This window comes from Coturnix japonica, chromosome 18 (assembly GCF_001577835.2).
Source record: "Coturnix japonica isolate 7356 chromosome 18, Coturnix japonica 2.1, whole genome shotgun sequence".
Lineage (NCBI taxonomy): Eukaryota > Metazoa > Chordata > Aves > Galliformes > Phasianidae > Coturnix > Coturnix japonica.
The window spans coordinates 3,400,249-3,524,528 of record NC_029533.1 but is presented as its reverse complement, the minus strand read 5'-3'; the positions used below and the strand labels follow the sequence as shown (position 1 = coordinate 3,524,528).

At 45.7% G+C, this 124,280-nt stretch overlaps 1 protein-coding gene and 1 long non-coding RNA gene across 10 annotated transcripts; both read right to left on the bottom strand.

Moving 5' to 3' along the window:
• Positions 1 to 2,894: 2,894 nt before the first annotated feature.
• TNRC6C (trinucleotide repeat containing adaptor 6C) lies at positions 2,895 to 67,436 on the bottom strand. 9 transcript variants are annotated; one of them, XM_015879959.2, is made up of 22 exons: positions 67,409 to 67,436; positions 66,788 to 66,809; positions 47,284 to 47,607; positions 31,592 to 34,183; positions 27,027 to 27,236; positions 26,073 to 26,239; positions 25,326 to 25,406; positions 24,297 to 24,354; positions 23,952 to 24,097; positions 18,560 to 18,733; positions 17,145 to 17,291; positions 16,658 to 16,777; positions 15,659 to 15,742; positions 15,112 to 15,343; positions 13,369 to 13,536; positions 11,932 to 12,123; positions 11,636 to 11,779; positions 8,969 to 9,085; positions 6,918 to 7,112; positions 6,164 to 6,234; positions 5,357 to 5,496; positions 2,895 to 3,987 (listed from the first exon to the last, which is right to left on the bottom strand). In XM_015879959.2, the coding sequence occupies exons 4-22, from the start codon at positions 33,963 to 33,965 to the stop codon at positions 3,630 to 3,632; spliced, it is 5,178 nt and encodes a 1,725-aa protein (XP_015735445.1). In that variant the 5' UTR covers positions 33,966 to 34,183; positions 47,284 to 47,607; positions 66,788 to 66,809; positions 67,409 to 67,436; the 3' UTR covers positions 2,895 to 3,629. The 9 variants fall into 9 exon arrangements, with proteins under 9 accessions (XP_015735445.1, XP_015735443.1, XP_015735438.1 ...); XM_015879957.2 differs by lacking the exons at positions 66,788 to 66,809; positions 67,409 to 67,436 and adding an exon at positions 51,618 to 51,715; XM_015879952.2 differs by lacking the exons at positions 66,788 to 66,809; positions 67,409 to 67,436 and having other exon boundaries at positions 18,560 to 18,709.
• Positions 67,437 to 67,465: 29 nt separating this feature from the next.
• LOC116654203 lies at positions 67,466 to 81,410 on the bottom strand. Its single transcript, XR_004309211.1, has 2 exons — positions 80,360 to 81,410; positions 67,466 to 67,508 (listed from the first exon to the last, which is right to left on the bottom strand). It is a non-coding gene; the product is annotated as an uncharacterized LOC116654203 (long non-coding RNA).
• Between the last annotated feature and the right edge of the window lie 42,870 nt (positions 81,411 to 124,280).

Genomic DNA, 124,280 nt, shown 5'->3' with positions numbered 1-124,280 from the left:
TGCTGGCTCACCCATTGCCATTCAGTGGAACCAGCAATCTAGATCTACAGCACTGTGGTCTCAATGTGGGGATGGATGGGCAGAGCTGGAGGAGCCCTCGGCCTCTGCTGCCAGAACTGCACATCCAAAACTCATCCACAGCACTACTGGAGTCATGGAGAAAGGTGAGGGGCAGCTGTCCAGCACCAACCACAGCCACTCGGTGCATCCATCCGGATGCAATATGCACTCACTGTGCTTACAGGAGTCTGCTCCCTCCACGCACCAAACTCTGCTTTTAACTTAGTCCTTTAGCATCCCCTGCACAAAAGAGAAACACGCATTATTGCAACAGCCAAGAAAAGCAAAAACCAAACAAACAAGCAAAAAAAACCAACAAAACAAACAAACAAACAAAAAAAACCCCAAAACAAAACAACTGCAATTTATTTAAGTTTCCAAAGAATCTTCGTACTCTTGAAAGCAACTTTCGGTGCATGTTCTTCAACAATCACATTCTATGAGGAGATAACATTGAAAGCCACGCGTTCTGTTGGTTGGTTTTACTTCTTTTAAAGGTTTTTTGTTGTTGTTGGTTTATTTTCTTCCCCCCCCCTCCCCCCCATCCCGTTTCAGAGTTACAGACATCTTTAATCCAAAAGGCAAACAAAAAAACACCCAAAAAAGCCCCCAAATCAAAGCCCTCCTCCCTCCCCCCCCCCAGACAACAGAAATGTTCCTTCCCCATTTCAATATACTGCGAGTTCTACAACTCAATGCTAAAGTTCAGCATGGAGAACGGTTCTGTCGGCACGCACAGACACACATACATATTTTATACAAGAGCGTGGAGAGAGATATATATAAAATATCTATCCGTGTCATGAACGCGCGGTGGCAATGAGATGCAATTAATTACTCTGAGGAAAGGTAACTGAGCTAAATACACTACGGAACCTCGAGAACGAAAGAACAAGTCTTGAACCCAGTTTGTGCATAGTTCATGATCCGCTATAAAACCAGCTTTTTTGTTAATTTGCAATCTTGCAGAACAACTCCCCCCTCCCCCCTCCCCTATTTTTTTTAGTTTTTATTTCTTTTTTATTTTTACATTGGAGAAAACCATTTTAAAAAGCTCATCTTCCAAAAAAAAAAAAAAGAAAAAAGAAAAAAAAAAAAGGAAAAACGAAAGGAAATCAAAGGTAATGCACAAGGTTTCCTGATCCAAGCAGGCAGGGCGCACAAGGTCCATCATAGAACTCTTAGGACATACGCCACGTGTATGCCACACTCCATTGTCTTTCTTCCTTTCCAAACAATCAAAAAACCAAAACCACATCGATCTGGTTTGTTAAACATAAAGCAATTCTTTTCTCTTTCTTTCTTTTTTTGTTTGTTTGTTTTTAATATATAAAGCACTCTTTGAACATCTATTTCTTTTTCCGAGTCCATTATTTGGTAAATATGTAACTGCTACACATTAGATTAGGTATTTTCTTCTTTCTTACTGTCTCTTTTTTTTTTTTTTTTGTAATTTTTTTAAATTATATTTTATTTTTTTTTGAGATTTTTTTTTTTCTTTTTCTTTTTTAATAACATCTTCAGTGCTAAGGAGTTGGGTTTTAAAAATACATGAAATGGTGTGGAGCTGCTCCTCGGGAAACCCGGCTTTCCTGAGACATCTTCCACCGTGTGCAAGAGAAGTGACCACAAACGCCTCCGCCGCTCCGACGAGAGGAAGGAAACAACACCAAGAACAGTACACAGCAATGGCCGAAGGAAAGAATCATACAACAACACTGTTCGATCCCAGAGCTCTGAAGTAGCATATCTTCATTCTGAAAATAAGTTTTCTTGACGATGGAAGTCTCTCTTAGTTTTTTTACTTCCTTTTTTTTTTTTCCTTAATTTTTTTTTTAAATTTTTAATTTTTTTTTAAATTATTTTTCATTATTATTAAAGTTTGAAGGAGGAAATAAAAACAAAAAAACTGAAACAAAAATAACCCCCCAAAAAAAAGGTCTGTAAACAGATTAGAGCCGAATGGCTCCTCCAAAAGCAGTCAAACCCCTCCCACCCCCCCACCATGTCCAAGTGCTTGTTTCTGTTCCTGCTTGCAAGGGAACACATCCGCTCTTTACAATTATCTATGGCCACAGTCCCAACGAGAGGATTTTCTTCTTCAGCTTTATATATCCCAAATGGACACAAATGGTGCAATACTCCGGGGAATCGTTTTCCTTGCATGAGTCCACAATACAAAGCCGCCCAAGGTAGATATACATATTATTCTCCAGAGATACACACTGTCATTTTGAAAACGCAATAAAGAGTCCTTGAGTAAACATTTACACGTGAATTGTCGCCGGCCCCTTCTATCAGTTGCTTCTTTAACATTATAGGATGAGCTACAAAGAAGGGCTGCGGACACTCAGTGCAAAGTTAGAAGCTAATAACAATTAAACATCTGACCAATGAGCAAACCAAAAGCATATACTGGATAAAAGGAGAACCCTTCACGCTTTGAGCCCGACTCACACTCACGCACGCACATCATCTGCTCAAACAAAAACAGAACGTCCAAACCTTGAAAAAAACAAATCCTTAGAGCCTGTTGTCTCGGTGTACTGATGCCAACCTGGAAGTGTAATCATCAGACGTAGCAAAGTGTTCACATTTTGTTATTGGCCTGCTGGATTCAAGTATTTGCATGTTTGATATGTTCTTTTTTTTCTTTTTCTTTTTTTCTTTTTTTAAACTTTTTCTGTTTTGTCCTTTTTTTTTTTTTTTCTTTTTTTTCTTTTTTTTTTTNCATGTTTGATATGTTCTTTTTTTTCTTTTTCTTTTTTTCTTTTTTTAAACTTTTTCTGTTTTGTCCTTTTTTTTTTTTTTTTTTTTTTTTTTTTTTTTTTTTTTTTGGAGGGGGGGGAAGGTTAACAAAAACGACATGAAAAAAGTAATGAAACAAGGGTAATGTGCATAGGCAGATCCATGGGAGTAGTGGACACAAGATACCCCAGCCCGCCCCCCTCCCCATTCAACCTGTACAGTCCATAAGTTACCATTCGGGTTCATCACTTATCTGTACCAATGGTAAATATCACACTTCACCCTTTCTGATTATTGGGTCCGCCTCTGGTAATGTGCATAATAGTCACAGGCTCATTTTAAATAGGCTTTCATTTCCCCTTCCCCCCCACCCCCCCACCCCCAGTTGATAAAATAACCCTTTCCAGCCCAAATTCTGAAAAGTGCCCTTCATGATAGACCTATTCTAAGCAGCTTTTATAAGTTTGTTTTTAAAATCACTCATACAAACATAAAAAGACGACATAAAACAAAAAAAAAGCCATGAAAAAAATTATATATATATACATACATATATATGTATATATATAAAACCTGTCGTTAGCACGTGACACTGACCAAAAGGAGCCCATACTGTTGCATTAACAGTTCACAAGGACTTCTGCAGTTTCATAGTCGATATTGGACAGAGGTACTTAAAAAAATAAAGAAAGAAAAAAAGGGCTGCCAGTCTGATCGGTTAAAGCTGGATTCTTCATCAAGCCCAGGACTGGAAAGGGTTACAACTTTATATTTCCTTTAGTGCTGATGATTGTGATTTCCATTCGGTTCCTCTCCGCTTCCTAGATGGACTCCCCGCTGAGAAGATCCCCCGGAAGAAGAGTATTCAGAGGCGTGGGGCTCCCGATCACTCGACCGTCGTCGGCGCTGGGGGGTCCCCAGAGGCTGCTGGAGTACTGGGGCACGCCGCCCCACAGCAGCTCGCTGCTGCCCTTGCCCCCCAGGCAGGGGCTGTTCCAGTGCCCCGTGTCGCCCCTCACCAGCCCATGGGAGCCAGCTGAACCCAGGCGCGGCTGCGTGCTGCCGGCGTTGGATTGCCAGCTGGAGGTGGGCGGCAGCGGCTGGCCCTGTGCTAGGAAGCGGTTCACCTCCTCCTCGCCTGCGAACTCGGCCAGGATGGTAGTGTTTCCCAGGACACACCTAGGGATGAGAGCAGAAGGAGGGTGATGTGAGACTGAGCTTGGAATGGTGGGAGTATCCTGAGCTGGAAGGGACTCGTGAAGATCCATCACTGAGTGGCCCCGCAGAGATTTCTATCAATAACAGAGGCTGGATGGGACCTCATGGGACATCACTGAGCCCAACCTCCTGCTTACAGCACAGTCCCTACAGCAGGTCGCACAGGCTGGCATCCAGACAGGCCTTGAAGATCTCCAAAACCCACCACCCCTCTGGATGACCTGTTCCAGTGCTCCGTCACCCTTACCATAAAGACTACAGAACTACTTCTGTTCAAGTTTTAGGTCATTGCTCCTTGTCCTATCACTACACAACACCGTGTCCTCTCTCTACTGTTTTATATTTACCAGTCTGACCCAGGCAAACGCATGTGGATGCCCCATCCCTGGAGGTGTTCAAGGTCAGGATGGACGGGGCCCTGGGCAGCCTGGTCTTGTATTAAATGTGGAGGTGGGTGGCCCTCCATGTGGCCCACCAAGTCTAATCCAATGGGAGAGATCCAACCTGAGCCTGCTGACTCTGTGATGCATATTCCAGCCCACAGCAGGGGGTTGGAACGAGATGATCTTTAAGCTCCCTTCCAACCCAACAATTGTATGTTTCTATAATTCTACGGTACCTTTTGGCACCCCAGTGCTGTCCTGCTGGCTTCCAAAAATCCCACTGTATTTTGCCACTGTCACCCTGCCAGCAAACCAACTGCACAGACCACTAAGCCTCTGTCACTCAAAGGGCAGGCCTGTCCTTGCCTGTAGCGTAACTATAGGTATTGCCACAGCCCATTAAAAAAACAATTACAGGGAAGCCTTCCAAATCACTGATAATGTAAGGACCTTACCGTGTGTGTTTTTAATAGAAGTACTCGTCTTCAAAATCAGATATCAATTTTGCTACTGGCATCGTTTCTCTTACCTGATGCACACATCTACATTGATATAACTAAGATGGGGTGATGTTACTTCTCTGATATCGAATGCAGCTTCGTAACATTTCATTAAGGAAAGGTCACCCCTTATCATTTGGTCATGGAGCAAACGATATCTCCTCTACAATCACTGTTTTTCATCACACCTGTGCTAAAAACTGTTGATAAGGAATATTCCCTTCTAACTCTAAGCAGATAAGTGTCCTTTTGAAATGTCAGTCTTTGTATTCTTCCTATTTTTAATCCTCTCTAATGCAACTGATTATACCACTCAAATTCTCCAGCTCTTGTGTTCTATATCTAATGGTCCCATACAGCTAAAGAAGCCCATTTCCTTGCTTTAAAAAAGTGGTTTCCTAGATAAAACAGGCTTCGTAACAGAAGAAAAACAGAAGAGAAACATACATATGCAGAGACTTTTGGGCCTTGGCTGCTTCTTCCTTGGAACTGTATCGGATGAGAGCGGTGCCCTGGGTCAGGTTCAGATGGAATGTCAGCAGTGGGCCATGCTGCAAACACAGTGTCCGCAGTGTGGAGCCATCAATCTGGTCAGAGAGAAGGGGAAAAAGGTTACCTGTCATTTTGTGACCTCACTTTAAATGCCTGCTGGCTGAACAGGTTTGAAAGCTGAAGAGTAAGTAGATGTGAAAGGAAGTTTGTCCTCCACAAGAAGAATTTCATTAAAGACTTATCACTTCTAAAGGCCTGAAGTCCAGTGCACAACACTTTCCAACTCATATGATGCAAGCTATAGCTATCATTAGAAATCTACAAGTGAGTTAAAGGAAAAAACATCCTCATGTTTACTCATAATTTACTCATATGAGTTTACTCATAAATTAACTCAGTTTTCTCCAAGATCGCTTTGGATGCTCTGTAGTTTACGTCCTTCCTGGTGAAAACCCCACAGGAAATGCAGATTTCACACCTCTGAACCTGCCTTAAGACATCATTCACCTACAAACTTCCACATGCAAAGGTGGTGTGTGCTGAATGGCTGATTACAGAGCCTTAAAGCTCTTACTTCATCTGACAGCGCTTTAAAAACCTAACAGACTCCTTGGTAGAAGACAGGAAATTGTAATATATGTAGAATAATTATTTTCCCTTGAAATGAACCAAATCAGCCCAACTGAAAAATGCTGTTATGCAATGTTGCAAAGCAACATGACAAGTTGCTTTACACATTTCGCTACGTGCAGCTCCATTCACCTGGGGTGTGAGGTTGCGAAGAACCAGCCAGCTGCTCGTCCTCCCTGAGCTGTCAGTACTCCATGCAGAACCTGCAACACAAACCCCCACAACAAAACGTTTCAACATGATGCAGAAAGCACATACAGCAAGGAGACTTAGGGTCAGTCACAACATTGTGACAATTGAAGATACAAGGGCACAACCAGCAGCATAATCCGCTCTTCCAGCTTCAGCATGGTGTTCTAACAAGGAGAAACTGGTCAAGCTGGATGTTTAGTGGTGGCATTTGGGAAACTGCAGAGCTTCTGTAGCCACACGGGTGAGCACTGTACAGAGGGAGCTGTGGCACTGACTGTGTCTGACCACCAGGTGGGGTTTTGGTGAAGAAAATGGACAAAATAAACGGTAGGAAGAGGGAATAACACTTCATTTCCAGCTTACTGAAAACAGATCAATATAACACTTGGGTAGATATATTAGGTGTAACACTTACTTTTGAAGCTGTCAATATTTCACTAATAAACATGATATGTTATGCTTCTATAGCCACGATTGTGGTTTCTCATATTTGTATTTAAGCAGGACAATAAAATAAAGCCTGCACAAAATATTACAGCATTCCCTGAGGGCCCTGCAATGCCATCAGGTCCTACATGTCTCACACGTGCCAGGTATCACCTATGGGGTATTTCACTATTATAAGACAAAAAACCAACCAACAATCACAAAAGGAAAGTGCTGTGCTGCTATGAAAGACAGAAGCCAGGAGTACCAGAGGAGTAAGAGCTGGTCCAGCCCAGGGGACTGGCACCCCACGTCGATGATGGCTTGGTGTTGGTTAAGCCCGGAGGTGGTCTGGTAGGAGCAGTAGTGTTTCTGGGTACCTTCCATAGTTCATGGGACAGAGAGGCTTGCGTGTGGGAGATTGGGCCGGAGGACCACGTAGACTTGATGTCTGACAGTTTACCTGCAACAGAAAATAAGAGATTTGTGTGTTTTCAGTTAGCAACAATGGTTAAACCAAACGAGATGGGTCATCAAGCTTCTGCACTGCTACATGAATCCGACCTCCCAGGATATGAAACAGCACTCTGCTACCAACTCATTGCTAAAGGTCCTGCACGCATGTAACCTGCTTACACTGGGAACCCAAGAAACAGAAATTGGGTTTAGGTATTTGAAATCTCATTTCAACAAAATTACAATGAAGGCCTAAAAGATTCTCTCTCAAAGGTTCAACATAATGTAACCACTTTTCCTTCCTGTGCAACCCATTCTATACAATATAAAGTAAGCAGCATCTCCATACGTCCTTCTGATATATCATTAAAATTTCAAAGATCAAAGACCAATACAAATTGTATTTCTGAACACAATCTGTCGCCCTCTGTAACTTCTCCCTGCTCAGTTTAATTCTCCTCTCAGTATTTAAACTACTTCACTCCTGCTCCTGTCCAATCAGAGCTCTATAAAGTCATCAAAACAAAACTAAGAATAACGATTAGTGCTCAGCAGTGAGCTGCACAAACCTGATTGAAGATGAAGATGCTGTAACAAAATCCTTTATTCACCTGCGTGGCAGGTGGTTGTAGAAGCCTTTGTATTAGGAGCCCTAACACCAAATGTACCAGTCACCAAATCACAGCCTCCATTATACACACTTCCCACCAAACTGCCTCTGTTTATCATCTAACTCCATGGTTTCATATTGAATCATAGGAATTCAGATGGTAGAGTAAGCACTCTCCCACTTCTTGTGAGTTGTAGTGACAAAAATAATCGAAGAATGATGATGGTGACATCAACAGGGGGGGAAAAAGCAGTGGTTAAAGAAGGAAGTCTGAGCTTTAGAACTCAGAGTAGCTCAGCCTGCAACATAGCACACGATGCATGCACAGGTTAGATGTTGCTATGTCACTCATTCTCGTAGGGTTAACATAAAGATTAGATGAAACTGCAAAAAATACAAGTAAATAGAGCAGGAATGCATGGCAGATAAAAAAATAAAAGCAAGCCATCCCCTCCTTTTGCTTTCAGTGAAGGAAAGCATTTCAAACACAACTTTTTCTTGCCTTGCAATCTACACTATGTCATGGGAGGCTGTGGTTTCATTTGTTCAAAGAAGTGGAGATTCCTCACTAACTACATATGACAACGGTAATTCAACCCATGCAATAGCCCCTACATGTTTTCCTAATGGAACAAACAGATATTTGCATAGCCAGTTTGTTTTCTATGATTTGCAAGGAGAGAAAGCTCAGAATTTATTACTCCATTATTTATTTCTCCTTAAGGAATGGGACACGTTAAGAAAATATATTTACTTTAAGGAATCTTTCCTCGATAGACAGAGCCCCAAGTCCAGCCCCCGTTCCCAGGCAGAGCATCCTCCTTGAGGCACAACCCAACCTTCTCCCGAGCTGAAGATGTTTTACAGTTAGCAGTGCAATTGTGAACAAAACAAACCACATCAGCTCTCACTGGAAGGGTTTAGGACCTTGGCAGTTATTCTGTTGCTAGAGAACAGAACGTTTCTCTGCAAAGTTGCAATGGAAATAGGCATTAAGACACCTCAGTGCCAATACAGGGTAATGGCATTCGGCATCAAGTGGAATAAATACACTTTCCTTAGCACACTTCCAGGTATCCCATACAACGCTCCCCAGCAGAACCTCCAGAAATGCTGCCTACCTCACACAGGACTACAAAGTGTGCTTCTGCCTATAGCAGCACTACTGTAACAACACAGACAGCACTTTCAAGGGCCTTTTTTTTTTCTCAGAATGCAGAGAAACGTGAAAGTAGAAAGGCCATTTTTCGTACCTGCAATGCTAGGTGCGGATGCAATGCTGCTGAAAGAGCTACTGTAGCCGGAGGCACTAAGCGGCCAGGCACTCGATGAAGGCAGCGTGGCATTCTGAGATGATGTTGGGGATGACCCTGCAGAACCAGCAGAGAAGCAACTAAGAAAGATGGGCATCGTGATGTTTGGTGTGACATAAGCAAATCTATTATGTGCAAATACAAACCATGCAAGGCATTATCCTTAATCAGCCTGGTCTCTGAAGTCTAGGAATGAAATGTTACAGAAAAGCATGAGAAAGTGAAGCAGAAGTCTTTAGCAGAAAAGAAAGCTGGCATAGTCGACATGTATTAGTGCCTGAGCAGAAGATAAATTCTGCATTTCCTTTAAGACATACAACTAAAAAAAATCAGCATTAACTGTACAGTCTCAAGGAACAGGCTGCATTTATAAGGGTGCTTCACTGGTTGACTTGAGCAATGACAACTGCAGATGAGTATAAATGTATATGATAAACTAACCTCTTACCATGGGTGATTCGTCCTAAATTACCTGAGGTAAGCACTTCTCCTACCTTCCTTCTAATGCCCACAAACATCTTTAGATTTTTTGCAGACTTTCAGTAAAGCAAGGATATATTTTAGCCAACTCTTCTCCAACTAATAACATTAAATGAAATAGCCTGAAACCATCTTGGTAAATCATTGACAATCTGAGCAGCTATCTGAGCACATTTACAATTTCCTTCCTGGCAGCAAATGAAAGAAACTGAACATAAAATAAAATACGTTCATTATAAAGACCAGAAGAAGCACAGGTATTCTATCTACCCACCAACAAAATGAAGCGTGTATCCCAGGTGACTTATCATTCCTTACACATGCAGGTACGCTGTGATATTGAAACATCTTTACCTGGCTAAGGTGAGCACTTGGATAAATAAAAAGTGGTCCACTGGGACAGAACAGGGGAAGTTAGAGGACAATCTTAACCCTCACAGATCAACAAAAACCCAAAGGACTACGAATACTCAACTGGAACAGAAACCTGTGTGACTTCACCTTATCCAGACTCACTGTGCTCCTCGGGATACATCAGACTTGTGCACAGTAATTCTCTGTTAAGGCCCCCTGTGGAAATAATCTACTCCCCGTGCAGACATCCCTGAGGCAGGCTAGGGGTAAAGAAATCATACCAGATTCAGAGTCCCATATACCCTAAGAGCTGAAAGCAGCCCTGACTGCCCATGGCTAAGGCATCATTATCAACCAGGGCAAAACAACAACCGAACCCAACACTTTGGTTTTGCCCAAGTGTTCAGTGTAGCAGCCACAGTCTAACCCTGTGTAAGGATTTCAGCTCTGTTAATGCAATCTGTGAACACACATTCAAGATGCAGTATTCTAAGAGCCTTTTCCTGGCAGAACATCATGAAAATCCTCATCTCATTTGAAGGAATACCAGCAATGACACAAACACCTGGGTTACATGAGCCTAAAGAAACAAACTGAGCAACTACACTTTGCTTGAAAATTATATTATTCATATTTAACAAGATAAAACCCAACAGGGTAAGAAAGCACATTATGGACCCCCAGCAGCCACTGCTTTTCATGGGGGGTTTTGTCTCCCAACAGCTCATCTATATTGACCCTCTACAAGTTGAGCAACTATTTCTTCATCCCACAGACAGATTCTATATGGACAGAGCTGATGTACACCTACATTCTGTAAAGAAGACCTGCAGAAGGAACATTTCAGAGGCAACTCAACACCACTGAAGGCAGCGGAAAACCCTCCTCCCGCATATTTCACATCCCTTCACTTGAGCTAACACGTCCCAGAGCAGGAAACCAGTTCCTGACTCAATTCTGACTTACAGGCTTTGCAGTTATCACAGACGTAGCTATGTGCCATAACAAAACCCTGACAGCTCCTTCTTGACAGCCTGATTATAATACTCCTGTCCGTATTAGTGTTTACTTTAATAGAGTATGCAGAACTTGCCAATTAAGGCACACAATTAAACCAAGCCATCTCTCCGCTGATCCCCTTCCAGTACATCTAGATAGCAAGTTGCATAGTCTCAGTGGTTCACTGTTTGCTTAGAGAATACTTCTAGTTCTGTCTATCAAGACAAAAGGAATGGAAAAAGCACTGAGAAATCTGAGTTTATAAGTTTAATCCCCCTCCCCTTTTCTTTTCCCCCTCATTTTTCTTTGATGGTTTTGGGGATAAAACAGCTCTAATTTATTTTCCTGAGTGATCTCTTTACAAAGCCACAATTACATGTGATGGAAGCCTGCTGCCTCCACAGCTGTGCAACTTTTATATGGTGACTTCTTAAGTATTTCCTGAAGTGCAGAGGGTTGGTCAGAATGGAGAGAAGAATCTTGTTCAAAACAAATTGGTAGGAGTTATATATGTTATAAAAACCTCCAGTGACCACATAAGTTTATATTGCATCTCGCAGCCCTTCACGACATAAAAATATTTGCATTCCCAAAGAAAACCATGAACGCTGTAGTTTCATATCGTGTATTTCTGGATTTTGAGTGAAAGTTGAGAGCAGAAGCTTCTGTAGATAAGGATTATGTGCAAAAATATACTACGCTCCTATTATAGGAAGTCAGCTTTGTTGGCAAGAAGGAAGTAAATACAGATGTGAAAGTACCGTGTGTGCTTACCTCCACTCTTGAGAAGATAGCGATTAACATCCTGTATGGTGGTGTTTATGGTAGGCCCAGTTGGAACACTTCCAGGAGTAACATCAGGGTCATTTTCAGGATCAATATTCTGTAGTCCTTTCCACGGCACTCCTGGATGAAATTCTATTCCAAATATAATAAAAAACAAGAGCGCATAAAGTCACAGCTCTCCAAAGTTTAATTCTTCCTATCAGAAAGGCATAAGGATTCAATAAATAAACACAGAGTGCACTTTAATGACATCATTATAACACAAATGCTTTGTGTTTTGTTACCTGGTGGCCAGTTTATGCTGGAGCCATTGGAAATCTTATCACTATCAGTTTTGGCACGTGACCAGCTGTGAGGAACAGCTACGGGTGGGCTGGCGGGCGACTCACTGTTCTGAATCAGATCATAGCGGCCATAGGAGTCATCAATGGAGGACTTTCCCGGAGGACCAATACTTAAACCTCCAGGTATAGCACCTGTAATGGATGAAATGGAAAGGCTCTGCTTAGGAGTGGGACTAATTTGGGGTATGGAGTTTCACCAGTAATAGATAAGCACAATAAGAAACAGCATCTGAAGCCTTACTAAGAATTATAGCTGTAAAGTACACTGCTGGTAAAATCTAGACTCTTGAACTAGCTAAGGAAACTTGGGTTACTGTCAAAAAGAGAGTAATTCAAATAATCACAGTGATGGTAAATAGGAATTCGCTGAGGCAGCATGTTATAGAATATTATAGAATCAGAGAATCACAAGGTTGGAAAGGACCTATAAGATCATCTAGTCAAACTGTCCTCCCATTAGTATTGATACCACAGGATACTAAACAACATCTCATAGCTCCTCATCCAGATGCTTTCTAAACACCACCAGGGATGGAAGAATAAGAAGTACAGGCAGTGAAAGCAGGGATGGGTTGATGGTCACATCCTAAGAGCTGTGGTCAACCACCCTATGTCCAAGGGGAGGCCAACCACAAGTGGGGATGATCTTGAGACCTCTGCTCTTCAAAACTTTATCAATGATGGACTGTGGGATCAAGTGCACCCTGAGCAGTTTGTTGATGACACCAAACTGAGTGGTGTGGCTGACACAACAGAAAGGAAGAGATGCCAAGCGTGGAACAAGGGCACGTGAGAACCTAATAAGGTTCAACAAGGCCATGTGCAAGGCATTGCACTCAGCTCGGGGCAATCCCAGACGTGCCTACAGGGTGGGAGAAGAAGTAGATGATCTTTAGGGCCCATTCCAACCTAAGTCATTCCATGTTTCTGAGATTTGAAATATCAGCAACAATTGGGCATAAGCAATGTAGATATAGATAAGCAATGCAGAAAAAGAAGATTTCTACTGGACAAGAGAAATAATTCATGCTGCTTATAATAAAAGCAGGATACAAGAGAGTTAACAGAGCATTGTGTTCTAACATAGTATTTGCACATGCTGCAAATACGAATGGCTTATTTTATTTGAACTCCACGTTCCCAGCAACAAAATTCCCTAACGAAAGAACCAGAACGGACTGCATGTGGGAAGTTCTATGTGCAAGAATTTCAATACCCTGCTGAATGTGGCTACAAAAATGTTACCGTTTTAAAGGGTGCTCTGTACCATTTACCAGCACTCAAAGAAAAGAGCAAAATGGGAAAAGAATGATAATTGTAACGTGACTCGAGTTCCAAAAAGTTCCAAACTGACCTAGAAAACTAAATGGGACATACCGTGCTTGCTGGAGTTCTGGTCAAGAGAAGAAGCAGCACTAGACAGATTATCCATTGAGTTGGGGTGCGTCCACTGAGGAAGGCGAGACTGGGACTGAGAAGTGTCCTTCACTGACAAACCACCAGTAATGTCCATGTTATTTACATTCATGTTCGGGTTCAGTCCAGCTAAAGGAAAACAGGTTGTTAGACATCCCTGCTACATCGGAGGGTTAAAAAACATGTCTTTGCTTATCAGTCCAGCTAAAGGAATTATTAAATATGATTGTTAGACATTTGTGATTCAATACACGTGTTTCCAACCTGCTCTTAGAATAACATTCCCATGAATGCAGAAAACATTAAAGCATTGCTAAAAGGCAATAAAAGCAAATAAAAGTAGGGACATATTTGATATTGGTCAGTATTTCTACTTGCATTCTCTTTCCTTGTCCCAGAAAAGGCATTCAGAAAGAATGCACTGGAATGCTAAGTTTAAACCAGTGAAGAATTTGCAGTATTCCATTGCTAAGCCAAGGTATTCCGAATGTCTCACCACGATGTCTGCCATTCTGTTTGCTGGCAACACATACAAAATCTTCAAGGAATTAACTCAAAGGTAACACAAAGAGCTGCTTTTTGACAGAGCAGGCATTCAACTTCTATATTCACTGAAGGAGATTGAAGAAAACCCCCCCAGAGGTTTTCAGAAAGTACATACAAATACGCAGGGAATCGTTTTGATCTGTTCCAGTGACAGATCTGGGTCCTTTTTGATACAGGATCGTGCATGTTAGCAGATCACAGTTGATACGGTTAAAACCTCTCACACTGCAAATTCTTTCGCCTTCTGATGCTCCCTGTTATAACAGCTCCCCATAGTGGTGAGAATCAGCTTCTTGACTTCTCAGTGTAAGACCAAGCTTGGCAATTCTCGCATATACAGCATAAACAGAGGCATGAAGAAATTACATTAATTCCCCTACATCATAAACAAAGTCAATGGCAACAGCAAACAGACACAGAGAACAGGTCTGAAGGGCTGTTCTGTCACCATCTCAAGGCTCTGAGTACATTTCTTTTGACATGAATCACATTTGACAGTGAAGATTTCACAAACTTCCTGGACAGTTTTTTCCAGTACCCTACTTCCCACAGAGCAAAGGAATGATTCTTAATGTTTAAGGATCTCTTTCGATCCAACACAAGTTGATTAGCTCTCGCATTAACAACATGCAAGTGCCACTTCCTGAATGCCAGCTTTTATGTTTTTGAGGATGTCTTTTGAATCTTGTATTTAAATTGACCAAAGAGTTGCATGTTGAACTCAGCAGTCATACTTTCAAAACATCCAATCATCTCCACAACATTCCATCAAACCCATCTGGATCTGTCTTGAAATACACTGACCAAAGCTGGTGATTCACCAGTGCTGATTAGAGTGGAAAGGAGATTTCAAATGACTGTTTATAGATAATATTTGTGCATTTTACAACACTATGCTGTTAAATTTTAGTATTTAATTCATGAAGGGCTACATACCTAGATAAGTAGTTAGCAGATCTTCTGTTCTGCAAAGCACCAAATACAGATCACTACTATCAAAACCATGGTTTTGTTTAGGCATTTCAACAATATTCAATACGCATCTACCTTGTATTTGCTTATTATATTATACCATAGAGCTTGTACTGGAGGATAAAATAATAACAAACACTCCTTCTGCCTTTTGCGTATGGAACTGCTTTGAGGAAGGACACATACCAAGAGGGTAAGGAGCAAAGGTGTTCGGTGAAGACTGTTGCTCTTTGGTCTGCAGGTCAGGAAGGCCGGGAGCCTGGGGATGGGGTGAAAAGCTATCCATGGCTGATTTGCCTGCAGAGGGGTGCAAAGATAGATGTGGAGGGGGAGGCTGCTGCTTCATAAGCAGGGCCTGGGCCAGCTGGCGCTGGTGCTGCTGGATCTGCTGCTGCATGTTATTGATTGTACGTGCAACCTGGCAACAAAAGAGAACAAATCAGTAACTGCTCGATTCACAATAACTTAAAGATTTCTTATGCCTTTTTCTACCCTTAACTAGATCTCTTTACAAATAAAAATTGACTGAATTAAGTGCTAAAGAGCTTTCCTCCAATAACTGAGTGTTGTGGAATAGCTTTATCCCCCCAGCACTCTTACCCTCCCAGTACTCAAACCATGAGCTGTATTATTGTTTCTAAGGATGCTCTAACTGGTTTGGTATAACATTCAATCTCCTTAAGCTTTTGATACCAAACTCTGATGGTGAAATTGAATTGGTAACCAAACCTACTTGCTGCTCCTGTTGTCTCATGGGTCCGGAAACATTACGCTGAGCCTGTAACATCTGCTGCTGGATTTGTAAACGTTGGTACGCCTACGGGATGGAAACCAGAGGTCAGAGACTCAAACACACACAAGAAGCCTAACAAGCTTGCCTGAGCTGATCTGGTATGATATACAATAAGGAAGCAGCACCGGAGTTTTCTGAAAACACACAATGAAGCAAATGTAACAATCTTGCATCATCTGAACTCAAATACTAAGGAGTTCTGTACAGGTATTTTCCAAGTAGCTTCGTACTGTTTAACCAATGCCATGGCATGAGATCAGTGCTGTGCTCAACACTGGGACATATGATCAGAAATGAAATACCACATCTTGTTCCTAAGTGAAGAGTTAGCCTAGCACATCACATCAGTAGAGGAGGCAGGCTGTCAATCACATTTTTATATTTAATATGAGCAAATACTTCTGAAGAAACTCATAATATCCAATTAAATAAAACATGTATTTGCAGATATAGCAAAGATAAACAACTTTCCAAAAACAAGCCATTCTTGCAGTGCAAATAACATTCATACTGTTAATTACAGGAAATGCACCATGCACTTTATTGTTTAGTGAGGTAATGGAACGCAGTTCATACATAACTCAGGTGACCGACACTGCCAAGGTTTCTGTCTTGTTACGTTTTGACACTAATTTCCCAGTTGGTCAATGAGTTGCACGTGTTTGACTGTAACAGGCAGATTTAGTGCTGTTTGATAATATACAGTTGCAACACGACAACTGACTTTTTTTGTTCCCCAGATATGCTGTAAAGGATAATTATTCCACAAAGCCTGAGGCAAAAACCATGGTTTTGTTTCTTTCAAAAGGAGTTTTTCCAAAGAAATCTCTATCTAATTGCTTTAAATGTCTGCCACATCCATTTAAAGATTTAGGTGCTGTTCTCTTATTTTACCTTCCATTCAGATTTAGAGCTTACGTGCCAGGTTTTCACACTTACCAGCTGCAGCTGATAGAGCTGGTTCAACATCGTCATATGCTGAGGATTAATTGGCGAGGTTAATAGTGCAGGGTTGAGACCAATGTTTTTTGCTGCAAACTGCAAAAGCTGTGCTTGAACCTAAGGAAGAGCAATGTATTAAGCACTGTATATTCACTCTTAACACTGGTAGCTGTGTAAGATGTAAGAAAGAGTCACAAAGCATCAAGGTGAATAATATTACTATTGTATAATTGTGTAATAAATCATTAAAAAATTAAGAGAATGAGGTCCTCAGCTTTCCAGGGATGCTGCCTATTGCAAAAAGGAGAGAGAGAATCTGCATACACAGATAACACACAGAGTACACAGGGAAGAGCATTTCACCACCTAACATACTTAATGGCTGCAGAACCTCAGGATCATCACAGAATGAGTGTGCAGAGGAGAAAGCACACAGGCAAATTCCAGGAAAAGGGAAAAATTAAAACTGGAAGCTCCATCTCACCTGAGGGGATAGAAACTGAGGCACTTGAGCACGAAGACTAGGCTGGGATGAATTAAGAGGTTGCACTGGCGGTTGCTGCGGCTGTTGCATGGTCCTGGCTTGTGCTGCTCCGCTATTGCCAAACATACCCAGATTGCCACTCGGTATCTGCAACGGGACGAGAAAGACACCGGCCTTGAAACACATCATTCAACACAGGAGCTCAGAGATCCTTATCTTTGCAGCGTTTATCCTCAGTGATTATGATTGGCACAGATAAAGAATCCAGAACTGTTCTGGGGTAAGCCTTATTGACAACAAGGCTCAGAATCAGGCACTGCAAACACTACCAAACACGCAGCAACACCCCAAACCTGCCCGAACTTTGTACAGGTGTCAGAATAAAAGGCAGCTGAAGGTGAAGATCTCCTTTATAAGGATGCATAAAAGGCTGGAGGTCACAAGATGAACAAGGAAAAGTACTCATAAAAATATTTGTATTTATGCAGGAAGGAACAGGAGAACGAAGTCATTAAACTCACATCCAAATCATGAAGGTATCCAGGCAGTTTTTATAGATATTCATTTTACAAACCCGCTGATAATAGATGTGCTCTTAGAGCTGCCTCTACTTCTGATACGTGTAATGGGCTGTAAGTGCTGAACAAGACCTGCCTTTAGAAAACTAACTCAGAATATAGATAATAAAAGCCACAACAGAACAATATATATGTGTGTTTATACATTTATATCTTTCTCCTATTTTAAGCAGTACTTCAATTTATACAGCAAAAATAACCTCTGTATAACCAAGAGCAGTTCATGACCTCTCCATCTCGTCCTGTTTATGAATCTTCCCCTTCACCTCCTCACCCTTTTCCTTTCCTTTCAGTATGTTCTATCCAGGGGCCAAAATTTTCCCTCCTGCACGATGCAGTGTCTGACCAGAGAAAGCACAATTCCTTTCCCACCACCTGTCAAAGCTGTGAGCTGCCTTGACATTTATGACATGAATAAATAAAACCGCTTCACTTCTCACCCATCTCATCACTGAATAATTACGCCAGCCAGGAAGGATGAATTAGAGCAATGTCTCTGTCTTAAAGTCTGTGACAATTAGCAGTGCCTCAAAAAAGAAACCTCACATCAATCAAGGTTGAGCTACACCAGGGTTTGGTGGTATAAATCCATAATACTACAGCCTCTTCTCAATGGATGCATGTAATTAGCAGGCTAATTACAACCAAGCAGTTGTTTTATGTCCTATAACGTGAAATGTTTACACAGCAGGTAGCTTCTTCACTGATATTTCAAGCGCAACAAAGACTTTGTGCACATTTTCAGTTCAAAGCCCCATTTTCCAAGGGGAAGGAACAGGCTTTAGCTGCGAGTCGGAGCGTTGCAACTCAAGCTGTGACCTCACTGAACAGCCTTACCTGTCGAGAAGAATTCAAGTTTTGCATGCCCAGCCCTGAGGCAATCCCGCCCAGGGTCTGATTAGGGAGTGCACTGTTTGAAAGGGGGAGCTTCAGGCTTGGTGAAGGCAAAAATGGTGAAGTAGTGGGCTCTTCCACTAGGCCGCCATCCTGATTGGAGAAAGAAAGGGTGAGCTGCGTGCAGTGCCCAGGAGTGAGCAGCGCACAGAACAGTTGCCCATGAGAATATAAAAGGGCATGGATGAGTGAAAAAATATATGTGTGTGTGTATTAAAAAAGAAAAAAAAAGAGGTATGAATGACGGGAATGAAAAGCATGGGATGAAGGAAGAAGAGAAAGAGAAACAGCATTAAGGTACTGTTTTTCTTTACTTTGTCACACTTAATCCACAAATGCACAACCACCCTCCTTCCACCTCCCAGTAGGAAAGGAGGGTTCGAGCCACCCAGAGCCCCAGGCAGCCCCCCACTAAAACTGGGATGGGGAGAGACCCCACAGGCTTTGGGGGGGTCTCCATTACTCTGCTTAACTCCCAAAGCAGAGCACAGACAGGCAGTGCAGTGCTCCTGCTAACCCTGACAGGCTCGATATGTGAATCTGACACCAGCGAGCATTTGGTTCCACATCACAGCTCTGTTTGTAAGAAAACATTTCTGCATTAATCCCCTTTGCTAACTCAGACACATGAACCTCTTTTAATATTCTCATAGCGGTGACTTATTAATATCCACTCTGAAACACTACTGCACCCACTGCTGCAGGGAACCAGGGTTGAACACTGATGTGATGCACATAAAGCAGCCCCTGTGGGGGGCAAACAGCATAGCACAAAATAAAGCACATCCCATAATCCCCAGTCAAACAGGTAGCCGTGTGGGCAGCACTGCGGTGGGGAACTCAGCTCTCCCTCATGCTGGGCTTTGATGTGTGGGCAGCCTGCAGCAGGCACCATCAAACAGTGCTGGTGAACAAAGCACGGCTCCAAAAGCAGGCCGAGGGCAAAGCCCTTTCATTTGCAGTGTACCGGACTGGTGTTTTTCAAGCAATGTTTTCATTGCAAAGAAAGGCCTTTGTACAGGTGGGGAGCTAGGTTAGATCAGTCATTAAAATCCAGTCCTCCTTTGTTAGCGAAGCAGCCCCGTCCTCATTGCAGATACCCAAACAAATGACCTCATGCAGCAGGGATCTCAGGACATTTCACGTCCAAAGTTAATCTTGAGAAATGCATTTTCAACAGCTCTCCTTTGATGCAGAGAAAGTTTCTCTGCTATCAGGCACACTGACACTTGACATGCTATCTGACTGTCCTAGGGGGACACTGACATTTTCTAATGATATCCCCAAGGCCTTTCAGCTCAAGATATTTTACATTCTACTGGACATCAGTCACACTCTACAAACAACTGCAGCTTGCATGACAGTAACAGGTTCAAGGATTTCTCCTCAGATCACAGACATGTGTTTCCAATTCTGCCCCTCTCACTCTTTAAAGTGGAAATCATTTCAAGCTCTGTGTGCGCTCTCTTTCAGGTGCCATTGTTTCCTTTGTGAACAGAACTACTGACCAAAAAGAGACCAATGCAGTCCATTCCTGTGCCCCAGATTACTCAAATATTGCCCCACTGATATTCTTTATCCTCCTATTGAAATTAGGCAGCGCTGGGGGAGGTGGAGGACAGCCTTGCTATAGATTTGGGCATCTGATTTCTGCTAAGTTCTGCTCTTTGGTTTTGTTTCCAACACGCTGCTTGCATTCACTCAGGTTTGATTTTCTGAACTTGAACTTACTGCAAGAAGGCAGACTGCTGCACAGCTCTGTACCCTACAGCTGGGGCTGAAATCAATTCATTTCACATCAAGGGTTCAGCCATTCTCAATCCAGACCAGGTGATGCCTTCACTGCAGACAGTGGTTTGTTACCCATTATTTTTCAGGCTTCTGCATTACTTCTTGTAAAGCAGTATCTTCTAACCCAACTTTTCCTGTCCATCTCTCTTCAGTGTTGCTCTCACAAATGGATTCGTCCCAAGGAGAAACAATTCAGCAACCCCCCCACATATCAATAATCAAAATGATTCTCCATCCAGCCCTGCATTTAACTTCATACAAGGGACTCGGCACAGCTGCACAATGCTACCACAGGCAGTATTTCCTCCTACATTTACTGAACACAACGCACCATCCTTATGCTCAACACAATATTACTTTCAGGACACTGGAAGGTCTCTCACAACAGTCCCATGCAATAGATGTGACAGAATGCAAACACTTAAGATATTTTGGTGCTATGAGCAGAGGATTCCTGGACCCCCTGGCAGTCACCTGCCCACAATAGCTGTCACTTTATGAATGAAGGACCTCAAAAAGATGCATGAGGATGAAATATAACATCTGTTATCCCATAGACAAAAAACTGACACTCAGAAGCGATAAGTGGAACCAGAATGTGAGGAAGAGGCTGGAAAAAAATCCAATAAATACTACATTTGAATTAGGAACAAGAGAACAGTGCAGACAAGAAGACTGCATGTGGAAAACCATGAGTGTGGTCAACGACCACCAAGACTTTTACACCTCAACAGCAAAGAAAAAGCAGATCAGAGACCAAAGCAACAGCAAAAAGAGGGTCTTAATTTCCAAGGAGAGAATATCCTACATGCTCAAGAATTTGGGAGGATATTTGCAAGCAGCATCAGGCTAAGGAAGACAGGATTCCATGCTGGTGATATGTGATAAAGCATAAAGAAGGGAAAGCAGAGGAGAACAGGTGGGGACAGTGAGTGAGCCCTGCAGAAGGTGATCCTGAACTAATGCCAAGGATGGCTGATGCTGCTTCTCTGACTTTGACCACATACTAAATCACAACAAACAAAGTATGTGGCAGAATAAAACACACCCAACTTGAGTTCTAGTGCTCAGGAGTGGTGGTCAAGACCAAGCCCTGAAAAGAGCCTATTATTTCTGCTGTCCTTCAGGATGCTGCCAGGAACACCTTACAAGCATTTCTTACAAGTTTGATGTCTCTAGAAGACATCATATAACATCTTCAAGTACACCTGATGCCTAAGTACAACATGCTTGCCACCAAGCATAAGGTAACATGGTTGAGATCACGTATCAAGGTACTGCTAGGCTGGATTTTTGTTTTCTCAAAGCCACTGGATTTTCTCCTTATATGGCGCTACAGAGCAAGATAATTTCCTGGAAAAATAATACAATTAACAAAGCACTGAGTGCCAAAGACTGACTCAATGCAATACAGCATAAAGAATACATGAGTTAGGTGCTGACAGCATCAGCTGACTGAGGCAGCAACAAGCACAACCACCTAGCTTACAACTTCTCGAACACTGAATAACTCATGGGAGACTAAAGCTGAGGAAAAGGATAAGGGCAAGACAACAGGTAAAGTGAGGAATATCAGCTAGATTGCTTTGTGCAGCTGGGGCACCAACCACAGAAAAGACAACCTAATAGAAAGAGAGGCAGCTCCAGGTTTGTGCTCTGAAGCATTATCCTGAAGGGCAAAAAGGCTCTGAAGAAGAAGAGCTACTCCAGTAGCATCAGATGTAAATACAGAGAGGATATCATAGGGGGGAAGGGAAGAATCTATTCTTAGTGAAGAAGCTGTATTTGTTTAATTCATTTAAGCAAGTTGTTCAACACTAACAAATATAGTTTGGGATTATTCCCTTTGTCATACTAAAGTCACTGTGACAGATCACGCCTAGACTGACAGATTTTACTTGCTGTATGAATACTAATCATTCTAGTACTCCCTTCTCAATACCTGTGTTTAACATATGTTTCCATAATTATGCGTTATGCTGCACATAATACAACCCTCCCTTCTGCAATAAATTTACTGCACAAGATATTGCTATTCAAGAGAAGGGCTAGCTGGCATGCATGCACTAATTCTGTAACCTCAGGTGGCAGGAAAAGAAAAAGAAGAGCCAGGTAAAGCCTCACATGTTAGGGAATGAGGCTACGATGGACACACACTGATACCTTGTCTCTGGGGAGTCCCAAAAGAACAAAGCTTATTAACCTCCCAGAAGCAGAAAAGCATTGCTCTGATGTGTAATCTTGGGAGGAAACTGCCATGCCACTGTGATAGCATCTGAACTATCACCAAGAACTTTGGTATGTATGGACCTTCATATAGAAGCTTGTTTTTATTAATATAAATAACCCATAATTATGTAAGACACTTTTGTGTTTAATCAAATTAGCTCTTTTTAAGGGTGGTGCTGCACCAGAAGAGGAACCCAGCAAACTGTTTAGTCCATGCTGACAGCAGAAATACTGCCTGTAAGCATTCAAAAGTCAGTGTTTTTCCAGGTGTCCCAGTGCACTGCCACACTGATTTTCTTAACACAATATTGGGATCCTGCCACAGCTCACGCCTTGACTTTGACCATAATGCTACACTTAAGCCTGTAAGAAGGATGGACGATTGGAAAGAATGATTATTCCTGGTCAGTAAAGTTTTCAATGCAGTCTGTTAACAAGACTAGGCAACCTGCCTCACATCCTGTAAATAGCTTATGTAAAATGAACTGGTTTCAGCACAGCTTGTAAAAAAGGCACTGCTTTCTGCAACTGAAAAATTAATGCCTTATGAGCGTTTCAGATAACTCATGAAATAAAGACTGGCACCACAGAACACTCACTTCCTTATGAATGACTTTGGGTGGGAGGGATTCTGAGGTGTTTTGGTGAGTCTATTTGTAGGACATCGCGTCAGGCTGCCACTCTTATTTCCTATTGCAGATCTGGCTGCACTTTTCCCTACATTCAGTTCTTCAGGCACTTTGAATCTTGGACACCTCTAACGCCTGAACTCTCCTCATTCATTGCACAGAGCTGGAAAATTTGTCATACGTGACCACAGAAAAAGAAGCTCATTTGAGAAGCTGTTTACGACTGTGTCTGCTCTTTGACTTAAAAATACCTCAGCTCCTCATTCCTGACTTTTCTGAAATACTGAAGCAGCTCAAAATGAAAACGAGAATTAGAAGCCTCTCTTGAAGATTTTGACCTTGATTGTATCCGATAACTTGGGCAAGGGCTGCTCTGAATGCCAGGACTAAAAGAATAAAAGGATTTCCCCACTGCATTTCTTTCTTTTTCTCATTTCTACCTCCACCGCATTACTGGTTTCTCAGGCTTTCTTTTTCACTGTAACACTGGGGATGATAACTGCTTATTTCTACACGTCAATCAAATCCGTGATCCCTTCCAAAAGGACTAAAATCACCCAAAATTAAGAGAGAAGAAAATACCACACTTCTCTTCACAGCTTTCTAAGCATTCACAGTAGGATTCAGCGGTATTTCCCCAGTGTACAGTCATAACCTGTATATCCCACTCCTACTTCTGAACCTACCTTGTCAAGGAAGGTGGGGCGGTCCATGGAAGACTCTTTGGAGATTGGTGGTGGGCGGCAGCCAAGGGGTTTGGTGACCATTCCATTATAGTCGGTCACTCCCATTCCACGCTTGTCCATTTCCACCTTCTTTTCCAGCAGAGCACCTTCAGAGAAAAGGAAAAGGATTCAAGAAGGTGGCACAGTGAATTTGCCAGCATCAGTTCTTCCTGCTTACAAAAGCAAATACACCTTCATTAAAAACATGCCATCCAACTGGACTGAACAAGATGAAGTTCTCAGAAAGGTGAGCTTTGGTTATGTTGCATTAGAGGAAAAGAGGAAATCAGCTGCAGAGACACTTACTCATGGCCTGATCGAGATTCATATTGTTGCTCTTCAAGGCCTCTTCCGCTGGTTCTCTCTGTCAAAAATACAGATCACGTTGAGAGAAAAACTAACTGTGCTTAGAAGATTTTAAAGAAAACTGAGAAAACACACCATAATTCTGGATTTAATATTTACTCAGTGGCACAAATAAAGCCTGCATGTATTTTTCTTCTGCTTTTACCAATTCTCACAGCAGTTCACTTTGTTAAGTATGAGCCACTTCTACAAGGTCAAGCCACAGTCCTCTGCTATTCTAAATTTCTTCTTGTATTCTATGGTTTACTTAAACATTACTACTATGTGCCCTTCCTTAAAAAAAAACAGCTTTACTCTCATTTCTTCTATTTAATAAGGAATTACTACTGAGCTTCAAAGTAACTTCATAAAAAAGTTTCCTCCGTTCTATAAATATCATCAAGCAATCTCAGAGAGCACTCTGTTAGCTTATGACACACTTCTGAAATTGAAGTACATTTCTAATTGTGTAACAGAACTGCTTCCCAGTCTGAAGAAGACACCAACTTTCTCTAGTTACAGGCTGAAACACAGAAAGACAGCAAGTACAAGATCCCCATCCCTGCAGGCATTCAAGGTCAGGCTGGATGTGGTTCTGGGCAGCCTGGTCTGGTGGTTGGTGACCCTGCACATAGCAAGGGGTTGGAACTGGATGAGCATTGTGGGCCTTTTAAACCCAGGCAATTCTAAGATTCCATGATTCTACCAACAGCTTAGGTTGGATTTTAGGGGAAAGTTCTTTACTAGAAGAGTGGTTAGGTCCTGGAACAGGCTGCCCAGTGAGGTTGTGGATGCCCCGTCCTTGGAGGTGTTCAAGGCCAGATTGGACGGGGCCCTGGGCAACCTGATCTAGTAAAGGTGTATGTTTGGTGGCCCTGCCAGGCAGGGGGTTGGAACAACATGATCCTTGAGGTCCCTTCCAACCCGGGTAATTCTGTGATTCTGTGAACGGCTAAGCGCCAGGTATGCTGAACTATGAGCTCTACTCACAGGGAAGCCCATATCTGTGAGCTGTTTTATCAGGCGGTTCATGATCCAGGCCTCATCTTGCTTGCTAGATGTCTTCATGCCCTTGGTAAATAAGCAGGAGATTCCATTAACAGTTGGCTTCCCATCCCCATACCAGTGAGATGTAAATCATGTACACAAGCAGTTTTTCTCATTAATAGTACATACTCTTGCAAGATATATCAGTACATTAATAAAGTATTCAGAACCCTACAATCATTGCAATTTTGTTTCCCTTCCCCTACAAATCATCTAAACTCCATCTCTATTCAACAGGCATTCCATGTACCACTTCCTATTTGATTTGATGACCACTGAATCAAAGCCACCTTTGAATTTAAGTATTTCATGGTAATATTTGGCAGAGAACCACAATGAAATAAAGAAGTCTGACAAGCTCGATTGAATCATGCTGATCACAGCCTGATAAGAGATATTTTTTGCTGGACTCCTCCATCACAAACTACTGTTTGCTCTTCTACCACCACACAAAGTGGCTGAAGGCCTCTAACAGTTTTCCTGTTGATATATCCTCGTTTCTTCACCCTTGCCCTGGAAACAAGGTAAGCTGTGCTCCAATACGGAAGCAGTGAGCTGTGTTTGTGTTCTGGTGCCGGGGTACATTTACTGCTAGATGTAATGCAATAGAAAATCACTTTAACAGCCAACTCCAGAAATGCTGCTCTGCATTTCTACTCATTCCCAGAGACCATCTTTATGTTTTCTCACCTTTTGAAGTCCTTTCTTTGGGGCATTCCCCCAGGAATTACAGGAGGAGCTGCTTTCTTGTGAAGCAGTATTATTCCACATATCTCCTTCTTCATCTTCCCACTGACTAGTACTGAGATTCACTTCATCCCCACCACTGCCCCAGCCTTCTTGCATAGATTTTGAAGCTGGAGGGAAAGAGGAAGAAAACAAATCAGATCTAATTTTATGCAAATTTAATAGAAATAGACTTTTATACCATAGCCCACGTGCTAACGTCTAAGTATTTTCAAGAGATATAAAGGTTCATCAAATAGCTTAATTGGCATTGAATGATAAGGACTCCTCCTTTGAAGCTAACAAAAAAAGAGAAGAGCTCTAAATACAGCTATAGAAGAAAAAAGCCCAGCAATGGTAAATCTTCCCTTCTCCTAAACAAGAGAAAGCTGTGATCGTTCCCGTCTCCTAGGAACAAGGAACCAGAGGTATGACCACACGCTCCTTGTGTACAATTTTGCTTTCAATGAGTCTCAAAATTCCAGCCACCGCATTCTTCCACCGAACAAAACCAAACTGAGAGGTCACTAATGGCCAGAAATTCATTCACATCTCAGAAGAATGAGGTCTGAAAGGAGCGAGCAGACTGCAAGGAACACCGTACAGCAACGGGCTGTGTCAGCTCAGTCTGTTTTATTCTGTTTATTCTGCTTCAAACAGGGATTACTCATTCTAAGAGCTCTCATTCTTCTTTTCAGGTTTTCTGGGACTTTTAACCATCTCTCAGGGCAGCATTTAGCAGCAATAACACTTAACCATTATCACAGCCTGAACAGAAGTTTAAAAGCAGACCTGCAGCCTTCAGGGCAGTTGGAGACTTAACATTTTTATCAAATAACCTTCATTAGAAACCAAGAAGCAGAAAGCAGCTCACGGCTGCCCTTTCTGTCCCCCATCCTGCGATGCTCACACACCTACCTGGTTTGCACAGTGCTGGGGCAGCAGCTGGGGCGGCTGTTCTGCCATAGGTCCCTGCCTGCTCAGCAGGGCTCTCTCCCCACCCCGTCCCACTGCTGGGGGGTTTCCCCCATGCCGACGTGCCGTTATCGACTGCAGCAGAAGGGGATGACGGCTCTCCCCAAGAAGCTTCGCTCTTCGTGTGGACGTTAGGCATTTCTCCCCAGCCTGCTGGAGCGAAGGGAGAAGGAACAGCGATGAGAGGAGAGGTTTCTTTTGTCAGTTATTTCAAATTCGGACATTTTATTCCAGTCTTTAAATGGAACTAGCATGAAATAGTAATAGAGTAACTATAATTAGTTACTCTAACTATAATTAGTAACTGTCCTATGAAGAAAGGTTGAGGGCTTGTTTAGCTTGGAAAAGAGAAGGCTCTGGGGAGACCTCATTGTGGCCTTCCAGTACTTGAAGGAAGCATATAAACAGGAGGAGGAACGGCTGTTTACAAGGATGGACAGTGACAGGACAAGAGGGTTTTAATGGTTTTAAACTGAGACAGGGGAGGTTTAGGTTGGATCTTAGGAGGAAGTTTTTCACCCAGAGGGTGGTGATGCATTGGAACAGGTTGCCCAAGGAGGCTGTGGATGCCCCATCCCTGCAGGCAACCAAGGCCAGACTCAAGACATTATTTGTTTCCTAACACTTTCAACATAGATTATGTATGTTGATAGCATTCCTTAAAGCTTTTATTACATCTCGTGGCTGACTGTGTTCACCGCCTGCCCCTTCTCTGAGGCTCTGTGCAAAAATCAATGTGTTTTTTTTTTAATAGCAGACCTAGACAAGACTGCATTTACAATGAGGACTGGCAGGTAGCAGTCCCTGCTTTCCTGCAGTGTATTACTTTAACTCATTAGAAGACGTAAGCTACTATAAAGAAGCTGCCTCGGTCTGGCTTGAACGTAATGCGCTTAAATCTGTGTGCCACCAAGCTTAGTGCTGGAGCTGTGTGTGCCAGGAACAGCTTCTGCAACCTACAGAGGAACACAGAGCAACACGACAGAAGTGGAATTTAATGCATCCATTACCTCTAACAAAAAGGTTTTTTGGTCCCAATGTTGGTTGTTGGTTTTAACTTTCTTTTGTTGCACACGGGAGTTCAGTATTTTGTTGAACATTAGCACTTGAGAGAAGTGCTTTTGGAGCTGAGTGCTATTTAAGTGCATGTGTTTTATTCCAGTGAATGAAGGCCCTGCCCATCTGTAGCTTCCGGCTCACAAAATAACAACAGGACTAGTTAAGAAGGAAACAATTCAGCTCACAAAATCAGCCTTAAACCAAAACCCATGTATGAGAAAGGCAAAGTGTAATAGGCTGTAGACTATACATTCCAAAGAACTGGTCCTGTTGCTGCTTTTTAATCAATGCTGAATCTCGAATGAAAACCACAGATGTGCAACGTCCAAGTTCAGTTCTTTAAATGCACTGAGAAGTAATATGGGTTTACAAACAACGACGGAGCTAGGCTCCATTGAAAGATAAAGCTTGTAAGTACCCAACACCAAGCAAAACGTATTAAACAGAAGTTTTCACACTGTCTCAACAGATCAAGTTCAGTGCAGGAACTAAACAAATACAAGCCAGAGGATGCTGTGTGCTGCAAAGACATTCTGGGGTGCATGCCAGTGCTGGCTCTGTTTTCCCTCCTGAGGTAAGGACGCCCCTGCTAGCATCACTGTCTTTGTGCTACCTTTGCATGGCTCTGCTTTACAAACCTCACAGGGAGGGTAAGGTTACACACTCAAATGGATGATGCTAAATCCTGAAGTAAGTGGAAAGAAGATGTTTGCCTTGTAGCCTCCAGAAGAGTCGTTTGTAAATGAGGCCTTTCCTGGATTTTTACAACATCTATCTATGTGTTGTATCTGGAACAGACACAGGTGGAACACCGGTTCAAAGTGCCTGCAGTCCCAGTGCAGCAGATCCCAAATGTTATTGCAGAGGGCTGAAGCAACACACAGAGCTACTTCTAAGCTCCCTTACACAGCCCTTGGGAAACAAAACACCTTTGTAACGGTCTCAAATCTGAGCCAGTCTTCCACTTTCAAAAGTTCTTACTATTTTCCTCTCTGAAAACAAGACACATGAAGGGCTTCCCTAAGAAAAAGCCCCATGCTTTTAAAACAAAAAACCAAACTACAAACAAATGGCTCTGCATGAATGCTGTTTTGCAACAGGATAAGCTTTGCTAAAGGGCTCCTTGGCAAGAAAGCGAAGCATTAATACTGCAGTTTTTAAACTGTTAGAATTGCAAGAAACAAAGAGATCACAGTGAGTAATGAATATGGCCACACTGGCAGAGTTTTGTTTTATAGAAATAATAACATAATTAACACTGGGCTTCGGCCAACAGGAAATCCTCGAGGGAAAGTGAAATGTTAACTGAGTTATGGCAGGATGCAGTTGTTTTCCCTCAAAATAACCCTATAGGCATTTAGACGATAGAAACTGTTCTCCTTGAAGTTGTCTGGTCTGCTGTATATCACACACAACACAGCATATGACTACAGTGCAGGCAAACTGAAGTATGAGCGCCTTATGCAGATGGAGATGGAAGAGATTTAGCATAAAGAAATTCATTAGTCTGCCCATGCAGCGAATAAACAAGCTAGAGCAGTGTGTGCTTATGTATGTACCCACGGGAAGGTGCCTGTACACTTTAACCTCAGGTCCCATCTCCTGCAAGGTTCAATGGTGGGGGCTCAATGCCTTCTTGCATGGCTCTGCACTGGTGAAGCTCACAGGACAGCACTGAGTCCTTCCCAGCATTTGTAGCAAAGATTTCTTGTTGTTTGGGATCCAAAACAATTCTTTCTCACTCATCCCTATTTGCAAAACCTTTTGTCACTCTGTCTTTCTAAATAACCCACCACTGGCTTAGAAGGGAGCTCCAACAACCTGAAAGGAGTATATTTATCACACCATCTATTCCATTTTTTCTGTGCATTTATTTACAACACAGAAAGGAAACTCCTTAGAGCGCGAGGTATGTACCAACATCTGCTTCCCATTAACAGCTTTTAAGCTCTGCAAAGAATGCTGAGAACTTCTGAGGATGGGTGACAATTCGAATAACAAGGCTGTAACTTGGCCTGCATTTCTGAGCTAACACAGCATAAACTTCTATTTCAAAAGGAACTGCTACTTATTTCTGAACCATTAACCAGTTCTGTGCAGCAAAACTAAGAGCTACCCATTGGGTATCAGTGTGTGACTGTGCCATCCTACAGCTACACAACAGGCTTCCCTACTGAGACAGGAACAGAATGGGGGATTCATCATTCCCTGAACCATTTGCTGAAACGGGTGGCTTCAAAATAATACGCATTTCTGACTGCACCAACACACTGCTTCCAAGAAACCCTTCCTTTGCTACCACCTCCGGGGAGGCAGCGCTGCACACCAACTGCATTAGAAACACATGGAATCATCCAAAAATCAACTTGTGTGGGGAGAACCAACCAACCCAAGCTAAGGTTGCCTTCGCTATAATCCAGACACGTCAGCTCTCAGTTTCATGGTTCAATACGGATAAAATAAGATAAATGATAACTGGAATGTGGCCACGTACAAAGCTCTTAGAAGATTCCTCTTTCTGGAGCACGTTTGTTTTTTGACAAATACATCCTCAACTGTTAAAATATTTCAGCAGAGTAAGGAACATGAAGCTATTTTTGTACAGACATTACATTAAGTTTGAATTATTTCACAACATCAAAGGGAAAGAAAAAAAAACCACAACTGATGGCAATAGGGAGGAGGAGAACAAATCCTGCTTGGAGAAAAGCACAGTTAAGAAAGCCAATATTTAGGCATGGCCAAGACAAAACAAAAACTTGGACACAAAATCGGATGAGAAATGTTAAAGAGCACAGCAAGATTGGATTTGAGATGTCTGTGGTTGAGACACAGAGCAGGGCTTCCAGTGACATCTATTTAAATACCTCTCCTCTAAACAATCTTTTTCTCTGTACCTCCCCCACCTCCCGTTGATATTCCTTGCTGTTCATCTACAACAGCATCTTCTCTATCATTAGAAAAAAACCTCATGCTCTTCCCAGCCAAATAATGCTTAAAGCCTCGTATCTGGAACAGAACTGAAGTGGAATGGCTTTTTTCAGCCACCCTGAATATTAACATCTTTAACCAATCCAACTTTATGAGACCCTCATAAAAGCCCAGGATACAATCCATGCTTGAGACCCGAAGGATGGAAGAGAACCATTTCTTCACAAACGACAGCAAACAGAAGAAACAGCACTAGTCTGGATTCATGCAACAGCCAAGAAAACATCTGCTGCCAAGAGATAGGGTTTGTAGAGAAGAAACAGACGCTCAGTGTCTAAACAGGAATAAAGACTGAGTAATAGTAACAGCAGACAAATAACAGAAGAGAGGTTAGCAAAAAGACATCCAGCTCTGCGAGGGCAGAAGGTGCTAACTAATGGTGAAAGACCTTTATATGGACCAACATGCCAAGTACTACCGGCATTGGTACAATGGAGCTTACAAAAGTACTGTCATACCTGGACCAAGCAGCGGGGACCGGTTCGGCTGGGCACTTGACTGGTGCGATGGCTGAGGTTCAACCATGTTTGTGTTGATAATGGTGCTCGTGGTGGTGGTATTGGTTGTGGTACTGCTCTGAATGATAGGATTATTTCTATCCCACATATTTACAGTCTTGTTGTTGTTGTAATTTGGGTCGCCCCAAGCTGAGGTACCATCATCAATCTCCATCTTGCGGCGAATGGACGGTGGAGATGGCTCTTCCCAGCCAGTTGCCTCACAGTTCTCTTTTTGTTTGGCTGGCACTGGCCCACCAACCCACCCCGACCCCGTCTGTTTTACAGAAGCAGCTCCTCCCCAGTTACTCACACTGTTGTCCTGGGGTTTATTAGCCCAGTTTTGTTGGGGGCCTGGCTTTAAAGATTCCCCCCAACTTGTACCTGTATTAGCCTTGCTGTTTGTGCCGTTTCCCCATCCACTGGTCCCAGACCTCGTGGAATCATTCCATCCAGACCCCGACCTATTGTCAGAATCCCATCCAGATCCATTCTTCTTCCCATCACCCAAGTGTCCGGGAACAGATGATGAATCTGTCCAATCTCCACCTCCTGAAGTCCAGCTTGGATTTGATTTCTGTCCGTCTCCCCAGTTTTGAGATTTGGGTTTCTGAGGTTCACCCCAGGTAGGTGATTTGTCCTCCTGATTTGCGGTCCCACTCCAAGTGTGGCCGCTTTTGGCAGCAGCAGCATTATTAACAGTAGTAGAGCTTGCTGACTCTCCCCACCCCCCTGGGCCATTTGGTGCTTTGTTGTTATTGTCTCCCCAACCTGTATTTGTTGGAACAGCTGCAGGTGGAGAGCTGACCCACCCAGATACTGAAGAGGTATTTGTACTGTTCATGATGGACCCATCGTTCTTCCCCCCTGAGTTTGAAGATTGAGTAGCTGCACAACCCCAGGCCTCCGTTCCATTGTCATTCTTTCGTTCAGACCTCGGGGACTCTTCAAATTCCCAGGCAGTGTTTTGCTTTACAGGGGTCTGTCCCCACCCTGTATTGGACAGGACCCTGGGGTCAAGGTCATTTCTTGGCAACTGAACTTGCCCTTGGTCTATCATCCCTTTGTCTCTCCTCCTGCCTTCTGCAGCCCCCTCCCTCCCCGTACTGCCTTCATTCTGACTGCCACCGCTGTCATTGCTTCCTTCGCTAGCTGTGGTGCCAGATGCTGCAGCTTTGGCCCAAGAGTTTATTTGTTCGTTGCCCTGCTGCATGGCAGGATTCGGACTGGTAACACTGGAGCTATCCCACCCCGCTGATCCTTTCCCATTGATGTCGCTATTGGAATGCTGGTTTGGGGGTTTGACCCATTCACCGTTGACACCGTTACTGGTGTTACGGTTGGGGTGGCCCCAAGCTCCAGAATGCATACTACCAACACCGCTGTTGCCACCTCCCCTGCCCCACGCCAGTACCCCAGGACCAGACGGAGGCCCCGAATCCCACGCACTCGCTCCGTTGCCTTCCTTTTGCACAGCACTGCTGGATCCATTTTGTTTAGCACTTAATGCTGAGTTCACAGTGTCTCCATTCCCCTGACTGAACCCAGAATTGCTGTTTCCTGTGGCAGGATTACCTGGGGACATCCCCCAAACCGAACTGCCCATTCCTTCACCACTGCCCCCACTGACTTGAGAAACTGATGTTCCATTAGCACCAGGAAGGCCTTGCAGGTGGGGCGGGATGATGGCCCCCATACCAACAGCCATCCCCCAGTTCGGCAGTCCATTTGTCTGCATTGCATTGATAGGGTTTGGTGAAGAGTTCATGGGGTTAGTGTTATTTGGTCCATCAGTGTTAAGGTTCTGAGGTTGTACGCTGAAAGACACATTCTGAGAAGTGGACGTTTGTGGTTCTGTGCTCTCTTGCGGCAGCAAGTTTCCCCAAGCACCTAAGGTGCCTGTCGGGTTCCCATTCTGGTTGCCCATGTTCTGACCTATGGCACTGACCGGACTGCAAATACTGGAAGGGTTGCCTGCTCCCACAGTTCCCTCATGTCCAAGTACAGGCCAGGCAGCTGGATTGGCATTAGGGTTAAGGTTAAGATTAATGCCAGCATTTGAGTTGGAAGCACCCCAGCAGTTTTGACTTCTACCGTCTCCAATCATGTTGTCCATCTTGCCATCCCCACCGCTGGCAGAGCAGTGAGCTAGGCCAGAGCCAGAGCCTGCAGCCATGCCCCACACTCTGGCCGAGTTGCCGTTACCGTTGGCTCCACCAGATCCAAGGGCACTCTGGTTAGAAGTGCTTTGGACGAGTGCTCCGTTGGCGCCATTATTGCCATTAGTTTTCTTTGTATGTCCAGTGAAGTTGCCTTGGGCACTCCCTGTAGCCATGCTACTGTTCTCTGAGCCACAGTTGGAGGCAGAGTCAGTGTCTGTAGTACATTCTGAGGCAGATTCAGTCTCAGCTCCTGTGATGGAAGGCCACGCTTCCTTGTCAGTCCTGTCTATTATCACTTTATCCCAGCTGCAGTTGCCTTCACTCCTGAAAGTGGGCTGCTGTCCCCAGTGGGAATTTTCATAATGGTCTCCCAATCCACTGTGACTGAGATCTGAAAGGATCCAAAAAGGTTGAAAATGAGTGCACGGTTCAAGCACCACAAAACCACAGTTAAGTAAGTACTGCTTTACCCTGCTAGCTGTAACGCTGTGCTCTGCACTGAAGTGCAAAGCATCCTAAAATTCAAAGCATGTTTTCCAACACGATACAGCAATTTTCTTCAGTACAACAAACTACCAAACCCGATCTTTTGTGCTGTTGCTGTTTTGTTTCTTTAATCTGACAAAACTCTCAATTCAAATGGAATAATTCCATTCTAGAACAAAGGCACAAAAACGTTTTACGTGCAGTGGCAAGGCTTATTAAAACAATAATGCACTCCATAAGTAGATGTTAGCAAATACACCAACCTCCATGAGAAATCCAAAAAGCACATGTGTTAAAAAAATGAATTATTTGACTCAGTTCTCAAAGAGCACCCAGTGATAAAACATGCAACGTCCTCCTGCCGTTACACACATTGCAGCCACACCACCATCCACACGCTCCATTCACATGCTGACACCCATCTTTTGCTGTACAGCATCAATTATGCGTTCAAACAGTGCTGCTGTAACCTTTAGGTTATAGCAGAGAACACACAGGCGTTTCAGAGTAACAGTCTGTTCAAGAAAATTAGCTCTTAAAGGATTTATAAGGGATTTCAATGTGCTTTTTAGCTGCACACATCATCCAAAGTATGTCCAAAGTCCACCCTCTACCCAGTGAAAGTAATGCTATATTGCACAGATATCCAGAAGGCGGTCTTCAGGACACAGAACATATACTACACACCTACCCTCAAACAAAGACACTGATCAAGCAGTTTCTAAAGAAGCTCTTGAACCTCTAATTGCTATGGGGCAAAATTATACTGAAAGACACAACCATTTTCACACTAAGGACTCCGGTTGAGTTTTTGCTTTTACTTTCCATTCCAATCGCTCCAATAAGAGATCTTTGGTAGAGATTTCTCCTTTTTGTTTCTTTTAATGGGAATCTGAATCTTATGGTAAGTAATTCAGTCCAAACCCAGGGATACATGGTGGAGGCCACCTGCACAACCCTTAATTCAGCTGCTGATCTAAAAAGAGGAGAAAACTGCAGCTATACGTTACATGTTTCGGATGCCAATTATTGTCGTAAATCTGCACTAACATGACTTGGATTTTTACCACCAATTAGTCTACATCAAATTTGAATAAGAAGTGCAAGACTGTTCTGAGGGTAAGATGTACACAACAAACCTCCCAAATAAGCTGTTTAACAGCGGATGACTAATATACATTGATTTGAATCACAAATATTTTGGTGTGATTAGCTCCTCCAACTGCCTCCAATTAAAGGTACTCCAACACTGTGAAAAAATTCTTCCAAGAATAGAAAAAGCTCTCGTGAAGAAAATCTCATTATTCACACGTTTCACCTGTGGCTTTGCAGGCAAGAGCTGTGATTAAGTTGCCTCATGCAGGTTATGGGGATACAGAATGAACACAATAACCTCAGGTTAGACTGCATCTCATCCCAAAATCAACTGGAGAAAGGATGGGAACACAGTCTCAGCTCATTGCCTGTCTGCTCACAATGCCAGGACAAGCCTGGTGTTTCACAGAAAGACCCAAATAATGCACATTTACAGGACAAACTCACAAGAGAATAAGAAGCAGCTGGTTAGACCAACCCGGATTATCATCCCTACATGCAATGGCCAGCAAGGAGGAAAACATCACGTTATACCTGCACGAAACCGAACGCTTACAGAGCTGAAAATTTACCTGATAATCTACGAAGGTGTTAAACAGAGCCCAAATCCCAGATAAGGCAGGGAAAGTGAAAGGAAGCCTGCAAAATGACCCAAACTGGGTTGACGGGGTCAGAAATACGAGCCAAGCAGCATTTGGAGCAGAGCAGAAACAAACAAAGGAAAAAAGCTGCAGCAGCCAAGGCCAGCAGATAAGAAGTTGAGGTAACCAAGGAATCAGATAAGAGGAGTCGTGTGTGTGATTTTTTTTTTCAGCACAGTGGGTGGTGAGCTTCAGCAGTACATTCCTGACATGTCAGGAAGATTTAAAAGCAGCTTGAAATACAGTTTCAATACAAAGGTCTCACAAAAGCTGAACCTGAAGCTCCACCTGTGAGCAGAGGAGCAGAGCAGCGCTGTGCAGGGCAGGCACAGCAGCCTGCACGGGGCTCACTGTGCACACGGATGGCATGAAGAACAGGGAAACAACTTGCAAAGATTCCTCAGTAGGGAGCAAAATGGTTCATTGCATGAGACAGTGGGATTTGGAAGAACAGCCAAAGAATCAGACAAACCACAGCAGAAAGATGAAGAATTATACAGAGCAAGAGCTGACCATCCTTGAATGATCAGGTACTGTAGCTGGGCTGAGCACACTGCTCAGGCAGCATCACACAGCCCTGTGTTTGGCTCCAAGCAGCAGCTCAGAAACCTCCCACTTTCAGAGGGCTTGAAAATCAGTATTTGCTCCCTTTCCAACAGCACGGTTGCCAAGATTCAGATTACGGCCTCAACAACAACAACAAGCACTGACTAATCTGAAAGAGGCTCCCTTGATAAGGACTGTGCTAATTCCAGTGCACAACATACAGTGCTCCCACTAGCAGCAACATACCTGTGCTGCTCTGCTCCTTCCCTGCTCTGGACTCAGCAGGGATTCACACTTGCAGCTCTCACAAGGAACGTGCTCAAAAAACAAAGCGGTCAAATCTAAATCCAGCCCCTCCAGGTTGTGAGAGCTGTTACTTTGCTGCAAAACCAAAGATAAAGCCCTCCCAACACACAGCAAACCCCAAAAAGGATCTTTTGATACACAGTCTGCAGAAGCAAGCATCCAAAGGCCATTTTTCCACTTTCTCTAACCTAAAAGCACTTCATTCCTACAAAGCAAATAACCCAAAGAGCAGCAAACCTGCACTTAACCCACACGGATTTGACACCAAGAGGAGAAATAATGAAAGGAAAATATTTTTATACAGTAAAATCTTGGGGTAATTTTCTTGTTGTTTGTTCAGGGTTTCCTTTGAACACAAAAATCCCCTCTGACTCTCTAGGAAACCACGTCTCCACAAAGAATGTCATGGCTTTCTTTTATAAGCTGTTAAGACCAGGATGGGAAAACCATTTCTCTTTAGTCCTGCAAAGCTCTGAAGCAAAGCAAAGCGCTCAGCCTAACAGGAGCACAACCAGCCTTCCTGGGAGCTGCCATTCCGAGCAGAGCAATAGAAGATGAGATGCACATCTCATGTCAGCACCGCTGCTGCACCGCCATGTCCAACTGCTGTTAGCACCGACACTTTGTGCATGGAAATCTTCACTGCGTGTCTATTGGGAAATACAGCCCAATCAGGAAAGAACATCAACATAACGCTGAGATTAACAGCACTTTGAGTTCATTAAAAACCACCGCTACAATAAAATATGCAAAAAACCCCAACCAAAACTCAATACAAATTCAAACTGCAGGCATGCTGGCTAGCAGAAAATCATATGGCTTTGACCAGTGCCACCAGTAAGCAGCGGGTGACTGGGTTTTGTTTTTGTATTGTAATGGGGAGGGAGGAGATCCCTGCTATTGAGCACTGCAGTCAGCTGGATTCGCACACCGCACATCAGAAAACGTTTCTGTTTATGGCAATATAAACAAATAGCTGCAAAATCAGGTTAATGCTTACATGGGCTGCAAATGTCAAGCACGAGCAGAATGAAAGGTGAGGAGCTGCTGCATGCATCTCTCTAAAAGCAAAGTGCACGGCCTGCAGAAAGGATAAGGCTTTGATCTGAAAACACTGTTTGCAGTCGTATTCCTCATTGTTTCCTTGTTGTTTTTAGCTCTATCTTCATAACTTCCATCACAGTAATTAGGCTGAACAATACGCAGCACAATTACGCACCCTCAACTATAATTTAACATTCAGCTGATTTACAAACCGAAGTAAGAGGGAAGTGCAAAACGGCACCGCCTCGGTTAAATGTTTAATGAGAATCTTATTAATCAGTATAGATTTGATTTAAAGCCGAACGAACAAAACAAAAACAGATTCCTCTCTTCTTACTCCTGCCTAAATTTTTCAATGCATGTTAGTTGGCACAACAACCCTGGATTCACAGGGGTTACCTGCCATGTCCAGCCCTGTCATTCCCTGCCCAGGGGTGAGGCCAGATCTGGATGCTGTCCTCAATTTGATGTGCCTTGATAGCGAGCTGAACTCCTGAGACACACACATCATGTGTTAAAGGCAGACAAAAGATGGAAGCACCAAACAGAACAGCTTTACTTGGAAGCAGAGCCTGGTTAAGCACACAAGTGGGAAAACCCGTCAGCACCTTCTAATTCTCTGCACCACGACACAAACACGTCTCTCATTTCCTCTGCTGCCACAACCTTTCCGTCGCAATTCACGCCAACAAGCACGCAACAAGCAGCACCGTGCTCCTGTGCATGGCCGTGCAGGATGGCACAGTGCAGGATGGCACAGCACGCAGCTCAGCTCGGAGCTCTGCCCGCCGCACGGCTCCGCTGCGGAGACGCCATTTTATCAAACCTGAAACGCAGCCAAGAGCTGAGGACGCCGCGCTGCTGCTCTCTCCCTGAAACGTTATGTAATAAATGGATTTAACAGCAGCAGATGCTGTTTTCTCAGGGTTAGAGTTCCGCTTTTTTTTGTTGTTGTTGTTTCCTTTCCCTCTCCCCATTTGGCTCTAAGAAGGGCAGACGGGTAATGAAATACCTGAAGCAAGGAGCCGCCCAACCATCCTAGGAGACGCTACATTGTGTGCAGAGCTGCTCCTGCATCTATGTCCTGCGCTGCAATATGTCGGCTGTGTGCAGCGGGAGCCTCATCCTGTAGCGCTGCCAGGAGTCGCGCCGTGCCGGGCCTGCCTGCAGGTTGGGCCCAGCCCCGACTGAGAACCGCTTCTGAGCTTTGATTATCTAATTGCAGCTGACACTAAACCGATCTTCCTTCCTCTTTTAAATTCTTGCAACTGTCACAAAACATTTTCACTTCAGGACCCGGCTACAATTAGTGCTCCGGCCGCTTTTCTTCTGGTTTGGTTTTTGAAAGTCAGCCAAAAGCGCGGGCGTGCGGTGCCAAAGCTGCCTCCCGCCTTCCTCCTCCTCCTCCTCCTCCATTCCTCCTCCCGCTCAGAACAAGTCCCATATGTGTATTGGCCCTCTGCCAGCCGCTTAATTACTTCCCTGCCTCTATCTCACAGCCATCCAGGCAGCAAACAGCGGAGCATATTAATCACAGCCCCGGCTGTTTGTACGCTGCCCAGACAATGCAGCTCGGCTGTGGGGTGGGAAGTGTCAGCAGCCGCCCTGCTTGTCTTTACCCATATGAACACAGCGCATAAAGGGGGAGGGCGCAGCCAGCATAACATCACACGTTATATAAGAGCAGCATTGAGATCTTCTAGACAAAAATCCACACGGCTCGTTTATACGCAGCGTTCCAGCGCACTCCCCCCCCAACCCCCTCCCCGTTTCCCTTCTCTTCCTCCGCTCTGTCCCAAATACATACTAATTGCACGGCACACTGTAAATCTGCTGCTTCCATTCCTGTCAGGTGTTTGTCAGAAGGGCTCACGGTTCGCGCTGGGTCGCACACAACCGATGGCTCTTTAAGGGTTTGGCACCGTGCTCTGAATTGCTGCCACTTCACAACCACGGCACAATCGCTGCTGCTATTCCTGGCTCCAGAGCTGCACTGCTGAAGCACTCCTGAAAATAGCCAGGCTCCCCATGAAGACATTTGCCCCCTGCTTCTGTGCAGCGCTGTCTGAATGTTGGATGGGTTCGACTTCATTTTAAAAACAAATGATGAACACAAATCCCGGCTCCTTCTTGGCTTCACTCAGAAAATGCTTTCAAAGATTGGAATGGGAAGACTGAGAGTCAACCTTGCAACCACCTTAAAGGCCAATATATTGTGGTTATATTCTCTTTAATACCAGCTATCAATGGTGCTTATCAATGGCACCCTGGGGCAGGGAGTGCTGATGCCATGCAGAACCCAAGGATACCCTGCTGTGCCCCAACTCCTAACCCATCTGATAGCCCCAGGATTCATTATGGGCATCCAAAGGCAAAGCTGAAGATGTGAGAGGTTATGACCTCCCACCTGAGCTAAGCATCTACTTCCACAGATACCAAATGATGTCTCTTCAACCTGCCAATGAAGCCCTTTGACCCCTCTGCTCTTTCTCCCATGGGTTCACATCTGACTGCACAGCATCCCAGCCTGGATTCAATGTCTCACTCCTCAGGGTTGAGCACATGTGCCTTCAGGAAGCCAGACCTCAGCACACTCCATCTTCCCTTCATTCTGTGACACCCTTTGTCAGGTTCACCTCCTGTGACCAACTCCAGATCCATTTCTGCAGTACATTTCTCACGTAATCATATTTCTGTACCGGGTTGTTCCGGTCCAAATAAAGAACCTTCCCCTTTTCTTCGCTTCTTTATTTGATTGCACAATTTTGTCACTGCTGTTTTGTCTTCCAGTTGTCTCACGTTCTTCTCCAGTTTGGCATCATTCAGGAACTTAATGAAGGCTGTTGTTCATAGCCAAATGACTGACGCAAATACCAGAGAGGACAAATATTCTATCTCGAAACTTAATTTTACCAGTTAAGGGCTGATAGCTACTTTGTGTCTGCACCCTTCTGAGCAGCTATCCCCGATCTAACAGTAATTTAATCTTACGCTTCCCACTTACTTACAACAGCATGCATCCATCATGCCAAAGCCTTCCGAGGCACTGTCAAAAGCCAGACACAGACTTTATGACATTATTCCCTCCTGTTTTGCAATGCCTGTTGCTCGGCTCTGACAGGGAACTGCTCTCCTCTGATTTGCTCCCAGTAAACCCATGCTGGCTCTGCTCTTGTTTCTCCGTGATGTTCTACATGTACTGAAATAGCTGTTTTGCTTATTTTTTCCTAGTTCTGTCTTAAAGGACTGCACCAATATATCTATAATTCCTCAGTTTCCCCTTCTGTGCTCAAACACACAAAGAGCCAGTGGGCCAAGATTGCTCCAGCCCATCCTCACTGTATTCTCAGCCATCAATTTCATCAGTTCCACACAATCTGAAGCATTTTTAAAGTATTCAAACTCACTGTAGCCTCACCTTTAAGCCACACATCACCTTACAGATGAGCGAGAAGACACAAAGTATTCTTGATCCCCTCTATTAATGGGTCTCCCTGCTGAACATCACACCGGTTCCCTTGGCATTCCTTATATTCTTTAAGAAAATGCTGTCTTTTTGTCTATTTTTTTTCTCCCCAATAGCTACAAACCGCTTGCTTTGCTTTGTTTGTTTCTTGCAGCTGTACGAGTTCACCCTTCCATCCCTTCACACATGATGTTACTCTCTCACTGCTCCTCCCCAGGACCACATTCCCATTCCCTGCTCACTCTGACCTCAGTAGTTGCTTTCTGCCCTTTGCTCATCCTGCAGCTCTGTCTCTCAACATGCTTTATCAAGAAACTGCCATCTGCACATTACGGAAACCTGCCAGACTCTTTGTCTCTTGATGTTCTTTCCCAACAGACACTCGGGCATTTTATTTATCTGGCTACCACTAAATCACAGCCTTCTACAGGAAAACTACAGATAGGGTACAGATCTACTGATCCCAAAGTAAATGCGCCAGCCTTTGATTCATGATGTTTTTGCACAGCTATGCAAAAGGAGGGCAGCAAAACACAAGGGTGTTTCAGTTATGTATCCCTTTGCAGATTTCTATTTCTCCTTCTCCCGGTGAACAATTCGAATTTCTGTCAAATAGATTTGAAACAGCAGATTTATTTGTCATGCCCCGCTGCCCAATGTCAGAGAACACACACAACACAGACAAACTCATTCCAAAGATTAGTTTGCTGATGAGTTTTAGCCATCATTTTTCATTCAGAACGCCCGTATTTATGCTACACTAAGGCTGCTACTTCTCCACATTGACATTGAAAGCATTTTATGGATCTTTGGAAAATTTACATGAGAGACAAAAAACTTTGCTAGCTGTGACTCACTTTCCACAGACCTTCCCATTACTGTAGTTCAAAAAACATTAATCACTTGGGACTAAATCCCAGACAGCATCTACAGGCTGGATCCCACCTCCATGTTAACTATGCGCTTTCCTCCTTGCACCGCAGTGTTAAGCTTCCTTTGGTCTAAACATACACCTGACATAAGTGACCTTTGACAACACGGAGTGATGTCCAGGGATGTGTACCAGACAAAACACAAAGTATTTGTACATAAGCATCATGCATTTGTTATGCATGGGTTAGGGATGAAGAAAGAAGAAACAGCCAAATCTGGAGTTTACATCCTCTGACTAAACTTCTTCTTCACATCTCACCCACACCTCTCCTTTTTGTTTAAACCCATCTCCCCTTGTTCCAATGCAGCCAAAACTCCCTTCCCCAGCTTTCCTGCATGCCCTTTATCTGATCCTTTACAAAGGATCCAGAAAAAGAAAAAACAATTTTTGAAAGATGCTTGTTTTTAATCCAGTAACTCGCCAACGAGAGGCAAAGACACAGTTCTGCCAACAGAGACACTCTGCTAACAGAATTATAGAATATGGGCCCATAAAGTTCAGCTCTAATCATTTCCATAGGGGCAGTTTTTCACATGTGCATTTTTCATTAAAAACCAAGCTCTTTGCCAAGCCTCCCGGAAACCAATCTTATTTCAAACTTGAAATGATCCTTTATTCATATGCTCCATAACTATTGCACACACACACAGTGACCACCAAGTACAAAAAGCTAAACGGGGCTCAAACTCATGCTTAGTTTGAAGGTCCCTATTGCTTTGCTCATCTGATAACACAGCTGTATACCAAAGCTTACCTGTGTTTCCTGACTACGCTGTTTGCTTTTAGACAGGATGGTACCTTCCCCTGAAACACCTCTATAAATTCCATGTGACTGTCTTACATGATTTGCTGTTAGAAGGAATTCTGAAGCAACCCACAGTTAAAGCATGGGATGTCACATCAGATGTCACATCAGGGCAGGATGGAACTGGATCCATCAGACATGGATCTTCACGGAATGGTTCTCTTCTCCTTCTTCCTCAATGTTACCCAATGGCAAAGCTAACACCAACATGCCAACAAGAGTTAACCTGACATGGGATGGCACCTGGCAGCTTCCAAATACCCACAGCACTTACTGGTCATGCAGATACCATGCTACAGGAAGGAATGCACAAACTGCAGCCAAAGAAATGCTGAAACATGAAATAAAACCTCCCACTTCAAAGGAGAAAAAAGAAGAAAGTTCAGTGCAGAATCCAGCATCAGACCCTACTAGGAAAATGCAGCTAACAGCCCTCGAATTCTCAGCTTCCAGAAAACAACAGATACAATAAATTAAGCACAACTCTTCAGCTTTCACAAAGCTCCTTGTGCTCTGTATCTCGTTCTGACTGCTGTATGAATTACTTGCTTTCATTTCTTTATAGACTCTGCAAACAGATGTCACGGATCAGTCCCACAAATCCTCTGTTTGCCAGCACAAAAGAAGCTCGGAAGTTTCGCTGCAGCTCCCAACTCCTGCAGGACATGGCAAGGTTCTTTGGAGGCGACAGATGTTGGTTCAATGCTGCTGAACTGAAGAAAAGTGAAAGGCATCTTCAAGAGAACCTGATTACTTCCTTTGATCTTTGCTCTCACCATCATCAAACGCACAGGGGTTGCCTGGAGACTCCTTTACAAACTTCACCGCTTGTAAAGAAACAAAGGAGGATGCATCACTTGTTATTTTCATTCTCCCATGACAGCTTCCAGAAATTACCTTAACTTCGTTAGGTAAGATGGCAAAAGGGCCGTTCCAGTGACAGCTCAGACCTTAATGAGAGAGACAGCTACTCACCACATAGGGAGTTTAGCTGACCAAGTGGGGAGGGAAGAGCTAACGAGCAACATCATCTTAAAGTAGAAATAGCAGAGCGGATATTAGAATACTGCCGTAAATTACAGAAATAGCTTTCCTTGCTGTAATCTTGGAAAGGATTACAGACGTGGTATGAAGGAAACAGGCTTTGTTGCTTCAGATAAAAGTTCTGCTACAGAAAATGCTCTTCCCGAATGCAGTTTCATAATAGTTAACAATGAATTAAAGACCGTTTCAAAGGATAAGATATCTCTAATATTTTCTGCCATTTGAAATGTTTCAGTATCTTCTCCTAGCAGTTTGCTTAGTTAATGTTTCGCAGATTACCTTTAAAGAGAAACAAAAAATCAGCACTCTCATCCACTTTACTGATATTTCCCAATGATAAATCTGACAAAGAATATATTAGTGGTCATTAATTTCCACTTCCCTTACATTGGCAGAACATCCTTTTTAATTCACGACATTGCAGTTAGAGTTCTGATAAGTGTTTTGGATAGGCCAAGGCAGCAGATAACAGAGACTGATGATAAGAGAATAAAGAGATAAAATAGGGCAATTTTCACAGTGAAGAGGCTGGCAGTGCCTCTCTAACAGCTTTCCCTGTATCTCCATAGCTATAAATAGGTCCTGGAAAGAACGTGGTTGCATAATTTTGTGTTAACTCTGAAGGAATACAACACTATAAAAATAAAAGCTACAGACATGAATTGATATTCAGCATCTTCTGGATACAAGATGCTGGCTTACAGCAGTCCTGGCCCTCTGATTAATACCAGGTCATCCATCAAAAGAAAGCCACTACTGCTCAATGTAAGCATAAAGAAGCCACATACAGAGACTTGCTTGGACTGAATCCAGCGCATGTCTAACAAGCTCTGCTCAGGCAATCAGGCTCTGAGAGCAAGAGAGCCCTGAGCAATGGATGTTCCACTGACTGCCTCTGAGAGAACCAGCAACGTTTGTAAAGTGCACGCTCTGCCACAATGCAGGTGATATTCAGGTAGACCAAATCCCCTTTTCCAGTGGATCAGACATCTGTGCTCACCTGTAGGGGCAGCTTTCATCACACTGCTCCTTCCCTTCTGCTGAGAAGCTCAAAAGCCTGTAGTAAATGAAATACCCCAGGAGCCAGAGATAGACAAAGAAACAGAGCCCTCAGATACAACAAAACATGCAGGGAAGCTTCCAGCTGACAAATAAACAGTCCTTTACTTTCATATGCACAAAAATATGAACAAGTCTTAACTAAATTTCATGGAAAATTCATTGTTAACAGATGGAGTGTTTCAGAATATCAAATCCTAAAATATTTCCAATCCTAAGAGCTGAAATGAAAAGGTTTTGGCCTTCCCTGAACAGTCCTTATTTCTTCTGTCTTTGCGTTCATCAAGGTGGAGAAGCAGCCATTAAGACAGACCAGGTTTGAAGAATAAGACCATCAAGATGCAAAGGATTCTGTGGCTACAAAGGTCTCTTGGGAATGAGCCGCTGCACTCTATCCCAGCCTGGCAAAGAAGCCAGGTGCACAGCTGCTGATGCTATAAACTGAGCTGCACTTTTCTCTCCTGTAACTGCTCTCAGCAAACGAACTGATGCTCCACCTGCTGGAAAGAGACATAAATGAGCTCTGTATTCAGCAAGTGTTTCCTATGAGGAAGATGGAGCCACTTAAGTCTCACAACATGAACTCTTGCTGTCAGCAGAGGGGAAAAAAAAACCCAAGAAAACAAAAGCGAGCCAAGCACGTCGCTTGTGTGAGAACTCCTTCCCTGCTCCAGGAACTGCTGCAGAGCTTCTCAGGTGCCCAGTAAAGCCTTTTAGTTTGACTTAACATAGAAATCAACCTGACAGTTCTGCCCAGTTCACTCATCACAGCCTGCTGACAACAGATTGGTGTTTCCCAGTCATACTTTTACAAAGAATCTGATGTCAATAAACATATTTAGTGCAATATGGAACGCTCCTGCATTCCTCCCCTTCTACTACTTGTTACTGTATTCTGAACTGACCCAAAAGTTGACACAGAAGCAGCAGAAGCACAAGAAAACAAACTAATTCAACATTATAAACATCTGCTGACAGCTGCCGGGCTGAGAAACACCAGAAATAAGTGTTTATTTTATACAGCAAGTTGAAATAGGAGTCGGGAAAAGAAGGCTAAAATCTCACGGTACAAATGCATCTGGCAAGATCAAAGGCAGAGAGCGAGTACTGCCCTCCTACCAAGCAAGTCCTTTTATGGATTACCTTATGATTTAGAGTAGACTTTGTTCTGCGAGACGTGGTGTGTTCCTTCAAGATCAAAAGAAAGAAAGTTGGGATACATCTCTGTTGATGCTTGGAAAGGTACCGCCAAGCCAGCACTGATCCTCAGCCAGCCTGAGCCACTCGGGTTCCTCAGCCTGTCTCTTACCATATTAATACTTACATCCCCCAGAAACACAACCAATGTGGAAACATCGAACTCTAACACAGATGATGAGGGAGTAGCACAATCATATTTTCAAGTGCATCCATGTAGCTACAATTCTGAAAGAGGTTATTTCCTTATCTAACCAGAACTTCTAAGGACAATACTGAATGATTGTCACTGCTGGAGTTCAGCATCACAGGCAACAAAACTTGAGAAAAATCCTCTAATGCCCAGAGGGAAAAACTGCAGACAGCTCAGATCAAAATTTGGTGATGTCTGACACCATTAGTGAGTGATAATGAGCAGCTCTTGAGATCATGCAGAAATTACTCATATTCAATTATAAAAACAAACCAAAAACCACCTTCAGGCCTGAGACACTGAACCTACTCTCCCTATGTGACAACAATATTGAGAGCATAAGCGTATAGAGGCACTGAAGTGTCCCAGCACAACACATAAGCAAAGCTCCCCGTTTTTACTTACATACACAAAAGTCTTTAAAGACGATTAAAATGGCCAATGCAATACTGAAAAGCTTGGAAAAATCCAAATTAACAGTGCTTCAGAGGGGATGGTCCTATAGAAATACAGTCATGTCGTGGAGATCATAGCCAGTATAAGGACCAAAAAAGAAGCTGGAAAATGACCCTATCGATCTGAGCATCCAAGGAAAATCTGCAGTATAAGGGATGACAACATTCATTCACTTTTTCAACGACAACACTGGGACCCCTCCCGGCTCTCAGCTCTTACCTGCTTGGGTCTTACTGGGATGATGCTGGCCTCCCGCCCCTGGCTGTGGGGGAGGACTCGCCCCTGCTGGCCCAGTGCCTTGTGCCGGGCTGCTGCTCAGAGTCCCGGTGGGCAGTGGCTGCCCTCTCTTTAAGAGCTGCTTCTGTTCTTGCTGGCGGAAGCGTGGAGGCACCTCGCGGGGCAGGTAGCGGGACGCGGCTGGCTGCTGCCCGTTAGCAGATGCACGCTTGCCATTGCTGCTGTTGGTGATAGTGCTGGTGGAAGTACTGGTACCGGTACCGGCAGGTTGGGGCTGGCTTAAACTGGTCTTAATAGGTTCTGGCACTGTGGAAGAAAAAAACAAACAAAAAAAGAAACAAAAAAGCAAGAAAATAATCATTAAATATCAGGGAAAAAATAGCTTTCCTAAGATTTGTTGGATTACAGGCAAGCAAGATGTCTAACAGGACTTACCCCAAAGGAGGGAATAGGAACCCAACAAAGAGGGTGCATAGAAATGACTGCTGCTGCTCTCCAGCCACATAAGGAAAACTGATTATTGAATGGGCCCACAGGTTCATGGAGTTCTTTTTTTCTTTAAACTGTGAGAGTGATGGTGATGGTGCAGCATGCTGGGAAATGTGGGGTTCAGAAAATGAATGGAAAAGAAGCATGCATTGCAGCGGGGGAATCTTAGGTAGTAAAAAGAATGGTTCTCACAATTGATTTTCTTTACTTCTGCTTTACTCGACTGGTAGATTCAGACATACATGCACATACTTTTGCCTATACTGATGCATCAGTCTCTTCTATTCATGAATTATAACAGCACGTACAAAATATATCACCTAATACATCACGCTTAAAGATCCCACATCTTTTTGGGTGTTTTCAAAAGTTACGATTAACAATCTGGTCGTAATTATTTCCTTTAATAAGAAAGCATGTCAAAGCAGCACAACCCCCATGCTACAACAGGCCCATTTCTGGAGCTTCCTCATCCTGTCCCTCCAATGACCATCATGGTCTGCACCACCTTGAGCAGCAAGAGCATCCCTCTGCACGCTGCTATGCTGCACAACACCTGCTTCTCTGCAAAAACACTTCCCATTTCTAACCTGATACTAACAAATCCAACCATATCTCAGTGCTTCATGAGATGCACACGTGCACCAATGCATGTGACTGTGCATGAGGACAAGCAGCCTGCAGCATCCCTCCTGCACGTAACTAGCAGTGCATGGGGCAGGCTAAAACGAGGCACTTGTGACCAAGGTTTACATTGCAGAGATCTAAATGTATGCAGCTGTTTGTAGGTATTTCAGCACAAGATTAACACAAGCTTTTCTGGAATCTTTTAAGCCTTAAACCTTTCAACATGCTTTATACTGTCTTAACTATTTCTTTCCCATAGTTTTAGCCTCTACTGCAGTACCAGGGCAATATACAAAGTGCTATAAGAACCACTGGAACTGAAATAGCAATTAGCTTTAAACAATAAGGATAAATTCCGGTTATTCTCTATTTGTCCAAGGCATGTTGCAGTGCTAGAGCCTTTCAGCCCTTGCTGTAACAAACTTCTGGGTGGGTTAAAGCAAAGGGAGAAGGACAGAGGGGCAACAAGTAGTGATGGAGCAGAGCTCAATTAAAGGGAGAGGTGACACGTCCACCCCTGGAGCACCCACTGCCCTCTGAGCTCAGCAGTTTTATACTCTGAGCTGTGAGGTTGCAAACATTAACCCTCTGGAGTCCCCATGGGTATTATGAGCCCTATGAAATACCACTGACTGCCATCACAGACAACTGTGCCAGGAACCAAGGCTGGTATGTGGCTCAGGACCCAAATCCCTGCTTCCCCATTGCCCACTCCTGCTTTGTTTGCCTTGCTTTGATGAATCAAAGGGATAACTGATATACAACCGCTTTTTATGCTGTTGAACAAAGCAACATCCCCATTTCATCTGGGAGATGGAGAGCACAAACAGACAAATTAGAGACCTGGGGGCTATTTGTTTATATATTCTGAGACATCAGCGTTTAACCAACACCAAAATCTCACATGCTCAGTCCTTCTGAAAGACAAATGCGTGCTCTGATAATGCTGGGGAGAAAACAGCCCCATGGCAAAGGTGGGAGAGCAGTGCCTGCTCTGCTCTTTTGTCAGTGGAATTAAAACCATTACATGGCACAACACCAGCTGCAGAGCTCACCCCTGCCTGGCCATGGATTTTCTTAAGGAATATTAATGAATTGGAAACACTGACTGGTTTTTATGAAGTATTATATTCTTAGTGCAATAGGGATCAATGCCAGCTGATAACTCCAAAATGGCACGTACATAAAGCACACCTTTAATCCACGCCACACAAGACACGCCAATTTTTGCTTTAACACAAACTGAAGTTGTTTCATCACAGAGGTGTAGCCAGAGAAACCCAGTTTCAGCCTCACCATGTTTCCCTCTCAACATCTGAATGAAGATGAGGGGAAAGAACAAAGACAATCCTAGTACCAAGCAAGCAGTTACAGCACCACATCCCTGCATGTTAATGGCACCGATTTTTCTAATCAGCACAGCAAAGGGCTGTTGCTCCATGCAACAAAATCTGTCAGATTGGTGAGATGGAAGGTGCTCTTGCAAGAGCCCAACGGTGGCAGCTGGAAAGGACCTGCTGGATGACACCAGCAGCAGGAGATAAAGCACCACCAATGCGGAAAGGGCTCTGCTCCATATTCCAGCTTCAGATCAGCTGAAACTGAGCCTGTTTGTATGATATAATATATGCACAATACCTATTACAAAGACAATGCAATGACTGCACTGTTCCAAAAACCTCCACGCGTATTTATAAGCCGTCTCCAGCAATGTTTAAGCAGCAATTTCCATTTGACGTGCATTGAGAAGCACCGACTGCTCCAAGTATCTGTGCAGATTTACTAACTGTTCATTGCCTTGTGGTGTTTGTTGCTCTAAGAGCTCCCCTACAAGCACAGACACCTCCTTCCTGCAGCCTGTGCTGAAGAGGGCTGCCCCGTGTCTAACATGGACCTATGCACACAGTGCTGTGGATGTGGGCACCTCAGCACCCTGCAGGGCTGACCCTCTGCTGCTCACCTGGAAGCAATGCATTGCCACCATTGATGTGATGGGAAGCCAGGAACTGCAAGGCAGCTCCCAACCCAAGGCTGGGTTGGTCAGAAGGCTAAAAACATGACTTTGAGGAGATGGGAGGGGAGAGGAAAGGAGTGAAAACAAAGCAATTTTTTTGCACCCCCCCATTAGAAGCACACAGTCAAAGAACCAAAACACCAAGCTAGAAAGAATCTTGCTAAAATACAATGGAAAGCATAAAATGAAAGCCTCAGAATTGCTCGCTCTCCCCATGTTTGTGATGGCTATCTGCTTATTCTGCAGCCGGAGAGCTGTACATACACTAAACAATGGGTTTGCTTGTAATAATTATCATTACTTAATGGTATCTAAACTTCTTAATCCAATTTTACCCAAACAAATCCAATAATTACTCCGCATGCTTTTTGATGATTACAATCTCGGGAATCCCGACTGCATAGAAAAAAATTGTTATGTGCAATTGTAGGTGGATTTTATTAATATAATGAATAGGATCAGTCTAACAGATTTCAATTACAACAATAGCTTTTAAGTACATTTCTACGACGTAAGAAAAGAACACGCATAAATGAAAGAAACTGGTTAAGCCACATAATACTGATTTACTGCAGCTTTTTCCTTTCATTCCCCCCTCATTAACATCTCTCTGCATTTCTGAATCCTGCTCTCCAGCCCTACCCAACCCGCATTTCTAAGGGCTTCCAGAAGAGCAGACATTCCAGAAGAGAAACGGTTAAGCCAGAAATGCATTCTTGGCTGCTACTGTGACAGGATTTATTTACAGCTTCTATTAAACACAGCAGCTCCATTACAAAGTGCTGCATGTGAGAAGAATTTTTGATTATACAATGCCAATGCCTCACTGCGTTAAACATATCATGCCAGCGTATTAGTTCTTGCTTTTTTTTTTTTCCTTCAGCAATTCGTTCAGGTCATTGTTTGATGGGTTTATGAATTCATTACAGGAAACAGATGGATCCCATAATTCAGAGCTATTCTCCCAGCCAATCATGAGGGCAATTTTTTTCCCCCCCCCCTTCGTCTCGCTCCCCCCTCCAAATCAACCTTAATGAAGCCACTTCCTCCATGCCCCATTCCCCGCACACAGTGAGCGCTGCTGCTTGTTGGAGCAGCACCCCAAACAGAGATGGATGCACGGAGCACAGCACCGAGCAGCAGAGCAGGCAGCCCTGCTCAAGTCAGACAGAAAGGCAGAACTTACCCAACTCGGGGGGAGGCAAACAGAAAACACGGGATGGTGCTGGGCAGAAACAGGCGTCCGATTGGTGAGAAATCCATTTTGACCTGATTAAAAAGGTCTTTTTGTTGTTTTTAGAAGGGGGATAAAAAAAAAAAAGCCAAAACACCTAAAACAACGTTGCCCCCCAATCTACTTTCAAAGGATGAATTTTCATTTAGCAAATTACCTCCTTTGTCTACTAAGCACTGGCATTTTTCATCCACAGTGACATCTACTGGCAAAAGCAAAGGTACTTCAGAGAACTACTGCAGAAAACCTAATGCTTCTCAACAGTTCATCCTCAGTAACTCAGTTGTGCACCATGCTGGTAGCATATAACTAAGGAAGCTACATGTAGAGAGCTTCTGTCCCATCCCTCACCCTTCTTTTGGCAGAGGGACACCAGGTTGGGCATCAGGAAACATTTCTTCCCAAGGATGCACTGCCATGGCAATGGTGGAGTCACAGGAGGTGTTCCAGAGCCATGGAGATGTGGCACTGAGGGATGGTCAGTGGGCACGGTGGGTTGGGGATCTTAAAGGTCTTTTCCAGCCTTGGTGATTCCATGACATAGCAAAGTTGGGCCTCCAGAAAGCAGCCTCTGCTCTACCACGGCTTGTATACTAAGTGCAATAGAACAAAAATGACCGTGAAGTTACTGAGGACCCTCTTACACAGGGCATGCTTTGTAAGGACAGACAGAGCTTACAATGCTGGCAGAGACAAAGAAGTCAGAGCTCTGAATACACTGCTGATGGAGCTCTCCAGCCTTAAGGAACGATGTTTGGGTTCGATGAGAAGGTCTCTGCACTGGGTGAATTCAAAAGCTCTGCAGCTCCGATTTTTTGCAGTCTGATCTGTTCATCTGAGCGCATTTTACAGGCTCCATCAAGATAGGGGCATAATTTATTCTAAAGCGATATTCAGACACAGAACCGTTGCGTCAAGTTAGCAGATAACTACCCACCATAAATTGATATATATTAAACGCTGAAATGTATTTGTTATCTATTCAGTGGATTTCAATTCAGTCAAAAATTAATTCCTAATATAGATGCTGGAAAACCTCCTTTGAAAATATGTCATCCAGAAAGATTTTACAACCATCTGTGGGAAATCAATATTTTATGAGGGAATCATAATAACTTATAGGGCCCACAGTGACAAGCCGGTCGCAAATCACCTTCCCAAGAGTGAACTTCCATATTACTTCTTATAAATTAAAGGTTTTATTTTAATCTTCATTCCTGGATCTGCTGGAACCATATAAATATTAAAGCGAGCTGGAAAGCGTCTTCCATTTGGTTGTATTTCAGGAGTTCTGAAGAAGAAAACAGTCTTTTCTTAAACATATACTGGCATTAGAAGTTAGACCTGCACAGATCCCACTGTGTTCATGTTAAGGATGTGCTTTGAGGGCTGAGCAAATAGGACAGGGAAGCACCCATCAGCCTCTGTCCTGCACCCAGCTGCACACCTCAATGGTGTTTTTACCTCTGCCTCAATGTGGTCAGAATCCAACCCAAGTTTCTTAAGCTTTATGTGGGAAGACCAACACAACCCAACCTCATCAGTCTCATTCCCTTAGGAAACCAGACCAAAAAACATACACAGAACAACCTATGAGAGCATTTTTTCCCCACAGTTGTACATGAAATGCCTCCCAAACTACAAATCTTTGCCAGTTTTTTATAAGTTAATCTTGATAAATTATGTACCAATGGAGAAAAGAGTGGAGAAACCTAGAAAATAATGATTAAATAGATGATAGCTTCACCCTTCCTTCTGGTGCGTCGCCATCAACCCCAACTGCACATCTCAACTTTGTAATGGTTTCTGACATGAAATTATTATGTGACGCTGTCATAAGCAAATTGGGGAAATGTGAGCTAAATGCAAAATGGGCTGAAATATTCTCTGGGAGAATCAATGGTTTGCTGTCAAAACGAAAGCATATTTCAGAAAAGATTCCATTGGGACTTCATCTGAGCCTACGCTGCTCAACATTTCCATTAACAACGGCATGATGGACTAGAGAATATCCTTATTAAATCTGCAAATGACACTAAGCCAGGGAGAAACAACATGAAGGTGATGAGATTGCTGAGGGACAGGATCAGAATTCTGATAAACTGTCGAGAAACCAAAGATAAACTGGAGAAGTGCTATGAAGGAAAGCAGCCACAACTCAGTAAGGAAAGCCACGTAATCAGGCAGGAAGATTTAAATGCACAACAGCAGACAGCTGACCCATAGCAGATCTGCAGAAAAATACATTCGGGCAGATCACAAACTAAAGTGAAGTTAAAAGGTCATGCTTGTATGAAAACAAGCGTTGTAACTGAATAAATACCAAGCTACGAGGCTCAAAGTAAGCCTTCCACATTTGTCTTGCATGTTACAGCCTTCACTAAGCACTGCCAGTACTCACTGTCAACCATCTGCAATCAAAGGAGAGCTCCGACACCTGGAAGTAGCACAAAGAAACAGCCTGAAACCTGGAGACACCGACTGCCGTGGCACAGGGCAGCTGCTCAGCCCAGCAGACTCTGTGCACACACTGCAAAGAATAAATACAGCAGAAGAAATAACTTGTTTCATCACATGGTGAATAGGACAAGACTTGCTGGGTTTCAATAGCAGCCGCAAAGACTAAGGTTTACATTTCTAACAATAAGGATCACTAAGGACTACCTGCAGGCTTGCAGGTGTGGTGATCTTGGCTCAGAGCAGCGGGATGGAACAGATGACCTTCCAAGAACCTACAATTCACAAGTACCATGGAGCTCCAAATCCAGTTCTCCCATCTTCCTCAGTCACAATGAAGTCACAGCACCGCCTGCAGGTTCTGTAAGTTTCCACTACATTTAAGACCTGTTCCTTATTCTTCAGCCCCACCTGTCTGGGTCCAATGTGCTTTGTACCTGAAGAGTTTCAAACTATCATTACTGAACAGTGGCTAATCCCCCACCCCACCACAGCTTGGTTTGCCTTCCCTTCATAAGCCCAACACAGACCACGCAACACTGAGCCCTATTCCTACTCTACTAATAGGATGCTGCGTTCACATCCTTGCAAACCTCTGCACTCCAATACCAAACTCCATTCCACTTCCTTAATCAGCACCTACACGCTTTGCTTTCCTATCAGTACGCAGAGCCTGCCAAATATTTCTCTCAAGAAAAACATACAAAATCTTTTTTGTTACGAGATGTCTATTTCTTAAAGCTTTTATTTCCAACCCCACTCTACCCTGTTCTGGTTTGGTTGTGCATGCAGCACTCCTGTGAAGAATACTTAACATTTGAAGAGCTCCCAAGATTTTCCTTACTGCTTTCCTCCATGTTAGCACTGATTACAATTTTAATTTTAAATTCGCAATTAATTAGCCGTGCCATTAAAAGTGGTACAGCTAATTAGGTAGATGCATTGGCACCAACAATAGATTGATAATCCAAAGCAAATACAATGCTATTTAGCAACAGATTCTTTCACTGCAAGACAAACCCTCGAGTGTTTATTATAGGCTCTGAGTGCACACGCATGGTTTACCATGGCCTGGCTGATGAATGGATATTGGATCATATACATCAGGCCTCAAATTTACAAGTCCAAGTCATGAATCAAAACCGAGTAATGGAACAGTTAAAATTATCACAGCTACATTTCTTCAGGATGTGAACTGATAACAGATGGTAACTTTCAAGGCTTAACACTTCGTCTGCTTTCTTTCAAACAATATTTCTCCAATTTGCAGACGACGTTAAGCAGTATTTATGGATTCACATAACTCCAATTCCGGTATCTATCGTGTCCATCTCTCTAACATTCTTGAATTTGTTCACTGGAAAGCAAAGACAAATCACTACATAGATGCACGGTGCCAGAAGTTGCTCCCCCATGTTGCTATTCACCCCAAAGAGCAAAGCCCCAGCACAGACATGCTTCATTCAGCATGCACTGATCTGGAATTCAGACTCCTGTAAACCCAACACCCACCTGGAGGGCAGCACCATGTACACCCTGCTCCCTCACCAACACGCTGACATTACAAAGCCAGCTCATCTACCTGGCTCTGTCAATCTACCCCATCCATCTATGGCAGTCATAGCCAGCAATCAGCTCAGAGCCGAATGACACAGTGTTAACCCCACTGCAAGTGCTACTGGGAGAATCCCAACCTCCTAACAACAGATTAAACAGATCCATAGAGAGCTGCATAAGAATTCTGGGCAGAAGCAGGAACTCAATCTTTCAATTTTAAGCTGTGTGCATTTAATCTTATTAAACAACCTTTTACACACAGTTTCCATACTTAAAGGATTTTTTAAAAGCAAATTTACAGAAGGTGCAAAGTCATCACACCAGCAGCATTCCTCCTTAATTCAATCACAGCCACTCCCAGACCAAATGGTAAGTATTCTTTGCAGAATAAATCTGCCCATGTTTGTACAAATAGATAACTATGGCCATTGACAGTAATTGGTATATTTGTAAGTAATTAACACAGCTGGAATTATCTCCAAGTTGATCAGTTTACTGCACACAAGAGCCTAAAAATTCATTTCCATCTACATAACCCATAACCAAGACCTGAGTCCTGTTCAAAGCCACACAGAAAGCAGTACAACGTGGTGGGCTGCCCACTGCAGCTTCATATATAGCTTGTGTAACCAAGTAAGCTAAGGCAAAAGTCTTCTCAACAACTCTGCGCCTTTGAATGCAATTAATTAATTGCATTAAATTAATTAATGCAATTAAATAAAATGACATTTGATTTGGATGCCCATGCTGCATCACAAAGGCTGGGTATGTCACCCATGTTACCCATACACAGAAACATCTATCAAATCTCTTGTATCTTACATAGCACAGACCCACCATATGCATGCACACACCTTTGTCCTGCAAACTAGAAATATCACTTCTCCAATGACTTCTACTGTAGAGGCTGGAAGCACGAGGCAGGAGCTGCACTGGCATTGAGCTCTTTTTAGACATATCCATGTAGGCAGTTATCAACAGCTGCAGATCAGGTATCTGCAGGATGAGAGTTCAGCATGGTCAGGACATGACGTGTCCTTTTTATTGACACTGGCTGCGCTGCTGAAATCATGGGACTCTGCACACATGTCAGCCTGACTGTGTAAACACAAAGCTTTGGCTCTGCTGTCATGGACATTTATGGTACCAAGTAAATATCTTAAGAGCAATACTAAAATAAGTAACAAACTGGTGGGCGAGAGCAATGTTTTAAATAAACCAGTAAAAAGACTCTGTAAGTTTAATATAACCCTTTAAGTCCATGTTCTATCACAAGAGAAGGCTTAAGAGTATGCTCATCCTGCAGCCCTATAGACAGCCTGGACCACCCAAACCATCACAGCACTGCAGGGCTGCTCTGAGCCACGGGCATCTTCACCCAAGGACTGTGTGCAGCCAACTCAATGTAAGACCAAACTGACAGATACATACTTGACAAAACATCGTGGATTTTATGGCTAGAGAAACATCTGAGGTTCCTTATCTTCTTTTGGATGCATTCCCCAATATTGGAAATGGAAGAGGTCCTGGGGAATAGCCTTTCTTGTGGCTTCCCCAAGTAAACAGATGAAAACAACCTGGACCCAAAAATGATTCCTTAGTCAGATAAGCCCAATTAAAGCATGCTCTAAAGGAAAAAAATCAAACACTGCTGAAGTCAGATTTCCAGCATACAAGACAAGACATACAAGATATATATATACAAGAATATAGTGGGCATGAATTATGCAACTCAATTAGGTGTGATACCCCCCCTTTCTAATCTAAACACGATTCCAAGTATGCAACTGTGAGCCTCCTAAAGGCAGCCCTGCAATGGGAAACGTTCTGTTCAGAACTAAGGGCTCACCCACCTGATTGGAGCCGTACAGCTCAGAACCCAGAGCAGACCCCGTGCTGATGCTGCTCAAGCTGAACAGGCCTTTTGCATCTTTCCAGGGCCATTGTGCATTAAACTCATGTAAGAAAAACCAGGATTTAAGTTACCGAAGAACAAACAGTCATTCCAGCAGTTTTCAGACCACCTTTTTCCACCCAGGAAAATGCCCTAAATAAAAGCCAACCGAGTTCTGATTGGGATTCTGCAGTCATTTTACAGCAGCCAAGACGATGCCAAAAAAAGCTCAGTTCAATTTGTTGAACACAGCAAGACAGAAAACCTCCTTTGTGAGAAGGCTGCAGCAGGGCCGGTAATGACCGGGTATTCCCAAGGAAGCTTTTCAGTCCTTGCAATGCAACTTGGGCATCTCTAAAGATGTAAAGCAGCCGAGTTCACTGAAAGGACCACGAGCAGAAGGAAGCAGGGAGCAGTGCTGGTCCATCTGGCAGTGTTTACCTCCCATAGCAGCGGTGTCACTGCACAAAGTGCTGCGTTGGCTGGGGCAGATGACAGCTCGGGTGATGGGGCTGTCACCATAGCAACTTTCAGCAAGAACTCACAATGCACCCAAACGAACTTGGAGCTAAATTAACTTATTGCATGTCACCAGTGAGAAATGACTGTTCAGAGGTAATTTTCTGTACTAATATGTAATAGAGTTAACTCTCTAAATTGAATTAAATTAATTAAATGCCACTCCCAGTAAATCAGATTCTATTACACGAATGTTAAAAGAAATTAAAGATGTTTTAATAAAGATTACTAATAATATCTTTATATTATTACTTCAATTCAAATTTTGTGTTCGGTTTATTTTAGGCACACGTCTTCCACTCTGCAGGAAGGAATACCTCATTACTCTGCATACACTGCACATATTTATTTGCAGGTAGACAGATGTGGCCAAAGGAAACCACAGCAGCATTGTAAGGGCTGCTCACCAGTGAAATGCTGCTCGGTTTAACATATGAAAGCCCAAAGATTTTCTTTGCACACACTTTGATGATGTCAGTAACTCTGGACCATTTCCCAAGTCTTCTAAGATTGTGCCCAGCTTCCAGCAGAGGAAGAGGAAAATCCCAGAGCTGCCTAAGCAGGCTGAAAATAACAACTTCATAATGGCTTTATAGAGCTACCTAACATAGTAACTTTGGGTTTTAATATACTATTTCTTTCACATCAGGGCAGGACGATGCACCTAAGCTGCCTCCATTGTCCAGTGCCAATATGGGCAGGCTAATGGCACTGCATCACCCTGACTTCACCCACAGCTTATATTAAACTCACCCAACACTTCAGGCCCACGTGGACCCTACCTCACACTGATCATCCCCTGGAGCTACCACTCAGCACTGAGATGAGGTGGTGACAGCAGATGGAGCACACAGCCACCACTGGGGTGACAGCAGCACCAGCTGTGGGTGATCCACAGGAAGAATATGGTGCCAAATACACGGTGTATATTAAAACATGTTCTGAATCATAGCTGAAAAACAGCCCTGACATCAAGTGAGCAAAGCACAGGTGCAGTAACGCAGTGAGGATGTGATGGACTGGAATGTTGTAACCTTCAGCTGCATAGATCCCAGCCAGCAGTAAGATGAGATTGTGGTTTTAAGTCTTCATTGCTATTATATACCTGATTACTCAGAAATCCTATGGTTGAATTAGGTATTTTTTAAGTCCTCGTAGCCATAAGAAGTTATCAAATAATAAAGTCTTCCCACTCAAAAACATATTTTAGTATTCAAGAACTAATCTGAAGAAATACTGCAAAATTTCCTTTTCCCTCTTTATCCAGAAACTTCCTCCTGTAAAGAGCCACTGGTGGGTGCCAGCCAGGAAGGAGTGGGGTCTGCCTCACACCTACACAGAAAGGATCTGCAGGGGATGCAGGGTCAGCCTCACACCTCCTGCACCACCAGGAGGTTTTCTCATCTTTTGCCAATCCGATGCAAACAACCGCAGTGGAAACTGGTGAGGAGTTAAAGCAAATGTTGTATCTAAATGTCCTCCAGAGGACTCCCAGCAGAGAGAAAATGGTTAGTGAATGAAAAGGAGAAAAGGGGAAAGGAGAGTTGGAAGAAATGCTGCTCGGTCAATTCAAGGTGCTTGTGGCATTGGAGAAGAGCCCATCTGAAACTGGGAAGCTCCTTAAAGAGAGCTGGATTCAGAGAGAGATAAACGAGCTAAGAGAACCAAACTGAAAGAACCCAGCAGCACTGCTATGAACAGATTACAGAGCTGTACACTGGACTCAGCCTGAAAGACAGAAAAAAGCCTCACACTGCACTTCCAGCAGTAAAATCATACAGGTTAACTCAAAACATGACTTAATAATCATCACATTGCTAGAAGGATTTCTACAGGAGAAAAACAAACTACAGTCTGAAAACAGCAGCACGAAGTCAGACAGAAGGAGCTGTTAAGTACAGAAGAGGATCCACAAAGGGCTGCTGCAGAGAAGGGCAGCTCTCCGCATACCAGGCAAAATCTGACAAGAATGGGCTTAAATTACAGGCTGAGTAGGAGACTGCTCTGCAACAACAAACCAAATGTCTTTCAAGAACATCTGTTGGATCTGTCTGATAGCTCGGAGACGGACACGACCATCTCTTCTTGTTAGCCAAAAGGGCTACGTGCAACGCCCTGAGCACAGAACTTCAGAGCAGCATTCAGAGCTTTTAAAGGAGTTGAAAACTTGTTGATTCTGGAGCTCAGTAACTTGTCAGCTTCACATCACACGTCCTGGAGAGGCCAAAGGTCTGGCTCCATGAAGACTGCTGGAAAAACAGACAGCAAAGCAGCCAAACACAAAGTGATGCCAGAAGTGCTAAGGGCATCCTGATGCAGGAGGGGGATCTTCGGGAAGCTCTATGTGACAGAGAATGACTACTGCCAACAAGGGAAGAGGACATCAAGAGGCTGAGCTGCACCTCGGGTTCAGATGTTCCTCTTGGGCAAACAGCAATGGATGCTGACGTGCCCTGGGCAGCTTCAAAGTGCCAGAAGCATTCGGTGTAGCTGTTAAATGCACGTCCCACAACTCAGCTTTGCGTGAGACATTGCAGCCAGACCACAAAAGCTGGGGCAGGATGCTTACAAAGAACATTACCTTCTGTCCTGGTGATCCTGGCCCTGCAATCAGCCCTGTGAGTAACGATCCTTAGGAAGCAAACACACTGCACTGCCTGAACCAGGTCAGGAAGAACCAGAAGGATCGGTCAGCTGCACGCTGTGATCACAGCCATGGTGCTTCCCAGCAGCTAAGAGCAAGTTAGTTAATTCACACTGCAGAATTTGCTGTTGTTAAGTATGGGCTACCAACTTTAACAACTCAGGAAAAGCATTAAAATAATCTTACAAAGGAAGTCAGGAGGCTGAACAGATTCTCAAAGCAGAGGAATTCCAACAGCAGCCAGAAGAACATAAAGCCCCTCGAGCAAAGACTCCAAACCATGTCAAAGCATCAGTACACTCATTTCCTTTGTTTCCCCAAAATAACACTCTGCAGAATCTGTAGAGTACCTGAGGAATGTGCAGAGTGTCACAGCACACAGCTGCTGGCATCTATTGCAAGTAATGGGTCAAGCAATGCTACAAAGCTGGCACGCACCTCACACCAGCCCAGCATCCTATGCTGCAAACCAAGCCAACATTTGTCCCTTGCCCAGTGAACCTCACCTTCAAGCTTATGGTTTGCAGATCTTACAGATATTTACATGCAATACAAGCCTCCTGCAGGCAGAAACACAATAAGCTACCAACAGAGAGCACTCATCACACGGCAGGTAAAAGAAAGCTGAGAGCTTCTAACAGAGATGGCATTACAGCACAAGTGTCTCCCATAAAAGAATGACAGTCCTTATAAGTCCTTATAAGACAGTCCTTAAGTTAGGCAAAAACATACATGTTAGGCTTGCAACTAACAACCAACTTCAGTTCTGAATGTAAAGGAGAACTAAAGGAACTGGTTTGCTGTGCATAACGCCATGTGCAACAAAACCAACCTGCTGGTTGGATTCAGCTCTGAGCTGAGGGTTCCAATCCATCCTTCTCAGCACATACAGAACACAGTGGTGGCAAGGAAATCCTTCTCTGGTCTGTAGTATGACAGCATCCATCTCAGGTGGACAGGAAATATCAGACAATACTCTATTTCTAACTGGCAAACTAACAGGACACATGGTACCATCCAAACTGCTGTGACACCAGAAGAGGCAACAGTTCAACCACTTCACAGTCCGCATGTTTAAATACACTGCGTCAGGCAATGCCTGTTACTGAGAAAGAGGCCTATTGCTGAGTATGAAAGCACACACTGTGGGCAGATAAATAACCATAAAACAGCGTGCAGTTTGATCTTAACAGCCACTATTATCATTGTGTAGCTGTGCTAGAATTTATATGCTATAATATACAGTTGTCAACAGCTGTATTGGCGGTTGTTGTGGATCCAGAATGCAAGTTGGGGGTTTTATCTGAGAGCCATCAGCACTGAGGGGCACCTGGAGGGCTAGAAAAGCCAAACTGGTGTTATCTCATTTGTTCTTATTCTCTTTATAGAGAGCTCTTGTAGAGATAATGTCAGGACGTATTTATTAGACAGTGGACAATGTAAAGAGATATCTGATAAAAGCATGCAGTCTTCCTGCCTTCAAACAGGGCAACATTTAGAGCATCTGACAAATACTTCTCATTGTTTCTAGTATTGGATAGCTCATGTTTTCACCCTGCTTTGAAAATAAACCCACTGTGAGCTGCTACCATCCTAAATCTGGTAAGCCCAGATCACTTCCTAATTGAGGAGACTGAACAAGGCAAGCCACGTGGAAGAGCAGAGCAATATTCTCCCTGCATTTACAAGTACACGTCTAAACTTCCATGATGGGCAGCTACTGCAAACTGTCACTAAGAGGTACGTGAAAGGAACAAAGAGGAACTCAAAAACCTTAACAGGGCACAGAGGGAACAGAACCAGAGAGACCTGCATGAAAAGCAGCATCTCCGTGCAAAGAAGTTGAAGCATTTTTCTACTTCTTTAAGGATCAGCTGCCCTCTAAACCCTGCTCAGGGCAGGAGCACATTAAGAATACTGTTTCTGTTCTATTTTCAGATAATCCTGGAGTCAGATGTTTGTGTGTGGTGTTGTGTCGGTGGCTTTGTTTGTTTTAAGACAAATATTTTTAATCAACAATAAGAAAACCCCATCTACAGTGCTTGTTTTGATGCCTAATTATCTGAAAACATTCATCTAAAAGCTGAAGTCTACAGCTTCATAAGAACTATGGGAGACTTCAATCTTCAAAGCAAGCAGCAGTCCCCACTTGCAGAGCTCAGGACACCCAGCTACCCTCTCTTTTTTCTCCTCCACTTCAAAATGAGATGGTTGAATTAAAGATACTCATAACGTTGCCTACACACGTGAGAACTAAAGGCAAATTAAGTAGCACTGAGCTGCTGTCACTAGAAACTCCAGTTGGGTTGTCACAGCCATCCCACGTTCAACAGCAAACAGGAAAGCAAAGTTTCTCTACCAGTTATAACTCATCTGTCTGGGCTCACCATCTTCCACACACATATTTCTCCTCTAGAAACAGCCTGGGGGAGCAGAAAGCTCCAGAAGCAGATACCAAGCAGAGGGGAATGATGCTTACCTTGGGATCTGCCATACCACTCCATCACAGGGCAGTGCTGACAGGCTGCTGAGTCCCACATTCACTGCAGCTGTTCCAGCCATTGTAACCTTGCTTCACCCCTCACACAGAGAGGGGTTTTTCTTATTGGAAAGCCTATATCCCTTTTCCTGGTCAGGTGCCAGGAATTAACGGCCCTGCACACATCATGAAGTCAAAGGGACAGATTGGCCCCCTATGCTTTACAGCGAAGGAAACAATGTTTTGCAGACTCCTTCTCCTAATCAAAGGGTTAGGAAAGAATGTTTTATGGCCAATTAAAAATGGCAAACTGTTAACTCTTTTCACATGTGGAGAGGAGACTCAATGCTTACCTTCATAGTGGGTGATGTTGGAGAACTGGGTAGATACACTGCAAGGGTGGGTGCTTCGGTAACACAGTATTATTATCACTTCAGCTACTTTATACCTTGCACCTGAGCTTCAGTTTAAACAAAGCACATGGAATACAGCTGGAATGGGAGCAGAGCAGCCAAAGACAGGGACCTGGGCACCTCTGTGCTGCCTAAATCTGCAGTGAAACAGCTGGACAAACAGCAGCAGCAAAATACCTTCACCTCATAGCATTTGTCACAAGCACAGCTCTCTGCAGCAAGTCCCCTGTAGTTATGAAGTAACAGCCATTTACTGCAGTGGGAACTCCGTACTGTACAGCACCAAACTCCTACTGGTAGTTACAGCTAAATGCCTTCATTACAAAGGCCTTTATACATAAAAGTTTCTTCATCAAGCCCATAGAAAACAGCAAGTTTACCCATCTGAAATAAACACTAATAAGGTGTGTTCAATGGTCCTGCCCTCAAAAAATTACCATCAAGCAGTAACATGGGAGCACAGCATGCAATGGGAACGTGTTCATTTCCCACCTCATCTAATTCCACAGCGCTCCTCTCCAGCTTAACAGGAAGGCTAATTTGTTTTCAAGTAATTGAGAAACAGCTCCTTATCAGTTCTTCAGATGTTTTTTTTCCTTCCTTTCACACATAGCCTAGAACTGCTGCCAACAGCCTAAGAGAAAACACCAAACAATGCTGCAGGAAAAAAAAAAACGTCAAAAACTGAAGAAGCTGCTAAGTAGACAACACTCAAAAGAGCTGGTTCTTCATTTAAACAACAATAATCTGTTGGAATAGATTGCAATGTGAGGGAGCATTTCCTACCCCTGCATCAGTGACTTCAGAAGCAGCCACATGCCTTCCCTCTATTGGTGGAAGCACGTGTTTATTTTGGAAGGGTTTGTGCTGCACACACAAATGCAAACACATCCAGGCTGCTCCGAGCTGACAGCACGCCATGCTCACACCCACAGGAAACCTCTTTCCTCCTCTCTTTCCTGAGGCCTCACCAGAGACCAAACACGCAACAGCTTCCAACGAGCCACAACCACACACGTGGAGCTAAGAATTAATTGCTGCATGGAACAGCATCCCCCTGTTTTTTGACTACGCTAAGAAAAAGCAAGCAATGAAATATTAATAACAATTTTAGAAGCTTCTTTCTCACAGCATAAGTTTCCAGTATGCAATAAGCCAATAAGAAAAGAAATCCTCCACTGCTCCAGTCCCGCAGCTTCTCCCATTCCAGTTACTTCCAAGAACTGCCTCTTCTCCTTCACAAATACAGCCAGGAGCTAATAAGAAACAGCATAAACACGTTGTCCCAACCAGCTGAAAAACAGAAACTGAAAACTGCTCCCTATGCTTCCTCTGACTGAGTGATTTTCTTCAGCCTTCTCCTATAGATCCCAAGTGGTGGGAGAGAACCTCCCACTGCCACAGCCACCCACAGCTGCACAACGCAGCCATGCCTGCACCAACACAAGCAATTTCTATGCTCCCCTGCCAAGCTGGCACAGTCTGATACAGCTCCACAGCCAGGCTGGTCTCAGTCTCAAAGATCACAGCAGAGAAAGTAACACCCATGCTGCAAGCAGCTCTACTATGTCACACCTTACCTACCCCAAATGCGGATGCAATAATGCTTTGCAGAAGGCTCAGCCCCCACTTGGCTTTAATCTTTGATTTAAAACACCCTGTATGTGCAATAACTACTGCAGGCAGCTCACCCAGCTATAGTGTCATTCTGCCTTTACAATTCATGTAATTGCTTTGTCCTGGATATGAAATAAACTAATTTGGTGTTAATCCCTGTGTCGCCTTTAGCTCTAGTAGCTGTTGTCATTCAACCCCGGATACAAAATAAAGTATGGGCACCAAAGAGACAAAGATAAGGGACAAGGACCATTAACTCAGAAGTGTTCCTGAGAAAAACTGGGATCCCTATCACCATCCTTTTAAAACCTTCGGTTACACTTGATAGTGTTGAACCAATATGAAGTTATCACAGCGAAGAGCCACACAGGAAAGGAGATGGCACTGTGGCTCCGTGCTATCAGGAATCAAGGCCCATTAATTATGTAAAAAGGAACACAATTAGTTACTCTGACAACAAAAACATCTGCTATTGAGATATGATATTAAAGCCATTGCAGCACTGAATCGTTTTCACACAGAAATGAGCTGACAAAATATATTACATATCTTGTAAACTAAACTACTTCTTAGATAGAAATCGTACCTTAATTACACAGTATTAATTAGACTTTTCTCACATGCTTCAGATTCTGAGAGGTCACAGCTATTGCTATCCTCCTTAGTGCTGTGAACCAATAACATCTCACAGGGCAGATGCACACAGTTCAGATCGAAGCTTTCTGATTTCACACATTTCTCATGGGCAAAAATAAATGGAGGTTGGAGGGGGGGGAAAAAAACTGTTCTGATCAATTATTTGTCAGTTTCCCCATCGTGTACTTAGGAGGCTGTTTTTCAGAATTCAGTATTGCTGAAGAGAGAATTAATTTCTGCTATATAAATACATAAAAAGTGTTTGAAACATAAGTTGTTTTGTCAATCCCATATGCTAGACTTGGCTCTTTTCTAATTCCCAGCCTTTGGAATTTGAGAAGCTGTACTTGCCAGTCTGCCACCTAATTACACAGCAATAAACGTGCATTAACTAGTTCAGCACCGAGCTACAGCCCTGCCTGCTGCGTGGTGACAAACAACCCGAAGCACAGAGCAGATGGCAAAAGGCAGCAGCTGCAGCAGAGAGGCAGCACACCTGTCTCACTCCTCACCTTTGCTAAGGCCATGGCTTCACCACCATCTCCTCCATGCAGGGCACCAATCCAGCACTAAAGAGGGCTCTGCTTCTCCCTGCTGCTGCCTCCAGCACCCTGCAAACCAACCCACTTACCAAAAAGAAAACCCCAGAAAGAACGAAAGCAGGCGGTGATGGTGGCTGTTCCAGTTATTTCATCCATGCATTCCAATAAAAAAGGAGCCATGTGACACCCAGCAAAGTAAAAACCTACTGAGAATCCAACATGAACAGTCAGCTCCTGCACCAAGGCTTAAGGAACACAACTAATGAGATACTCCCTCCTCATTAGAAAGGAACATAAAGAACAAAACACACACTTTTAAACAGACTTGTAACATGGTTCACAAAATGAATAAACATGGATTTACCTTTGGTTTTTTGTTCAGCAGCCTGAAAGAAGAACAGAACAGACAAAAAAAAAACACAAATCAACTTCTTGTCAATATTCAAAGGGATATCTAATAATTGAGCTGCAATCCTGACCTTTTGCAGGTGATGCTTACATAAAGTGGGTGTTAATGATAGGAACGTTTTGATTTAATTTTACATGTAAGGAACGTCAGAACAGCCATCTTTGTCTGACAACAGCCCAAAGCTGCTGCCTAACAACAGTAAGAAGCACAACAAGCAGGGTGACCCCCAGCCCTCACCCAGCCTTCCACCACCTGAGGCTCAGAGAGTCCTGAACCAACCTGCTCTATGTGACAGCCAGAGAATTCCATTCCATGGATTTGCCCAGTGTCTCTTGTGAAGCCCCAAACTTTTTGCATGCAGCACTGGAAGCAGCTACCACCACCCATGGATGGCCAACAAGCTCAAGGCTTGCTAATGAACTGTCACAACTGCTCTCACTGAGCCTTCCTGACACACCATGATCTCACTTAGAGCCAATGGGGCTGCTCACTTGTGAATTATTCCAAGTGAAGCTTACAGAGCTATGCCCGTATGACACAAATGTGAATATATCAGTAAAGAAAAAATAAGCAAACCTTTTTCTGAGCACCTTCCTTCTTTTTCTTTTCTTCCTGCTTTTTCTTTTTCTTTTCTTCCATCAAATGTTCCTCTTCTTGTGTTTCTTCTTCTTTCTCCCTGAGAGAATAAAAGGGTGGAGAGAGCTTTTCAGTAAGATCAACTTTAGCTGGGAAGGCAAATAGTCCATACTAATGTTGTTAGCTTTCTAATTCTCATGTCTAAAAAGGGCTGTTTCTCATGCTGGAAAGAAAACGTTACAAAAAGGGGAAAAAAGCTGTTCAAACCAAAACCAGCAACAACTAAAACAGCAAGGAAAGGAAACTCTGAAATAACAGAGCTAGAACCCCCCTCTTCCATCACTACTTAATGCTGCAGTGCTGTATGGAAAGAAGACTTAAAGCTAGGGGAAAAAAAAGAACCAGGCCAACTAATTAGTGCTGACTTCCTAAAGCTGTGATTCACAATGTACCTTAAGGATTATGCATGAGTACATTGCTTTCTAAGTATTTTATTTTGTTCTTTCTGATCAAACGCTCGTTTTCCTCAGCTGCATTCATTTTGTTCTCTAGGAAAAAAAAAACAAAAAAAAAACAACCATAAAACGAAGTCTGGATTAATCCAAATTATCCTATTTTCTGTTTATCCTATCAATTCTAGCTAAAGGATTCACATGACTATAAAACACCACTTCTCCACAGGCACCTTGCTTAAAGATGCCAACTGCAGCCAAACAGGAAGTCATCCCAAACCAAGGACATGCACCTAAACCTCCCCTCCTTCTGTGCTCTCTTTGTCCATCACTGCACTGAACAGCCCTAACAAGGAATCCCCCGCAACGCCCTGCCAAGCAAATACCAACAAGCAGTAAATGAATTATTTGCAGTAACTGTTTTATCTTCCTTGTCAGCTCTTCAGAGCCTGATCATTTATCAGCCTTACAGATCTTCTGAAAAGACTCCATTTCTGATCGGCTGAAACTATTGCTGCTATTATTGGATTAGAGCTTCTGAGGCATGATTTGATTTTCGGCTTTTCCAGCTGCCTAACAATACAGGCTGTGGCCACCATAGGTATGTAATGCTTGCAGAGCCCCCAACACCTGAAAGCAGCTTTCCTCTCCCTGTTACCCAAACAGCGAGCATCCCAGTGCCAACTCACAGCTCTAAATGCACATCAGTGCCCTTTTGCACACAGCAGGGTACTCCAAGTATTCACATAGAGTATGGCCATAGCAGAGCACAGCAGTGAGGTCAGCACAGCTGGAGGCAGGACCTGAAGCACTACAACCACGTCCCATGCTATCACACAATGCCCACACAGCTCCCCATATTCACACCAGTTCCCAAGGGCCACGTTCCAAACACTGCACCGTAAACCCAAGCTTAAGGAACTGCAGATAGGAATCTGCACAGCACGTTTAGCACCGCATCAGAGATGGGTACTTGAAATGGCAGCTTTAAACAGACTCTTGTAGGACTTAGCAAAAAGTGATGACTTACACTGCCAAAAGAAACAGAGTCGAAACCGTAATAGCTGTGACTTTCTTCCTGTTGGCTCAGTAGAACAGAAGTCCCCTGGATTTCAGGGACTACAAAGCAGCTGCATCCACTCCCTGCACTTCCAGCGCTTCCTAACGAAGTCCTACCACACTCTACAAAGCCCAAACCTCCAAGTGATCAGTGCCAAGCTGCCAGGCTGTTAGCAAGGGAAGTTCCAGCCCTTCCCCTGTGTTAAAGCAGGTGACTGAAGCAAGCCAGAGCAAGTGGGAAATAGCTTGGTCTCCTCCTGCCATTCCCCTCCCTTCCACCCCAATACACCATACCAGAGGATGTTCCAAATCAAAGCACAGCAAACACGCTGCTCCATTAAGAACGTGGTGTATTTTACTACCGTGTTATCCCATCAATTACAACATAAGAGGCAGAAGTGCCACTCCTAGCAGAAACCTGGGTTGTTTTATTTCATTTCCGAGTTTAAAATGGCCTCAAATTAACTCAGAAAACGATACTATAATTTTTAATGGAGTTCAATTTTCAGAACTGATTTACATAATGACACTTCTGAATACATATGCTTTAAATATGCTTAAAATAGAAATAAAGCTCCAAGTGGTCTCTCGGATGGCAACACTCGCTGTCACTTCTAGGCAGAAATTAGTCATCTCAGAGCAAAACAACAGGAAAATAATACAAACATTGCTATATAAAGTTTGGTTACAGTGCCAAAAGCCATGTGTTGCAGTCTGACCTCCCAAGTGACGATTCAAGGAAGGATGCTAAAGAATAAAAGAATACAAAGCTCACGATTTAAATATCTTAGGATATGTCTAAAAACAACATCTGAGCCTAAATCCAGGCTTCCAGCAAAGCACTCAAGCTGAGGAGGTTCCCCTGCACTGGGAAGGTGAGATGACAACTCACTGTCAGTACAGCCTGGAGGTCCTATGTTTGCCCTCTGCAGTCAATGCCCATTACAGAAAGCCTTATTTTTCCCTTAAAATAACAAAAAAGGAAACCAATTTAGGTTGATTTTCTTTCTTAAACCCAATGAAAACAGTTTTCTAGTTAGCATCAGACACTGGATCAGTTTCACATCTGAAAGCACAGCTGGCGGTCCGTATTGCACCAATGTGACATCCTTAACGGGACTCTGCAAGAAGCCTTTTGGGAATACAGCATTCTGATGCAAACCTCGAGAGCTGATCCTTGTCATTATATGTAAGCTTATACCCATCCTGTGCCTCATCCAGAAGCACTGCAATGGCCAGACATGGGACAGAGGCACATCCCTGTGACACCACTCCAATCTAAAGGGTTTGGACAGCACGGACATGAAACACAGAATAACCACTTAGAAGGTTCTTTAAGATCTGGTTCCAAATGGCAGCAATGAAATAAGAGGAAGAATACATAAAATCAAAAGCAACAAGAACTGGAAAGGCAACCTGCAACCAATTCAGGACAAGTGAGAAGTGCTGCTGAAGAATTAAAGAGCTGTTTCTTAGAAGTGACAGATCCAAAAGAGAACACAGACACCCCAACCCAGAGGAGGAATGCTGCCAGAGGCCCCATGCCACCAGCAGCCCCTGGTTTAAAAGGGATAAACCAGGGCTCCTCATCATCCCCTTGTTCATGCTGCTTCCTCCCTCATCCTTGCTCTGCCCAGCCCTCTGTGACCTGTCTGCAGCTGACCCTGGCAGAAGGCAAAGAGCTGGCAAGAGCTTAACCAGCAGCAAGGTACCAATGCTCAGTCATTACATCAAGAAGAGTCATACCAGTCCCTAATGATCAGCTGGCCATAAAGGGCTGCTGAACACAGCCCCAAACAAGGATCCCATAGCGTAGTCCTTCAGTTCCTGCACCCCGATGATCCTGGGGAGACAACCCAGCTTCTTAAGTGAGCTCCCGTGGACTGGCAGAAGGTAGAACTACAAAGAACAGCTTTAAGAGAGATCTGAAGGCTTTCCCACTCTCTGGGCCTGATGTAACTTACCACAGCCCAACTGCATCCAAGTCATCCCTGACTACCTAAAATAATCTGCAGGAGACGGGTAGCACCCCAGAAGACTTGTAAAGAGTCAAAGATTGCACCTACAACTTAAAAGGGGAAGGGAAAAAAGCCATCACTAACAGCTAACAAAGATTTATGAAGAAAAGCTACATCAAATCAGCCTGTTGTTTTCCCCATGGCATAGCTACAGGCATTTTTTAACATGGAAGAAAGGAGATGCAACAGAAGTAATTTCTTGACTTCTCAAGCCAGATGTAAAGCTTTTGTTAATAAAAACACTGTGCTTTAGTCATATTCTAAGAGCAGGGAAACACAAGCTGAGTGACACTATGGCACAGTCAGCAATTCCCCTTCCAAGCAGGCAGAGATCCCATGGATTTTGTTGCAGTACATCACACACGTCCAGCAGCATTCAGTGCTTCTATTAATCGCTTCACAGCTGGAATAACGTGTGCACTGAGCTTCCAGAACATGTCAAGTCATGAGGCTGCAAAACATGGCTAGACTGAACTCAGGAGAAACAGATACACCTGGGATGTGGTATGAATAACAGCAGAGTGCAATTCAGCAACAGCACAGGGTAACACGTTCAGCAGGAATTAACTGGGAAACCACCCTGAGCTACACCACTGAGGACAAGGTAAGCTGATCAATGTGTTTTATGCATAGGTGTGATTGTGCAGCTTGAAACTAAACCTTGTAATTTGAAAGACTGGGTGCAAAATGTGTCTCTGCAGGGAATCGTAAATGAAGCTTGAGGAACATTTGTTTGACCTCAATTTATGATTTATTAATCCCATGCTTTGGGGCTTCTGACTGTCAAATTACGTCCCTGTCCTGCATTTGTCACTACTTAGTACATAATTTGACTTGACAGGATTTCTCCCTTCATGTGAAACATCAAAATATCATTCTCTGCTAACTGTGGGTCTGGTGCTTTGGTTTTCCCAGTATCTGGTCAACCAATCTCGAAGCATGCAAGATAAAACTGATCAGTACTAAAACAGGACCCTGACTTCTGAAGCCACAGAAACCCCGTCAAGAACCCTGTACATAAATAAACCACTAAGACAGCCCTTGGTCTTCCTTGGACTGCACTGTGCAGTTTCATCTCTAAGGCATCTTGGGGTGCATTTGGTTTTGTCTGTTGATGTGTGTGCAGGGTACTGGTGGATATCTCCAGGTCTCTGATGCTCTCTGGACCCTCCTCCACAGCTGCCAATAATTGTGAAGGATTACACCTGATTCCCACAGCCCCCACTTTGGGCTTTCTTGAAATCACAGCCCACTTTACTAAAAAGGCAAGACATGCACATACAACTGAATTCACTGCTGAAATTGGAGCACAAGCAGAATGGAGCTGCCATTTAAAGACAACAAACACTACAGGTTTAGCTGAGAATAGGATGTGAAAAGCATCGTATTCAATTAAAATACTTACTGAAGCTATGGGAGATACAGGTTACCCCAGAGACTGAGTTAATAATCCTGCTCTTAGATCCCTTACAATAGAAATCCCATCATCAGGTGGAACAAAGACAAAGAATTCTTGCCTAAGACAACTCAACCTCCAGCAGCTGGTGTCTCCAGCAGTGCCATTTTGGATCATTGGTTAAAGAGCATCTCTATTATGACAGCACCTCGAGGACAGTGCCAAGTGCTATTTACTGCAGGACCCAGGCTGGCCTTTCAGTTTCCAGTTCACTCAACAATAACTTCTCATGACCCTACTTCATACACACATAATAATATAAGCAACCACCACAGCAAATTAAATTAGAATAAAAATAACGTGGACTCAAAAGAAATTATTAATTCAATTGAAGATTAAAAACAAAGCAATAAAACAAACAAACCACGGAGCAGCTCGGCCTTGTTTTAGCTTCTACTAAACCAGCACAGGGGAAATCTCAAACTGAAAGGCTTTCCTGACCAAGAATGCAGACTGACCACAAAGCACAGGTCAGATGCCTGAGGTCTGACCACGCATCAGCGCTGCTCAGTCCCAGTGCACAGCTGTGGGCTTTGGGGTTTTGCTTTCCATCTACAGGCTGCCTTTCTCAAGGATCATTGCCAGAGTCCTAATGAGAATGTTCCAACTGACGTGTTAGGTCTTTATTACTGAGTATTGCAAAGCAATGCTGGTAGAGTTGTACAGCAAAACCGTGGGTGCAGAGGACATGGCAGCCATACATCCATCCAGAACTGAAAAGGCTCATTCACGTTGCATTCACCACCCAAAGCAAGCAATCAGCAGCTGAAAACAGGTTAGGAACAGCTCCCCTTGCCCAGAAAACAAGAGAAACTCATTTCTTAAAACAATAAGCTCCAGACTGAGCAGTGAGGTTGACTAGATTTAGCCTCACAGAGCTGCCTCCCAGCCAGGCCTGCTGGAAACAGCACACAATGCAGAACAGCTTTGCAATCCAGCAGCAGAGCAGCATGTGCTCATCTCTTCTAGGCACTATGTTTGTCTTCTGCAAACACCTGAGAAGAGCAGAGCTCTGTGACAAGAGACAAAGCCCCCAGAGCAGCCAGCTGCTCAAATAAACATCACCCATCAACTGACCAAGCAGCAGTGGCAACCCCTGGACAAGCTGCTGCTCAGATGTTTGGCAGGACCTGAAGAACACATCAGAGCAGTGAACTTCCAGCCCAGCACACACGGACACAGCTGAGGAGGTGGTCAGGGAATGGAACAGGAGCAGCAGCTCTTTTGCTCCGGGCTCTCTGTGTTGATCTCTCCCATAGAAAGGCTGGAGCAGCCAGGCAGCACATCACTGCATCACCAGGCTCTGATGACAGTGAAGGGGACAATATGCAGTCAGAAAGAACACAGCCTCTATACAGGACTCCTTCACACAAACACAGCTAAAAGAAATGACAGGTACACCTGCACAGCTAACACATGCATTATTTTGCCCTTAAGGTTTCCAATGCCCTCAGCTCTCCTTTCCCCCTTTCCATCAGAGCCACACAGCAGCACTCAGCTATGTAGCCATGCCACCTGACTCAGCTGTTGCCCATCTGTGATCCCCAGAGGCCCTTTCCACTCCTATGACATTAAAACCACTGTACAGATGAGCCACAGGAGCCTACAGAAGGCAGATCTGTGTGATGGCATCCTGCACATCTACCTTACCCATCTGAAGGAAGAGCCAGAGCTGGTACATGGCACCAGGACACCAGGCAGGGCTGGGACAGACGTGATGGGGCACCAAGGACAGGGCCTCAAGATCTAAAGTTCAGAAATAAACTATTCCATCCTTCATGCAATAGGGCTCCAAATGGTACAACACAGCTCAGGGATCACCAGCACAAGATGAGATTAAAAGGGGAAAGCAGGCACCAAGAGCAGCCCTTCTTGTAGAAGCTGGGAGGGAAGCAAGACTAAAGGGAACATGAAGACGCAGCTACATGTTCTCATAACGTATTTATTCCTTTAAAAAGACTACACAAGTCCTTAATTTCCTCCTTCTGCATTTTCAAACTTGTTGGGAGAGCTCATTGAACATTCAAGTTGTTGTCTCCGAGTTTTCCAAATACCATTCTATTTAAAGGCACTGTGAATAGGGAATTCAATTTATCAAGTGAATGAAAGAAGAATTCTTAGCAGGAACCCTGGTGAGCTAATCAAGAGTCACAATAAAATGTCAGGGGTCCTGGAATTCTCTGCAGGAGGTTAACACCAAATCTGATCTGAGCAAAGGAAGACAAAACATACTGCAGACTAATGAACTGTGCTCAAAAACTGCAAAGATGGGGAAGTTTAAACACAAATGAAAAAAAGAAATTACTTGTTTTGTATTAATACATCCCCAACGTTTAACTACAAAAATCAAAACATCGCCCTCCGTCACTATTTCACTCAACTTCAATACATTTTGAATCCATTTAGTTGCTGTTCCACTGCATCTTCTGTTGCAGCACGTTGCTGAACAAGTAACCCACCTTCCCATTAGGTTTAGAGGTTCTCTGTTCCACCACTTTCCATAATAAAAGCATCCAGACACCAACTCCTGCCAACAATAAATCTATCGAGTACTCAATTCACAGCTGAACTCGGCATTTTTATTATATATTGGAATATCAGATCCATCAGCAGAATGGATTATCACCATATTTCAACCCAGCAAATGAAAGACCTCTCCATGAAGGAACCAAACCGCTTCCAGTTGCAGTAAACACCACTTTGGAAATCAATTTATAGTGAATCACCATCTCTGCAATGACCATTTCATGCCTTCAGTTAGTCCATAAAATAGCCCAAGGGAACAAACATACTCAGAAATTCATCAGTTGCTCCAAAAGTAACGCTCCCTATTTATTTCCTTGGAAACTACAACAGATCCAAAGAGCATGAGAGCATTATTTGGTAGGGCAGACTCTCAGCTACTACTTTGCAACACCATCAGCTACGCACTTACACCAGCAATGCCACACTTAGGGGAGGTGACCACTGCTGCTGTCACCACTGCCAAAATGGATCACTATGCCTCCCTGTGCTCACACCCACTGCCTGGCCTCCATAAGCATTCAGCAAGCTCAATGGCAGCAAATGCCATTTTTTTCCTTCATAGAGATATTCAGTTCCACGTGTTTGCTTCACGTGCTTCCATGTTGGATGTCAGACTGCTCCTCTGCATTCTACAAAACATAACAGGTTAGCGGTGGGAAGATTCAACCTCTGCTGCCATATCACCAACATGTGCTTCCAGCAGCTGGGCCAACATCATACAGCAGGAGGCATTACTTTCAGAGCAGCCCTCCCACACTCCAAAGGTCTGCATAATATCTGTGCAGAAGATGCAGACAGAAGTCCATAAGGATGAGTTCCTTCTCGTCTAGATGTTGATGGAGGGGATAATTCGAAAAGCAATGTGTTCTTGGTGACCAGTGAGATGAGACTTTGATTGTTGATTTTAAAAGCAAAGGACTTTAAAAAGCTTGAGCAGAAGATTAACTGCTGGAGAAGTGAGCTCTATCATACTTTCACTGAGCTCTATTGAGTCCCACTGAACATCTTTTACTCTCTAAGTCTTTTCTTGACTGCAGCAATCACGGACCAGATTTAGTTCTACAACTGGATTGGACACCCACACTTAATGATCAGTGTACTACTAAATATTCAGTACCATTTAAACTGCCCTGAGTAAGCTCTTCTCCTGTACCACAACACACTATAGTTTTTAAATGGCTTGGGAAGTCAAACCTCTTCATTACATACAAGCTAACACCACAAACTGAAACCAAACTGTTTCGTAAGCAGGAAAATGAAGAGGTAACATTACAGGTAGATGTGATGAGCACTCTAAGGCCAGTAGGTTATTTTGAATTAACAGGAAATTATTGCAGCATCACATATTAGAACATTGCATGAGACAGAGCCGAGAAGGACTGGACAAGCAGATATGCAGCATCTTTCATTTTGCAGCTTGGGTAGAAAAGAAGCTGTTGAGTGAAACAATTTATTTTCAGAGCTGAAAATAGGGCCAAATCTAAACTGTGCCTCCTGGAAGCAATTCTCTATGTTAGGAAAGCTTGTAACTAGTTAAAAATACTGAGAGAAGAGGAAAGTTGAGACCTGCAGGTGGAAAGGTAGAAGGCATCCTGCAGCCTGGCCTTGCCAATGCACTGCACCTGCAGTGTTACAAAGCTTTCCATCACTTCCTAAAACCTGCTACCAACATCTACAAAGTTTCTCTTCCAAACATATCCTGAGCTCTACCAGGAACATGACAAGCAATACCAAAAACCTTCCCCGGTTTTCTGTCAATGGCACAGGAATGGAGCACAGCAAAATGGCAGACAGCACTGACCCATTCATGTAGCTGCTCTTAGCACTGCTGAGCTGCTCCCTGTTCCTATAGTGGTTTGCACTGAAGCACAGAGCTGCTGCTCTGCTGCCTATCAATATCCACTGTTTAAAAACACCACCCCGTCAGCATCTGAAATTAGCATCAGCCATAGAAACCTACTGGGATTTTGAGGAGCTAAGAGCCCCAGACAGACCACGCACACAGCATCAGGCTGAGCTTAAAATAGAGCAGGCAGTTTGAACTCATTATTGATATACGCACACGCTGACCACACAGAGCAGCATCCAGGCCACGGCCAGCACTACACACAGCCCCAGACAAGAGCTCTGCCTCCCTGCTGCTTCTGCAAGGAAATCCTGCAACAGCAGCACTGCTGAGAAAAGCATAAACTTCCTGCAAAAACAGACGGGCTTAATATAGGAAGGGGAAAAGGAACTAAGGGAAATTCAGGATAGCTCTGCCTGCAGAAGATGCCCGTGGGCACAACATTAAGCACTTCACAGCCCAAGGTGTTTTTTTCCCCCTTGGGTTGAGGGCTCTCTCTTCCTCCAGCTGGTAGTCGCATGATAACTATTTTGAGACCTATAAGCATATTTTTATCTGGGGCTTAATTACACAAAGGGATGCCAAGCGACTTGACGAGTCTATCTGTGTCCTAAATGAAACACAAGTCTCCAGCAATTCAGCGCTTACCGCTAAGAAAGCGAACACACACACAGCCATGGGATAAACATCAGCTATTTTAATACAAAGCAAAAAGAAACCGTACCCATCTCAGAGAACGGCCTGGGTTAAAAAGGACCGTAATGATCATTTAATTTCAAGCCCCTGCTATGTGTAGGGTCACCAACCACCAGACCAGGCTGCCCAGAACCACATCCAGCCTGGCCTTGAATGCCTGCAGGGATGGGGCATCCACTACAGTGGGTTCTCATTGGTGAGCATCTGAAATAGAATCTCCTGATCAACATCCAAGTCGATGCGAATGTAGTTCTCAGTTCCTTAAACGAAGGTGCATTTCAGAAGCAAACTGCAGAGAGCTGTTTATTACAAACGACTTCCACCTCCACAGCCCTCAAAGGCAAACCGTAAGGTCTAGCTTTGCACACAGCAATCTGGGCAGCCAGCCATAAACAAGCACTGCAGCAGCACAGATAACTGTTCTCGCTCTCGAGCCATCCTTGGCTGTAAACCCATGGGGAAGACATCCAGAACGCAGCCCTCGCCTCCACCAAAGCTTCCAATGTTTGATGAGCTTGAATTGCAACTACAGTTGGGGTTACAGCAATGAGAAATTACGCTGCTGGTTCACATCCAGAGCTAAGAGCACAACCAACTGCCTGCTGCTCTGAAGGGGAGACTTAAAGCACATCGAGCCGTTCACACAGAGGTCTGCATTGAAACTCAGTGCCCCTCCATGAAGAAAGTGATGTCACATTTCAGGAAGAGACAAAAGAATCAGCAGGGCATTTTAAACTGCCGCTGCACTCTCAGCAAGCGATACCATCTCTGATAGCATCTTAAGCAGTGCAGGAGAAGGCAGTTTGTTACTACGACCAAACTAGTGCAGGAGACATTAAAATGCATTAGTGCCAAAGCAGGAAACTGCACACCAATGAGGTTTCACAAAGCACAGTTAGAACTGTTCATTGGAATCCAAGTTAATCACAATAAAGCAGTGATAACGTAAGCAAAGGTATATCCACAACATCCAGTAATTAAGATGTAAAACTAAGCCGTGCCTTTGGTAGACATATCTCATGAATAGCCCAGAATCCCAAAGCAAGATCAAATAATACCTCAGTTCCTCTGCTCTCACACATTAAGAACCAGCTTTCATTGCACCACCAGCATTTACCAGCTAAGAGACTGTGCAAAACGCATAGATCATTTAACAACGCAATTTATTGTCACTCCTGGATCACCTTCCCATTCAATAAAGTGTTTATTTCTCTTCTAAACACTATTTGCTGGGGCTGATATCTTCATAACACAGCTGAACACCTCGAGCCGTTATCACCACAAGGCATCAGCTGATGCTAAATTGGCTCGACTGCAGCGTCACAGGCATTTAAGAGGTTTCCTTATCGTTCATCTTTAATACCAAAGGATCGACGGGCTCCTACCTGCAGCTTCAAGGCCAAAGGGAAACCTTCTAATGGTATTAACCATTATCTTGTCATCTGAATTTTAAACAATTAAAACAATAGCCCTTGTGTTGCACATCTCCACTGCAAGCAAAGATGATAAACGCTTTGAACGTGAAAAGTGAGCTATTAAGTCTCACACAGAGCGATGGTTATTGAACAAAACAAGCAACGTGAATTCTACCATCAAGCTGCCGTACCTTCCAACAGCAGCAGCACCTTAAGAGACGAGCAACAGTGTGCTTTGCTTTGCAAAGGTTTGGGTATTTCATTTTTCAGGCTGCAGCTCTGGTAGCCGATACTATCCAGCAATTCTTTCCAAATGAAAGGCTCTTTTTTGACTAAAGCAAAGGATGGCTCCACCCCTGACCTCCTCCTTCAGCTTGTTTTGGAAAGAGGCCAGATGACAGCATTTGGAAAAGCGCTTGTTTATCTCGGCAGGGCCAGCTGCTTAGAGGAAATGGATGCAAGTTAACATCTTATCCGTTCCCACATTGGTTAAGTCTTAGCAGCTCAAACCGAAACCAAACCCTTCTTTGCTGGGGGGGTTTAATAACAAACGGCCATTAAAAGAGAAGAGCTGTGCAAATCCCGAGCGGGACGAAGAGTCCTTTCTGAATGAAGGGAACCAAAAGTATAAATAAAAGCTTTTCCTTCTTAGACATTACGCTTTCTGTAAGGTTAATGCTAACCAGCAGTCTGAGATAGGGGAAGATCTTATTGCTTGGCAAAGCCTTCAGCCTAACCCCGGTTCGCTGTTACTGTTTGGCAAAGTATGGAACTTAGAAGCGCTTATGTGCCCAATTATGCTTAGGAAATGTCAAAGTCTTACAAGGCCCAAATATAAAAGGATAGGAGTGCTTCCTTTAAGCAGAAACAAAAGACAGATGGAAGTCAGGAACTTGTTTCATTAAGAAGAAAGACTCAACGTGGAAAAGAACCCTAAAATGAAGGCAGCCAGCATGTTTTGCATCCACCATTCCATCCGGGCAGCACATACACACGGGATCCGAGGATCCGAGGAGGAGCCCGTGTGTGTGCGCAGCTCCGCGATACCCGGGGGCTGCAGCACAACGTTACGCGGGGTGCGTGAATCCGGCCCTACGCGCTTGGCGTAACCCCACCGAGGCTCACGGCTGCGGGGAGGGAAGGAGGGAGGGAGGGAGAAGTCTGCAGCAGAAAAGCCATGACGTAATAAGGATTACGGCTAAATTTAAACAGGCCGTGCTGCTGCGGGACGAGCAGGGGGTCGAGCAGCCAAAAAGTACGGCTAGTAACGCATATAGAGCAAGTCATTGCGCTCTGAGTGCGTGCAGCTCAGCAATTCATCCTCACAACCAGCCCTGCAATGCATTAGGGCATCCAACCTTCAATACAAGCCAAGCGACAACCGCAACCCCTGGGGGATCCATCACCTCCCCCGAGCCCCGCACACAGCACCGCACTCAGAGCGTGTCCCCCCCTCGTGTCCCGCACAGCCCGGCGTTCTCACCTTGTGTCCTGCTCTGTGCGGGGCTCTTTGGCAGCTTTCGGGTCGGTGTCGCAGGGATGTCGCCTAACGGAGGGGTCTCACAGACGTTTTCCTTCCTTAGGTTGCGGGTTGTGTTGGTGGCGGTTGATTTTCTTTCTTCCCCCCCCCCACCCCCCCTTTTTATTTTTAACCTCTCCCTCCCCCTTTCTCTCTTTCCGTTAATTGTACCCGTAATTTCACGAATCGATGCGAGAAAAAAATTAAAAAAAAAAAAAAGAAAAAAAATCTCAACGCGGCCAAAAAAAAAATAAAAATAGTAATAATAATTCTTTAAAAATTAAAGTTTCTTGTCGTCGTTTTGTCTATAAACCCTCCAAAGGGGATAAACGGCACAGAGGAGGAGATGGAGGCGAACACACGGAGCGCTGCGGATCCCGGCGCGGCTCAGTCCGTGCTTAACGCACCACGGTCCGCGTTGCAAACAAGATCCGAACCGGGTCGGGACGGGCTCTGCCGCTTCCCGGTAGGTTCAGTCCGAGTAAAGGAGCATCTGAGGGAGGTGAAAAAGTGCAAATAAAAACAGGACAGAATCAAATCAGCCAAATAAAGCACGGTCCCGTAAAGGAACACCCCCCCCTTAGTAACAACAGCGCCCTCCCGGGACGATCCGCACCGCAGGAAGCAGCGGGAGGGGAAGGATCCGGCCGAGTCCCTCCGGTTGGGGGTAAGGAATGAAGGGGGGAACGCAGCGGAGATGCCCCCGGGGCGGGGGGTTCGTGCAGCGGGTTGGGGGCCGCTCTCCGCCGCTCGCTCTCGGTGTCCGCTCAGTGCTGCTGAGCCGGGCCCCCGCTGCTCCTCCGCGCCGCCGATTCGGACGCCTCCACCTCCACCACCACCACCGCTGCTTCTGCCACCACCACCACCGTCGTCGTAGTCGTTATCGCCACCGCCGCCGTTCTCGGTAGCACAGCTGCTGCCGCCGCGGCCATTTTGTTGCTAACTGACAAGAACCGAGCCGGGCAGCGCGTACAGCGAGGGGAGGCTCCGCCGCCCGCCCCGCCCAGCGCCCAGCTCAAACAGGAAGTGCGCCGCCCTACAACACAACACCCCCACCCTACAACGGGCCGCCATGCTCCGCCCCCCTCATGTCAGGTGACAGGGGGAGCCCCCGCCATATGGAAATGAGAGAGGGTGGACTCGGACCAACCCCCCCCCCCGCGCATCATCATCATCCCCCCCATCACCATCATCACCATCATCGTCCCCCCCACACCATCATCTCATCCCCCCCATCATCATCATCCCCCCCCCCATCACCATCATCATTCCCCCCCCATCACCAACATCATCCCCCCATCACCATCATCATCAATCATCCCCCCGTGAGCTCAGCCTCTGCCCCGGGGGATGGAAGGGGGAGCAGCGAGCGGTTCAATGTGCTCTGTGCCCCCCCGACCAGTGCTAACGGGGATCTGTGCGTGCACAGCCCCCGTCGTGCAAATTAAGGTTGGTGTGTGCACGGCAGCCCCCCCCTCCCTTCAAACAGGCATCGGGGCAAATGGGTAGCAGGGCTTTTATAGCCCCCCCCCAATCATCCTCGTGTAAAAACAGCGGCTGGCCCCTCCCTGTTACCAACAGGAGTCAGTGCATTCATAACAAACAGTGGTCGGTGCATTCAGCCTTTCCCCTCCTCCCCCCCCCCCCCCTCTCAAACAAGCCGTGGTATCGTGGGCGATGGGGCATTCACACTCCATACAAATGGACCTTAGTGCCCATTTATATAGAACAAAACAACCTTTTCAAGCAGGTATTTGTGCATCCTCCCCCTTCCCAATGCACACACGCACTCCAACGATCACCACGCTGCAAAAAGCTGGACGGTTGCACAGGCTGTTGGGGGGGGGGGGGGGAGAGTGATGATTGTGATGACCTATGTGCATCTGCAGCTCCGTTACATACATACATAGCATAGGTGTTACATACACATGCATGCACTTTATGCACGGATATGCCTATGCATTGTGCACATATGCAGTGCATACATCTCTACCCATGCACTGCACACACCCTATGCATGCACAGCAATGCTGGAGGGCTGTGTCCCTGCAGGGCTGGCACCGGGCACCCCTGGGCTGTCCCATGGCCGCTGGAGGGAGCCCACAAGTGCCAGCAGCAGCACCAGCACGGAGCAGCATTGCACAGCAAGCTCCTGCTGCTCGCACACACCACTATCTCCCAGCACACCAACACATCTGTATTTTTCCTGTTGAAGTTTGGAGCTGCTCTATATTTTGGGGTAAGAGATAAAAACCCATCTCTACAAACGCACTCCTACGTTTTCTCTACGCACCTGGATGTGAAGGTAGCTACGTACACTACCACTTCTGCACAATAACCCATTGCTGCCCAGCAATGCAACATCTGGATTCAATTCCACCCCCCCAACCTGCGAGGCTCCAACCTGCATCTCCCATGGGGAGATGTAGCACGATGCTAAACAGCATCTGAGAAGGGAAAAACAAGGTATGTTTTATTCCTGCTCTCGAGCAGAGCTATTGTATAAACAAGAACATGAATGTCCCCAGGCCAAGCAGCAAGCAAGGAAAGCATGGATCTCCCCTTCGTGCTGCGGCACACAGCAGCTGTGATAACACGTTCTGCCTGTTATCCACTGCTGCTTAACATCACACACAGCGTGCCCTGAATGGAGGGGCAGAGCTCTGGCCCTATAGAGTGCTCTGGATTAGAGGAATCTCTCTCAGACAACTGGGTTCTGTCTTAGTCCCATAGAACCTCATGTGTGCACGGGAGCTCTTTTCCTGATGCGTTCATTGCTCTCCTTAGGGCAGATGCTGCTTTGCAATGGGATTTTTTGCAGCAGGACCCATCAATGACCTGGATAGCTGACCTCAGAAGGCAGCAATGAACCAGCCCATGGCTCAAGGCAATGGGATGGAGTCACACCAGTGAAGATCGCAGTGCTGATAGGCACAGCCCTAAGCCAGGACCCAGCTGCTCCTTGGAATCCATCTCAGCTCCCTACACCACTCACGGAGCCACTGGGATGGCAAAGAATTTATCACCACCCACCCACCATCCCTAAAGTTTTATGGCAATATGGAACCATTAGAAATCCATTTTACAGAGGTATTAAAATAATGAAGGTGAGAATTAAGAGAGCAGCATGTTCCTTTGAAAACCTGCTGATCATAATATACGGCTTTAAAGAAAGTTATCATGCAGTCCCCTTAAAGAAAGTTATCAATTAGTCACCGTATCCGACATTGGAAAATTGTTCCCTGAAGAAGATTTTAGGAGAAAAGCCATTGCCTAAGCAATGAATTAATCACTGGAGGTGCCATAGCTGAGATGGCATGGAGAGAGACCAGAATCTTGGTAGCTCCTTGTGGGACTGGGACTGGGGCTAGGACTGACACTGGGATTTGGATTGGGAAGGCTCCTCATCCTGTATGGGCACAGAAAGGTTGGGGATGCTTCTCAAACCTGGAGAAAGCCCGATATTTCTGTGAAATTGGGATAAACCTTCAAAATACTTTGTTTTGCCCCAAAAGTGCCTTTCTTGGAGCGGCACAAGGAGGCTGCATGGCCAGGGGGTTGTTACAGCCATGGCGATGACACAGCTTTGGGGCTGCATGGCCACAGGTCTGTATGGTTATGGGGTTAGTATGGCCATGGAGCTGGAATGGCTGCAGGTCTGTATGGCCTTGGGATTAGTCTGGCCATAGAGTTGTTATAGCCATGGTGTTCTTAAAGCTGTGGGGTTGGCATGGCCGTGAGGCTGGTATTACCATAGGGTTGGTACAGCCATGCTGTTGTTATGGCCATGGAGTTGGTATGGCCATGGGGCTGTATGGTCGCAGGCACCCACTTGTCTCAGCTGGGAAGCACATTGCAGCCCTGACACATTGCTGGGCTCTCCTGAGATCAACCAAACAAAAATATTTGTGTTTACTGTGGGGATTTGTCTATGCATAATTATGCATTAGTCATTACTAGGACTACAGCAGAGTTTTACACATGTAAATATGTTCCACTAATTAGACAGGGCTGCCGTGGGTTGGGTTCTCTCTGCAGCCCGATCCCGAACTCAGCAGAGCAGAGCTGCCTGAGCCCGGAGAGTGCTGAGATACGTTAAACCAGCCCTTGTGGCTTTGTGCTGGAGCCCCACTGTTGCTCAGTGCACAATGCAGCAATGCAGCCTCCAGCTGCTCCCTCCTGCACCTGCCCCTGTGGGCAGAGATACTCCGCAGATCACACGCATAAGGCATTATTTCCTCCCAAAACATTTTAAGTGCAGCAGCTTTCAGTAATCTTCCGGCATCTTCTCCTATGTGTGACAGCCTATTAATGCCATTTGCATGAGAAGTACGCAATAAATCATTCATGCACGGTTTAGGACAGGTTCTTTTCTGGATGGAAATCTGCAGCCCTCAGTCACAGATACCCAAATGGGTACAAGGGAAAGCATTGGGCACCGAACCCATCACCCCCAAGCCTGTTGTATGGGGTGCAGTCAGCCCAGGGCTGGAGCTGTGTGACTCTGCTGTCTGCAGTGCAGCACATCCCAGGTGCTCTGTGCCCTCACAGCTTCCACTGGGTAGCTCTGGTTGCTCAGAAATCAGCCTGAAATCCAGGTTGCTGTGCCCAGAACCTCTATTTTCCTGCAGGAGTGGCTGTGCATGGAACCAGCACCAATGATTTCCTTGTTCCTGATTTACCAGACATCTCAGGCTCCTGTGTCCGTAACACCTGCTTCTTCCCACTGTTCCCTTGGTTTGGGAAACAACATTTACCATAGCAGGATGCAGAGCTCCTGCAGACTCTGCATGTACTGCGAAAGAAGTCAGTGCATGGCAGCACCAGGCAGCACCAGGCTGCTCGACATGGCCCCATCGCCACCACTGCTCACCCAAATACCACGGCCATGCAGAAAGAGAGCATCTCATGTGCTCATTTCCCCTGTGACAACTGAGATCTTTGCTTGTTGCTCACCTGCGTGTGATCTCGGTGGGGGTGCACCTTCTGAGCGCTGCTGTATCACGCCGAAGTCACGCATTCCCAGGCTGCTGTTTGATGCTCATAAAGAACGTCATTCCGAACGCGTTGCCTAAACAAGAATTAATTGTGTTCCAAATTCAGGTTAACGAATGCTGTAAGAAGCTGTCTTAGGGGAAATAAAAGGAAAAGGAAAAAAAAAAAGCCAACACGGGCGCTAATGATCAGAGCAAAGCCCCGATGTTGGGAGGACTGGGTCTCTGTGGAAGCAGGTTACTCATCATTTCCAGCAGATACATGCCCACGTTGCAAGATGTTTATTCTGTACTCTCTAAAGTGGTTAATCTACATGTGGAGCAATGGAAAGGTGGCTTATTAGGCTAATTGTTAATAATAATAATAATAATAATAATAATAATAATAATAATAATAATAATAATAATAATAATAATGATAATAGTAACCTGACGTGAACTACTGTGAGCAAATATTTTAAAACAGGCATGGAGGGAGGTGAAAACAAACACTATCTCAGTTTTGTATGGGATTTTCCCCCCCAGAAATTAAAGAGCCGTATGGTTCACTTGGCACCTCCGGGCGCTGGGTTGTTCATTACCGCCACATAACTCCGCCATGCAGAACTGGATGGATGGAAAGGTGACTGGGAAGGTGCCCAGGGACACGCTAATGATCCACAGAGATGTCCCCTCCACCAGGACCCGGTGCCACGTTGTCACTGGGAAATGCTTTGCATTGGGGAAGGAGATGTCACTGCCGAGTGGTGCCGCGATGGAGAAGCCCAAGATGGAAAAATAATTGCATGCATGTTTTTTAATACAACAGGATTCCCCCAAGCTCATTAAAGCAGATGGAAGTTTTAGAACCTGTATTACTTTAAAAATTAATTTACAGCTGTGGGGCTTGGTGGCCCAGAGAACATTAAAATGATCAATCCGGAAAGGTGATGTGAGCAGAGGATTGCGTCGGTCACAACATGGCTCACTGTGAGGCATGGAGATGTCAGGTTTTGTTTGAGCCCCTCCACGGTTCCCTCTGTGCTGTTGTTTCCAGGCTTAACCCAGATTCCAAACCGTTGTAGCAAATTATTAAGATTTTCTCCCTAATGACGTGTGATCTCAAAACAGTGCTGGTGGCTCTGCTGTATCTGAGCCAGGCTAAAGGACAAGGGGATGCAGTGCTGCACATCCATGGGGCAGCAGCAGGATGTGCTCTGGGGAGGTCCAAGCACTCCAAGTGGGGCTGCAGAAGGAAACTGAGCACCGTCCTCCCTGGGGATGCACCGTCCTCCCCTTCCTGCAGCTTTGCTCATGCATTTACTGTGATGTGCAGCTGGTTTCCTCCCCATACCCACCAAATTAACTTCCCCACCAAATTAGCGCCGTTCCTTTACTGCCCAGCCCAGACGAAGCAAGGCACATTTTCTGTCGTGCATGGGGCTGCAGGCTCCCATTGAGGGCTCAGGGCAAACAAAGCCCCCATTCAGTGCCTGGCCCCTCTGCTGTCCCTTTGAGCCCAGGCTGCTTTCTTTTTATTCTTTTCTTCAACATTGTTGGTTAATTTCATTGACAAAATTCATAACTCAGGGCTGGAGAGCTCGCTGCTATTCAGCTGCTGGGGGTTTTGTTTCCATGCTCCATTCCACCCCACTCCCACCTCCCCCCTCAGTGCCATGTCAGGGATGGAGCCCTAAACAAGCATTTGGAGGTTTTCAGCTTTTGGATGGAGAAGGAAAAGCAATCAGGCAGAATGTGAACCCAGACCGTGAGTGCAGGAGGGCTGGAATCACACACTAAAACCAAGTGTTAGAGGTGCAGAACCCAGGAGTTGCTGGGCACCATAATGGTGTGTGAGGCAACAATTCCTGTATTTTCTTTTCTCTGCCCATGCATGGAGTTGGCAGTGCTGGTTTGCAGGCTCAAGTCTGGATCTGGGTGCTTTGCACTGGTGCTGCCATAGAGAGAAATCCCCCACAGTGCTTCAACACTGGGAGCATCTCAGCTGTGGGGTCAACGTGTCTGTAGTGCTCCTGGCAGAGAATGAGCCCACATCCCAACATGTGGGGGCTCTGCAGCCCTGACCCCACAATCACCCATAGGGTGCAATCTCCACACTGAACCAACTCCTGAAGCCAGCGACAATGAATGACCCACAGGGTGCTCTTCCAGATGCCTTTCACTGCCTGAGTGCCCCATGACCAGCACCTCCCTGCTTTCTATTGCCACCCCCTAAGCACCGCCAGCTCCTTCTGCCACGTACAGATTGCACCACATTGAGTCTTTTTATATACCAGAATACCTTCCTCCCTCATCAAAGGTCAAACTTAGATCCAATTTCAGCCAGGAGGGAGACGTCTGTCAGACAAGCACTAATCACTGTTTAGTATTCATATTCACCTATTAGAAGCTCTGTGCTGTAAACATGTCTATGAATTAACAAGGCATCTGGCCTCTCTTGTACAATATGAGCAGCTTGGAGCATGAAGTGTCTGCAGAAAAGAAGAAGTGCCTTCCATCTGTCTCTCCCAAATATCGCTGCCATCACCAAAGCAAACAGAGCCGCCTCCCGGCACGTGCTACTGAAGCTGGGGAGAAGGCAGAAGGAGAAAGGGAAAATGTGGGGTTGGCTTCCTGCAAATGATTTGGGGTGGCCCCATTGGGGGCACCAATGACCAAAAGGAGGAGTCAGTACCACCATTCAGGTCACCAGACTCCTTCCATCCATCCTTCTGCTGCAGAAAAGCTGTTGGAAAACAGTTGGGCTCCTTGCTGGGGGTTCTGTCCTAGGCAAAATCAATGGAGAGCACTATCCCCATCCCCAGGGTGGGCACAAGGAAACCCTTCAAGCATGAAAGCTCATTTACCAGGAGCTCATCGCCTTGTGTTCGGAGATATGGAACACAGAAAAAACATGACAGATTTGGGTATATTTTAACTGAATGACAACCCACTGGGGGGACTGAGCAAACACCACAAACATTCTTTCCCTTCCCATCGAGGCCGAGGGGATGGAGCTGGGTTTCACAGGGTGGTTCCCATCTGCAACCTCCCATTTTCCCTCCCTTGGCGGAGGTGCACACAGAGCCCAAACAAAGGCTGTGTCCCTGAGTTTGCTCTGTTGGCAGCGAGTGCAGCAGAGCCTCAGCCGCACACAGCAAAACGCGGCTCTGTTAAAAATATTCTGTTTAATTGATTTTCTTAAAAAATCTATTATGCTGCTCTCGGCTCGGCTATTGATCCGCAGCGCTGGAGAAGTAATGAAGAAGCCTTCAAATCAATAAGGCCAAAGTATATCTCAAACTGTATCTGCTCCAGCAGCACAACGGGGACGTGGCTGGGCAAATTCCCCAGATGGGGCTATGGGAGCGAGCAAACCCCTCCTGATGGCAGCCGAGATTTATTTCTATTGGCATAAACATAACTAATGAAACCCCAATGACTCTTCCCTTTCGTGAGAGCTGATAATATATCGCAGTGCTCACAATGAAATGAGCAAGAACACATTTGCAAAGCAGGGGGGAAAAATGAAAGAAAGAAAGAAAAAAAGAAAGATAAAAAAAAAAAAACCCTCTGTCAACCAATTTTCTTCCCCGTGCCCTTGGCTCTCCTCCACCCCCTTCCCCACCAGGATAATATTTCTCCTTGGAGCTGCTCATGGGTTTCAGTGAGGCTTTCAGAACTCTCTGAGGCTGAGTTTGAGTTTTTCTTTCATCCCTTGCTGTCAGCACACGGCGGGTTGGCAGCTAAACTTCACTGATAGTATTGTTTGGGGCTAACAGCCTTATCTTATCTCGGTTGTATTATTCATATTACCTTCGATAAGCCACCTGGGGCTGCACACAAGCAAGACTCAAGGCGGTGCCCTCATTAAAGTTCAGCACCTATCTGTTGTAATAAGAGTGGCACTGAGCTGCGAGCATGGCTGGCACCTTCCATCCGGGACCCCACAGCAGCACCATTAAACAGTACCACCACTTTTCCCCTCCCTAAACATACAGTCCTATGACAACATTCTGGCTGGACTTGTGCTTGTCTGGCTGAAGGTCACAGAACCATTATATTCGGATGAGAGCTCTCAGACTGTGATCTCCCACCACCATGCCCACTAAGGCACGTCCCTCAGTGCCACATCCTCACAGCTTTTGGACACCCCCAGGGACAGTGACCCCACCACCCCCTTGGTCAACTGTACCAATGATGAGCCTGGATGCAGGAGAGCTGCAACCAGCAGCCAGGACTGCAGTTCCTATTGAGCACTGCTGGTTGTGCTTTCCTAACCCAGAAGGCCCCCAGCACCACACAGACCCTGAGCTGGAGCCTCTGAGCACTTCAGACACTCCAAGCCAGCAAATTAATCTCCTTCTTTTTCTTTTTTTCTCCGAAGTTTAAAAATATGGTAATGCAATTAGTGGCTTTGGCAGGCTAATGAAGCCACTTTAAACCCCTGCAAAAATACCATTAAAAGAGAATGCTTAAGAGCCTCTTCAAACTTTCCAAAATGAGAAGTACGTTCATGTGCACAAGATGCCAATCTAGTCTCCTTTCTCCAAGGTTCAAGATTAATTAGGGACTTGTTTAGTGCATGAATGAGGAAACAAATGAACTCTTGGATCGCAGAGCACTGGAACCAATTTTTTAATCATATTTTTTTTCTTTACAATTACATCCCTATCAAGAAGGTCTTCATTTGACTTTCTGTCACGGGGCCACATCACATCAGGTAACCACTACGAGTGCTCAGCTTTCACCCAGAGATTGAACAATATGCTTATTTAACACAGTGCTAATGCATTAAAATGCTGCTGTGTTTTCATAATAAACACACATAACCCTTTCTTCGAGACTCCCTCAAAACAAACGACTTTGAAAAAACCAACAATATCTTCCCCAGCACAAAGCCAGGCTGGGTATTTAAAGATTACCTTCGAGAAATATATTAATGCCTGAGAGAAGAAATGCCATACAATGGAATGAGATTACCAAGGTAAGCAATAATAGATAGGAAGGGAGCGAATATGTTTGAGACTAATTGTTAAAGAATGGGTTTTGCATGTTTAATGGAGGAGAAAGGAGAAAGGAAGCTGCTCTGCATGGTTGATGAGGGTTGGATTTGGCCGATTCCATCACAGGGAGGCTCAGGTTTAGGTGTAAACCATCCCCATCCTAACCTAGTGCTGGGGAAGGGATGGGAAACACATAACGATGACTGGCAGCTCTGCTCACTCCTTCACATTAGCACCCATTTATCATTAAGCAGACCTCTGCCAGGGCGAACTGATAATGTTTTCCTAAGTGGGAAGGCAAGGGTATAATTTTCATAGCTGATTTGTTCATTTCTCTCCCTCCCGTGTCCTCTGAGCAATTGCGAATCAGACCTGTGCTTCCCAGGACACACTTCTGTGGGCATTTATGAATAAAGGATCACGTCACCTCTTGACCACACTCCCTAACCTCGGCGCTGTCGGGCAGTGTAATAAAGTCCCCGCAATGGATACTCCTGATGGAGAGGGCAGGCCGAGCAGTGATTGCACTCATTACTTCCTTCGCATTAGCAAAATTGTAAGATAGATGGGGAGGAGGGGGTTTGACTCCAATCCACATCCCAATGGCTTGCTGGTCGCTATAGGAGCTCGTTGGGCAAGCATAAAGCAATACCACCTCTGTCATAAAGCCTGGCACGTCAGGAGGAACTGGGAACGATGGAGCTGCAATAACAGCACTTCATTAGCCAGGAGAGGCCACGTTTTCAAAGGAGCAGAATACAGAGAAACGCCTACAGCTGGACTCTAAATAACCAGGTTAACTGCCGGCTGCACGCACAAACCGTGCTGCCCTGAACCCTGCTGCTCTGATGGAGTTTTAATAGCTCCTGCAATAAAAAGCAGTGAGTCCCAGCGGAGGGTTCTCCATTTACTCAGAAGGATGGTGGGCAATTCCCGCACGCAACACATTCTCCCTTTGCAACGTGTCCTGCTCCTACCTGCAGCTGGGGGAAGGCAGGGCACAGCATCACCTGTGTTCAGATGTGCAACGCAACGGCACAGGAGTTGCAGTGCACAGAGCAGGGTTAAACCACACGCAGGTCCCTGCACACACCGTGCGCTCTGTTCAGCATCTCAGCCTTGCTCTCAGCCCTGGTGGTCGTTCTTCCTTTTCCCCTTTCACTTCTCACTGCCCCTTTGCGTGCCATTTCCATGCATTAATGCAGCAGTGTGTTTTTCTGCTTTGCAAATGCAGGCTGGAAATAAAACACCAACCTTTCTTATTTAAATAGAGCCGCGTGGCAGCTGACATCCCTTGAAAACACTTTGAGTCACACTAAGCTTTGTAGGTCCTCTCATTTTCTTTACAGAGTGGTTAAAGGTGTCCGTGCTGCAGCAGCCTGGGGACAAAAGGGGACAAGGGACATTGGTGGCTTCAGGCTCTGTCCCAATCGTGCCACAACCACAGCAACAGGTCTATTTGCTTCTAACCATCGTGGGGGCTGGGAGAGCAGAGCAGCAGGAAGAGCTAACGAGGCAGTGAACCGTGCAAAGGATTTCTTTTTATTTGTTGCCTGCACTCAGCTGCAATCCGTGCCTCTGCGCCAGCAGAGGTTGCAAAGCACTACAGTGCTGCGCTACCCCATGCAAGGCTAAGGAACACCTTCCCATGTCTTTCTTCCCTCCCCATCACTGCACTTATAACACCACGCAATGTGTGGCATCTCTGCCAGCATCATACCCATCATAGGCTAAAATCCATTTGCATGATGCCAGCCTAGCAGGGGAAGACCAAGGCAACACCAGCTCCCTGCATGCCTGGCACAGTGTGAGCACTGCTGGCGTGAGTGCCAGCACTATGCAGACATGGCTTCAAACCCAGTTTTCCAATGGCAGACAATTAAAAATAAAAGCATCAACAAAACTGTTCAACAAGTGGTGAAATGACCTTCCAAGCAAAGACTTCACCTTCCTGTGTGACAGCCAACTTCAGTGGGTGTCAGAGAGAAATACACAATTTGCACTGAACTGGGAGTGGGATGCTAACAAAGCAAGCTAGAGCAGGGCTGCCCCACTGAGTAGCCCGCACAGGTCAGTAGGGACTGATGGGGACCTATGGGGTTTCATCTCCCCAGCAGTGTTCCATGTACACAGGGCTGAAGCAGTGAAGAAGTTCCTGCTCCCATTCAACTGAGCCAGCACCGTGCGTTGGGCATTAGAGAACTGGGATAGGGTTGGAAGAAGCACAATGAGCCCCTTGCAGCTCCTCACAGGATATATGGGGACAGAGGTGTGCCCTGGCAAGTGGAGGGTGTGTGGGAGGAGCGAGGTGTTAGAACAGGGAGCAGCTGGCATCCAATATTCCACCATGTCACCTCCCACCCACCCTATCCCAGTGGCAGTGCCATATCCCCAGGTGAACCCAGAGCTGTTCCCAACGAGGCAACTGATGGAGAAGAAGGCATTTTAACAGTGCTAAAGGGCTTCCAGCCACTTAAAATCAAATCCTGGCAGGTGCTCTTGGCTTGCAAGAGCCGCACGGGCACAGCCAGGCCCCTCCATCTTCTGTACAAAATCACATCTGACAAATCTAAAGCAAGAGAAAATCGAGGCCTGACTATGAAGGACAACATCAGGCCAAGCCTGTTAAATTATCTCCCCCCTTTCTGTCATGTCTCATTTGCTCTTGAGCTGTCAGATTCCACCCTTCATAGCCAGCTCCACCACCCTGTGCTCCACCCCCCACCTCCTGCTCTCTCCCCACCCATCAGCAGGGCTCCCCACACACATTCCAGTATCCCCCACCCTGCCCAACTGCCACATCCCAGCTGCAGGGGCTGCAGGCTCCAAACATTGCTCAGGGTGCAGAGCAATGCCCCAGTGAGATCCTGTTCTGAATCAGTGGGAGCTCTGCTTGTTCCAAATGGGAACATGCAGGGAAATGGGTTGCAGATGGTTTCAGAAACAAACCCTCTGCATGCAATAGCAATCACATTTCCTAATGTTAATTTATTATCTCACCTCTCCAAAGCACTTTGCAAGGTTTTATCCTGTTGGAGGGAGGAAATCCGTCCCCTTGATTTTCCCAGGCTTACAGAGAGGTGAAGAGAAGTATTGATTGATCCTAATCAGAAAACACTGACAAGAAAATGGCAAGAGCTGCTCCTATTTAGAGTTCATTCTGCATTCGTCTGGTGGAAAAACCAGATGGTTATCAATTACGCATGCAAAGAGGAGATGTCCAGTGATACCCACACCTGCCGTGGCAGCCTCCCAGTTCCAACCACCTCTGGGTTCAAGTCCATATCTTTGTGCATTTTTGCTCTTTCAAGTAAATAAAGCAGAAATCTCTTACACAACCCTCATCACAGAACCAGCACCACTTTCATATTAGGAGAACGTCTGGTGGCATTTTAATCTCAGGAAGTAATGTGGGCATTTGTCATCTCCAATCTCCGCTTTCTGCCACTGTCCATGGTGCTGGGAGCCGTGAAATTGCTGCTGCTGGGGAGCACATTGGGGCCAGGTTGGGTTTGGGACGCGGTTAGAAGGTAATACTGGTTGTAGGGGGATGGTTGGACTAAATGATCTTAGAGGTCTTTTCCATCCTTAATGGTTCTATGATTTGGGGCTGACACCACAGCCCTGTGCTATAGCAGGTAGCAAAACCCGCGTGTGAGCAGATTGCTTCAAACCCAGCGCTTTCTATCCGATTCTCATTTGCTTTGCCTTTCATGCCGCTTTCTCATCTATAAAAGGGGAATCAGGGGGAAAAGAAAGGGAAGAAAAAGGCACAGGAATACCTGAACATCTTTTTTATATACCTGCCACTGCTGCCACTCAGTGCTGGATCTGAATAAAAGCAGATGGGAGGGAGGTGGGGAAGGATGAATAGCGTTTCATGCCCTGTAGACAGACATCATTGCAGGTGGGAGCCGAGCGGGGCTGGGCGGCACATCCTTCTGGAGCTGTGCTTTGAAGGCTGGGCTCTAATTTCTAGGCCGCAATTACTGCACTGGTAATGGTCTGTCAGGAAATGGGGTCACCCAATGGGAGCGCAGATGGGCAGGCGGTCCCAGGGTACCAGTGGGATGTGGCCTGGGGCTCATGGTTGGGTCCAGCTGTGTGGGCTGGGGTTGTTCCACAGTCATTTCCACTGCACTGTGACAGTAACAGGGTCTAAGAGAACAGCATGGAGCTGCATCAGGGGAGGGTCAGGTAGGGAAGAAATGGGATCCCTTTTTCTACCTCCCTGATGGCTGTTTTGCTCTGAGAATGGGTAACATCCAACCCATACCACTGCCTCCAGGTGGGATGTGATGCTCTTATGTTCTGATCCAAACCCACTGCTTTCCACAGATCTGCAACACTTCTAGAGAACCTAAAGCTGTATACAAGCACCCAGTCTGATTTGCAAAAGAAAACCTGTTAAGGTGCTTTGAGAAATGCCTTCAAGGATTAAACTGGGTTCAAAACTTCCAACAAGTGAGCACTGCAGCTGCAGAGGAGTGGGTGATAGAAGAAGCCTACGTGCCAAGGCACATATGAGAGCTGCCCTGCTTGCCATAGGTTCTCAGGGAGGGGGAACCCCACCTCTCCACCTCTTTATTCCCATTTTCCTTGGTCAGGTCTCTCTCTGTGCCCTCCAGCCCAACTCCTTTCCCCTCACCTCGCTGCGCTGCCATATCCATAGCAAATTCATCCTTCTCCACTCTGAGAGCAGCCCGCACTTCATTAAATATCTTAAAGGTGCTAATGACTTTTTAAAAAAGACCCAAACTGTCTGATGTTTTTCCAGCTCATTTCCTGCTGCTATCTCCCCAAATCCAGTGGACAGTAATGACACGTCTGAGGCAGAAAATGGGATTATGATGAACAGAGCGAACACCGCTGATATGTGGACAGCATTAAACATTTGCAGCTTCTCTTCTCTACCTTTCCCTTCTGCAGGTAGATGAGTGATCCCACTGCATCCCCTCGCACTGACTCTGCTGAGCTGTCACTCATCCAGAGGGGATGCAAAGCTTTTTGGCACTGCATAGAAGTGTGAGTTTTGCCAGGGGAGTACTGTTTATCTGTCCAGAAGCAAACTGTTAGATAAAGCCACATTATTTTTCCCCTCTGCTGCTGGGATGCTCATGGCTTGTCCTGGGACAGACGCTGCTAACACTTATAAGAGAGAGGAACCTCCTGGGTCTGGTAGTTCAGACACACAGGTTTGGAGTCTCTATAAGGAAAAACAGCAAGGAGGTAGGAGAAGACTTGGGACTCCTCTCCTCCTGGCAGAGACCTAAACCTACTCCAGAGCTGGAGGAAATGCTGTCATAAAGCCCAGCAAGGAGAAGCCACCAGCTTTCCCATCACTGCAGTAGTCAAGGTCCTTTCAAATGCATAAACCGTGTGCTTGCACTGGGAAAGTTCCTTCCAACTCAAATGATTCTTTGACTTTACGATTCTGTGATTCTATGATGCTTTGATTCCATGATCTCATGATCCTATGATTCTATGATTTCATGATTCTATGATTCTCTAATTCTATGGTTCTGTGATCCTATGATTCTACGATTCTATGCAGGGTATGCTGCAAGACACCCCAAAACCCAAAAGGGTTATGGAGAGCTCAGCTGAAGCTATGGGCATGGCAACCTGCTCATGCTCCTAAAGCTGGTACATGCTCAGGAGATGAGAATTTCTTCTAAAAACTGGATGTGAGCCCGACATCATGCAGATGATACCCACAGTCCCCCACCACCATGGCCAAGCCATCCCTGGAGCTTGGAACCATTCCATGTAACCAATGCCCCCAGTTTTGCCATGGTGGGCAAATGCGTTGGAAGAGTTAAACCAAACTAAAGGCTGTTTCTTCCCTGCTGCCCGCTCCCCTCCCCGCAGATCCCACCAAGATTGCAGTTCTAAAAAGCACTCACTTAAATGTGGGAGGAAGATTGCCTGAGCTTTCATGCGTTCACTGCTAGATTGTATTGTTGCTGCTTTTAACATGTTTCACTCAGTTAAATAGTAACTGATGACAGCTACGCGCTGAAATCCTTTGGTGTTTTTATCGTGGATTTTATATATATATCTCTTATAAAGAACAGCACACTGCAAGGCCTCTTACCATATCAAAAACAACAAAAGAAAGCCCCCCTATTTTTGTGTAAAGTATCAAAGCAATAACGTGTGCCCGTGCAGCGCAGGCAGCCTATCAGAGGTTGATCGGGTTTTATTGGCCTTGGGCAACTCTGCGCACGACGGTCTTTAGAGTGACATGGAATTTATTAAACTTTTCCACAGCCTGACAGTCTTCTCCCAGCTTGTCCCCACCCCCAAGCTCTTTTCTTTTGAAAAATGATTTCTGCCAATCTTGTGCTTTTAACGCTTTTGGGGTTTTTTTTTGTTGTGTTTTTTTTTTCCCCCCTCTTTTTCTCTTTTTCCTTTATTCTTTTTAATCGCTGGACTCTGAGGCATCTGTTTAAAGAGGCCCATTAAGATCCCACTGCAACAACAACAAAACAGCAGAGAGAGAAGCAAAAAAAAAGCAGCCACGCAGCCCATTACTGCCTGGTTCAGCCTTATTGCACTACATTACCCGATATGACAAGCTCTGCATACATATAACACACACCAAGGGTTTTTTTTTCCCCTTCTCCTGGATAGCCTAATTTGGGCTTTGCACAGTGCCCTGCAATAAATTTCCTCTTGCAGACAATAGCCTGTCGCTGTCAGCTGCTTGCCCTGCTCATAACCCAGTGCTGCTCAAAGCATTGCTCTGCTGGCACCCATTGCACCTTCAGGTGATGCCAGCATTGCTGCATGCACACTCCCATGCACACTCATTAGCACAAGCATCCAGCTCATTGATCAGCAGAGGGGGCAGTCATTTTTTGCACCTTTTATTTTTGTGTTTCCTAGGTGTGAACTAGACTTGTATAGCAGCTCAGGGATGTGGCACAGCCACTGGACCTGATGACCATACAATGGTTTGAGTTGGAAGAGACCTCTAAGACCATCAAGTCCAACCCCAACCCACCCCCACCATGTCCACTAACCACGTCCCTCGGTGCCACATCTCCTGCAGGGATGGTGGCCCAACCAATTCCCCGTCCGATGATCTTGTTCCAACCCCCTACTATGGTAGGGGTGCTCATGTAATGTGTTAAGCTCAAACAGCATTGAAATCAGGGCATCAGGCTCCACAGCTGAATTCCTTCACACAAGATACACAAATCTGGCTTTTCTGGACAATTTTCCCATCTGCTGACCCAGAAATTTGGGATCTGAGATTGAAACCTGCCAAATTAAGATGCATTTGCTTATAATGACATTCACTGACATGGATATCTTCAGAATTATTACATTTCCCTTATTCTTTCCTAAGGAAGTAAAAAAAAGAATTGCCTCTCTTAGCTGGTAATTAGCATTAAAATAGCTCCACAGGCTGTGTAGAAACAGCAGAAATCCTCCCAAATCTTTAGAAACAGATAAACATGGACTTTGGGACCATGGGTGTAGAGAGGAACTCAGTGGCTGCAGGCGTGGGTGAGGGTGGATGCAGGGGTGTGGGGGGTGTGGGGGCACAGCACTCTGCCAACCCCCAGCACTTCCCTCACTGAAGGCAAAGATGAACAGCAAAGCTTCCCATAAAGGTTAATCAAAGAAATGGGAGGAAGGGAATAAATGATAGAAACTACTGCTGTGACATCACCAGTGTGCTCACAACACCAGGTGTGATGCCATAGGTGAGTTCATTCCCAGAGTGGGGATCCATTCCCACCATGGGGATCCAAAGCCCCTTTCAGTTGGTTATTCCCAAAAGAATGCCCCAGGTACAAAGCCCCAGTTCCCTCTGAATCAAAAAACAAATGAAGAAGCGACAGTGAGCGATTCTGTGATGCTGCAGAATTTGCACAAAGCCATAAAGCAGAGGGTACTCCTGAGGGCTCATCTTCCTACAGAAGAAAACATAATAGTGCTCGAATGGGTAGCCAGGCAAAAAAAGAAAAGAAGCTGGGTAGGGTGAGGAGACCTTGGGGAGGTGCAGTGCTGGTGGAGGGACGCTTGGGTCCCTGCAGATCCCAGCCCCATATATCCCACAGTGTCCCCCTGCCAGAGTCAGTGCCACTGAGCTGTTTCCATGTCTCACAGATCTTCTCTGCTATGCTTCTCTTTATTCAATAAAGAAATAATCCGGCATCTCTTTGCCCTGGAGAAGCTTTCAATAAGATGGATAAATATATATAATTAGCCAAGGAGAGAGCAAACTCCAGTGAATACAATACACCCTGTGAGACAACCCTCCATTAAAAGCCTCCTTGTTTAAACTTCAATATTTTAGCAACAGTGACAGAGAAACACAGAGGAAAGCATTTATACTTCACTTTCCCTTCCAACAGGTTCATTGGATAATTCCCTGCCAACCTCACACCTTGGCTGCCCCGTTCCTTCCCCAAAACACACCCTTTCTCAGCATTCCTTTCTAAGCCCCAGTTGCCTGCTAATTTAAACCTGTGAACTCCTGCTCAGTTCTGCATGCTTAGAATGTAGTCTTCACCTTTCTGCCCAGCATGGAAAGCAGACATGTGATAGCGTTATGGTTTTGGGGTCTATCATGGCTCATGTATGCAGTTCCCCACTGTACCTCTCCCACCTTCTGCTGCCCCATTTGGGAGCTGCTGTGCATGGATTAAAGGAATGCTGGGCCACTCTGGATCTCAAAATGGGTTGCAATGGCCATAATGAAGCAGAAGGCTGAACGCTGAGGTTGGTCCCAGCCCACAATCAGTACCTCTTCTCTTTTATCTTGTTCCTCACTCAGTAGAAGTGAACCCAGCATGGCAAACCACAACAGGCTCCCATCACATGGTTTTCCAGTTTAGTTCAGCTTCCATTCTGAAGGGTTTTCACAAAGTTGCACTGCAAATGCTGCTGTTCCCACCGTGGTTTATTGCCATTACACCACTGCTGCAATTACCTGCCATTACACTCAAATTTATATCAGAACAGGAAAAAATGGTTCCTCAGAAATTAAACAGCACTCCCTGGTGGGATAATTCCTTCTCCCGAACTTCCCAGTAATGAAAACTGTAAGTAAATTCACCATAATTCAGGGTACAAAAGACCAACTACCATTAAATCAAAGTCTAATGCTCATAATAAGACAACATCTCGATGTTCAGGAGGAAATTTCCATGGCACCCTGAAGCCCTAAGTGGGTTCCTACACACTATTACATCATCTCCAGGACCCGGCAGATGAGGAACTTCCATTAAGTTCTCCAAAGATTAGAATCATAGTATAGCTTGGGTTGGAAGGGACCTGAAAGATCAGCAAATCCCATCCCCTGCAGTGGGCTGGCCAGGGCCCATCCATGGCTTTGGGCATCTCCAGGAAGAGGCCATCAGCTTGTGCAATCAGAAGCTTTTTTGTAGGTTATAAATTGCTCTGACAATGTGACACCCATGGCCAATGGTGCAGATACCTGGGGGGACCCTTGTGCCTTTTGGTGCCATCAGCATCCCCCTGGTTCCCGTCCTACAGGACAGGGTGGCTGTCAGCTCTTGATTTACCTCCCCTGTGAAATTTACTGCTGGCTTCTTTATGTGCACAGATCATATCCCCTCGTATTTATCTCATCTTTGAAATAGATGTTCCCCCTTCCCTTGCAGCCTCCCCTCCTATGGAAGCTTTTCTGTGTCTCCAATCATTTTTGTTGCCTATCTCCTGACCCCTTCTATTCCTGCTATATCATTTTGAGGCGGATTGACCAGAGGGGAACACACCATTCCAGGCAAGTCCACAGCATTGATTTATGTGCTGGCACTGTAATGCTCTCAGCAATATTTTTAATGTCATTCTTCCCCGAACTTTCTTCAGATATCTGGTGGTGGTAATTCAAAACCAGCAGAGATTTGTTCACTGTTGGTACTGCTGTCCCCTTTCCAGGTGGTCCCAATTCATTTAGAACCAACACTGTGATCCCACGGCTCCTCTTGGGTACAGCACAGGGCTTTGCCTCCCTGCCCAGCCATGCCTGGGCAAAGTTTTCCACCTCTTTCCTCACCCAGCCTAAGGAAATCTATGGAATCTATGGCACTTGCAATTTTTGCTATTGTTTATTCTTAGATCACTGAAGAGTGCCCTACACAGGACCAAGTCCCATACACATCCCTGAAGCATCCTGCTGGTAAATCTCAAGAACAGCTTGCAGGTTTTTCTGTCCTCTTTGGGATGAAGGATTTGAGGCAATGCAATTGCACAGGATGAGGTACTGGAATACCACGCAGGGAGCTGGGCTGGAGCTCCAGTTTCCCCAGACAATAAGACTACAACAAGAAGGCAGAATGGTGCAGATAGGAAATAGGATTGCAGCCTCCTGGGGCCAAATAAACCCTCTGTTCTTGAGAAGAGCCCTTCAGCATAATCCCTAAGGACGGCATGCCCCTCTCCAGCCAGAATGCAGTCCCCAAATGTCCTGGGTGAGGCAATGGGTGCAGAACTGGAGGCGTCTCTGAGCCAAACCCTCTGCATCTCAGCGCTGGGGCTGCGCTCCCCCTCATCATCTTTCTATTCAAATCACTACCAGCTATTCTGCGAGATATTTGCCTTCCTGCATTCATTTTCCAATAACAAAGCTGTCCTCTGCTCTTTAGAGCCGGTATTTTTATTTTATTTAGTTAATATTTTTAAACATTACTACCACTGTAATAAATGTTAACTATTTCCGCAGAGCTCCCGGTGCCTTGGCAGGGGCCTTTATATGTGCAAAATAACAGCAAATCATAATAAATAATAAATTATTATGGTTGATTACAGGGGAAGGCGCTACATTTTTATAAGCTCCAGACCACCTACAGCTCACAAAATATAATGGGAAACATTAAGCCTTTAACTGGTTTTATCCATTCCCTTCCCCCTCTTCCACTCCCTGTGTTCTGTAATAGATTTACAAACAGCGTAAAGGGGGAAAAAAAAATCTTCCCTTATAAGAATAGCATCAAAATTCTCCTCAGCTTCCCAGCTGCTGAGTGTTTCTGAAGCCTTCAGTGAAATGCAATTAGTATCTTTTACCGCCTGCCTTCTGGGGATACTGACATTATTATCTTATTGCAGGTTCACCTTGACATGCAGATCACAAGGCAGAGAGCTGGGTTGTGTCTGGAGCCGCCTGGAATGGTGGCACTGCCACAGATGGCTTGGGGACGTGGGGAGGATGCAGAGCCCTTGGCTCACCTCTGGATCTCAGCTCTCAGAAAGCACTGAGAAATAAAGGGACACGGGAGGGGGCAGCCTCACGTAGGGTATGTGCCCCCATCATCCCCCTTGCTGGGGGAACAGCAAGAATCATAGAATCACTGAAGGCTGGAAAAGAGCTTTAAGGTCACCAACCCCAACACAACCCACCACACACACTGACCATGTCCCTCAGTGCCACATCTCTATGGTTCTTGGACACCTCCAGGGAGGCTGACTCACTCACCTCCCTGTGCCAGCCCATCACCATTCAGAGATCTTCTCCAGCATTCATGATTCTACGACCCTAAAAGGCTGCACTGTTGCCAGCCTTCCTTTGGGAAGGGGACATCCTTCCAACTAGAGAGGGCGCCCTATGGTGACTGTGTCACAGCACAAGGCCACGGTGTCCAGCACCAAGCCATTCCCCAAGGGCAACACTCCCTGCAGCAACCTGCTCCTGCTGCAGAAGGACCCAGCTGCTATCAGAGACTGTTACTTTCAAGATTCTAGAAGAGGATCAAATGAGGGAGAAAATTAAATTAAACAAGCAGCACTTAATTACGTAGGCTGCTTTTGTACTCTCCCCTTCCTCTGTGTAGTAGTTTCCACCTGAAAGTCCTGAAGTGCATTAGAGGCAGTAATTAAATCTCAGAACTACTGCAGAGCAGGATGTGAGGGGAAGCACCCGCCACCCGCTTGATCTCCTCAGTGTGATTATACATTAACATTGCATCTCTGCAGCCCTCTGCTCTGCCAGGACACTCCTGGTGAGCGAACCCAAGGACTGCAGGTGCTCATTATCGTGTAATTGCATTCTTGCAGCAAGGAGCCCACTGAAGGGAGCCCCAGGGGATCTCTCTGGGCATACCGCCCACATCAACACCTACTGTGTTCTATGGTTACCCAACCATTACGTGTGCCAAACTTGACATGGTAAAGCTAGCTTGGGAAGCCATATCCGCTCCAATACTCTATTTGGGCTGTTTGAAACCAACAGTATAAATGTGGAGGCCACCAAAAGCCAACTCCATTATCCCCAAGCAATCTCTGTAGGACAACACCCAGGAACAGCCACGGCCATGCTGCTTGGGTGCACCATTCAGCAAACCTGAGCAGTTCAGCACAGTGTGGTTTCACAAACCCTATTTCTGCAGTGAGTTCCTGGGGTCCCATTGCTTTGGATCCCTACCTGGTTCATTTATGATGCATGCAGCTCATGTTGTCCTCCTGTGCCTTGGTGACATTTGGATGATCTGGGTTTTGGTTGATAAGACCTGTGATTTTAAGCACTCATGACTGCCAGCAAATATGGGAAATAGGGAGTTCTTATTTGCCAGGGCATTCATTGTTGTATGGATGGACGTCACTCTTCCTCCACCCAAAGTACCCAGCAACAGAACCATAAATAGAGAAGATTTAATCACTCCCATTCAAAAGGCAATACTCTCTTTAACATCCAGCAGTGCCACCTGGGAGATATTTCAGTACCAATCACAGCTCTCATCCTGCACACCCAGTACAGATGTCCCAAAGTCCCCCTTTGCTCTTCCTTTCCTGAGGAGCACATCCCAGGTACACATATCCCCCAGCCATCCCAAGCCCGGCTGATCTCCAGGACTCTCTTATGATGCTGAGGGCAATGCACGAAAACAACCCATTTTTTTCCTGCAGTTTATGCCCCCAAATCCAGCAGCAGAGGGCTGCCAACCCCTGCTAGTGCCCCTGCCCCATTTCTTGATGGGCCAGAGGAAACGGTGCTGCCGGGAGATAAGGAGGTTTTTCCTATGCAAAACAGCAGCCCAGCTGGTTGAGATCGAGGCTCATTTCAGCCTTTGTGTTCCCAATGCCAGGCAAACCCATGACAATGCGTGGAGCCACCCCTGACCTGCGGGGTGAATGGGGAAGAGCCCGAGATAAGGGCTCTAGAGCAGCTGAAAGATGAATAGGAAATGCCCGGTGCTTGCCAGAGAGAAAGGGAAGCGATAGAGCTGGAGTAAGGTGTGAAGCAGCCCTCATCCAAAGGCCATCAGAGGAACCACAGTCCTGTAAATCCTAAGGGGCTGCATGATAATGGCTCTCATCGGGGTGATAAGATCTGGCATCCCCCCGCACCACGCGACGGCCACGAGAGCAGCGCTCATTGCCAAGCACAGCTTCGAGAAACGCATCACAAAGGGACAGCCGGGCAGGAGCGCTCGTTTCCAGCACGGGAACGTGTATTCAGCCAACACAAATACAGCTCCGAATGCAGTTACAAGCTCTGAAATCAGCCCTTCACTGCCGCACGCTGATTTACCCGCCTTTCTGAGTTTGGTCGAGAGCTTTTTTTCCCCATACAGGAAAGATTTGCTCGTCTTAAAGCCAAATAAATGCCGAGAAACCTCGCACCGCCCACCGTATTTAGGACCAAATTAACCATTTCTTCTGCTAAGTCCCAGCAGTGACAATGGCCCAGAGAAACTCCTGTGAACATCACTCAGCTCCGAATGCTTTCCACTATTCCTCCCTCAGAAAACTTCCTCATGCCCACACCGTGCAGTACTTTAGGGTTGAATGATACAGAACCTGAAGCATAGGATCACAGGATCCTGAAGTTCATAGGGTTTACCAGAACTCCTTACTGGAGGGTGATTTAATTTCACCCTTGGCTCTGGTGGAACTTGTTCTAATTCATCCTCCAAGGCCTGATGCGACAACGCAGGACTATGTTTTATGTCTTGGGGTAATCAGTGTACTGCAGTCTGCACAGATAAAAGCAAATCTCAATCTTCAGCTTGGAGTGAGACAATGAAAAATACACTCTTCTTGTCCAGATCAGCCAACCAAAGATGCACAGCTTGTTCCACTGCAAAATAAGACCAGTAAGGGAGGAAAGAGCAATATGTAAGGGCCTGCTATTTTCACTGCCAAGTCATTCCACAAGGGGCAAGGAGATCCAGACTGACATTACCCCAAATGCTGACTCTATAGGCTCTAGGTCATACAGATAGTACTGTATAGGAAAACTAATATAATGCTAATCCTAAGGAGTCCATCCCTCCCCCCAGGATGGTACTTGGCCCTAACAAATACCTCACCTCCTTCTCTTCTTAAACAGTGGGGATGTCAGTGATGGAGTTGGACCCTGTAGAGTCAGGGAGAAGCAGTTTGGGATCACCCAAGCACAAGGTAGTAAAGCCATACCCACGGGCCCAGTCTGACAACCAAAATAGGTGTTTCCCCCATTAGGCACCCATCTGTGTCAGCCAGCTCTAATTAAGCATCTGCTCTCCAAGAGGCTAACAAGTCCTTGTGCTGATAATCCCGACCAGCTTGGCAGCATTATTTATAATGCAGCACGGTGAGCTTCGGCTCTGCTCGGAGTCACTTCATTGTTAGAATAAGATGTAACTATATCATTATTTTAGGAGACATCTAAAATATAATCCAATTATATGGTGGATACGTGGAATTCCCAATGATTTGAGAGCACGCCACTCTACTCAGGGTGGGGGAAAAGATTTAAAGAGACAGATTGTCACCGGGCATCAAAGGATTTGGAATGATATTTAGGATAACAGTTTATAGACACGGAGCAAATCCTATTATAATGCCACATGGCCATCAGGCTGTCACAGAGGCAGGTATGCTGTGTGTCTGAGCAGGGATGCCAGCCCAGAGCACGGTCAGATGGAAGCTGCTGTGAGCTGCAGCAGGGATATGGGATGCTCTGTGTGCCAAAGCACAAAGCCAGTGTCCGGGCTTCCCCAGTAAAGGGCCAGGGAAAGGCATGCAAATGCAATCAGATGTGAGGAAATGGGGTTTGCCCAAAGTGTTTGGTCTGGGTGCCTTACCCTGTGCAAGACCCCAGTGTTGTGACCCCTTGGCATGGCCCTGAACTTCCTTTGCAAGTAGCTCTGCAAAGAGAGACATGGGTGAGCCCAGTGCATCCAAACACAGAAGCAACCCTGCACAAATCCTCAGGGCTGCTCTATAAGCGGGCAGAGAGCAGCGGCCAGGTGGGTCCAATAAAAGGCTCATTACACCTCCATTTCAGATCGCTGGGTGAAACCCCTTGGTAAGTATCATTGTTATGGTGCTCTCAATCAAATTGAGCAGCTTTATGACAAAATCAAAAGTTGTGATCCAAGGAGGAAAAGGATGGGGTTGAACAGCCTGTTCATTGTGCTTTGGGTTCACAGTGAGCTTGGTAATCACTGCAGCCCTCTGCCCTCAGAGCCCAAAGCATCCCTGAACCCACAGTGGGGTTATGTCAACCCACAGCTCAGAAATATCCATTATTACTGCAGGTAATCCAAACAGCTAATGGGTGCATGGCTACTGCAGGTAACCCGACCAAATAATAGATGTATAGTTACTATGAGTAACTCAGAATTGAAGTCATCCTGCTTCCATCTCCACCATATGGCTCTGGGTCACCCACATCATGTAGCCCTTCTCCATCCCCCCCTGTCCCAGCTAGGAGCTGTGGCTTTGGAGAGGACCAGCTCTCCTTCCTCATGTGCACTTCCCCTCACTGCTGGCATCACCTTGGAGGTGAAGAGCTGCAACACGGGGCAGCTGGATGTCAGAGAGGGAAGGAGATCAGAAGATCACTCTCTGAAGAATTAAGATCTTAATCTGCCTTAAGCTGCTGAGTGCTGTTAGGCCCTCCTGAGCAGCATCTCATCAGCCAGGGTGAGCAGCAAGGTGCAGGCATGGGGCACCCAGCCACAGAACTGCCTCACAAAGACAAGATCAAGCTGCAATTAGACTTTGTCCTTCATTACCTAAGGTTACTGCTTCACTCATTCATGAAAAGCCAGTGGGAAGGAGCTGCGGGTAGGGGAGAGCATCAGAGGGATTATACAAAGCAGAACTGTGTGAGGATCAGGCATCTCTCTGCAGCATCAGGCACAAGGGGCAAGGTCTATTCCTGTTTGCTAAAGCCACCAGACCTGCAGGGCTCTTCCTTTTGCACAGCATCCACAGCCCCAGCAGGACAGCACAGCCCAGGGGAGGGCTTAGCCCAGGGGGAATTGGAATTTCCCCTCTGCTTACCAAGCAGGAGGGGGAACAACTTTTTAGATGGTCTGATGGTGATAGAACATGGGGGAATGGCTTTAAACTGAAGGAGAGGAGATTTAGATCAGATGTAAGGAGGAGATCCTTTATTCAGGGCAGTGAGGCCATGGCTCTGCTCAGAGCTGTGGGTGCCCCATTCCTGGAGGTGTCTGAGGACATGAGTGTGCCCTGGGCAGCCTGAGATGGGGGCACACAGCCCATGGCAGGGAATGGAACTGAGTGGTCTAAGTGCCCTCCAACCCAAACCATTCTATGTATTCTATGAATACTGTAGCACTGCTGAGCTTCCTCGCTTGTTCCCACACCCCAGGCAGCAGCTGGAAATGTTCCGAAGGTTTTGGCTTGTCCCAGCCCTGAGAAATATGAATAGTTACAAATGCATCTGCTCCTCCTGCTAGGCAGCAGCAGAGGATGCAGACGAATTCTCCAGTGCAACAGAGAGGAGGAAAATCTCAACTCCTTTCCAAAGGCAGCACTGCAAGGCATCTCTGGGAGAGCCTGCTTGCATTCTGCCCCATTAACCAAGGAAAAATGATGAGTGCATTTGCAGTTTTCCCCTTGTGCAGAGACACACACACAAAAATCCCTGTGCCCGGTGAGCTCCCACTGGCACTGCAAGGCTGGCAGAAGCACCTCCTGGTGCAGCACAAAGCAGCAATGCTCCGACCAGGTCTGTGCAACCGAGAGAGGGAGGGGGGAAAGAAGACTAAACCCCATCCTCAGTGGGAAACACCACAATCCATTGCAGGCAGGATGAAACCAACCCTGTACAACACTGTCCGGTTCAGCTGGAGGCCCCGCATTATTCCCAGTTTGCATTAAGTAGCTCTGTAGTGTTAGTGCTGTTCTGGAAAGATAACTTCACCTTTCACCCCTTAAGCTCCAAGATACTCCTAAAAGTACCAGCATGTTATTATGAACAGGAGAGCAGTGTTAATGCTGAAATGCTCTATCCTTTTCTCCTCCCTTCTTGTCATTGCTGGATATTAAAGCACGGCGTTATTAGCAGGAAAATATATGCTGGGAATGGCGCATCCAGCTCTGCGTAGCCACTGCCATCCCCAGACAGCAAAGCCTTTGGGGGCAGGAACGCGTTGTAATCTGTGTTTGTCAAGTGCCATGTAAATGGTGAGCTAAATGTGTTTGTTTTCAAATGCTTATTTGTTTTCCAAAGAGGTTGTTACAGGGGAGCGTGCAGCTGAATAAGCAAGTGTGTGCACAGAGCCTGGTGGAAGGCAGCAATGGTTGGGTGAAGGCAGTGATGGATGGATGAAGGCACATTGTGCAGGTGCAACCAGATGGTGCACCCCCCTGTCCCCAGCTTTACATTTGGGATGGGATGGGGTTTGCCTCAAGGACAATGTCACTGCCCCAAAGTCATCTCCCAGCTCCAAAAGACCACCCCATAACCCCATAGACCACCCCATAACCCCATAGACCACCCCATAACCCCATAGACCACCCTACAGCCCAAGGACAACCCTGCAGCCTAAAGACAACCCCACTACCCCTAAGACAACCCCCAACCCGTCAGCAGCAGACCCCTGGTGTGTGTCCAGGCACTGGCTTCCATGAGGGATCTGTTCCTGCAGGGTCACCTATCGTCACTGCTTTTCGTCATGCCTTTACCCTCTCAGGCTTTTACTGTTTTCTTCCTGATAGTTCCATGCACGATGCTGAATCGGGCCCCTCCTGTGGCTCTTCCCCTCCTACTCAGCTCTTAAGGTAATGAAATTGTAATCGCTGCCATAGGAGCATTTGCAGTGCTTTGAGTGCTGAACTGAGCTGGTCCATCAGAAAACAGCCTGATTAAAACGGAGTTTGGGGTGGGGGCAGTTTGCCTGAGGCTGACACTGTCTCTTACACTTGAAATGAAATGTGTATGCGTTGAAGAGCAGCAAAGAAAAGAGAAAGATCTTTGGCCCCTCCGGAGGTTCATAAGCCCTAAGGCTGTTGGCCATTGCGTTCATGTATCAGTTTCAAATGGAAGTGCCTAAAAAAGCAAGGAACTGCTATGTGGTGGACTGAAAAACCTTCCCTCGTCTGCCATGCACCGACAAGGATATCACGTTATAGAGTGAGCAGCAGTATTGTGCAAGGTAAAGATGCTTCTTTGCATATATTAAAGGCAGCCCGAGCCTTAAATGCACCCTAAAGAAGATGGATCTCCTTGGGAGGCTGAGATCTATTCATCACAATCTGATTTATAAGTGTCAATTAATCTTACTGCTCGTGTGTTGTTCCCCAGCCCTGACACATCTCTCACTGTCCCTGACTTGGAAGAGTAATGGGAGACTGTGGTTGAGTATATAAAAGATAATTAATAGAAAATATCCTCCTTTTTAAGAACAACAACCGAACCAACCCTTTGGAATAATAGGTCTTTCTTCCAACATCCTTTCCCACAGACACAAATGGCAGCCACTCTTCTTTGAGGAATGTTAATTGCCCAGTTATAAGAAACTTAGGTAGTTTTAAAAGGGGGAGAGTCATCCTGCAAAAGTATGCAGCCAATACAAAAGAAATGGTGAGTTTTTAAGCACCTATTGTTCTCCTCCCCAACTCCTGCTCTGAGACTGCAAAAAGCCCTTTGTTTGGCAAGATAGGTCTTCATCTTCTAAGACCATAGCGAATTAGCATAGATTTAGGGCCTAGGAACACCTGATTCAGAAAGGTAAATGACCCATAGAAAAACGTGTGCCTGGGCATCTTCACTGAGTCATTAAATCACAGAATCAGTAAGGTTGGAAAAGACCTCTAAGATCCTCTAGTCCAACCACCCCCTACCAATAACACTGCTCACTAACCATGTCACTAAGTTCTACATCTGTCCTTTCTTTAAACACATCGAGGGGTGGTGACTCCGCCATCTCAGCCTGTGCCAATGCCTCACTGTTCTTCCTGGGAATAAATTCTTCCTAATATATACTCGAGTCTTCTGGCTTCCTATGCTGGACATCTCCTGGCTTCAGTTGGATCTGCCAAGCGTCACCTGTCTGTGAAAACAGGCTGTGAGTTCCAGCACTTCAGGTTTGTCATAGGATTCCAGCATCTCTGCTCCCAAACCCATCCTGAAAGCGTAGAAGATGCAGAAATGAAACCTAAGAAAGCTCAGTTGCACTGAGGATGCTGCCAAAATTAAGACCTTCTCTGTAGGCAAAATGGGAGGATGGATCCCATTTGCAGCTCTTTTCCTGCAGGATGGCTGTGCCACCTCCCACTCCTTCACCTCTCCTGCTCTGTTGCCAGTTCCCAACAACCCATCTACTTGTGAAGTCTGACTCAAAGGGTGAGCTCTTGCTTTCCCCTTGCTCCCTTTCAGACAGTGGGCAGGATGCTGAGAGCAGCCCAAAGCTGAGATAACAAATACTGTTGTGAAAATCCTCTTTAAATATCCCAAGGACTATTTAATTACGCCATCACACTGCAGGAGTGCACTGTGCAGAGCCTCTCACACAGGGACTCCCCCAGAGCTGAGGACCCACCAGAGAACCAGGGACTCAGGGCTGTGTTCAGCCCTGTGCTATGGGAAGACCAAACCTCTGAGTCTGCCCACTGCAAACACTCTCCAGTTTCCCATTGGGCAGCTCAATCACCCCAGAATGCAGCAGCCCCATGAGCTGTATTTCCAGAAGCAGGGCAAGCAATGATATTTTACCATCTAATCCCATATAAATGTTGGCTCAACTTTTATTCTGGGCTTTCTTACACAGTGAGAAACTGCGTATTCTTTGAGCAGCTCAGGCAATCATTCATTGCTCACAGTGCTGAGAATGCGGGGCTGTGAGTGCTTGGTAAGGATTATGACATTTAGAATGGAGTAAATAGCAAGCACCTCCACTCCAGGCAGGGATTAACTCCACATTCCTCTGCTCTAAAAATAAATATTTTGACTTGATGAGAACAAACTAATGAACTCTTCCATGCTGGCATTCCTACACCAGGGAAATGCAGCCCACATATGGCCATGACCAGAGAAGAAAGCCTACGAAAAGCAATCTGATCTGCTAAACAACTCAATATAAATGAAAGACGGGAAAAAGAGAACCCAGTCACTTACACCAGATCAGAGCCACAGAATCATAGTATCTTTAAGGTTGGAAAAGACCACAAGGTTCATCTAGTCCAATCATCAGCTCACCATACTTGCTAAACAAAGATGCAAATCGACCCTACATCGGTGCTTTAGAACCTGCATCCAACGGGAGAGGGATGCTTCAGTGCTAAGGCAGAGAATGAAGCACCGGGATAAGATGGAAAATAGTAATAATGATAAAAACACATATTGGATCCTTCTTTCCTCTTTGTCACTGCAACTGGGACGCTGGCACTGCTGCATAGAGCCCCACGTCCAACTAGCTGCAGACTGATGCGACCTCGGATATTTATGCAAACCAGGAGGCACGGCAAGATCTCACAGCGGGGGGACAAATTCATTTTGTAAAAGGTATTTATATAGTTCAATAGGTGTGTGCACTGCTTTAGAGGTATAAAACACGAGATCCCTGCCCTAAGGGGCTTATAATCTAATAACATATACTAGGTAAATTAAAACATACATCACGGCCGCGCCGCATGCCCGCCCCAGCCCAGGCGGAGGGCAGTTGAGCCATATGACAAGGCAGAACTCAATTTTCATTTTAGATTTGTAGTTTGCCTTTAAACAGGCAGCGCTCCCTAACCCCCAAGCGAGGGAGAAATTTATCAGCATTACATCTGGGGGTAGGGAGGGCTCACGGTGCGGGGATCATTTATTAATTGTTATTTATTATCTGTTAAACAAGGACAGCGTGTGCAGCAATAGCGTTCCTTTCTCTGGATTAATTGTCGCCGCGCGGTTCCAAGGTTTTATATTTTTAGCAGCCCTGTTCTGGTGTAACCCACTGAAAGGGGGGAAAAACGGAACAGGCACTCACACAATTAGTGTAATGAGAGTAATTAATTTGAAAATAATACCCAGGGGGTGGGAGGGTTAAGGCTTTCTTTTTAAGGAAATAAAAGTCGAACCAAAGCTCCCACGTCCCCCAGGACTCCCTGCTACACTGACTGCACTCGTTATGTGCGCATTTGAATACTCATTCGAGCACATTTCTCATGCTGTTATTTCACCACTTCCTCAGCCTTGCATAATAGATGCAGTCATTGCCACTAAAGAGCCAACATTTACCCACAGAGGTAAGGAAGAACGCCATAAAGCAGGCGGGAGATGGAAATAAAGCTCCATACATCAGGGCTCTCCTTGGGGCTCCAGAGGAAAAATAAATAAAATCAGAAAGCAAACAGTCCAAACTCCAGGCAGTGAGCCCCCGGGGCCTCCGCCTGTGCCTATCCTGGAGGAGAGGAGCAAACCTGCTTCTCATGCAGCACCCAAAAGCGTGGGATGGCTGGAAATCAACCTCAGCTTGCCCAGAAAGGTGGTCACATCCCATCCCTGTAGGCAGCCAAAGTCAGATGGGCTCAGAGCACTGATTGAGCTGTGGGAGTCCCTGCTCAGTACAGGGGTGGTACCAGATGGCCTTTAAGGGTCCGTTTGAATTCCAGCCATTTGCATGTACTATGATAAACCTGGCACTGAGCCCCACCTGGCACCCAAATCTCTGAGCCCCCACCCAGTGCAATTATTTCTTAAAGCTCAACTTTAAGATGCAGCTTTTGGTCTTGGATGGGGGTGAGGTTGTGTTGTGCTGCACCTGAGCTGTGACAAATACCTGAAACATATTCTGAATGCGCATTGAGTGAAGTGAAATAAATGAAGCCAAAGTCCCTGAAGGTTTTGCTGCATGTGAGCACTTCCAGGAGCAAGTGAAATAAATTTTCATTGAATATACGGTAATCGCATTGGTCACACAGCCTCGGTGTAAGAGAGAGGTGTAAGAGATTTCTGTCTTCATTTAGAGCTGTTGTAGAAGAGAATTCAGGGTGTGCAGTGCCCCAAGGAGCCCGGCTCTGCACTCAGATCTGGATGGAGGAATGAGGAATTAAGAGGTTGTGGAAGATGCTCCAAGATGGGATGAAGGAGATTCTCCCTACATCCACCACAGACTGAATGCGTGCTTTCATTGAATCAAAGAATCATTCAAGTTGGAAAAGAACTCTACATCTTCCAGCCCACCCCTACTGTGCCCAATGACCACATCCCCCAGAGCCACATCTCTACAGTTCCTAACACCCCCAGGGATGATGACTCCACCACCTCCCTGCACCAACACACCACCACTCTCCTAAGGCAGAAATCTTTCCTAGTCTCCAACTGCAAGGATGCTGAGCCCTGGGGATGCACCAGGTGGGACGTGGGCTCCGTTCATCTTCCCTTTCCTCTAACAGCACAGCAGCTCGGTGCTGCATTTTGTTCAGGCTTTAACTTTGTTTTCCTTTTTTTTTATTTTTTTGCCTTTCCCTGGCGTTCGTTAGCAGAAGTGACATTTCTGCGGACAGGCAGGCGATGACGGCAGCTAATGGCTCCCGGGCCCTCTCTCCAGTTTCCTTAGCAACTGCGTGAAGGGAAAACAGAACCTGTCAGATGGAAAATGTCAATTACGGCAGATGTGGAGGGGAGCGATGCTGCGAGCAGGGGAGGCGCGTGGCGGCGGGGGGAGCACCCAGCAGAGTGGCCCCGATGGGCAGCATCATGGTGACAATGTGTGGCAGCGGATGAGGGCTGTGGGGCAGCGACTGCACTGTTTCAGGAATGATTTTTCCATGCTGAGCCCATGGCCAACTGGGATCAGCCTCCACGGCCAACTGGGATTGACCTCCATGGTCAACTCCCAGCCAGAGGAGATACCCTGCAGTGGATAGAAGCAGCATGGAAAATATAAATTGGATAAATAAATGAGGAGGGATAAAGGAAAGGTGAGCTGTGCCTACATTTTGCCTGTTGATCTGCCTCCCTTGCTGGATGTGATGCTGGAGGAGAAGCTGTGTGTTGATAGTGGGGAGGGAAGTGGCACCTCAGTGTTGATATTCACCAACATGGGCAGCACCTGGGGGACACCAGCCTTATCCATGCAGCATCACCAAAGAGTGATACCTGAGCCACCAGCCACAGTGCATACCTCACCTTAGGTAATGCCTTGCACAGACTGAGTGCTTTCTCTTAATGCAATTTCCCACCTCCACCTTGCCCACAGCTCCAAAAATAAATCTAATTGAAAAACTAAAAGGGAAAAACAAAAAGTAGCCAGTGATGTGCACACACATGGCTTGTGCTGCAGCAGCAAGTGCAGCTTGAGGACTGATGCCTGCTTGTCTATTCCAAGCCTCTTTACCACCAAGGGCACCAGATAAACCTGTGCTTTCTCTCCTTAAGCACTGCCCAAAGCAGGAGGGATTCGGACCCCTTGTCCTGGCTGACAGCTGCGTCCCGGTGGGAGGGAACTAGAAGGTGGCTCAAGGACCAAGAAGGAGAAAGTGAAGGGGAATGAAGGACAGTCATTGCCTTGGGAAAGCACTCACCTCTCTTCAGCTGGGAGAATGAGTTTTATTCAGGTGCCTTCTATATTCTGCGTTGTTTAGTTAAATGGGCAGCCTGGGACTCTAGAGCTCCGCTTTCTGCTCTCCCATGGCACAGCTCTCTTGCTTGCTGGCCTCCTGGCCCCTCCCTCTACCAAGCAGGAAACCCCCCGGCCCCACTGCTGCAAGGCAAACTTCCACCCGCTGCCCTTGTAGGTCCCAGCCCAACACCAAACCCTAAGACCCCCAAAGCGCCTCACTTTGTAGGGGTGTTCCTCTGCCCCCCAAAGCCCACTGTCTCCCTGTTTGATTTGTATTCTTGGCTCAAAACCCTTTCAGAGCAGAACATACCTAACAGCACAGCCAGTTCTCCCTGCTCTATTTGCTTTCTTCCCTTCTGTTTCCCACTCCTTTTGAGTCCATACAATTGTACCATTGGGCTCCCATAATCTGCCATAAGCACCCACTGGGAGTTCCCCAGCACAGGCTGGGATGCACTGGGATCCCACTGGAGCAGCAGCAGCCGCACACACCCGTTCCTCCCACACCTCCCCTCTCCTGGGTTATTTTTACACTCTCCCTTACATAACCAGGTCAGGCTGTGCCCTGCTTTCAGCTTCTGGCTGAATCCAAAGAAATAAACCCACCATGAATTCAAGCAACAACCTTCAGCACATTGCCTGCCATCCCTGCTCCGTACCCCCACCCAGGCTGCAGCAGGGCTGTAAATATCAATTGCTCTAACCCCGTTAGAGCCTAATGGGCTCAGCAATATCTACTGAGGAAAGGGCCTGACCCCGCTCGTCAGCAGTCATGACATGCAGCGGCTACAGCATGTTCGGGGTATGCAAAAGGCTTAAATGCACATCTAATGGTTGTCAGGGAGCAGCTCCTATTAATATAAAGACAGCCACGTCCCAGGGCTATGGAAAAGAGCTGAAAAGCCCAGATGAAAAATGAATTTATTTCAACAGATGCTTGCAGGATCAAGAAATGATTCAAAAGCTGAAGCCGTTCTGCTGGTGGGAGACTGAGAGATTGAGGCTTTGATAACGAGTGCAAAAGTCTCCCTGTCCATGTGACTCAGCTCTTCAATTACTGACATTTTACTTCATTACTGTGTATGCACATTATTTATGTTTAGCCCAGGAAAAAGCATCACAACTCCAGCAGAACATTTGTTGTTGTTTCCCGTACCTGTTTCCCATCATTAAGCTTGCATGTCTTTTCCATACAAACCAACCAAGCTCCCAGAACCCTCCCAGCATCATAAACACAACCAGCACTGAACACCAAAAAATCACCCCCCAATACCCACAACTCCTCCCTTTAACCAAAGAAGCTCCCATAGAGTGGAATCCTTCCCTGGCTTGATCTGGTTTTGGTGAGGGGTCAGTAATGGGGGTGAATGGGGAACACTCCCCTAAACTCAGCTTTTAAAGCCTCTGGGAACAAAGCACCAGCTGATTCCAGCTGAAGATGGTCATGGAGAGAAAGCACAGTTGGTTGGTGTGTCCTGCTCACCATGAGCACAGGATGAGAGCCTGGATTCCCACCTCCCCTGGTTGCCCCTCCTTGAGCTGATGGTGCCCCATCCCTTGCTCACCTGCTGAGCAGTGGAACATAGAGTCATAGAACCATTAAGGTTGGAAAGGCCACTAAGATCAGATAGTCCAACCATTTCCCCATCCCCAGCACACTGAGAACACCCCAACAGCTCCCACCCAGCCTCTGGGAGCAGCCCTGAGAGCGCACATCAGGAGATTCCCTTCCATTTCTTTAATTACCCCTTTCTCCACTTCATCCAGCTCCCTCCTTCCTCATCGCACTCTTTGCTACACGCTGTCTGCTTAGCAGAACAAATGGTCGTGCCCCCATCACAGAGCCCTGCCATTGCCCTCCCGTTGCAGTGCAGCAGCCATGGGGTTAAGCTCATCCCACCCACTGCAGGCAGTGCTCAAGCAGAGACTGCATGGCTGCACAGTGAGGATGTCTCCAGCCTAGAAAGCCTTCCTGGCAGTGTTCTTTTCTTACTCTGAACCCATCTGCAAGCTACCCAAAGTGCAAATGTATGCCAACATATCCTGGGGTGCAGCCCCATCCCTGCCTGCTGGGCATCCCGACAGAGCCATGCCACCCCCTGTGTCAGCCCATGGGGTGAGGGTGATAACAGCTTCCTGAGCACAAGAGGGCTGTGAGGATTAGTTAAAGATGAAGAGCACTCCAAGCTCTTCAGCAAGAGCTGTTTTAAATAAGGGATGCTGTAATAACAAGCTGGTTATGGCATAGGGGAGCCTTGTGGAGTGAATGATGGCAAAGAGGGGCAGTGGGGTGGCAGATGGAAGGCACCAGGGCCGCCCAAAGCACCGGGATGACAGTGCTCTGTCTGTGCCAGCTGAGGCACCTCTCACCTCACCACCCCATGTCAATTCTGTGCATCCCATCTGGGCTCCTATCATCCACACCTCTGTCCTGCAGTGCTGCTCTTCAGGTCCCAGATGCGGGATGCTGCTATCTGTGCTCCCCTCCTGTATCCTTAAGATAAACATGTCCTTCACTGTAGTCACCTACTCCATCATACACTCCTATCAAATGAGCCTTGCTAGCTCGTAAATTACTGTGCAAACCATTCCAAACAATAAAGGCAATTTTACTTACTGAACCATTAAATTTACATACTTAAATTAGACTCAACCAGACGTTGAGAGGGGACGTCTTGCAGCCAGACAAACAATGAATTTAGGAAAGCGCTGCCGTGTACTTCCCCACCTCTCACATGAAATTAATGAGGTGCTTCAATTTAATCATCATTAAAATTACATCTTTATTTAGTTACTTAGCAGAGTTTGACTCACCGCGTGGTGTGGATCAAGGGGAATTCTGCCAGCACCAACCCATGGGCAGAGGGGAGACACTGGGGAGCTCTATGTCCCCAAGATGTCCCTTGCAGCCCGAATGGATCTAAGCATCAAACTATCACTAAGGTTAAAAAACAAGGGAAGAGAAAGTGGAAGTACATTGGGAAAATGGGGTTTGGGATCACTGTAAGGCATTTTTGAGATGCACAGAGAGACACAGCTGTCATCAATGGCCCCACCAAATGGGAGGGCGATCAGCATGGAAGTTCCATGCATGTGGCGCAGAGAGGCTCATTAGAAAAGCAAAGAGTTGGAAATAAAAGCATGCAGTGATACAGAGACAAAGAGAGGAGACACGCCTGGTCTCACGTGCATCTGCAGTTTGTTTTGCATTTGCTCCCACATGCACATAATTTATTCATCTCAAGATGCTCCAGTGCAGTCACAGGGGAGGTGGTGGGAGAGGCTGTGTGGAGCAGAAGACAGAAAGCAGAAGGCATTACTGAGGTAGTGGAAGTGGCATAAAGGAAATCAGCCCCTACAGTGCCAGGCAGAACATCTGCAAGTAGTAAGAGGGAGAGTGATAGAAAGCTCTGCTGAGGGTCAGGTGGATGGGAGCAGTGCCCTGTGACAGAGGTGCTTCTGGTGCACCTGAGGTGATGCCAATGGGCTGCAGAAACACAGACCTCTTTGTTGCTCTGAAACCATTTTCATCCCATCAGCTCAATTCTCTGCTCCTACTGCCCAGCCCTCCCTCCTGTTTGATGAGCATATGCAGGACTAGGCATTAATTACTTAAGTTTCCAGACATTAAATGCAGGGAGTCCCTCTTCCCCCTCGTATATGCAATGGTCTGCATGGATGCAAGACATCCACATTTCCATTGTTAAGTCTTCACTGCCCTCAGACTCATTCAATTCCTTCTTGCTCCAGCAGCAAACACATTGCACACACATTCATGCCACCTCCAAATGCATTGCAGACACATAGATGACAACTCCAAACACATTGCATGCACACGCACGCTGCCTCCAAGTGCATTCCACATGCATATGTGCTGCCTCTGCACACACAGAAGGTAAATCAAAATACACTTGGGAAGTAAAAGCTTCCAAATCGTAGCACGCAACATGCAATCAAGACATGAAGAGTGGAGATGGCAGTAGAAGGGAGGCAGAGACCAGAGCTGGAGCTACAGTTTGTCTACATTAAAAATCCAATGTCAGCAGAGGTGCCTGAAAGAGTCATTTATCAACTCCTGGATTAGAGAAACATCTTAAAGTGCACCATTTATACCACACATGCACAGCGTGTCTGCTGGAGAAGGGGAAGCAGCACTGTGCCTTGGAAGTTTCCCTGTTCCTCCAGCTAAATGTGGGGCCAGAAGGACGTCAGGCATTGAAATAGGAACCTTGCTCAACGTAACGGGGTACAATTCATGTGAGCAGCCAGGATGGAAAGTAATCTAATGCCGCAATTTCAGAGAAACAATCTAGAGTCACTCACATACATCATGATTAATGGCTGGATACCATAGTGTGAAAACCATTTAAAAAATGGCATTTTTGTCACTGACAACGTTACACATATAGTAAAGGTCATACATGATAAGAGCATTATCCATATTTCTTCTGCAAACATGCTTAACCTTGTAGAGCACCATTCCCTGGAAGATTGGTGATCCATCTCCAGCTACAGACTGCGCTCCTCAGAACGCATGAAGGCCAACTTTGCATTTCAATTGCTCACACCCACGGGGGCTCTGGGCAACCCACACTCCTCTGAACCAGTTGGAACCTGGTTGGAGAACCTTTGGAGCTGGAGTCCCTCATTGCCACATCTCCATGGTCCCTGAACACCTCCCGGGATGGTGACTCCCCACCTCCCTGTGCAGCTGTGCCACTGCACCACAGCTCTTTCTGAGAATAAATCCTTCCTAATATCCAACCTGATGTGACAGAGCACCAAAGCATCTCTTGATGCTCGCTTGCTGCAGCCACCAAATCACCATCAGCAGCATTGCACTCCTCCCCAGTTCTCCCTGCTGAGTGCTGGCTAACAAACACGAGTCACTATGGAATGTGCAGAGATTCTGCTGTGCTTTGCAGGAGCTGGGGCTGCAGGAGCTCTGTGGGCAGGGGCTCTGCATGTGATCTCACTCAGAAGGAATTTCCTCTCTGGTAGAGGCTGTGCAGTGACGGGAGCTCAGTGCTTCTCTCCTGGAGCACCCCGCATTGCCACCCATAGGGGCTGCAGGTGACCCCAGGCCCCACCAAGAGTCCACATGTGCCCCCAGCCTGTTGGTATGAAGATGCAGGAAGCCCAAGACTGCACAGAGGGGCTTTTCCAGGCTGGTGCTCACAGCTTGTCAGTTTGCCTTGTGCTTTCCTATGTGAGTAGCAACAGCGAGAGCATCCCCGCTGCACGCAGGTGGGAAGCATTTCCCCAGAGTGGTTTGCGAAGGCTGCCTGGACCACATTATTCCTCTCATCATGAATGCTTCTGTCTGAGCCACCTTACCCATGCAAATACTCCAGTGCTATTAATATGAATGAATGCATCTTGTCTCGGGGTGCCTCATGGCAGGAGCCGTTTCAGAAACGCTGTGGGAGGGCAGAGGGGATGGGGAAAGGCAATTGAGCAGCCCTACCTGCATCCATCCTGCATCTCAGCAGACAATTTCTCTCTCCCAGGAGTGCCACAGACCAGAGGCATTCGCAGATTATACATCAGCTTCACAAAATTAGCTTTCTTAGGGAGGAAACAAAGGATGTGCTGTGTTGGATCAGGACACCGATGGGGTGAGATGGGGATGAAGGAGGCTCTGTGGCTGGGCAAAGCCTACTCTAACTCAAAAACTCAATACAAAGGGATTGTAGCTGCAAAGAAGTCTTATCGTAGTATCATTAAGGTTGGAGAAGAGCACTCAGATCATCCAGTTAAACCTCAGTCCATCCTCATCATGGTCACTGACCACATCTCTCAGTGTCACATCACAGTTCTTGAACACCCCCAAGGATGGTGACTCCATCACTTCCCTGGGCAGCTGTGCCACTGCATCACTGCTCTTTTTGAGAAGAGAATATTCAACCTGAACCTCTCTTGCTTCAACTCAAGGCCAGTGAAAACTCAGAAGGAAAGCAAAGCCTCATGCCTGCAAAACTGGGGGCACGCCTTGGTTTAGGGGTGCATGGACCTACACATGTTTCCATCAGCCTTGGCCCCCACAAGACCCAAGGTAAGATGCTGAGCGCTCCCTTCCATCTTCTGAGCTGGGAACACTGCACACATCATTATTGTTGCTAATTACCAGGAAACATCAAACAAGACAAGCGTTTTACTCTTCATCACTGAATTTTGTTATGCTAATTAGAGTTGTGTAAGCTGTTGCTATTAAACCTGGAGAGTCAGAAAAACATTTGCATTAATACCCTCAAAGCTGCATCAAAACCTGGTTATTAGTATTTCAATGAGGTTTGGGTTACCGGGGAAGCTGCTGCCATTTCAGGGGCTGGTTTGTTGTTTTTAAGTCCCACTGTGAGCAAAAATATAAATAAATGCAGGGTGAGGCCTCATGCAGACAATGCTTCTTTTAAAGGGGGAATGAGAAACCAAAGGGAACTTTGATCAGGAGCAGATCTATAGGAGCGGGGAGGGGAGCACAGCACACACGGAGCTTTGCAGAAAGCTCAGAGCCCAATGCAGACACATTGCTTAGAGGATTCCTGAGCTGCCCCTGCAACACGAGGCACAGAACTCCCTTTGCCTGATGTTTATGTCTCACTACAGTGCAGACCCTATTGACAGCTGGCTGCAGCTTAAATAATACATCCCCAGCTCTCTCCATAACCCACAGTGCTGCTCTGCTAGTGGGGCTCCAGGTTATCTGTTTGCAACAGATCATTTGTCACTAATTCCTGGAGAGGGAGAGTCATTCTCTCTCTCACTATATTTCTATCAAAGAATGAAGGGGGGTGAGGGGTGGGTGAGGGGAAGAGGAAAGAAAGGGATTTGTTTCATTTTCTTCACATGGTGGAGGCATGCAGTGAGCGTGCAGGAAGAGGTGTTCAAATAGGTGGGTGATGGTAGTGATACCATGTGCTGCATCATGTCAGGAGAAAGTTCTCCTCTGGAAGAGCAGTGATGTGTTGGCACAGAGTGCCCAGAGGGGTGGTGGGGTTACTGTCCCTAGAGGTGTTCCAGAAAGATGGAGAGGTGGCACTGAGGGATGCGGTTTGTGGGCATGGTGCAGGTGGGCTGGCTTTGGGTTTGGTTATCCAAGTGGTTTTTTCCAACCATGACTCCATGATTTGGGCACATGCAGCCCCCAGCCCAGACCATGGAGCAGCAGCCCACTGCACATCCCCACCATCCACTTCAGAATCTCAGAGCACCATTGCCTCCATAATCCAACATTAAGGTCTCGGCCCTCTGCCTTCATACAGATGCCACCCAACAGGGGCTGCTCCATTGCTCCCTCCTCCCTAATCACTGCAGATTAAAAAAAATCCCCATCAGCCACGCTCCGGTAAGGAGAACTCTAAGAAGGATGAGGGAAATGAAGACACTGTGAAATGCAATAGATGTCAACTTCTACTTATTTTTTAATTTCATCTCTTACAAGCTTTTTGGAGGCTAACATGATTAAGTTCTTCACACAATTTATTAGCATCGTGTTGGAAATCCAGCAGTATATTACACTGTCTGAGTAATCCAATTAGTAAAATGTATTTATTTAACCAGAATATTAGCTGCACACAATCCCAAATGAAGCAAAGTCCCTGATCCTGCGCTTCCTTGCACTTCTCAGAATTCATTTACCAGCTACAGGAAGGTTTACTCTAATGAAATAAGTAGCAGAGTGATGTTTTTGGAGTAATACAAGAAAAGCAATCTCTGTGCACAGCTAACAGCCTTCTAGATGGTCTTGTTTTTCCTCTTTCGCTGCAGATGTGGATGGTACAACATTTCACAGCACTGCAGCACACAACACATTCTGGCTTTGCCATCTTCCTCTCCACCAAAGCTCCCAAATTAGCCATTCCCTCCAGCACCCACTGGGATTCCCTCTCTTTAAAACCAGAAAACGCTTCCCCAAACTACGAACGTTTTTTTCCCCTCGTTTCGCAACCCAAAAGCAAAGCCAACCTTCGGATCCACTCTCCCCTGATTTGCAACAGCTTTGAAATGAAATCGCTGTGGGAAGCAGAGGCTCCCAAGCACTTTTTTCCTCCTAATGAAGGAGCTGAGTGACAGCCCCCGAGGCTGCCAGCGGCCCTGCCACGCTCACACCAGAAGTACATATTGCTGCGTTGGAATTTGGGGAGAATCTGGGGGGGGAGGGAAGTGGGGGGTTATTTATTGATGCTTTAAATCGTAAGCGCACACACAGCAGTGAGGACAGGAGAGCGCTGCGGGGGCAGAGCACTGCGCCCACCCCAGGGAGCAGCTCGCTGTTGACCGATGGTATTTTTCCAAAGCTGCTACTCTAATTTATCTTCATTAGCGAGATTAATGCATTATTTTCCCCTGTGAATGGTGGCAGGAGCTTTGGATGAGAGCAGCAGCGAGCACAGGCTGCTGCTGGGAACCAATGGGGCATTTCCTCTGGGTTTGGGGTCTGGACATGAGGAGAGCTGTGGGCTGAGGGCACGCAGCCTCAGCCAATAGCTCTGACATTTGTCTTCTGCCATCCTGATTAGCTGCTGCAGAGAGGGACCTGCAGTACTTCAGTGAAGCACTGGAACAGGCTGCCCTCATCCCTGCAAATACGCAAGGTCAGGCTGGATGGGGCACTAAGCACTGGTGGAGCTGCGGGTGTCCCTGCTCATTGCTGAAGGGTTGGACCACATGGCCACTAAAGGTCCCTTCCGATTCCAACCATTCTCTGATTCTATGACATGACATCCTGGGTTGGGCAATGTGGGAATGCAAAGCCAAGGGAGCATGCATGTGCCATGTGCTAGCAGGCAGACACACAGCAGGGGCGGCTTTGCCTTACTTGCTCAGAATCCATTTTTCTCCTCCTCAAGGAGCAGCACCACATTTTCCACCACCCTTTGCTGCAGCAGCAACATATATTGTAACTCCACACCTTGCTGCTGGACCCACAGTGGCAAAACAGAGGAGGAAGGGACTAATGGGTAGAGGTGACAACAAGCAGCAGTGCAATGGGCCCCTCCCAGATAAGGAGAACAAATGGAACATCCTGAGGGAAAAGGAATAGTTTCAGTTTTCTTTCTGACCTTCTGTTGAGCACCATTGCTGCTGGAGGAGCTTGTGATGCTCATTCACACACACACAGAATTTGAGAGATCTTTCCATTAAAACAAAGAGGAATTATCCATGTAATCCAGCAGAGCCCTCAACATTATTTACATTGCCTAAACAAGGGAAACTTCATCAAGTCAGGGAGCCGAGATGTGGGAGGGGGTCTGCTTCAGGAACCACTGGGAACATCAGGGAGGGCTATGGGAATTGGCACAAGGTAAAAGGGATCTTCGTCCACCAAAAGCAGCAGCACTGGGACCCCCTTGCAATGCCATCACCCCCAAAAGCTGCCCACGTACCACCACCAGCTGCCTTCACCCTTTGCACTGCAGCCGGCATTGAGTCAAACTCCATTTCCAAACTAAGACATCTCGCGCGCTATTCTCCCTCCCCTCCAGACTAATAGCTGACAATGTATGCCTTCCACATTAATGATAAGGGTTCAAGGGGAAAGAGACTGCTCTCCCGTTTCGCTGACATTACACTCTCCTATGTACCCACCAACATACCCTAAGGCAACAGAACTAGTAATAGGTTCCTCTAACTGCCTCCTGCATCAAATTTGACACCGGGTGCTTTCTTCTCCTTTCCCATCGCTCACCTTATAACTCTGTCATCATCATTGATTTTGACTTAAGGAAAAAAAGAAAGAAAGAAAGGAAAAAAAAAAGCCCTCTCCCCCTGATAGCGGGGTGGGAAGGCTCAGCTGTAGGGGCACTTGGGGCAGGGTGGATGCAATGCAGGCTTTATTTTGTGCCTCGGTTCGGGAGGGATGCAGGCAGCTCTTGCAGCCCTGGGACACTCCTGAGAGTGAAGGGATGCTTTGTTGGAGAGCAGGAGATTTGATCATCTATCTATTGTATTGATCACTATTGCTAAACCAGTATACAGCAATGGCACCTATTCAGTGCCTTTTTGTGCCAGGCTCATCCCTTTGAGACAGTACTCCTTTCTCCTTCTTCCAAAGAGCTGGAGTCACCTGTATCTCCCTCCAGATCACATCACTCTATGCACCAGAAAACCCATTACCTCCTCACATTCCCCACATCAC

Excerpts from the sequence above, each read along its gene's own strand:
- TNRC6C (XM_015879956.2), bottom strand. The coding sequence starts at position 38,947 with ATGGTTGGGCGGCTCCTTGCTTCAG. Across the intron at positions 6,235-6,917 it reads GACCAGCTCTTACTCCTCTG|GTTCTGCATGGAGTACTGAC; the intron begins GTACTCCTGGCT and ends TTTGTGTTGCAG. Across the intron at positions 3,988-5,356 it reads GCCCAAAAGTCTCTGCATAT|GTGTGTCCTGGGAAACACTA; the intron begins GTATGTTTCTCT and ends TCTCATCCCTAG.